Genomic DNA, 144,179 nt, shown 5'->3' with positions numbered 1-144,179 from the left:
ACAGCAGGTTTTGGGGCAGGTCCAAACACTCACCGCCCCTTCCAGCAGCTGGCACCTGTGTGTGACCCGTGCTCCAACTCCAGCTGACAGTGCTGAGACCTGCACCGGCACTGGCCACCCAGAAGTTGGTTTTCAGGGTACGGACAGTTCCTGCCCCAGTGGCTGGGGGTTGAAGACCCCCCTCGCTCCAGCTGCGGGCACTGGGACCCCCCTCACTCACTCTGGAGCCAAGGCCCCCGGCCAGAGGCAGCCACAGCCCCGCTCTGAGCCCAGCAGCCGCCCCACTCCTCGCACGCTGCTCCCCAGCAGCTGGCACCGAGTCCCTGCAGCCCTCCCCTGCCTGGCACGGGATCAGGTGGCTGAGGCGAGGAGGGTGAGAGCAGGCAGGGCACACCGTGGTGATCAGGGCAGGGCTCTCCCAGACCAGGCACTGAGCAGCCGCAGCCCGCAGGCAGCAGGCCCCTTCTGCACCCTTGTCTGCCCATCCCAGCTCTTTGCTCCTCCTGCTCCCTCTTCCCTGCACATCTCCTCTGTGGCTGGCATAGTCTCACTGACCCACTGCAGCATCCTGGAGCCTCAGCTTTATATCCTTATCCTTTGCAGATTTCCAGGTTTGCCTACAGATTCTTATAGCTCATTAGCTGGTGTCACTGACCAGGTTTGTTTCTAGTATTGTTTCAGCAAAGGTAATTGCCCAGATTTGAGTCTGATTGTTTCTCTTCCTTTATTTCTTGCCACAGCTGAGAAAATAAAGATTGTCACACTCTACATATCCATATAAAAACATTTAATTTATAAGCTTTTCTGTCTACCCCTGTATTCTGCCCTTTTCCCCTGCATGTCACTTATATCTCTGTACAACTCTATTGATACCCTGACTTTCCCCAACTGGTTGTCTAAGAACAGCTTGGGTTGGACAGGACTGTAAAGGTCACTCAGCTCTTAGCACTTTACTGTCACAAGGATAATTTCCATTACAGCAAGCTGCTCAAAGTTCCATCCAACCTGATCTTGGACAATTCCAGGAATGAGGCATTCTCTAGGCAAACTGTTTCAGTGCATTAACATCCTTACAGTGTTTTTCTGGTATAAAATTCTCTGCTCCATTCTTTCCTTACCAGTTAGTGCAACTGAGCAGTCTTCTTTTGGGCCATTGTCTTTATTCACAGCAGTTGATCAGGACTTCTGTCCCGTGAGACAACCATTTGCTCCTTCCTATCATCCCCGTTTTGCAAAGGCCCTTGTTGGAAAATCTTCAGGGAATAAAGATTCTCACACTTCAGTCTTGTGTAGCAGTTATCTTTAACAGACTTGTCAAACAAATGGAAAAATTCAGGAGTAAGTATTCCAGTTAGTCATCTGCTCTGCCAGGTCAGGCCATCAGGTAGATTGTTACTTAGTTTGCACAGCTCCCGGATTTCCTGTCTTCCCAACTATCTGACAACTATCTGGGCTTTTTTCCACAAATTAAATTATTAAACCAATCCAATCCCGCTGCAAATATTGCTTATATGTGTTTTCATTCCAGTTCAGGATAGAATAAATTGATATCTGAAAACTTGGAACTTCTTCCAGAGAATTGAAAAGTCCTTTTTCTAGCCTACTCTTGGTCTTGATCTCCTTTGCAGAAACTTAGTGAAGTGCTAACTGCAGAATACATAGTCACATACTGAGGAATTAATCACATTTTATTGTATGCATTTTTATCACAGACAAAATCTCTCAGCCATCAGAAATCTCTAGAGTTTTCTGTGTAATCTCACTGAAAATATGCAACTGAAAAATATTCAGGAAAATATCGGTCAAGGAGAGGAAACTATCTCAGTATTGTTAAAACTGGCATATTGATGGCTGAGGGAAGAATTAGGATTCTAGCTAAGCATCTTAATGAACTGAGCGGAATTAGATGAAAAATACTTAGTTGTTAGGCATCATGACATTTCTAACGCAGGGAAATATTAAGCACAGGAAAATAACTACCCATTCTGTATCCTTTAATACCTGTCAGGGTAATGATCAGAAATTCATTGTGAGTAGTGGGAATGGTCTTCTTAGCAGAAGAAATTGCCAGAGGCCTTCTAGTATGCATATTAATATATTTTTCTTCACAAAAACCTCTGTATGAATTCAGCATACGAATAATATTACCATAGTAGATCTGGGCCAAAGACCACTTCTTTTTTGTGGGTGCTCCATAACTTGCATAGAATTTGGTTAATTAATGGCAACTCAATGCATAATTTTCCTTTCTGCAGCCTCAGCATCCTTATTTTAACATGTAACTGCAATATTTATACTGTTTTTACTGGGGGACCTCCACTGGACACTGCAGTCAGTAACAGCATTTCTTGTGTGTGTACGGTTGATCATTTCCAAAGGAACTCTGATGAGCTCAAAGGGCACCACTTGCCTTGACTACCAGATTCTGTGAAACTAGACTGACAGGGATACCCAGGTGAAATTAAGATCTGAAGATTGCATCTGACTCCCTACAAATAATTTCTTTATAGTGTCTTGGGAAAATATGTAGAGGGCCTCACATTACCCCTCTGCCAATCCCATCTCTATATATAGGGATGCAAGTACAGGACCTGGCTTCTCCTTTGAGCAAAGGTGGAGATGTAGTTGTTCATTGAGCACAGTTTCCATGTGAACCCAGAGCATATACTGTGGACTCAAATGACAGGGCTTTGGTTTGGGAAATTGCAAGAGCTCTGTATACAAACACTTTGAATCAATGAAAACCTTAGGGCACAAGCAGCTTCTAGACATTCAGACAATTGCTTCTTTCTAACTCTTTAAAACTCAGTAAATATTTTGTAGAAAGTACAGATTTTTGAAATGAATGTCAGCAGAACCTTTTTTTCAATACAAGACATTGTATTTTGAAAGACACTTTTATTTTGTTTTGTCTTCTTTAGGGATAACTACAATGTCCAGTGTAATAAAATGTTGTCTCTTGATCTCTGCTTTCTCATTTGTGTCTCTCTGTTTAACCCACTGCAGACCTTCAGAGTGGATCTGGATATCTTTTTACCAATCAAATAATGGCTTATCTCTTTCAAAAAATTTTTTTTTAAATATTTATATTTGTCCTCTCAGCCCCTTCCTTCCTTCCTTCCTTCCTTCCTTCCTTCCTTCCTTCCTTCCTTCCTTCCTTCCTTCCTCCCTCCCTCCCTCCCTCCCTCCCACCCTTCTGCCACTTCCTTCCTTCCTTCTGCCAGTTCTTTCCACCACTTCCTTCCTTCCACCACTTCCATCCACCACTTTCTCTCTTCCTTTCTCTTCCTTTCTCTCTCTTTCTTTCTTTCTTTCTTTCTCTCTTTCTCTCACTCTTTCTTTCCCTTTCTCTTTTTTTTTTCCCTTTCTTTCTCTTTCTTTCCCTTTCTTTTTCTTTCTCCTCAAAGCAGTAGCAAGATGAAAGCTGTATGAAACAACAGCAAAATTCCTGAAAAATAAAAATGCACTGCTTTTCAAAGTTCCAGATCAAAATCTTATTCAAATATCTGAAGGGTTACACTGAAAAAAATTGCTTAAATTTTCCATTGGGCTTTCAGTCCAGGAGCACTGAAAGATAGATGGCAATCTTTGTATGGAACACCATGTACCTGATCTTCTGCATGTCTGACACACTTCGGGTGATCCCCATTCTTGTTCTTTCTCTGTCCCTCCCACTTACATGCAGCACTGTCACTATTTCTGTGGGATTTTTTGTCCAAACCAAGTTTTGGACATTCCAAATCCATCAGTTCTTTGCCTCCAGTCACTGACCTGCAGAGTGCTATCTCTGTGTAAGTATCCTGGGACATCATTATGATTTCCAGTAGTTTACAGGCACTAGACCAGTTCAGTCTGCTTTACAACTGATTTTATTAAAATGCATGGATACAGAGATGTGTATTTAGATTCCCCAGTCATGCCTACTTGAAGCCATGTGTGGTATCTCTCTGGTTCTGGTGTTTCCAGAACAGATTCTGTCAGTTTATCCAGAACATACTTTCATTATATATTTCTGCCTTTTTGATAACACTTAGATTTCTTTTTACAGCTAATCCATTTTCTAGGCATTGCAGTTGTTCTGTCTTACATTTTAATGGACTAATGAAAATAACAGGACCCAGTATCATTGTGCCCTCTACTTGTGAGCATTTCAAGTGTCCTTAGGGGTTTCCTTTATGCAAATGACAATCTTTTTTCATTTGGCTTTTGTTGTTCAATTTCTCCCTAATGAGATGAAAATTTTTTATACCACTTTGGGATACTTTTTACCATTTTTGTCTCAAAGGTTATGATTCAATTAAATGGAAGAAAAATCCAGAGAATCTAACAGAGCAAGTGTTTTATCTCCTAAATGGGAACACAGATCCTTGTAACTTCAGACTGTCTTGTACAGATTTCTGATGTTTCATAAGAGTTTGAATTATGTAAGCCTGTAAAGCATTATTTCTCCTATTAATTGAAGATAGGTAAAAAGCACCACATGTAGAAAAAGAAATCTCTTTTACTTGCACAAAAAACACAAACAGTATAAGATTTCTATTGACTGAAAACAACGCTTTGCTTAGCAAACATAACGGTGATCCTGCCCTTATACTGAGCCTTAGTGAGGCACATCTGGAGAGCTGTGACCAGTTCTGGGCTCCTCAGTACAAGAGAGACATGGAGCTCCTGGAATGAGTCCAGAAGAGGGCTATGAAGATGTTTGAGGGATAGGAGCATCTCTCTTACAAAGAAAGGCTGAGGGAGCTGGACCTGTTCAGCTGAAGAGACAACTTAGAGGTGATCTCATCAGTGTTTATCAGTATCTGAAGAGAGTGTGTCAGAGGAGGGAGCCAGAGGAGACTGCAAGGCTCCTCTCAGAGATGCTGAACAAGAGGCCATGGGCAGAAACTGATGCACTGGACGTTCCACTTGAACATGAGGAAAAGTTTTTTTACTATGCAGGTGACCATGCACTAGATCAGGTGGCCCAGAGAGGTTGTGGTTTCTCCCTCACTGGAGATATTAAAAAAAAATCTGGATGAAATCTTGTGCAATGTGCTGTAGGATGACCCTTCTTAAAACTTGAGCAGGAAGGTTGGATCAGATGGCCCACTGTGATCATGTCCAATCTTACCCATTCTGTGAGCCTGTGATACAAATTGGTTTTGACAAAAGTATTTGTTGAAATTACTTGCTTTTTGTCCTTTAAATCTAAACGCATTCTCTGTTCATTCCTTATGCTTTACCAAGTTCTAGTTACATTCTGTCCTCTATATACTGTGGCATCACTCTGCTGACAGATGCAAATCCCCAAAATATTCATTACTTATATGAAGGTGCATATCCAATGTCTACCCAATGCAGTATGCTTTCTCCCTCAGTTTTTCATATATTTGCAGTTGCCAGGAGTGAGAGAGCCATTCTTGGGCCATTGATGGAGAGTGCCAAGTGTTGCCCTTCCTACATGTAGTAAGGTAGTTCTCCAGCCAGATCTGGAGTTCTCTATAGAGGGTAGAAATATGATGGTCAAATGAAAATGGGTAATGCACAAGCCTCCCAAGGCCTGAGAGAAGGAGTAAAGCTGCTGGGGAGACTTCAGTCAGGGACCACTTCTCAAGGGAGAATACAAAACCCAGAACATGATGACAGCAACATGACACAGGATCTTCAGATCCATCTCTGAGATGTATTTGATTTACTCCAGACAAATAAGACAGGAATAACCTGAGGTCCCAAGCTGTTTGAAAGGTTTTCCCAAGCTGTTTTCTAATTATCTTCAGAAGAAGCAAATATTTTCTGAAGATTGTTCAGAGTTGTGAAAGATTATTAAGAAGGACATACTAGGATGAATCACCATTCCATGTCAGCTGGGAACAGAAATCAATTAAAAAAACTTGGGAATATTATTCCAATACACGTGTTTGAAATGGTGATTGTTGTGAATGAGACACTGAAGATCATTGACTGAAATAATTACCTCAGGTTGTGGACCTCACCCAGGTTCTGGGAGTTGAGAGGCATATCTATCTTTCATGTTGATGGGTATGAATGAGGCGTTTGTCACCCTTCTTGTGGTGGCATTACCCCCCTGTACAAAATTACCCCAAAGAAGTTGGAGCAGGAATCAACAGGCACAATTTGTTCAGTGCAGCACCATGGACCAGGTTAAGTTTCATACGAAGTACTCACGTCAGTACCATTTTTCTCCAAGGATGGGTGAAGGATAAACCTTCTTGGAGAAGAGGCGATATTATTGATGACAAGTACTGAAACTCTTTTGAAGTTCAGAGTAGGTAAAATTTGCAACTGAGCTATTTTTTCTTTTTGTGCAAGAAAACATTCTATTTTCATATCTTTATCCAAATCTGTATTTCTGTTTGAGCTGTATCTCTATGCAAGGTGCTACAATATCAATACCTATACGGTGACTCCATGCAGCATATGTCGCACAAGAACCAAACTAAGCCAAACATGCAAAGTGTTTACTGTAAGTCTTATGAAGGCTCAGCTAGAAATCATGGTAGCAAGAAATTATAATACACATGCATCTGAATTCCAGACATTCCTGGAGTTTTCACCAAGTCATCAAGACTCAAGTAGAATGTATAGTCACTAATAAATGGGACAAACTTTGTTTCAGACAAAGTTCCACAGAACTGAAGTATTCTGTGTTAAATGGAGAGAAGGATGTAAGGGATGTGAAAATTTACAGGCTTACTCTAATAACTTCTTGGTTACCAGCAATTCCTACACTTTTGAAAAACCAAACTAAGATTCAGCTGCTGGGAGTAATTTCTAATACTTGCTCACAGCATCAGAAAAGATTGGTTATATCTGGCAGTTCAGTGTGTCTGTAGCATTCACTGAAGCTGCATATATTCTTCATGATGTTGTTGACTAATTAGATTTCTGATAATAAAGGATAGTAAAAAACAGATGAACAAATACTGGACTCTATATAAAGCGCAGCTTGTCTTGGTACAAAAGTTCTCTTTTTTGCTCTTGCAAAGCCTTCAGAGTTGTTCAAAAGCCTCAGTGTTGGTGATGGAAATATAAGGTGTTTGGCTTTCATGACTGGTGATAGGCTGGGAAAAGAATTTATAAACAAGCAATAAAACAAACCCCCTCAAAACCCCAAACAAACAAAAACTTAACAGCCAAAAAACCAGAGACTTTCTGAGTATCCAGCTCTTCTTCCAGGAGAAACTTTCTCTGTGATCATGCTCAGCTCCAGGAAAATAAGAAAAAACCCAAAATTGTGATTTGTTATTAAAAGGAAAACAAATCCCATAAAGATTAATTGTCTAGCAAGAATAAAAGAAGGTAGTGTCCCGGACCAACAGGTTGAGTGGCTTTGAAGTGCCATTGAAATTCTTGCTTCTACAAAACCACAATCCTCTGTTGGAAGTGAAATGAAAGTGAAGCAGTGTAATTGTTTGCAAAAAAGAAGAAGTCATGAAAAGTACATGTGGAAGAAAGAAGGGCTAAGCTGCTTGAACTTATTTGAAGTGTACTTTTCTTAGGCAGACATAAAATGCATATTGCTGAGCATATGGCAAGGAAAGAGTAACATTTTGTAGACTTCTTTCTAGGACAAGACAAGACTTAGAAAAAGAGAGAGAGGGAGGGTGCAGAATGCAGAGGACTTCCAGGTTTCAGAAACATGATGTGTTTATTGAAGCTTGGTACTTCAAGTCATCCTTATGCCAGCTGCAAGACTAAAATGATCAATGATATTAAAAACATGTCCAAAGAGGTACAATTTAGGGAAGCAGAAATACTGCATTTTGCCAAGTCTTATACCTGTGGATTGCTGTATGACTTCAGCTAGAGGTCAAGTGAGGACTGCCTTGTCTTCTAATATCTCTTAAAGTCACATTTACAGACAAGAACTAATCCAGACATATTTCTCAAAATACAGTGGTCCATTCTGGACACAGTACTGCAGATGAAATCTTTTCCCCTCCCCTGGAGTGTGGATTCAATAGTTCTATTAACACATCCCAAAAGAGGTGCAGCAGAATCTTGAGAATCTTGTTGTTCTTTATGAGATAGTTTCATCCTCACATCCCTAACATTATACTAGACACCTGGTTGCCTTTCTCATATGTGACATTTGGTTTTTTCCCCTCAAAATATATCACTTGTCTCTGTGGCATTTCATCTTGTTGACCCGTCACCAGTCCAATTTGTAGAAGTCATTTTGAATGCTGTTCCAATTTTCCTGCATGCACTTTTCAGTTTGGGTCATCTGCAAATACTGTAAATGCACTTACTCTTCATCTTCCTAGTCATTAATGAAACAATTGAATAACACAAGGCTCACACAGACCCCGCCATGGGAACCAATCTGCATCTCTTCCCACAAATAACAGTGACTCTTCAATAATTATTCTGCATGTCTTCTAAGAAATATGTAGACCACCACCCAGCTGGGTCTCAGTTCCCTAGATAGCTCTCTAGAACCGTAGGTTCATTGTGTGCTAATAAGGAATTGATGTGCTGTTTTACTGAAACTGTTATGTATTACACCCACTGAGTGTGCCCTTACAAGTGAGGCCGGCTACTCCATCCTTGACAAATGCCTTCTTCCTGTCTGTGTCTTCTTTTCCTCTACAGTGAGCGCTATTTAGTCCCAAATTCTGTGGTTTCTGTGGCTCAAGTTAGAGTGATTACTCCAGAGCTCTCAGATTTTCCTGTTACAAAAGTGGGTGTATGTTTGTCCTGCACTTTCACAGGACTTCACATTCCCTCTACTACTTCGCAAAACTAGTAATCCTTATGATTACTTTGCCTGTTTCCTTCACATTTCTCCAAACTTGGCCAGGTTTCACGGTATTTTTATGCTGTTCTTTTCCTTACTCTAGCCAGTGGGTTTTTGTGCTATAATGTTGTCTGATGACAGTTTAGTGAAGATTAGTTAGAAAAAAAGAAGTGCAATATTTGTTCATATCACCCTTTGTTTGCTCTTTTTTCTCATGTAGCAACAGATATATCCTTTTTTTTTTTCAAATAGTTTGTTGTTCTAAAGAAGAGCTTTTCTTTGCTTTCTCACGTCTCATACATATTACTCCCTGTTTATATCATGGTACCGTAGCTCTTGAGCCTCTAGGGCAACATTTGCAGTAACAGCTGTGAAGAATTCCATCAGTGGAAAGGAAATTCTTCTGAAGATGAGATTACCAATAAAAATGCAGATGTGATGCTATAAAAATGCAAAATGTGATGATCTGATGGGGCAAACATTAAGTGTGGATGGTAAGGTCGTAACAGACTAGTAAGAGGTAAGACTCAGAGATAAGACAAGAATACAGCCTCACTATTTTGCATTCCCTTTGTGTTGCTTTATTACCTACTTTCCTCTTGTTGGGATGTGGGCTGATATGATCAAGAAATAGATGGGGAAATAAGAGAACCTAGACAACTGGACAGTACACTTATTTTTGCTCTTTCAGTATCATGTTTCTAGGCCACAGACTCAGCTCTAGTCAGTTAGATTATTAGGAATAATCACATGTAGTTGCTCTCTAAAGACAGCTGAATATCTTAAATGGCTTGTTGGAATAACCATTTTATATATATCTCTCTCAATGTGATGTTTCAGGCTAATGCATATTGCAGCCTGTGGAACTTCAAGTACAAATTGTTAATCAGAGTAACTGGAAGATTTTAGCACTATGACATTGATGGAGAAGTAATATTTGCAGTTTTTCAGACTAATGTAAGAAAATTAAAGACCAATCTTGTTGTTGGCCCAATCTTAAAAAGTAAACGCCCACAAAGTGACAGCACAGATGGCTTGCAAATCTTGTATGAGAGAATTGGCATTAATTGCAAGGCTGAGCTGGAGAACAGTTTCAGATTCCTACTGTTGATTAGGAGTTTCTTATTGCAAGACTAGTCATTACCTATCAAACTGGCTATGAAATGAATTTCCACTGGCTTGGTACCTAATGGGTGAAGGTATGAGTGACAGTATTTGACCATTACAGTGCTTGTTCCCTAGATGCCATCATGTCTGCAGACACTACAGATTGATGAAACACCCGAAAACTATTTTTTCTTAGTGGAGATGACTGTCACAGCTTCTTGTGCCATGTGCTTCCCTATTGAGGAATTCTGACCTAATTGCTCTGATCAGCACATACCACAGTGATGATCAGGAATGACTGCATGTAGAAGACTTCTTCTATCAGAAGGTCTTCTTCTATTAAAAGGTTAGCTTACCAGCTTTTTAGACAAGCAGATGTAACCCTGCTGAGTGTGACCACATTGTCTCTGTGTTCTTATTCACATGAGCAGAAGCTGACCTTTTAATTTCTTGGGAATAAATATGGGGATTCATCCAGATGGCCTCCTTCAGGATTTTTATTAAGATTTTGGTCATGTGTGACATGTGTGTCGGGTAGGCAATAGGCAGCAGATACTTGTATGTGCTTAAGCGACTGATATTGTGTGGCCTATTTGTTTAAACAAGTTTGGAGATATTGTGTGTTTTTACTTCAGAAGATACTTCTCTGTATAATTAATATTTTTTATAGACAAGACAAGAAACGAGCTATAACTGACACTCAAGAAATGTTTGCATGTAAGTGTAACAGTTCTAAATTATACAGAGACCATTTTCCTACAATATTTCTTCCAGTAAAGTAATATTATGCATAGGATGTCTTTTGCCACCATGGAAAATTGTTAATCATATACAGCATGCCTGCTTGGAAAAAATAGTCTGAAGTCTCAATTAGAAGAGCCCTGTCCCCATTTTCAAGTATTGCATTGAATATGAAGCCAATTGGTACTTGTATAATGGGATCTGGATAGTGCACACAGGAAGTTAGAGACAAGATGCAAAGTGTTTGATGCTGTCCCACACAACATCCTTATCTCCAAATAGAAGAGATATAGATTTGAAGGATGGCACACTTGGTGAATAAAGAACTGGCTGGACGGCTGCACACAAGGGGTTGTGGTCAACAGCTCATTTTCTGTGTGAATACCAGTGGTCATTGGCATTCCTCAGGGGTCACTACTGGGGCTGACACTGTTCAACATCTTGGCCAGTGCCGTGTACCTTGGGATCAAGGGTGCCCTCAGCAAGTTTGGCACAAACACCAAACTCTGCGGAACACTCAACACACTGGCAGGCAGCAATGCCATCCAGAGGGGCCTGGACAGGCTGGAAGGGTGGGGAATGTGCAAACCCCATGAAGGTCAAAAAGGCCAAGCGCAAGGTCCTGTACCTGGATCAGAGCAACCCCAGACAAGCTGCAGGAGGGAGGGGATTCTGTCCCTCAGCTTGGCTGTCATGAGACCCCACCCTAAACACTGTAATCAGCTCTGGTGCCCTCAGCATAAGGATATGGAACTGTTGGAGCAAGTCCAGATCAGGGCCGTGAATCTGCTAAGAGGATTGAAGCACCTTGCCTATAAAGACAGACTGAGAAAGTTGGATCTGTTCATCCTGGAGAAGAGAAAGTTGTGTGGAGACCTCCTAGCAACCTTGAAGTATTGGAAGGTCCTACAGGGATGCCAGAGCGGGACTCTGCATCAGGAACTGTAGTACAATGTCAAGGAGTAATGGAATGGGTACAAACTGCAAGAGGGGAAATTTAGGCTACATACTGGGAAGAAATTCTTTACTCTGAGGAGGGTGAGACACTGGCTGCCCAGGGAGGTTGTGGACGTCCCAAGCCCATCAGTGTTGAAGACCAGGTTAGACAGGGATTGGAGCAACCTGATAGAGTGGGAGAAGTCCCTGCGCAAGGCAGCAGAGGTTGGGACTGGATGATCTTTAAGGTCCCTTCCATCTCTTAATTAGTGAGTCTATGAATCTAACCTATTCAGCTTTGCCTCAGTTTTCTGCACAAAGCTACATATCCCTTCTACTAGAATTTCTCTCCGTTGGAATAGGCAGTCTTCTGTCCTGGAGCTTCTCTTTATTTCCTTCAGCACATCTCACCACTCATGGCTGTTGCTTCTGCTTTCACCAAGTTCCAGGTTATTTGCTTTTAGTCTGGAGAGTACAATGAAAAGTTACAACCTGTAAATTCTGGTTCTTCCTGCTCAACCAGTAGACACTTCTTTTCTTCTGTTCTGGCAGAAAAAGACCAAAAGACACCTAAGTCTCTGATCCTGACTTTGTCTTTAGGGAGTCTTAATTTTTCTGCAGTTTTGCAGGGCGAGACCAAGGAGAAGTGAGACAAAACTAAAGAAAACCATTTTTTCATGCTTGCTTCCTAAAGGACTATCCTCTTCCTCCAGTCTAGAGCCCTGAAAGCCTTGTGGTTTCCCAATTTCTTCTCCTTTCTTTTTATTCCAATTCTCCTAATTTTCTTCCATCGAGCCCTTGGTTATTACCAAGAATTTTTGTATTCAGTCCCATTTATCCCAAAGTAACTGGATGGGAATGTGTCAAGAAGGAAAAACAGTTCTTGATTACAATATCATAATAGAAGAAAAAGAGGTTATTCTGGAAATGTTCCCCTTTATCATATTTTTCATAACATCTGTGGAGACAAGCTTCATTCCAGGTTCCCTGAGGACAATTTACCAAATATGCTTCAACAGGAAGGGAGGAAATTGAGAAGTAAATTTTGGAGTTACAGAGACTCCTGCCTTGCAGATTGGATCCATGTGGGACTGTCAGACTATCTTTAGCATAAAACTGGATGTGAGGTGTTCTGTTTATTACTGACGAACAAAAAAGTCTTACTGTAAGAAAGGAATTTACAAAACAAACATTGTAAGAAAAGTGCACTTACCAAGGAATAAAAACCTCTTCATGCTTAATTGATAAATATCATTGTTTAGAAATGGAAAAAAGTCAAGAGAAAGGGTACATATGAGAATTGAAACATTATTTTTAAGCTATGAGGTTTCTTTGAAGTTTGGCTTTAATATCAAAAGATTGCACAATCAAAGATAGTATTAAAGTCATTTATTTGTTTGTCAGACTCAACACATCAAAAACCCAGACACCTTTGGTTATAAAAGGTAGAAGAATTAAGGGGGAGAAAAATAGTCCTGCAGTTCCACACTGCTTCTGCAACTGAACGTGGACCCAGTGTTCATGTATAAAGGGAGGTTTGCACTTCTCTGGCTGAGAGCATTATACCAACATATGCAGATGTCCAGCACTCCCTGTATGACCTTTCACAACAAACAGGTTTACACAGTTTGGGACAGAGTGCAGATGATACTGGGCTATTTATGATTAGCACTGGGAAGGCACATCAGAGCACCTGTGTTGAAGGCAGTGCTAACAATGCACAGTAACCAGAGAAGGCAATGCTGAAGTTTTCTAAGAAAGAAGGCACAGCAGAAGGACCCTAGGGACAACTTTGGACAGAGATGAAGGCATTCACAGGGATAAAGAGCTGAAGAGTATCTTGAAATACTAAGTTCTGAAGACGGTAGGGTAGTTGAATCAGTATTTGCTACAGAATGTGTTGACCTGGTCATGAAAACTTCATTAATTTTACAGCGGTTCATTTTTTAGCACCAATGGAATGCATTCATAAATATATAAAGTTAAACAAAAAGAAAGTTTTGGGATATCCTTAGGAAGATATGAACAAGAAGGTAATTAAACCATCTCTAACTCAATGCTGTACTTTCACTAACATGTAGAAAAATGTAGCATCACAGCTTTGCAATGGAATGAGATGAAGCAAAAATATTTTTGAGATAGAAGAATTTTAAAACTTCAAATGTTTCAGGAATTCAGTTTTGCATCAGAAGTGGTGATATTTCCAAGTGCAAATTGCTTCTGAATGAAAAACAGGTTTCTATTTATGGAAAATATTTTCTGTTAACAACTAGAAAAATTTGTATGCCTTTGCTAGGGGAAGAAACATGCAATCAAAAAATTCCTGACCAGGAGTAGCTAAAAAATAGTGAGATTGATTTCTTCTTCTATTCTATACTATTAAACAAAAATGCTATCCCATGTAACTGTGTCTTTTGAACACTGTGCTTCTGCTAACAGCATAAATCACCAGGATTTCAATGTATTTTGAAGATACAGCACAGTGAAAATGAGAGGTCAACCAGACATTGTGTTAAGTATAATCACATCAAGACATAGAAAATAAGACTGCTTTCCTGCCAAAAAGAATTGGTTCAAGACAGAACTGTTCACATGCCTTTTATCCAGGAACAATGCGCAGCACAACTTATATAAAGAGATTGGGATATATTGGCTGTGCAGTTTCTATCTGATTGTGATAAAGATTGCGAACAATTGTGCCAATTAGACAGCCATAAATCACCCATTTGAGACTAGATGTTGGTGGAAGCAGCAGGAAATAACTGATCATGTCTGTGAAAGAACTATTTTATTTCCTAGAAGTGGGTGAATGAAAATGAGGATGGAGCAGGCTAGTCAAGTGTGTCTGTCAGGTGTGCTGTGGAACACTGTACCAGATGCTGTATTGTGTACCGAAACAGATCTCTGGAAAACTACATTTTATTTTCCTTTATCTCATTTCTCTGTTTCTCTCAAAGGGGATAAGGCAAGTCCTGGCCTCTATACAATTAGCAGATGTTCTGAGAGTCATTTCTGTTTTGGTTTTGGTGTTTGCTCTTAGCTTCTTCCCCTGTTAATGGAACTGTCTTAATGGAAGAAAAAAGACTATTTTCTTCTCAACAGTAAAGAATTAAGTATTAGTTTGTTTAGGTTTTTTTGTATAATGTCTTGATAAAATTAGCATTTTCTTTCACTGTCAATTTCCAGAGGGGAATTTCATTTTGCTCCAATGTATGGGAAAAAGAAACTTTTGACTGGCAAGTTTCCTCACTAAAGAGGACACAGTAAACCCTCAAATTCCATGAAATATTTGCCAAAATAAAGCTGAAATATTTAGCTAAAGAACAAGAACACTTTTGATGCTGCTGCTGAAAATCTGCAACAAGCACATTCCCTTTTCATGTTCTTTCATCTTGTCTGAAAACTCAGAAGAGAATAAGAAGTATTGTGGAAGAATTGTCACTGCCTCTGATAAGATTCTTTCAATTCACTTCAAAATCCAGAAGGTTCTTTCATACTAAAGCGAATATTTTTAACAAGCTCAGACCATTCCAAAGACATTGATGTCTCTGGGATAAAGCTGCCAAATTGAGAGGACCTTCCCTGGGGTTTTCTTTATAGAGCTAATCAAACTACCTATGGTGCTAAACAGTCTTTCACCTGAATTTTTGGAAGAGTATATGCTCAGTTTATTTCAGCAGAATGAATTCTGCTGAAAATGCCACAGGAGAGTTCAGAAAATAATCTCTGGGCACTTGCAGCTCCTCTAGTTAGTTCTTTGACTCTCTCCAGCTTCACAGAAACCAGAACGTGTCTGAAAGGGGATCTGAAGGGGACCTGAAAAGTACTCACATCAGTATGCCTTTGCTATAAGGTAACTTTTCTTTTCCCCATGTTCAAGCTTCATTTAGGAGGGCATTCTACCATGCTTCATGTCTTGAGAGAAACCTCCATCTCCTTCTTTCTTGTGCTCAGAATTGGACACAGTACATGCCCTTTTACTGGAATCTGGGTGGTAGCCTATCCAGATGCCTTTGATGTTTCAGGTTTGTGAGGTCCAATGGTATCCTATGCCGGAATCAGTGGATAATTGCCCACTGCTTCTTCTTGCTTGCATGAAAATGAGGGCCTAAAGTAATATCACTCAACATGGGCTTACTAAGACCATCTTCTTCCACTATGGAACTGGAAAATGAAAACAGTCTACCCAGGAATTAAGGATTTCTTTTTTTCTCCAAACCACCTCTCCTTGCCCCCAGATCTGCTTTAAGCACAATCTACTGTTGGCAATAAGCATGAACTGAAGCAATGGGAGATGTATCATAAGCCTGAATTGGGGAGCAGATGTCCCACTTGGGCTGCAATGGCCCTGTTGAGCATAGCAGCACCCCTATGATAATTTATTATCCAGTACAACTGGGATTTACAAGGATAAATATCTGATAAAGTCTTTTAGTGTGAGCTAATGTGATTAATTCATTTGGTTCCCTATACAGCTTGGCGCTCTGAGACCAATATCTTTGAGAACTCCTTCCTGTGAAATTCTGTGATGGTAAGTCTTTAGGGAACCTAGCAGGAACAGGTGGCACCAGCAGATTCTTCAGCTATGCTCCCAAAATGTTTGTTTGTGTTTAATATTACTTTGATGTAGCAGGTTGGTTTTTTTTAATATATTAATTTTAAGAAATATATGGGTCCTGATGAGTACTCTGAAAAGTCTCCTACCTGAGTTGTTCCAGTTCAGGAGTTGAAACTGAAGAAAGTACTTGGATTTAAAGAACAAAAAACCCTTTATTTTATTATCAAAACCTTGGTAGCGACAGACTGACATGTACAAACCCTTAGAAACAACAGTATTGCAAACAGAAAAGGGTCAGATTTCCCCAACTGACATGAAAATTATTAAGGCCCTAAAGCCTCTAAAAGCTTAGTTTATTAGGGACTCCATTTAGTATTTGCTCAAGGAAGGGATCAGCCTTCTGCTGCAGCTGTGCTTCCCTGTACTGAAAGATCAGAGCAAACCACAATGATATTAATGTCAGCAAATGACCTCACTACTTATTATAGGCTTACACTTCACTGCCTCTCCATGTAATGTTGTAAGGTTCAAAGAATTAGCTGTGTTCTGTACAAGATGAACTAAGCAATCAATTTTCCAGGAGTGCTTTTTAAGTATCAATTTTTATAAAAGCAGGTATCATAAAATAATTTTTTGCAATTTTATCTTCTATGTAGTGATGAATCTGCCTGCTCTCTTCCACTATTAAAACCATGTACAAAACATTAACTCTTGCATAAGGTTTTGGTTATGATGATATTCATCCTTGTTAGTCAAAATGATACCAAATTAATGAATGGGAATAAAGAATGGCAACAGAAGGACCAGGAAGTAACTTTGTCTGCAAGAAGAAGCAGGCCTAGTTAGTAGTCTGTGCTAAACTAAGGCTAAGGACTTTTCCACTGCCTCCAGGTATGTGGGTCCATGCTCTGTAATCCAGTTCGCAGCATTATTCTCTGTGGCCTGAATACAAGACAATCCTTGGTTAGCAGCTCCACTATAAGAACACATACTTTGAAAATGTTGTCAGAAGGAACTGGGCAAAGCTCATACAAATCACAAGAAATACACTGATTTTCAGGACACATCACAAGAACCCTTCTCTTTCTCTAGATCTGCATCACATAACCACAAGTATTTTTATTTTACCATCCACATAGATAATATTATTCCTAGAGCGCTGGCCTAGGGCTGAGTGTGTGTGAGTTCTTTTTTTTCTCTAGTGTCTGGGGCTGCTATGAGAAGAAACCTAGGAAGAGAGTTTACCTTCAGCTGATGTGCAATACAGCCAGCTTTTGGTCACAACCTTCTTACAGCCTGCCTGTTTGTAGTTTTACTTCTTAAGATGCTGAGGGGTCAAAAACGTCTGTCTCTCCTAAGAAACTACCAATCTTTCAGGAATGCAAGCATCCACATTAGCAGGAAGAGAAGCAATTCACAGACAACATAGAAATGCACTCTGGTCATCATGATGGCTATCACAAAAGGAACTATTGAAAAGGACTCAAAAAGAGAAAGAATCAAGGAATTCTACAATTGAGGCTTTAATTCAGCAGAACTACAAAAGGCTCAAAGCTGATTTTTCTTCTCTTCTCCCTTGTCCTTTGAATACTTCCCATCTTCAATGAAAGCACATTCATTTTGATGGAAACATATTATTAATTTTTTTCATTTTACCTATAAAGGCCACAGACAAATGCAAATTATAAAGAAAGCACTAATGTGAAATGGCAACTTCATGTTACCATCTATAAAAAATACCAGTAAAAAAATGGCAGTAAAGCCCATTCTGAATAGCATTTCAAGGCTGTAATTTTCAAAGCTATCTAAGAAATTATGATTTTTTTTCTTGATTACCTTGTCTGAAAAATCTGTTAAGTTTTCATTTAAAATCTCAGTGCTACCACTCATAAAAAAAGTGTGAAACAAGACAGAAATTAAGTTAAACACTACTGTAAAATGGTGGATTTTCACTCTTTCTCCACATGTGTAAGCAAGAAGTAAGGTGTCAGTGAAAGTGTGAGAAAAAAAATACTAATTTCTTCTGGTTGAGGGAAGAAAGCAGAACAAGGAAATCCAAGGTAAAAAAATCTTTTTCTCAAAGGGATATCAAGACCAGTTTTTTTACATGAACACCATGGAAAACAAGTTAACAGAAAACCAGTATACACTGGTTTCCAATTTCCACAAGAAACGTGATTAATGACAGGGAACAGTTCTGCAGAGTTGTTGAACAATCCACGCAGTATTGGCTACTGAACTACTTAAAAAACCCATACATTATTATCTTTCACATTTTGGATGAAAGATCTAGAAAGCAAAGGATTACATACGTTTTTTAAAAAACGTTTTATCAGACAATGAAAATATCCTTTCCTTTGATGGTCTTAAGGCACTTTAAGTTACTTTTCAGCTTTAACTTTTGCCTTACTTTAGCTGAGTTGGGGGATTAACACAGTGCATATTTCTGAAAACTATATATATTCTCTTCTGGGAGAACACTGTCCCTGCTGTGCCTTCCATGGCCTGCTTTCTCCTGGCAGGCCCATTCAGAAGATTGATTGAAAATGAGTCATTCTAAAAATACATTGTTTTTTAAATCTTCTTGCAAATTCAACAAGATTTAATAGTGCAAATATATCACTGTGACAAATTTAATTAAGAAAGAAAAAAAAGGACAGATTAAACCAATGTCTTTCCTAAATGATATGAAGTAACTTTCATCCAATTAAATGATGTCAGCTTCTGCTAACCATTTTCTTGAGAAGTACAATTACAAAAAAAGGCTCCTCCAAAGATAGCTGAGAACCTGTAAGAAATGTTCTCATCTGTGCTGAAACACCTTTTAAACTCCAATTTAAACTGTTTTTCTTAGACTACCTGCATCTTTGCTGGACTGTCATTGCTGAAACCCATGATTCTAGAAAATAAATGCTTATCTGGAATTACTTTTCACATGCTAGGAGTGTAGTGATTCATTGTACCCTCAGAAAGCTGTCTCAGATTAGTGAGATTAGTTTGGGAATGATGCTAATCTGAATTTGACAGTAGGCCATCCTAGTTTGCTTTATAAGGACTTCTTCCTTCTGTTGTGGGATGAGAACTGAGCACGGGTCCTGTTTGAGACAGAAATGGCATTAGTCGCCACTACTCAGCCTAGCATGAACACAAACCAATGTTAAATCCCCTGCAAACCCAGGACTGGAGGAGGGAGAGAGGATAAAATTCTTAGTAAGGCATCAAGCTTTATCCATGAGGAAGAAGAACTGGAAAGGGATTCAGAAAGAGCACATAGCAGACCTGAAGACAGCAGCTGCTGAGGCAGGAGTTCAGACCTGTACAGACAAGGTAAGGGATGTAAGACAGTATCAATCCTCCACAAATTTTGTTCTGCAGAGAGGCAGCTCTGAAAAGCAATGAACAATTAATTGATTAGAAGATTAGAGCAATCACTTAGCAGCAATGGGGATTAAGAGTATTATTAAGCCCTGTACACTTGTTCACGTATTTAATTCAGTTAATGCCCAAAAACACGGAAAACTACTCTTCTACTAACCTCCTCCATGGAATCTGTCAGCATCATAAGCCACACTTAAAAAAGCTGTAGAACGAAATTTATCTAAGATTTACAAAATTTGGAGATCGTTTCAGCTTTATGTCATTTATTTTACTAAGATATGCATACATTTATAAATTATATCACCTCCCAAAAATAATATTTGAAACAAAAATTAAATACAAATTGATTAGTAAGAGGAAAATTTGAGTAAGTTAATGTCTCTCTACACCATGAGAAATGCAAGAGGTTTTCTATTTCCATTTTGTCACCCCATCTTCTTTAGCTCGTTAGCTAAAGATCCTCTCATTGCTCTGCTGCAGTTAAGCTGCGTGACTCTATTCTGGTCTTCTCATCCATTTAAAATAGCACTGTCATTTCTTAACCTGCAGCACACTGAAATGCACAGTAAGCATGTGGTTAAAATCCAGTATTGCCCAAGTTTTGTAAGAAAAAGTTTTTATTGTCTGTGGATCTCTCTTTTTCTAAAAAGTCTTGATGTTTATTGATTATAGATCTAAATTTTATGTTTATTCTTTTGTACAAGTCCCATCTTCCAGCATGTAACGTAAACATGAAAGAACATTTTTCTATATGTGGAAGCATCCCCTTGAGCATTTTGATAGCTTTAAAAATTTGATACCCTCATACATTTTGCATTTTTAATTCATGCAGATTTCAGTCTGAAACAGCCTCTTTCTGCAGAAGGAAATATCTTTGGAGTCTCAGAAAGGGTTGTTTTTTTTTTTTTTCCTTGCAAGAGAAATCTAATAATTAATCCATACCAGAGGATAAAAACACCCAGTTTCTATGGATTTCAATTTGTCTTACTTTGAAAGCAGGTTCAGCTCTGTCTTGGCAGTTTTCTTCTTCAATGTAAATAAATATCTATATAATTGTTTATATTCCAGGTGTGTCTCATAGTCCCAGACCTGAAGCCACACTGGCACACAGCACCTGAAAAAGACATCTATGCAAAATTTCTAGATTCAAGGTGAAAGTAAACAAAAAGAAAAGGCAGAGAAAAGCCACACAAGCCTGGTCTGATGACTTAGCTCCTAGTCCACCTTTTTTTTCTCCACACTAGTGACTTTTCCCACACTCCAGCATTCTTCCTCTGGGATGCAACTCACCATCACTGGAACAAGCCAGATTTTCCCCGGGGCATGAAGAAGAGAGGATTGTTCCTCTGTCACCCTGTACTCATTCAGTTTGGTTTTGTCTTAGCCACAGAGTATCCTAAGAGAAGGATGAGACACCAAATGCTGAATCTCCATCTTGTTTTAGTGATGCCTTTTGCTAGCTAGGTCTCAAAATCAAGAAAAATGTTCAAGGAAAAACAAGCACTCATGTCATGTTTGTCAGTGAGAAAGGAGAATTTTACTAGCAAGAGCTTAGTGCTTGTGACACACAACTTTAGCAGGTTTTCTAGTGAGCTGGGGTATTTTGTCTGGCACATGTGTGTATCTGAGTGTGTTTGACTGATTGCATGTTCTATAGCAGCCTTTTCTTCATGAACTTCACATGGCTTGTGGACTTTCTGGATAATTTGAATAGGTCAGACTCACTCATGGCCAGCTCTGATAAGTGCTTTCATCTGCAGCTTCCTATTAGCTCCACAGTGTTTATTCACTTCTTGTCCTTAGTATGGGAGGGAGGTTTTCAAGGCTGTGTTTATTGCTGTGGGATTAGTTCCTCCACTTCTCCCATCAGCTGTAATTGTTATTTTCAAACAATTCCTTGACAGTGACAAATTTACACTTGCCTACAGGTTTTCATCCTCAAAACTGTGACTGCAGTGAAATCCATACCTCATTTGTTGGTCTTTCCTGCCTTTTTCCTCCCCTTTGTCTTGAAGAGCTTAGCTTTTGTCTACCTGCAAAAGTAACTGGCGTTCTTTTAAAGCACTGGTAAGCTGTAAATGCTGAAATTCAAAGTAATGCCTAGCTTGAATGTTGTGGCACCACTGGATTCTTTTCTGTGGTGATTGCTACTAAAATACCAGTTCTTGGTAGTGACTACTGCATTTAGAAGTTATTTTCATGTAGAGTGGACATAGTTTGGTTATTGTGTTTTTCCCAACAATCTAACTGTGAACATGCACTCCTTTTATGGCATGTTTTGTATCTGGAAGAGGTCTAAGGCAGAGGGTAAAAAGAAAAATCTATTAATTTAATTTTACCATTTTACATGCAATGTTATAAGAAATCATCCTATGCTTTATATCCAGTCTTGAATTTAAGACAAAATTGGTCAGCAATTGCCAAGTAAATTAATAGATGTGGTTTTGTGGAAATGACAGGGGGAAACATTGATGACTGGGGTTTCAATTTGTCACTCTTAGTTTTGGAGCATGAGCTCAGAGAAGATGTGCAGGACTCCAAGGAAGGTGTAACCTTATTATTGTGAATTTCCTTGTCCTGCGCTCCATCCCATCTCATATTCTTTTGGAAGACATCTGCTACTTCACATAAGGACATTTGGTAGCTCTGTTTTCTCAATTTCTTCTTGAAAAAGAAGAGCCAAGCTGTATCTGGTGACTCACAGAGATATAATAGAGTATTATCTTCTTAAAAAGACATTTCCACAGCACACCTGACCAGAAGGGGAGATTAGAAGTAGGGAGTATGGAGGGAATCCCTACTCTCTGGAGTCAAGTTTTTGTGGTGTATCATAGCCATGCACCTTCTGCCTTAACTTTTCACAAGAGTTCATGACACAGTTGAATATGTTCACTAGCAACATGTCCCTGGAAAGCAATCTGTCTTTAGCAGTTAGACTGCAAAGGCTGGTAGTTTCCCAGTGCTGTCTGGTTCTCCCTTCCATTAATCTCAATGTTATTTGTACCACATTCTGCTCACAGTGCTGCCTTGCAGTAGTGGCCAAAACATTACAGCTTCTGTTTGGCACAAATAGGGTATGCTACAGTCACATGGCATCCATGGTCCAGCAGGAATGTGTTTCTCTATAAAGTCTCATCGCAGAGGGTGAGAGAGTGACATAGTCATGTTGAGATGGTGCCTGCTCATGTGACCTCAATGCCACTCAGAATTGCTTTGAGCCTAAAGACCTGGCTTTGGGTGCACCACATTTTTTGTTAAGACAATTCAAAGTTTTAGGTATTGGAAGATTTTGTCAGGTAAGTATCTCTGATCCCATTGGGAAATGGCAGGAATGTGCATTGTTTGATGAATCAATTAAAATTAATTTTCCCACAGCCAAGCCATCTTTGGGCTTATTAATATGGGTAAATTTCTTGTTAATCTGTCATTTCTCATCACATTAATACCATCCCAAGAGCATGGGAAGCTTAGTATAGTTAATCCTGTTGAATATGAGAGTTGTTGCTTTTTTTTCATTCCCTAGAACATGAAGGTCTTCCTTGGAGAAGCATAAATAGAGTTTCTTCACTGTCAGCTGACAAAGTCTATTGGCAATAGCAAGGCAGTCTGTGAAAGATGTAAGCTTAAGTCTCTACAAATTAATGAACCAGAGCACTGTTAAATGCCAGCAGAGACCTAGGGTGGACCAGAGCCAGACATTCTCTGCCAAACAGCAACACACTGGGGAAAAGTGGATGTGTATTACCTCCAAATATGAGTTTACAGATGTGGTTGTTCTTTTTCTTATTTAAATATTCTGGGGTTACTGCACTTAAAAATGTTGCAAAAACCTGGGTGAAGCTCTCATTCTTAGGAAAGAAATGGAGGAAGCCTGGCAGAGAAATATGTTTCTTAAACCTACTGCTCACAATAAACAAATCCTAGGCTCCTAGACAAAAGGAATGTGTTGGCATTTTTACCCCAAAAGCAAGGAAGCTTGGTGAGAACTCAGGTGTCCTATTTGATGGAAAGGATCTGTTTCAAATTTCCCTTTTTGGCCCACTAATGCCCAGAATTCTGAGAAGGCTCTAGGTTCTCCATAAACATATTGATAACCAAACAATCAGAATGCCATTAGGCAGAAGGAAAGAAGTATAGAAGCAGAAAGCAAAGTATGAAGATTATGTGTGTTGTCACTTACCTTTTGCATTCCAGTGACAGCTGCAGTTTCTGGGGTCTCCCAGGACAAATGTGGACATTAGTCTGCCAAGCTGCCTTAAAGGCCAGGCTGTGCAGCCTGCTCCACTGCCTGAAACTTATTTCTCACCAGCTTTTTTGCTGCCTGGGAAAAGCTTCTAGCATGCCTGACATGGCTGGCATTACTGACAAGGGAAGAAAGCTACTAATCTGTGGAAGTGAGGGCAAAGGTCCCAGCTCCATGTCAACAGACAGACACAGAAGGAATGAATCCTGCAAACGTGGCAATGGAGATATGAGTCATTTAATGCCAGGGTGGAGCTGGCCAAAAATGTTTTCACCTGGAAATGTCTCATCCTTTCTCTTTCCTGGTAAAAAAGAGAGAGGTTTGGAAAGACAATTATGTGATGTGTAGGTCTGGGATTTGGAGTAGGCTGTGGGCTTCTCTGTAATCCTGAGGCAGAGCAGGAAACAGCTTTCTTTGCTAGGCAAGGAAGGCAAATGTGTTTTCTGGCAGCGATTAGTTTGCATGAGAGATCAGCAGACAATGCATCAGCCCTATGAAGCTCTTCCAATATTTCCATAGCCAAACCCTGAGCTTATCAGGTTTATGAAACCTTTCCCCTAGCAACTGCAAGTCCTTCACTGTCAGCAAGCAGGAGTACTGCCAAGAGTAACTGTGCAGAGACTCACAAACTGCAGAAAGGAGAGGTATGTACCCTAGTCTTTTCTCTCCAGAACATTTCAAGGAGATGTGGAAATGTTCAACATTTCAGCCTTGCTCAGCAGCCTTTCCTTGTTCCATAACATGCCACATCACTATTAGTAAGTGTTTGTGCTTTCCTCACACCTTTTGGTTTTATTTAGTCACAAAATCTGTGCATCCTGGAAAGAAGCAAGCCAGGAATTTACAAGCTAGGGCAGTTGGGGCTTAAGAGTCGGGGCTTTCATGGTCATCAGTGGAGAAACATGATGTGTACTTAGCACAGTAAGCCACTGTGGAGAAACATGATGTGGAGATTTTTTGCTGCCTGGGAAAAGCTTCTAGCATGCCTGACATGGCTGGCATTAATGTGTACTTAGCACAGTAAGCCACTTTCCCAATGCAATGCTTTCTCTCTCACACACATTCTGCTCTCTTGACCAATCATGCTCTAGCTCAGGAGATCTGCTGGGCGGTGGGCTCCTGACAGGTCTGTGCCTCTATCCAAACTACAGCTGGTACCTGATATCTGACATCTTGGATGCAGCCCAGTTGGCTTCCATGGGGAACTGTTCTACCCTGGAGACCTCCTGTCACCAGTCTGACAGTGACCATGACCAGTCACGGGACTGTGGAACATCACTCACAATGAACTTGGCTTTTGTTCTGTACTAAGCATTGCTTTCCATGATGACTACAGCCTCTCTTGGACCCTCACTCAGAGCTACTAATGGGAAAGAGGCAGAAAGCGGTATTGCAAAAGTTTTGTTCTTTATTATCTCTTATATTATTTACTAATATGTAAAGCCTTTTGATTTTTTTTCTTTATCTGCTTTGACTAAAAAAAAGATTCTTAAAAAGTCAAGAATTTTTCCTCTTGCTCTTCCTGGAAGATCCTTGGCCCTGACTTGGAAGAACAACTCATGTAGAGGTACTTGACATTCTGCTTTTGCTGAGACTTACTTTAACAACCATTTAACAACAAACAGCATCTGCTGAATTCCTTGAGTGATGCAGGACTGTCTTCACTCAACACTCAAAGAGGAAATGAGGACTTAAAGAAATTTTTTGAGTGATAAACACTTGTAGTCCCTGAGAAATAAGAAACATCTATGTGAAAGATGGCAATTCTCTGGTCACCTTTAAAGAGGTTTAGATCAGCTCATGCAGAGGGGAAAAAAGTCACCAACAGGTAAGATTTACCATTAACGAACATTTAATTGTATTGAACTGACTATGTCTCCCCTGTTTGCTAAGCTTCCCTAAGGGAGTACTCCTTGTGTTCCGCTTCTTAAGTATGGAGTAGAGTTTAAAGCAGGTAAATAAATTTCCATCTAAAAATATATGTATTTAAATATCTGACTGTCAGCTAGGTTGCTCAAATTAATATTCTCAGTGTTATAACCTGCAGCAACATTTAGTAAGTGATATCTTTTTAATCTGTTTCATCTCTTTGTTCCCAGGAGTCTCTCTGACATAGATTCCTTCTATGTTGTTGACATCTGTTTCAAGAGTCCTCAGAGAAGGCTGCTCATGTAAAGGACATAAGCTTGGAACAGCTTGCTGGAACAGCTCAAAGTTGGCTCAGTATCATTACTCTCACTTCACCAGTGGGTGAAAATTATTAGCTCTGTTACTCTAGCTTCCCCTACTCAGGCAAGTGAACTGACAATGGTCAGTGTTCTCTCTTTTGCTTTGAAGAAGGGTGGATCTCCACAACCTGCTTTTGTGCATGACTTTAGTGTTCATGCTGAGCTGTCCTTCATAACCACAGTAAATAAGCAAACTTGTATAGTCTGCCTAGGAAATTTCCATTAAAATATTCTACTCTCATTTTTCTCCTTTTCTCCTCCAAATGTAGTGCAGAGCTCTGTTGAGTTAAACAAAACAAAACAAAACAAAACAAAACAAAACAAAACAAAACAAAACAAAAACCAAACACCCCCCCCAAAAAAAAAAAAACCAACAAAACCACCAACCCAAAATCATAAGCAATTACCATCTGCTTACCCATTATTCCCATTATTTTATATGTGTTGTGGGCATTTTTTTTCCCCTCTTGTTGTCATAGCCTATTAAGCTAGTCTGGCTCATGTCCACTCTAAAAAATGCTGCAATACAACAGGGAAAGAAATTATTTTATTTTTAAATAAAATAAAAGTAAAAGCATGAGGTCATTAGGAGTTTCCTAACACTATACTATAACAAAATGTGAAAAATTTCCAAATGCCTTGCATCTCATTTCCATTTAGCACTGTGAAAAAAAATTTTTTTTTAAATCATCTAAATAAGAAGGGCTTTCAATCTGTAACTTGATTGTCAGTTGGCAATATATGTGTTGGAATTTCTTCAAATATTACTTTGAAAGAGATAATAATGGGTTTTGTCCCCAAGTGTCCCAGATGAGTTTCAGTAGCAAGATATTTTTTCAGAGAATCAATCTCTATTAATCTCTTTATTTCTAGGTGCATTCACTTTAAAATGTTCAGCTTTAGTCTGAGATTCCCACAGCAGCCTCCTGGTTAAACAGTGTTTCCATGGTGCACGGTTTGCTTGGTAAAAAGCTGTCAGCATGGCCAGGCCCAGAGACTGGTGATGAATGGAGTTACATCCAGCTGCAGAACACTCCAAGTCAGGTTCCTCAGGGTTCAGTTTTGGGGCTGGTCCTCTTCATTGATACCTGGATGAGCATGTCCAGAGAAGGGCAATGGAGCTGGTGAAGGATCAGGAGCACTGATCCTTCAGTGAGGAGCCCTGTGAGGAGTGGCTGAGGGAGCTGGGGTTAAGCCTGGAGAAAAGGAGACTCAGGGGAGACCTTATGACCCTCTACAGCTGCCTGAAAGGAGGGTGTACCCAGGTAGGAGTGGGTCTCTTCCCCAAGTAGCAAGTGACAGTGGAAATAGTCTCTAGTTGCCCCAGGTAAGGTCTAGACTAGATATTAGGATGTTCTTTTTATTTTTATTTTTTCCCCCCGGGAAGAACATTGAAACAGACTGGAACGGGGAAGTAGTGGATAGAGTCACCATTCCTGGAAGCATTCAAAACACTTGAATATGACCCTTAAGGGCATGATTTAATGGTAAGCATAGTGGTGGAGCTACATCGATGCTGGGCCTGATAATCTTAAAGTCTTTTCCTTCCATGATTCTATGATTTGCCATGCTCAGTCTTCACAAAAAGTGGTTTCTTTGTGGCTGAGGGCTGAATGTCTAATGAGCGTCTGCTCAGGTCTTGATAAGATATGGAAACCTGAAAATGTGTCTCAATTTCAATAATTTAAAAGCAAGCTGCTAGATATTGGGTTTTTATATGCAGAAAATTCACAACTTATCCAGCTATGAAACTGATAGTCCCATATCAGCCATACACCGGCTTCAGGTTGATGACACACATAAACAAATTAGAAATTATCATACACATACTTTGGCTATTTTCAGCAAAAGTAAAGTGAAAATTGACACAGAATATGAAGTCTGAATACCTTAATTACATTTCAGTACACGTTCTCCCATTTTGTGCAGACTGGCCTTTCTTGGGTTTGACTTTTTTGACCAGCAGCTGACAAATTGGGAAGATACATTCTATTATCTGTAAATTTAAAGTTGTTTTTTTTTTATTAAAACATTTAATAGAAATGAACTATACTTTCAGTCAGACAGTTGTTTGTGATGGTCTAAACCTCTCATAGCCCAGCTGAAATGTTCACCACACAGGTTTTAAATAAGTCCTTTTCTAATTCAAAATATGCTCAGCTGCTGCAGCTCGAGGTTCCCAAATACAATGTTATATCTGACCCTCTCATACAAAAATAGATTTTCTGAGAAAAACAAATCTCAAATAAAAGAATTGTTTCCATCTCACAGCACTAGCAGAATTTAGCTTCACAACACCAAGGGCTCAGGAAAGCATGGGTGTTTGACATCACATGTTCCAGCCATTTGTCTTTTTCAGATATACTTTTACCATCTATCTCAAACTGTCTGTGAAATCACAGCAGACAGGCTGTAGCAGAGTTATCTTCCACAAGGGATACCCCAATGCAGTTACATTCTTGATGTGGGGTTTTTGGTGGGTTTTTTGGTGGTGGGGTTTTTTGGTTTTTTTTACTGAATGGGGAGAGTCACTTACAGAAGAAATAAAAATCTCAGCTGGGATTTTTTAACTGGGCATGTTTATGTTGCCACAAACTGCCTGGGATCCCAATATACAGAACAGCATTGTGCCAGGATTGTTCTGTATCTTTCATTTAAATCACATTTTCAGAGAGAGCTTTATGGACCCTAGATCATCTGTGGCACTTCAGAAAGAAAATGAAATTAACTCATTAAAATGGACTTAATCAGGACCATGATGAGCACCTTTCCACCCAGACTTTCATTTGGAAGTGCAATATTTGCCCCAAGTATGTAGTCCATGCCACCACTGCTGTCAGTGAAGAGAAGAATCTTGCAGTAGGGCTAATCATTTAATCTCAGGATCAGTGTCTGAGAAATAAATCACAAATGCATCTTCATAACTAGAGTAATTTTTAACTCCATAGGCCCTCATGATGTGCCTGCTGATTTCTTTTTTCTCTGGAGAGGATTTTACCTGACAAGATGTACTTTTAAAATGGGAAAATGTAGATTGCACCAGCCTAACCACTGGAATTTATCCTTTTTTTTTTTTTTTTTTTTTTTTTTTTAGTAAGAAAGCCGAAGCTATTTAAAAAGAATCATTTACCTCCATTGCAAAATGAAGCCTTTCAAAATCACCTGCTTTCATTCTTCAGTATCTGGATCTTGTCCCCAGCACTTGTCTGGTATGATAGTTCTGGTTCCCTTAAGCTGTCTGTTTCTTGGGGAAACCAGTGAACAATATTTTCTTGCCCTGTTATCTTCCTCAAACACAGACTTCGCCTGGAACCTGAAGTACATGGAGAGCCTGCCCTTGAACTCACAGACTACAGCAGCACTAGCATGTGTTAGTTTTAGCAGTGCTGGGCTCACATTCTGAGTAGGTGCTCTGGCACGTAAATAATATGGGTTGATTCTCTGTGACACTCCTGTGGCTGCTTCTGTTAGTAAAACATCCCAAAAAAACTGAATGATCAAACAATGGTCCTAAGGAAGGGTAGGTAAAAGGGTATTGGGTTTTCCTATGAGATGTATGGTAATATCTTTTTCTAATGTGATACAACACTCATGCTGAATACAACAGCTAATGATTTGTGCCTAAGCAAGTAAAATGAGGTTTAGCTGTGTGGAACTTGCCATTCAAAGAGTTTTGTACATATCATAAATTCTGGATCCTGAGATACATTTCATGTCATTGCAAACCAGTGTTTTACATTTTTTGTCTTAAGATCCAAATATTTTCTCACTACACCATAGCTAAATTACTGTGTTTCTTTCAAAGGAGTGTTGTTCTGCTCTTCTTAAGGAAAAGTAATTCCTAGTAGCAAACCTTATTTAAAATTTGATAATCACCTGTACACATCAAACATCATCAGTGTTTCTGACAAATGAAAAAATTACCATATTTATTCAAATAATGTCCATGTTGCTCCTCAATTCTGTTATCATTCTATTTGTATATGAGCAAAAAATCATGCTTTGATTTCCAAATGTATCCTGATAGGAATTTCAGAGGAAAGCATTGCAAACAATTTATGAAATCACTGGGGTTTTTTATTGGCTGTGATTCCATTTTAAAAGAACATCATACCATTTACCCACATCATGCAGGAAAAAATACCAGTAAAATAACAAATTAAAATCACATTCACAATGTCTCTACTTTAAATCATCTTCAAGTACTGCATGCACCCGAAAGAAAGCTGGGGAGCATTTCTACTAGAAAATGCATGACTAAGTTAAATTTTGCTCTGTGTGTATGAAAGAGAGAAACAAGCAATTTTTTTAATGACAGTACTGAAACATTTTACTAACTCAGTGCATGAAGAAACAGTTATCTTGATAACATATATTCAGAACAAATACAGACAACTTTCAGATACAGAAGACATTACATTTAGATCACAACAGCTAATTTCTAACAATGCTTGCTCTAGCACACAAAGCTTGGCAAAAAGATGTATTCACCAGCACTGGTATGGTTTTCTTGATGAAGGAGAGAGGCTGGGAGGGATCTAAGCCAATGTATGACACTAGAAACATAGACAGAGGAACTCCAAAGTGATTAAGCACATGATCGTATATTTTGTTTTACTCATTTTAAACACAAGAGTAGCACTGATAATTAATATTGCAGTCTGATTTCATATGGCTTTCTCTACATATAAATGTGAGTTCTCAAGGTCAATGGCAAATTAAATCATTTACCCTCCAAATGAGAAGGCCCTTTGACTATTTTTTTACTAACCTGTAAGGTCTTGGAGTTGTGAGGGAAAATGACTGCAGTGTCTAGCCAACAACCTTTCTGTGTAAATAAAAACTAGTTATAAAACTAAAATACCTCATTTACCTGAGATTGAACAGACCAGTGATGCAAATAAAACAATGTCATGAAAGACAAAAAGAGATTCAGAATCCAAACAATGAACCATGCTTCTCTTTGGTCTCTTGTTTAAGTGCTTCATCACCTGCTTAAGTGCCAAGGGGAAAAGTGTGTGAGACAATGCTTCTGACTTCCACACATGAGTCAAAGGTGTCTGTGTCCCTTGTTACCAGTTCTGAGTGGGAAGGGAAATAGATGGGCAGAAGAGAAGGGAGAGTGCCTTTCTCTCGAGTCTGTTCAGCATGGCTTAGGCACTTCAGGACCATGGAATGACTTGAGGAGAGGTCCACTCTCACGCAATGTGCCAAAGTTATGTGAGGCAAAACCAAGCAAAACCTATCCAGTACCTGTGGTAGATCTTCTGTCATGTTTCTTATGGCAAGAAAAGGAAAATGGGAACTAGCAGCTCACACCTGGATGAACTCTCTCCTGTCAGCGGAGGAAGGGCTGGTGCAGGTGTGGCTAGTTGAGATACAGAGGTGATGAAATGGTTGAGCTGGGAAGCCCCCACAATAAAAAAGACTCAGTAAACTATTTAATAAACCACCTTCCCTTTCCCTCCTTCTTTGCGAACGTGGAATGAGGTCTATATGACTCGGTATAGTCATTCTATGGCCCTCTTCAGGGGTTAAATCCAGGTGTTCATGTAGCTCAGGAGGTCAGCTCACAAGGGCAGTATTTTTAGTGTTCTGAGCCCAGGGATAGCACTACCTGCTTTAGAAATTTTACTACAGTCTACACAAGATCCTGACTTAGACCAGTCATTCAATGCCACAGCTGCTGAGGTACAATTATATAAAATGGTACCAAACAGGCTCCCTTTCTCTCTTCTCACCATCTTCTCCAATTTCCTCACCTTCCACAGATGTGTGCACAAACATACACACCAAGCTGCCAGAGAGACTATGAAAACAATCAGCACTAACATTCTGCAAGGAGAATGCTAGGCAGAAAGTTCTGATCTTACATCAAGAACAGTATTTGGTTGGATGAGAAAGGGAATCAGTAATGGGGGCTGGGGAAAGGACACAAGCAAATGGTAGAGAAAAGCTGAAGCAAAGTGGAATAAACTTATCTTCTCATTTGTTTGTTTGTTGGTAGAATTATCCAGCACAAGGCCAGGGGAATATATGAAAGGATGTGTTCATTTTAGCACAGGCACATTTCTGCTGGTTTTACTTAAGTATTAGAGGATGTGTGCCAAGGAGATTAATGAAGGCATTTCAAAAGTATTGACGTCTGTATGTCAGTGATCTAGGTTAGGTGATCTAGCAACCAGCGAGTGGCTGAAACCAAGAGCCAGGCTCTGCCTTTTGGCTTTAGGGGATGTTGGATACTCTGTAGCAGAGCATCAAAACGAGCTGTTGACCCTGTGACAGAGGGTTTCCAATTTTGTGAGACTTACTTAAAAAGCCTCAAATTACTAGTTGCAAAATTTGCATGGGGTGAGTAAGACACTCTTCCTAGAAAACAGTAAATTGTCCAACACTACCATGCTGTACCCAAGCACAGATTCATAGAGTGCTCTGGGTTTATTGAAAGTCTCAGGAGAGAAGCAGTCATCTTGCTTTAAACAAAAGTTAGGCGGACAGAAGTCCTACTGACATTATCCAAATAAGTAAAACCTGCCTTCTAGATAGCCCTTGGCACCGTGTACTTGAACAAACAAGTCTTTTTCATAGATACACAGCCTGAAACAAGTTGTATCTTTATCAACTTGTTCTGACTTGTATATCAGTCAAACCCCTTCAGCCTCTGTCTTGGATTCAATAGAAAGTTATGTTTGAAATTATTTGAGAAGAAGTGAGAACTATAACACCTGAATAAAAATTGTGTGAGGAGGGCACACTATATGTATTCTCTTTCAAAATACTCTTTTCCTATTGCAAGAGATGCTACTGGAAGGTACAGAGCTCTTATGCTCAATTCCTTAATCATGGTACAGATTTCTTCTGCTTACCTGGAAAGGTGATAAATGTCTTCTAAAGTCTCTTATTCAGGATAATATTGAGATGTTTGCCTCAACTTAGTTGCACTGAATGAGTGAAAAGAAAATCTATTGAAGTAAAATGCTTAATTTAGGTACATAATGAAGTGTCTGATATTATCCTCCTTTTTGTTGCCAGCAGAAAGAGTGTATTTGCTTTCATATCTCATCCATGTACTTAGGAATTTTTTGTTGTTCCCAGGACAGGGACAAGCAATGCTAGTTCTGCCAGCCAAACCATAATTCTCCTGACAAAATTGTGAGACTGAGATGGTATGTCTACAGCATCAACTACAGAGACCTAGCCAGATGCAAAATTTCAGGATTAGCTCTTCAGATGACAAGCCAGATACCTGATCCTGAGGACCTGTGTTCAAAACAGGTACAGTACTATGTACTGAATCTATGTAGGTATCACCAAGTCAACGTCTCCCAAAGAATTTGGGTTTTCTTATGCAATTATGTGATATCTACAGTGCTTCATTGAGGAGACCTCTGTACCTGTGTCTACAAAAGGCCACAAAGATAATGGTGAGAAAAAAAATCTTCTCCCACCCTGCTAGCATCAAGGGATATCACACGCTTCTGTAATACTAATTAGCTCCTGCACAGCATTAGGAAGCATACTCACTTTATGCTTTTACAGAAGGGAGAGACTGAAACCTATATTTTACAGGTGCAGAATCTCAGTGGGGCAGAAAGTAAGTGACCTCCCCAAGGCAATGTAGTAATTTAGCACAATAAACAAAATGGATAATTATGGATCATGACTAACATTCAGACCACCACAAACTCCCACACACTGCAGGAAAGGGTGGGCAGGACACAGCCATGACAATGTGCTGGAACCCAAATGTCCAACCTGCAAGCACTGCTGGAAATAGGATGGTTGACTATGGCAGAAAGAGAAAGATTGGTTAAACAGAGCAGCAAATACACTTGTCATTGGCTTCAGAGGGGTTGGGGAGGTCCTCTACCAGAGCACTGTGCCCTCTTCTATGGTTTCAGCTCTCTGTACAGCAAGCGCCTGACCAATTTGCTCATTCAAGGTAAATGTATGGCTAATTCCCAAAGTAACATGACTCTTGCTTAGATTCTGAGGCATTTAACTTCTACAGCATCTGAGGGCAGATGACTCACTTCTTCCACAATTCTGAGTGATGTCAGCTGTGTAAGTCATGCATGATTTACTTTCCAAATGATCTTTTATTTATGTCACAGATGGAATTAAAACAGAAAAGCTCTGCTTCCATGGGAGAACTGAGATATCCCTTCCGAGAGCAGATCTGCTCAACAAAAAATGGCTACTGTGACCCAATCAATAGGAACATTATAATAATAACTAATTATTATCAATAATAAAAATAATATAATTTAAAAAATTAAAGAGGCCACTGTTCATACTTAGTGAACACTCCTTCTTGCATTGGATGGAAATGAAATTGTTCCTTTTCTATGCTTGATGTGCAGTGCCGTATTTAACATACATAGTACTATGGCTTATAATAAAAGTTGTGTAGTCTGCAGCTTTTTAATCTTTACATCCATTCAGAGGCATCTACTGGATGTGACTATGTACAAAATTAAGGAATGGATGAGTCTTGGGCAGAGGAAAGGGAAAGAGGCAGTTGGAAGGGAATGGGAAGCGAAAGGACTCCTAGTGAGCAGTAGAGGGCAGAGGTGGGGAGGACTGCGGGATGAATGGCAAGATTGTAAATCCCCATTGGGCAAAAGAGAAATCCTTTGCAGTACTGTTTATGCCCATCTAACAGTCTGCAGCTATTACTTCTTGAACATGTCCTGCAGGGGCCCTGGTAAGTATTTGATGACTGTGTCTAGGATGCTCTCTTCTTCTTCCTCCTCCTCATCCCCACAGCCAGGAGGAATCGCCTTCTTTGGGCGTGTCAGACTCCCTTCAGCATTAGCTTCCAGTGCAGCCTGGGCCTCTGCTTCCTTTTCTTCCTTCTTCTTTATCCCATACTGCAGGGGAGAGATAACACATTGTCTGAATCAAAATATGAGAAACAACATATCTGCTGAACAGGATGGCGGATGAAGGCAGCCATTGCATGTGGTGCCTCATATTCTGCAGTAAGAACATCACATATTCTCATTTTGCTCTTTTACACAGATACTAAAAATATCCATACCAACACCCCTCCACTAAGGACAGCCCGGTGGACGGACAGCCTTCACAAGACAAGGTGCTGAGATCCCTCAGAAGCAAGCACAGGGGAGAAACTGGGACTGTGCAGCCATGGGTCGCTAGTAAAGAGATTATAAACTCTGAGTTAATGAAGTGTTAGGGTGGCATTCTACTGATGTTGTTCCTCCTCTTTTCTGTTAACAAGTCTGATGCTTAGGTCCATCATCCGCAATAATTTTGAGAGTCCGTCAGCAGCATTTTATAGTTTACAGATGTGGCAAAACTTCAGGGAAAAATTAGTTACTAACAAAAGAAAGCAAACAGGTCAGGACAGACAGGATGGCAGTGAAGACAACAATTTTACATATTCTCATGTGGGACATATCCTATAACATGAATTCATGTTCTCTTTGTATAAGTGGGACAGAAAGACCTCTGTAAAAATGAACCATCAAGAGAAAATCATCTGACTCATACTGTTTGAAGAGAAACACTCCGAACCCTGTGAGTAGAATGGGTACTTGAAATTTGCTACTTCCACTAAGAATTAGCAGCGTGCCACTAAGACATTACATGAGTATCCAGAATATTATTTTATGATATTACATTCAAGCGGCTAGATTTAATACAGGACTAAACATATGTATGTGTTGCTCTTTCCTTAAGTGTTTGCACTGCTTCAGAGATTAGGGTGATACATAAGGAAAAAAAAAATCAACACTCAAACTGACACATGCAAATCTAGAGCAAAAAAGTCTACCTGCAGGCCATCCTCTGTATTATCAAATCATGGAATGGGTTGGGATGAGAGGTGAATTTCAAGGCCATCCAGTCCAAGCAGTGAGTAGGAACATTTTCAACCAGGTCAGGTTGTTCAGAGATCTGCTCTGTTTATTCAGATCAATTCAAATTTCCCAGACCACTTCCACTTTTTCTGACGATAAATGGAGGTTAAACTTTCTTGGTTCTGTGATCGTGATGCAAACGCAGGAAGTGTCCCATTTCTTAGTGCCCAGCTGTGCTTCAAAGAGACCAGCTGTACATTTCAAGAATGCTTGCAGTCCCCAAGCTCACAGCTCTCTGTCTGGAAGCAGTATTCTTCTGCTTATCCTTTTTACCTTTTGAAAAGCTACCTTAATGGCTGCTCACTATCAGCTCCTCAGCCACCAGTTACCTCACACACACCTACTCAATTGTTACATGAATACGCTTGAAAACAACATTGAAAAGAAAATTATATATGATTGCAAAAACATCAAAGAATTAAGTTGGTACCATGCACTGCGTATTTTCAAGTACCAATAAAACCTTACTGCTGAATAGACACAAATTAGAGCTATTTTCATTATTTTTTCTTTTCATTTTTTCTACTTCTAAAATTAGTACAAATTGTTAACCAGTAAAACTGAAAGTGCACTGCTGCATTCATAACTTTCTGATTTCAGAGGGCTGTTGGGTGTGACTTTTCCTCCTAAATATTTCTGAGCAAAGGCATTAGTTTTTATTCCTTTCTCCATCGTCATTTATATTTAAGATGACGGCCTGCAAAGTTGAAAGCAGTGGCTACAAAACACTCTAGCTCTAAATCAATTCTCTCATGCCAAAATGTTCATTAAGGACATTTGTCTTACAATTTTTATACCTATTGGGTGCTGGTCACACCTGATTTCATGGGAAAGATATTAAAGACAAATGATATCTCCATTTATGTGTGAGACAAAGAAGGAATTTGACCAATTTGTAGTTACAGGGCTGTACTGCACAAAGGAGATTCAACACAGGATGCAGATAGAATGACATGCAGTGATGGATTGTAGTTAGTCTGCCCCATTCTCCCTCTCAGGCCACAGGCAGATGTTTCTAGGTGATTCCCAGTGTAATTTATACACAGATTGTGCCTTCCTTCACCTTCCTTCCCCCTTCCAGCTAGAGGGGAACAGTAGTGGAGACACCATAAATCATAGTAACACACAGGTACTCTGCATGCTTTCAAATCCTCCATCCTTCAGCTCAAGATGTGTTGATCATCTATCTCAGGAACTTGCTGAACAAATATTCAGCTCACAAGAAGGAGTGAGTGCAACAAAACCAACCAGTTATGAGAATCCAGTATTATCATTTAAAGTTGGTAGCATTTTGTAATGCTTTGCATTAACAAAAATGTAAGCTGTGAAAATTCATAGGTTAATAAAATGACATACTTTAGGTTAGAAATTGTTTCAGAGGAAATAAAATTATAGAAATGGAAGTTCTTATATATGAAAAATTTTACAGAAGTGTCTTCACATGAAATCATTTGTGTGAAGTCAACAAATTATTTTTAAAAATATGACTAAAAATATTCTTCCTGGTGCTCTGGTTTTCCTGAGGATAGGAAATATTTCATTACTTCCAAAAAATTTGAGGGATGAGAATAGTTTCATTTTTATTCAGGGTCTAACCCCACAAAATTTAATGTCAAAAGTTGTATCATTACCTGCTTGGCCTTCAGTCACCTATTCATATCTTCTACTATAAGCAGAATTATGGACCTAAGCCAAGAAGATACTGAAACATTTTTAGTAAGTGTGCCCTCCTGCCACTCCTAAAGTTATTATTCTGTGGCCTCATGGGGATTGTTGTCACAGGGTCATGTTAGAGAAATATTGTCAGCCTGGAGTCCGCAGTCATCAGCTGGGCAGAGTAGGGAAAAAATACCCAGGCCTTGGCTTAACCTACACTCACTGACTGCATGTCAGAAAAAGACCAGACGAACATAGTAACATACAACACCAACCTCCTCCCGTCCCTTTTCTTTCTTATTCCTCCAGTTTTTCACATGAACTGGAAACATTCTGGAAATTTGCTCTAATGACAGTAAGGTTGTCAGGGGGTAGAGAGCTGTTGAGCCAACGAGATCAGCAGCCCAAAATGTGAAGGTATCATAAATATAATTTCTTAAGAGAAGCCAATAGTTTCTACTAAAAATGAACATGTTTATCTAGCAAATATCTAGGCCATGGAATGAATAAACAGCAATATTCTAGTTAAGAGACTTGCATAAGTAATGGCGTGTCTTTGGGTCAGGAGTGGAACTGACTCTGCAGGAAGACAACAGCAACAAATGCACAAGGGAGTGGTTTTCCTTGGATGAGATTTGGAACTGCCTACTTAGAAACAGAAAGTTATCTGAAAAAGCTAAAGGATTAAAAGAGGAGGTTTATTGGGGATACAAACACTACTTGAAGACTACATGGTGGGACAAGAGAAGTCAGGAAACAGCTCTTCCCTCCAAGTGCTCTGAGAGGTTGAAACCGGACCTCAGTCCAACTATTACTGAATATGAAATAATACCATGTGAAATAATACTGTGTATCACATAACACTGAGCTTTGTCTTCTGGGAAAAGGTTGGCATGTGAATTGTAGTGGTTTCATCTCTCTTCTGGGAACTGAACTTCGTAGTGTTTCAGCAGTGTTCTACCTGCACAGCTGCAGGTAGAGCACTGCTGAAACTGTATCAACAGCTGTGGCAGATACAGCCATCTTTGGAATTACTCTTTTATTTACTAGATAAGGTTTGAAAAGCTACTGAGAGATTTAAATGCTTATTCCTTATCTTACTTCCGATAAATGTTATGGGATATAAAAGTTAGTCTATACTAACAGCTCTGTCTGTAAAGTTTCATTCATATTCTGAACCTTGATACAAAAAAGAAAAAAATAAATTAGCCAGACTTCAAAGCATAGGGTTAGAAAAAACACTGAAAGGGCAACATGCATACCATTTTATCTCAAGAATTAACTTGACCTGAATAAGTGTTTTTCTTAGACTCAAACTGCTGAAAACCTCTCACCTGTTCTGGAACTTAACTACCTTTGCAATTAAAATATTTCTCCTCATGTCTAATGTAAGTTTTCATAAATTGCCTTTAAAAGATCTGGAAAATATGCAGCTACTGCAAAAAGATTTATCTTTCACCTGTCCTTTTGGACATTATTTATCACTTGTGCAAAGTTCTTATTTTTCTCTGCCATTAGCGAAGAGAACATCAGCCCAATTTAGATCTTTCCATCATTAATGCATGGAATTTTCCACTAGGAATGTATGATATATGTAGGACTGAAACAAATCAAGAGCAATAGGTAGAGTTCAGCACTGACCTTTAGTTCCACAACTGTGAGAGTCTACGGTACAGAAAAATACTCCCCTTTTATTTGATTTGTACAAACTTGGAAGTCTTTCTACATGATTTCTTTGGTCTCTCTGTGAGTGAACAGGCTGTCAAATACAGGAGGTGAGGGTGCTGAAACCCAGAGCCCCAGGTATACTGTTCTCACCACTGTTTAAAGCACAGAGCCTACTTTGATGTAGATTTGCCCAAAAATATGCCCTGGCTTTTCTTTCACCTCAAATCTTCTGATTTCATTTTGTGCTAAATTTGGCTCTTTTTGCTTGTTTGTTTTTGTTGCTCTACTTGTCATTCTAATCAGTTCATTCATCCTGAACTTGATAGTGAGGATTAATCCCCAGAAAACTTGTGGGGGAGCCTTTTAACACATATGAAAGGAGGACACTCTCCTTGTCTCTCAAGTAACCCATTTAAGTGCAAGGTCTGCCATGCAGTGTTAGAATTACACAGACTGTTTGAGGCAACTCAGACATGCTGACCCTAGATAATCTCTTTGCTTTCTGAGGAGTAATGAACAAAGAATCACAACCTGCCATATGGGCAATCACGCCAATTTCAAGCTGTGGCAAGGAATGAAAGGTATGAGAGAGAATGCAGGGTGTCTCAGTCCATGACACACCAGCAGGGTGTGTGGGGGTGTGCATGGGGGCTCTGTGTGGAGTGAGTGTAGGTGTGGGTGTTTTCTTGTCTCTACATGCTGCTGCACAGCTCTGCTGACCCTGTCAATGTGTTAGAAGAAGACAGCTGATTAATAATGGAAAAGAACAAGGCAAAGTCTGGCAACCGCAGTCCTAAACTACATTGTTCAATTGTGTGTGAGCCAAACAGGAGCACAGCTCAGGAGAGAGGTGACAGAGAGAAAGAAAGGAGGACAATTAAACTTCAGGTAGGAGACACTTGAGATGCAAAGCCAGGGCCTCATCTCTCCTGGAAAAGATGTTCTGAAACCAACTCCTTGGGGGCTGTCAGAGTTTTCAGGCAGTTTTCCAGCAATGATTATTTGTAAACCTTACTCATGTCCTTTGAATCTTTTACCTCATCCAAGGTTCCACTTACCCATAAGTTCCCTGTGGCTACACATGCTCTGTGCTAGCTCAGGCTTTCAGCTCTGTCAAAATCACAGCAATACTTCTTGCATGACCTGTCTAGTTTCAGGTCTTCCAGCATGTTCTTCAGTCTTATCCCCCTGTTTCTCTCAGGGGGCTCTCACAGCAAACTCAGAGGCCTGCAGGTTTTCTCTCGCACCACAAACACAAATCAGATGCTGATGCAGATTTCAAAGGGCTCATCTGATCTTCATCAGCCTCCCATCAGCATCTTCTTCTGGTGACATTGGGTGAATCTATGTCTACCACCCATCCTCCTTCTCCCACATGGCAATACTGCTGCCTGAGAACCACATCCCTGGTTTCTGTTCCAATTAGCTGTGGAACTGCAGAACAATCCCATGGGAATACCCAGTGCCCCAAGCATCCAACAGCAGTGCTACCCTAAACAATAGATATGAAATTTGCTTTTCTGCTGCTCCACAACAGATGGAATGCAAGATAAAGCACTGCTCTCTGGAGGAGATCAGATCTGTACTCAAGAAGTACAGATCTTGTTTGTTTACTTTGATTGAAAACAACATCATATCTGTCCACTGTTCCTGTTTAAGTGAAAACCAGAACTACACAAGTTCCTTATTGCAGAAGCCATCACTGAATTTTCTGCAAACTCAGATCAAGGAGAATTGTTTCATTGGTTTCCATGCAAACCAGCCCAGACAAACCCAGTTAAAAGAAAGGGATCATGGGATTATAGAATGGCTTGGGCTGGAATGGACCTTACAAATATATCCAAATCATCCCAAACCCCCTACAGGCAGGGACACCTTCCACTAGACCACTTTGCTTAGAGTCCCATCCAGCCATGGGAGAGAGGAGAGGTGCTCCAGCCCTCTAATCACCTTTGTTACCCTCCTCTGGACTTGCTCCAACAGGTCCATGTCCTTATTATGCTAAGGATTCCAGAGCTGGACACAGAGCTCCAGATAGGTCTCATGAAAGCACAACAGAATGATAGAACCACTTCACTAGATCTGTTGGCCAAGCTGGTTTTAATGCAGCCCAGGATATGGTGATTTTCTTGACTGCAAGTGCACACTGCCAAACCATGTAAAAGTTCTCATCCACCCTCAAGTCCTTCTCCTAAGGGTTGCTCTAAATCCATCCGCTGCCCCGTCTCTGCTTGGGATTGCCCTGCTTCAGGTACAGGACCTTGCACTTGGCCTTTTTGACCTTCATGGGGTGTGCACATCCCCACCTGTCCAGCCTGTCCAGGCCCCTCTGGATGGCATCCCTTCTCTGCAGCATGTTGGCTGCCCCACACAGCATGGTCTCTGTGGCAAACTTGCTGAGGGTGCCCTTGATCCCACTGTCCTTGATCCCACTGTCCTTGTTAGTGACAAAGATGCTAAACAGTGCCAGTTCAACTCTGAACCCTGAGGACACCACTCATCTCTGGTGTCCACTAGGACATTAAACCATTAACCACATGTAGAATTCTAGAAGACACCTTCCTTCCTTCCATCTCTTACTTCCTCTCTAATTCATCTCTTTTCTTCTCTCTTTCTTTTCATCTCAACCCTTTACCCAAAATCCACTGTCATGCTTATATGATAGGTCAGGGACTAACTAATACCAATTTCCATGCCAAGTGTGAAATTTACTAATAAAATATCCTGAGTTTTTGTGGACTCTCTGACTTCTGTTATTACTTTTGACCACAAGGATTTTTGAATTTCACATGCTTCCTCTCCCGTAAGGCTGGGATGTTACACCACAGCTCTTCATGTCCATCCAACCAATTCCTTAACCACCAAGTGGTCCAGCCATCAAATCTGTGTCTCTCCAGCTTAGAGGATCTGCTCCACAATCTTGCTGGATATCTTTGTTGGGACTCATTGCTCCTGAGTTTGGAGGTGGAGATCCCTGTATACTGAACAGCTTTTTTAGACTCCATTTCACTTCAAACTTAATCCCATGATATTCTGCCAAGCAGATCTCTGATGGTCTGCTGTCCTGGTACCCAGTTACAGGAGCCATCCACCATACCCCTGGGGTGCCAATAAGACCCTGGCCTGCAGGCATACGTGCGTCTCTAACTCTTCTTGTTTTGCCCCCATGCTGGGTGTGTTTGCGTAGAGGCAGAAGGGAAACACATTTTGGCTTTATCTACTATGTGTGCTGACTCTGCCAAAGCACACTGGCCATTCTGCTCACTGCTCAAGTCGCAAAACTGTGCTAAGTTTTCCCAGTCAAATGCTTTTTTTTTCCCATTACTACACACTTGCAGTGTGAACTACAATTTGTGAACAAATTTGGTACCCTTTGGAAACCAGCAGTCTGAGAAACAACAGACATAGGTATCATATACAATGATTTTTTTTCTGAATACTCAGCAGAAAGCATGTTTTCATTTTCTCTATGTTTGCAAATATGTTTATTTTGTTCCTTTTGTGTGTGCAGCATCCATATTAAAACAATGCCTTTCAGCAATATGGTCTGCCTCAGTGAAGGGGAATGAGGTCTTGAAAGCTTCAGGAATGGAGATAATTAAATTACTGATGACTAGCAAAGTTCTTCCATTTTGTAATCAGAGAAGAAATCTCCAGAGTAAGCAAAGAATATCTGACTCATGAAGAAGAGCATAGGATCAGAGGCTCCAAAACACTGATTTTAGGTACCTGGAGGGTGGACTGAAATCAGTGCACTGACTCATGACCACAGGGCCCAAGATACAGTACATATTGAAATCCTAAACCTGTTGGGTCCAGTGGAAAAATTTCTCCCCCAGAATCCAACTTGCAGCTTCAGTTAAGAAAATCTGGGTCAATTTTATTCTTCAAAGCAGTTAAGCAGGAAAAGAAGAAAGAAAATTTACATATTCCACACTAACGACTGCAGTTTAATTGCTCACAGGTTACAGTAAAAGTTTAGATTTTCTCCATGATCACTAAGATGGCATCAAGCTGCAGAAGGCTCCCATGAGAACAGAGGCATTTTCCAGTGATGCAGAGCAGGTGTGCTCCTAGCCAAAGCAGGTTATAGTTTCTTGTGTTTCCAAAGTCTACATTTAGTTTTCCACAAGAAAATCATCCCAGAAGCCAATGGCAGCACCCTGGAAATGGATCAATGCAGTTTCTTTTATGAGTTTAGAAGAATTTATGTTATAGCTATGTATCTGATAGCATAAATAAATCCATAGGATATATCTTTCTTTATGTGTGTGCTATGTAAGATCAGAACATGGAGCATAAGCTGCTCATCCTTCTTCCTGCCTCCTGCATTTATTTCCTTTGCCAAATGAAAGTGTTTGTTTTAGTACAAGGCTGGTATAATTATTTCCCCAGGATACTGAAGCAATTTAGATTAGACACAACTATTCCTTTTCTATAGCCTGCGTTTACCACGTGTGACAGCTCTTTTTCGTTTTGTTTCTTGTTTGGTTTAGGTTTTCTGGGTTTGTTTTAAATTTTGCATTACTAAATCTTATTTTGAAAGCTCTAGTCCAGTCAGTATGTTCTTAAAAGAACCTGATACAAGTGCTCCAGAGGATAAGGAGTGGTTCACCACAGGATGAAAAGTATTATTTTTTCTTGGAGTGCAAAGCATGATGAAGATTCAGATAACTGCCAAAAGAAATATAGTTTGTATCTCCCAGGCAATAGGAAATTCATTGTTAGTTCATGAAGCTTAAAAATTAATTATTATCCTGTCTTGCTAGTTTGTGCTTGGTGGGGTTCAGCATTTCACTGCCTTATTGATCACAAACACTTTTGCAGATTGGAGATTGAAGCCAGCTGAAAATTCAGAGGCTGAGCCCTAAGTGGCTGATTCATTTTAAGTACAGCTTTCAGCAGGTAAACTGTGTGAGCCCTCTGTGTCTCATGTCTGCAAATCCTTGGGAAGCCATGAAAGAAAGATTCTTTAAAAAACAGTTTCTTGTTATCAGTTTTGTTTCTAGCATATTGCTAGAACATTTCTCTATGCACACATCAGCTGTAGATATTATGATATTTTAGGTAATGCTTGGTGTTTTGTAGTACACTAAAAAGAGCTCATGAACATGTAGAATGGTATTATCAGCAAAGTAATAAGGTTAACAGAGCTCACCACAGCAGAGCAAGAAGGAACTTAGAAAGGATTCTGGAAGTGGTACCCTCATACGTGACTGACAGTACGCTCCAGGTAAATTTGTCTTCACTAGTCTAGATTCACTATTTTTGTGTTCACTAGTGTAGTTCACATAGCACTACAGTGAGAGGTAATTGTATTTAATTGTAGTCTTCTATTAGACAGTAGTTCTGAGGGAAATTAAAAGGACAATTTTCTATTTAAAAATATTCAACATATCATAGATTGTTACACACAAAAAAAAATTAGAACAGAGCCATCTAACAGGCCCAGTTATAAAAGGAGCATTCATGTCACTACTGCTAAGTATTCTGGGAATTAACCTGGGAGGAAAAGAGGCCCTTAGACCAACATTTAGGTACACATCTGCAATTTTTCTCTGCTTTCCATGAGACCATATGGGAGACAATTAATTTATTCTTGGTGAACACAGAATTTAAGTAAGATTTAGCTGTCTAAAGGGGTTACACAGTCTGCTCTGAAACACAGTCATTGCTTACAGTGATGCCACACTGAAATATAAAAAGTTGTTTCTGTGCCATTTTCATATGTCCTACTGTTCTCAGTAACTTCCCTGGGTTGATAGGATGAATTTGACAGGACAATAAACTGCCTCAAAGTTTTCAGGAAGAAATTTTTTTTAAAGCAACCAACACCAAAGTTGTAAATGCCAACAAAGTCGGCATTTACAACTTTGGTTTTGGTTGCTTTAAAAGGTAACTCAATTCAGCAATAGTAAGAGATCAGGAAATATTACTTAGGTGATTATCTTTAGTCCTTGCTTTGAGACTATTTAATTGTTGTCATCAATTCCTTGGAGATTCTTCTGTGTGGAATAAATCCTGTCATTGAAGCTACGATCTAATTAGCACAGCCACCTTGCCAGTACCTTTGTGGAGACCAAGGCATTGTCACAAACTCTGAGCCAAGACTCAGTAAAATCAAAGGTAGTTAATCAATTAGTTTCAAACCTTTGACACACTCTTGCCTCTGAAGTACAAAGAGTATTTCTCAATCCCATTAACTGGCAACAGAAGTGAGAACTCTGACATCAAAATGCTTTAAAAATAGGAAGAAAAATTTTGACATCCAAAAGAGCAAGTAGGAAATTATGAGTGTTAATTCATATGCTGCAGCTTTTCAGAAAGACATGAAAAAATGAAGGGCAAGTCACTTCTTTTTCTCTAGCCCTTTTTGAACTGGCTCACCAGCCTCCTCCCATAATTCGAGGTAGTTTTCTTGCCTCCCAGGAGACTAGAGAAGATATGTTTGTATTGAAAGCTGGTAAGGGAAAATATCTGGTTCATCTTAACAATCCAACCAAACAGCAATAATGGTCTTGAAGTGGGAGACCCACTCAGTCTGTACAGTGTTGCTACAGTTGGGTTGCTATGACAAACCTGAAGAACTATTTTCAATTGTAAACAGCCATGGCATAAAAAAATCTCAGACCATTGCAACAGCAAGCAACTAGCTTGGGTTGATAACTCAAAACTCATTCTAGAGAAGCGGTGCATATTTCTTATTTCCCCTATGTGGAATCAGCTGTTGAGCTTTGCTCATCCTTTCTCTTGGCTAGCCATGGTCAGAGAACAAATGTTTTATATTGTCAGGGATTTGTGAGCAAGGCAGAGCCCACAGAGCTCACAGCCCACATCAAGCTAAGAGCTGTACAGCAGAAGGGCGAGACAAACCTTATGCAGAGGGGCTTGCTGTCTCTACTGTACATTTCTCCGAGTCATACCTTTGTCCTATGGCAACAAGACAAAAGCATTTAATGCCTACTGGCATCCATCTACTAAAGTACCAAAATGAGCCTTTTCAATGGCTCTTTGATAATTTAAATAAATTTCAAAATTTCTCGAGGTCTTGGTTGGGGTCTCCAGTTTTTTTTGCTCTCTCCATACAAGCAGGACCTCATAGCAATTAAGACAGAAGGGTATGGAACAGCTGAAGTGTTCACCTCTCAACACATGGAAGAATTCATCTTCCAGACAGTGAGTCAAGAAAGAGTAAGAAGGCCATTTTCTTTCTCCTTCTTGATCTAATTGGGTGGGGATTTTCTGCCACAGTAGTGGATGGAATGCACGTATCATGTTGGATTTCTGTTCTGACCGTGTCAAAAAGCAGCAGTTCAAGAACTTATAGGGTAACTGATACCCAACCATGCTTATCTTATCGTCCACAAGCTAAGCAAAGGGAAGCTGGCTGTCTATTTTATTTTCATATTGTCTGAGCAATTTGATGTCATTAATGAAACTTCCAGTAGCTAGCTGGGTGTGGAGGGTGGGAAGCAGAGCAAGAGGGCAGAGGAACCTTAAATCCCTTGGATGACCTCAAGGGACAAGGAGTGTTGGAAGGGAACACATCATAACTGAGCCTGAATATAAACTTGACCATGCACATCACCAACATGCTCAGCTGATTATGCTGCTCTGTATCCCAACCACTATTTATCACCTTCCCATCATAAAATATCTGTACATGCCTAGCAGTGTCATGAGCCACTAGAATCCTATTATTTAAGAAAATTATATTGCTTCAGGCCATTAATGAACAATTATATTTCAAATGCAAAAAAGAAGTCATTAAAAAGGTCAAGTAAGAATACACTTGACTAGCTTTTTTGGGATCACATGAGCTTTTTTGCATCAGCTGCTTGGTGTTTTTGGCCAAAGCCTCAGCCTTTTTGGTAATGGCTCTAGTTATCCAAATCGCTGGTAAAATCTGGAATCTTTTTTGATGTAACAGTTTTTGCCAAGAAACTGGAGAAAAGCCCTTTCAAATCTCAGTCTTTGCTGCCATAAGAGAAGTCCTGTGTTAGTGGAAGCATGCCTTTTACTAACAGTAGAGTTCTTTAAAAATTACTACCATGCAAGTACATGCAGAAGTTAGCACAAACTCAGTGACAAACCTAGGAACTCTGATGCTGAGAAGGAGCACTGTGGCCTTTGAGATGCACTTGAAAGAAAGGGCTCTATGTATGCAGAAGAGTGAAGCCATCAATAAGCTCAGCCCACACTAGAGCCTGGGCAGAACAAATAGAAAAAGTAGAAACACTTCCCTATGTCTGAGCTGTCTGGGCTGCAGGCATGAAAAGAGGTGTTGTTTCATGCCCACTGATGGACAGGTCCTGGCACCATGACAACAGGTCAAGCAAGTATATACCCTGCAATTACCTTTCAGATCTTGCTTAGCAGATGCTCATGTGTCTGAGTTCAGGTACTTATTGTTCTTGACCTTATGTGCTTCATGGGTGGAAACCTGCAGGATTTTTGTCAGAGAGATTTGTAGAGTGTGGGAGGGTAGGAAGTTTGCACACTGGCAAAAAAACTAATGTGCAGATTTTTAAGTTGGGCACAAGCTTCTAATTCTGGAGTACTTTCAAGAAGAGTGGGAAACATGGTGTGCATCCCTTTGCTGATAGAAAAACTCCCTTTTATTTATATATTCATGCATTCTCAGCATCCTTACTGGTAACAGCTTGCCTGTCACTTTCTCAATGTGGCAGGTTCCTCAGCTCCAGTTCCTGCTCTTGTTTGACTTCTTCTCACCACAGAAAGAAACTAGCCCCTCCCACTTATGTGTCAGGAGGCAAAAAGTGTAAGTCTTAGAGAGACACAGACTCTGATTGTCTGAAAACAAGCACAACTCAATGACATGCCATGATCATAGCTGGCTCTAAAATCACCTGCTTGCTCTCTAGATTACTCATCAATATTCCGTCTCTCACCTGCTTCCCAGTGCAGCTACTGCAAGCCTGAGGACTCTGTGTTATTATTCAGTAATGCTTTTTTTTTTTTTTTTTTTTTGCTATTCAGCCTTGTGTTTGGAAAATAACTTTTCTAACTTCACTAACTTCATCAGCTTTTATCAAAGCTAGTATGTGCTCTGATAAAGAAGATACAGGAGAAGATGGTGCCAACTCATGCTGGGAGACAGAGACACTGCAGACAATGGAGAATGTAGGAAGCAAAAAGATTATTTGCCTCAATGAATTTAATTAAGAGACATTAACAATATTTTTTCTACTTTGCCCTGTGTCTCTTCCTGCTTTGATATCATCTGAAAAGTATATTTAAAACAAAAAGCAAAAGTCCAGACACTAGAACAATTACCCTCTGAACCTTACCTTAGAAATGCAGGCCATTTCTACAGCAGAAGAGACAAAGTCTGGGAAGCTACACAGCACTGGGTTCACATGTCCAGGTGCTGACAGCAGGGGTCTTACAGGGACAAGAATTCAGGGGTTGTCCTTTGCCAGACACAGCCATCTCCAGCTCCAGAGGGAGGAAAACAGACTGCAAACTGGCTTAAGGCCATGACTAAAATTAACTAAATTTCCTATTTAGCATGGTGTTCTCCCATTTTGGGCACAAGGCTTTGCAATGAACCTAGCAGTAGAAGATGAGGAGTGAGCACTTGCTCAATAGTTTGACAGCTACAAGTTAAGCATCTGTTCAAAGCCCTTCCAGTCAGTGGGGAGAGGCATACACTGTGGGCAGCAGTACATTCCATTCCAAGGTGTGCGTCTGGGACATCATGCTCTGAGGTATGCACTTCTCCCTACTGGGTACCAAGGAAGAAATGACTACCAACTCAGGTGGAGACAATGAACAGTTTGATTGCTAAAGGTTGGTAAGGCAAATCATTGGTGAACCTGGTTATCCCTATAATGATCCCAAATATTCCCAAACCTTTCTTCTCATGTGAATTCATCTCTCACTCTGATCTCTGCAGTTGCCTATTGTGAAGTCCTTCAATTTTTTAAAAAACAGATACTTAATTACCCATTCTCATTCTGACTGATTCACTAAAACTAGAAAGAATTGAGATTCTTCTTCCATTTTCTCATTCCCTCTTTCTCTCTCTCTCCTCCACCCCGCCTCCTCTTAGGCGTAGCCCATTCCTTCGACAGAAATGGAAACAACCATAAATTTGGATTCAGCTAATGGTAATCGCAGTGAGATAGACTTCCTGCAATTCTCATTTCCGTACAAGACCTTTTTGTTGCATACCAGACACTTAGCTCTTTTTAAATGTGGTGCCTATCATTTTGAACAGACCAAAGATAAGTGTCACTATCTCTGATGACTATGAAAGACCTTCCACAGAGTTAATGGATTTCCAGTCAGGATGATAATATTCACTACCTGCTCACAATTATAATTTTAGCAGGGAATGTACAATAGGAATAGATGAGCTCTAGCAATGTCAAAGCTTGTTGCCCCACCCCACTAACCTCCTGTTTTCCCCTGTAATCTGTGGACTTTTTTCAGTGATGTGGCTAAACTGTATAATTCCTTCCAGGAAAAGGTCTAGGAATGAGCCTGGAATGTTTTTCTCTAAACATCCTGAGGCACAGTAAGAGCCATCTTCCAGCAGCTCTTCTCTTTGTCTTCTGGCCTGCCACCACTTTTCCCCAACAATCTGAGGCCCCTGCAGATTGCCTCCTTCAAAGGAGCTAGTGGGTCTTAATCTTTGCATGGCTGCAGGGTATTTAAATCTCATTGGCTAGTCAGACTTTTTAGAAAATTTTCTGTTTCTGGTGAGAATTAAGATATTGTTCCAAGAATGAGGTTTCATCAGATGTCCCTTTATGACAATCTGAAGAAATTATGCCAGTAGCTGTGTTGGGACAATCTGTAAAATTGCACACCATGTCTTTCTTGCAGCAGAGGGGGAATAAGACTGAAAGAGAAAGGAATCTTGGGCAGAGTATGGGAAGGTCCATAGCTGTCAGAGTCAAATGCAGAAAGATAGAGCATAATGCTGTATAAAAATATTATTCCCTTAGTATTTTTCTGGTATGTACTATCTAGAAGACTACATTGACTTTGTCTTCCAGCCATTACATTAAAATTTTATAGCCCTGTCTCAGCATCCCAAGTTGTTTCTAGTCCTTGCACTCCCCTAGCAACTGCTTCCTTCACTGCAGAAGATTAAAATCATAGCAAGGTCTTCTGCTGGGCTTCAGGCAGAGCAGTTGTGCTGTGGTTTGAGCAATGGACCCCATTCAGGTTCCTTCCTTTCTACCTTACAGTACTCAGATATGTTCCTTAGGTTTAGGATGAATAAGGAGGAAATTTGAAGTAGAAAACATGGATTTGTGATAGAGTGATTTCTGTGCCCACCAAAAGGGGAGGGGAGGGGAGATACAGTCACCAGTGTTAACAGCCCAGTGTTAACAAGAAAGTTAACAGTGTTAACTTTCTGGTTTCTTTATAGGCAGTAGGGAAAAAAAACTGTCTGGACTTAGAAGGAAAAGAGAGGAGAAAAAAACCCACCACATTTGAAAATGCGTAGCAGGAATACAGTGGCACAGGAAAATTGTAAATACCATGTAACAAAAGGAGCTGCTGCTCTGAGGGGGATTGCAAGAATTCAGGTGACATTAAAGGATTCTGCTCTGGCAGGAACTACTTTCAACCATCAGCAGTTTAGGGTCATCATGAAACCAAGCTTGTATTTGGGTTGTCATATTTATTTCTTCTCCATTAATGGATGTAAATTTTTTTAAAAAATCTTGTTATATTTCTCATTTTCAATTCTATTTAAAGACTTCAGAAATGATGCTTGAAAACAGATGCAACCTGCACACAGTACCACTGCAACACAGCTGAAACTGTGACAAGGATTTCATAAGATCTGCAAAGCCTTACATCCCTCCTCCTCTGATGAGCTGCTAGGGTGATTTGCCAAATCCCACTCTTACTGGGCATCTCTGAGAATTGGCTGAGATGGGTGCAATTGTCATACATTCCTCTGAGCTTTCATTTTGCAGCATCATCCCTCAGGTGCTCTTTGAACAACAGCTAGAGACTGAACCACTGCATTAAAATTAAATTTCAGAGAGCAGGAAAGGGAACAAGTGTTGTGGGTGGGTGTGAGCACTCTTTAATCTGAAGGAGTACTTGTTCACTAAAAAGGTTATTATTCAACCAAATGTAGCACAATTAGATAGTCTGCTAATAGTTCATTATATTTATTCAAAGATATATGCATAGGGCTAACTCTACAGCCACATGGAAATCTGAGTTCTAGCAAAGACTGAGTCCTGGAGAACATGTCTTCTAACTGGTTTCTCTTGCTCAAAGCTTTGGTGCACAGTTGGGACATATGCTATTCTGTGTATTCTAAAATATTTAGAATTTAAAATACTTTTTTAAAAAAACAAGTGAAACTTAAATATTTAGTGAAATCAGTTCTTTCCAATTCCTCATTTGTCTTCTCTGTCTCTTTTCTAGGCAAAACTGAACTAGTTTTGTGACAGTGTGTGCATGTCACAAATACTGGTAATTTACAATTGGTGAAAAAAAGCTCAGAAACATATCAGCTCTTTTCTATGTTTTGAAAGTGTATAATTAGAAAGAAAAAAAAACAACAAAAAAAACCAAACCTTTTGACATTTCATTAAATACATATCAAGTAATCATAAAATCTATTCTATAGACTTACCATGCTGTTATTTATAATTGTTATAGTAAGACTTTATTGAACTTAAAACTGGTCTGAAGACACAGACACAGGTCAAAAATTGCTTTCTAATTTTCCAGATGTACTGATTTCTAATTGCTATGCTTACTCTTTTCTGAGGTAACCCCATCCATATCCTTTACCAATTTACATTTTATAAATATTAAAGACACTGGGGCCATATTGTATTTATTACTTTGTGTCCTCTGATCTTCATACAAATTTTTATTACTTAATATATTTCTTAATATAAGACTGCATTTTCAACTGTGGTTTCAAGCTAACCTAATGTTCAAAAAATATCAATTAATTCCAATTAACATTAATTAAAGCTCTCAGTGATTTCTCCAAGCAGGGATCAGTCTTGGGACTCTCCTATTTCTTCTTCTCATCTCTGCTCAGTTGAATAATTTTCACGAATATTACCCTGCTAATTTCTTCAGAGCACTTGCACAAGGCATTCTGTTTAGCCTAGTCTGCCAAGATCTAATGTACACGAGTGCTTTGCCTTTCTCCACACCACATGAATGGTGTCTCAATCAGACTCCTTCTCTTCTTACAGTATTGGAAATCAGTGGGGTTACTGACTCATGCTGTAAAGCCATACAATTAAGCAGGCATAGGTGTTCAAGGAATATGGAGTTTTTCCAGCTTTGCCATTAAATTGCTGCGTTATCCTGATGATATCACTTAACTCATTTTGCCTCCATGTTTTTGTCTTTTCTCAGCTATCCTGAGTTCCTTATGACCAATATTTTTTACATTCACTAACACCACAGAAGTCAATGGTACTTTTGCTTTACCTTTGGCTTTAAAAAAATCCTCAAACTTTTTCAGTTTTGAAAAATAACTTTCCATGTTTGATTTTTTTCTTCCTCAGAGCTTGAATTGATCTGTTTTAATAAAATCAAGACATTCCACTTGCACTGATCTTTTTACTTGTTGTCAACAAGTTCTTTTTTGAAGAGCTACCTCAGTATTACATAAAACAAGTGTTTCCTGAGACAGGGATGCATCATCAGGCCACAAGCATTTGGTTCTTCTCCTGCTAGATCAAATCTCTTTCAAACTGATGTATTTTCTTCAAGGGTCTTCAACATCAGTGCTTTCAGCAACATTTTCTGCTCTGCAAAGGGGTTGATGGAACTTTCAGAGCTACCCACTGCATACATTCTTTTTACTGAACAGTGATTTTGCTTTAGGTCTCTAATGCTTCTTTGACCACAGCAGAGATGTGCTTTTGGCAGTCAGCTCAAATTTGTCTAAAATTCATCCTGCACCTCTCTGTTCCTCTGGGACAGGCAAAGAATTTGAGCCAATGAGCCTGCAGGTACTCCTACCAGGAAAGGGAAAAAGCAACCTGACATCCATTCATATTTCAGAAAGGTGAGTCAATTCTGGCTGAAATCATCAATGGTTACATGAAGCGAAGTCATCAGTAAGCAGAGCTGGTCTCCTATCCTAACATCATCCAAAACATAATTAAGCATTCTTTCCTTTATTTTTCTGAGAGAATGCAAAGCATTCCCAACTGTAGAAAACAGTTTTGTCATTCAATGCCTTTTCCCCCTTTTTCTTTCTTTTAAAAATAATACATAATTTTAATGAGATTCAATAATAGTTCTCAGTAAAGCTGCAACTTTTGAAATAATTGGATCTGCCTTTATTTCCACCACTGAACCACAGGCTTGATTGCTGAAATGAAATCTACAGCCATTGCTATGTCACATGATGATTCAGATGAATTTTTCATGGGACACAACAGCTCTTAATCTGTCCTGCACTTAATCTGTCCTGCAGAAGAGAAAACAGATTTTCTCTTCTTTCTATTCATAACTGTCCTTAATAAAAACATTCATTAGGTCTAGGGCCAAGGAGTAATCATCCATAAGACTTAAAAGCTACCTATTTGACAAGGATTCTGTTGGCAAAATCTTTATTTCTTTAGTAAGTATTTCAGGCTAACAATTTGGAAGAGATAATACACCAAGTCTAAGAATATCCTATTATAGTGTGAACCAAACTTCTAACCTCACACAAGAATCAATTCCTCCAACCTCATATCATCAAATGCAGTCTTAGTGGCTCTATGTATTTTTATTTCTGTTCCTGATGTATCCCCCCTGACAGCCTGATATCTAGTACCTACAGTCTTAGTCATCCAAGCTTCCTCTTTTCAGTGCTGTTAGCTTGCATCATCTTTGGCTGTGAATGACTTTTTAAAATTTTTGTCTCACACATCTTCTTTGTGTTTTCTGTACCTGGAAAAAAAAACTTCCAGTATTAAAAACAATTGTGAATACTTTATTTAATAGTCAATTAATATTATTGGAACTATTCTTTTTGAGGACTGGATTTTTTTTTAAATAAACATCTTATTGTCTTTAATTCTGCCTGTTCTAGAGTTCTGCTTTTGCTCTTATTCCTCCATTACAAATTCTGGTACATTTTAGTAATAATCTTGATGGTACTATTCTTTCACATTTTCTTCACTCCAGTGTATTTTCTATTTTTAATACTGATTTTTCCCCCTCCAATACTGCCAGGATTTTTTGTATAATGTGGGCATACACACGAAAACATTTCTTCAACAGTTTCAAATTATTAATTATGTTCTACTAGTTAAATATGATGTTCTAGCTCACTTAGCCCATTATTGTTTTGAACTTTCTAAAGCCACCCACCAGAATATTTAAACTTAGTCTTGCAAACATATTCAGGCCATAATCACTTGAATCTGAGACTAATCCACCCTCAATATTGAGATGGATTCCTACTTTCTGTCAAGATGAGGCCTTAAGATGGAATTGGCCTGGGACTGTTGAATTGGGTTCTGGAACAAGTGGCAGACATCTACCACCATTTCCACACATACTGAAGTTTCTTGCCTGAGTTATTGACACAAGTAAGGTAAAATTCATCAGGACTTAAAGAGTTCAAGGACAGAGAAAATATTGGCAACTCTTCTTAATACACAGAGAACATCTCCAATCATGTAAGAAGATATTACATATAATATCAGGTTATGACATTTTATTATCAGTTGAGATTTATAATATCAAAAAAGTGAAATCACCTACAGACTGTGTGAAAAACAATCATGGAGCAGAAAGTTAGGTACCTTGTGTCAGACAAACCATAAAAAGCCATCCCTTGAACACATACACCAACAAAATATGTTCAACTCTCCACACAGAAAGCATTGCAAATCTTCCTCCTTTGCAGAGCGTGCAATGTACATGGCAAAACAATCCTGCACTTTTTCCCAAAGAATATGCTGGTTCAGAACAAAGGATCAGAACACAGAATGTTCTTATTCAACAGACAGGAAAAAACAGCCTTCAAGTTGAAAAGACAAAAAATATCAGGATTAGCATAACAATTAAAAATTCATGTACTGATCTATAAATTTGCCTTTAAATAAATTAAATACTGTAGGACATTTCTCTGCAGTTTCTAAATAAAATTATAAATAAAATTGTCAGTTACTTTGAATTGTAGATAACATTTTGGGCTGGTTTTTCTAAGTGGAAAAATATCCATGCATTTATTATCCTGTTTAAGCTTATAATCAGCAACCTACTGTGACTCTGAATTAATTGGCATTCTTTATTTTTTTTCCTGCTCTGGGGGTGGTGTGGAATCCAAATGTGATAAGAGTCATAGACTCAAAAGAAGCTTGTACCTGTTCTTGCTATGCTCTGTGATGGTCTCCACAGTGGGATGTCTTCTTAAATGAATGGTATAGCACAAGGGATAGGCAGCATGACAGATTTAAGTTCTGCTGTCATTATTAGGATAACACTCTATAGTAGAATGATTAATAACACTTCTCTATCATGGTATTCTGATCTTAGCTGCGGTATCATCTTCCTAAAATGTTCTGCCTCCCAGCTGAAGGCAACCACCGAAATAAAGGGGCCAGAGAAGGGCCTGCAGCACCATAAATCAGTGGTTCAAGCAGGATGGAAGAAATCACTGATCTCTAGCAAAAGCCCTGACATGTAGCTAGACCACACCACACCACACCACATGCTGTCTCTGCATCTTCTTTTCCTGTCACTTTTCCCAGCTCTCTAGGAATGCCCACAAGACAGTGGAAACCTTGTGGGCATACACAAAGCATATGCTGCCCTTTCCCTGAAGGACTGGGAAGACCACATCAACCATCTTATATCCTCATCTCAGACAAGAGATGGAAACAGAAGCTAGTCTGACATGACAGAATCATGGAGTCATTAAGAAAAGACCTCCCAGATCAAAAGTCCAACCATTTACCCAGCACCACTGTGCTCACTTCTACACCACATCCCCAGCTGCCACATCCACACATTTGTTTAACACTTCCAGGGATCCTCTTCCCCAGCCTATGCAGGAGAAGAATGTGACATAAATGTTACTTCAACTTTCACCCTGCTGCAGTCACTGTAACTTCTATTTTGGAAAGCCTGAGGCTGCTTACTGGGGTAGAATTTACTGCAATTCCCAGTTTATAAAGCTGCTGCAATTCCTGAATTTTCACAAGCATTACCCATAATGCTAAATTACCCATAATTTGTAGTTACCAATGAGGTTCTTTCCTTTAAATTTTTATATTTGTAGACCAGAAACCATCAGAAGTTTTAGCCACTGTGACTAGGATCATATTGCATGCAAGACTGGAGGTTTTTAAAGGAGCTGAGCTGCGTTAAATAGCATAATTTCTAGAAAGTGCATAGATTACCCTTTTAATTAGACTTGTGATAACAGTTTTGTATTCTATTATCAAAGCCACGATAACACAGTCCAACACAGCCTTTTGTTAGTTCTGCACCAACTTATAAATTAGTCTGTTTCAAGGCATCATGTTGTGCAGTTTGATTTTTCATTCATATTGTGATGTTGTTCGCTGTGTCCTTGAGAACAGTAAAGCTAGGGAGACCTTGCATCTCCTAGTGAGACGCAGGTGCCTTAATAACTTTTATTCCACTTAGACAACACTTCAGAGCTTTCAGGTTTGATTTTAATTAGAGGAGCTGTGACATTTTTAGTATCTTTTAAGCAACTTCTTTACTCCACAATCATGATGCTCTGATTACAGAAGACTCGGCAAACAGGCACTGTGCAATGATTTTGTAAGATAACTGTACTAGAAAGAGCCATACTTCTGTCCTATGGGGCATTTACTAAACTCCTCCAAAGCTGTAGTTACCTAGAGTTAAGCTTTGAATTTATTATTATCTTGGATATTATTTTGGATTTCTTTGTTAGAACTATGTACTAAGTTATATGCACACATTGCTTCTGAGTCATCACTGAACAAATATCAAGATATTTTCCTAAAAACAGTAGAGTTACATTTGTTGCTAAAACTTGCAGGGTGTACGAATGGGGTAACAGAATGGATTTCCTGCTGTTTGGTGCTATCAGGACAGACAAAAACACCTGCAGTGGTTTTTCTGCATCTCAACTAACTCCATCCTCTGTAAGTCAATAGCTGATTCCTCAACTCCATATCACATCAGATTTGGGTGGAATTGAAGAATTTTTACATTTAGATTTTGAACCAAAAATTTAAATTTATTTCTGAACTACTTTCCATGACTAGAGGTAAACAGTCCATGTAAGACAAATAGATAACTTCACTGAACTCGAGGTATACTCTTTTCTTTTCTGGCATCCTCACTAAAAGCAGAAGACAAATCAAAGACAGTCTTTCATATAACTATTGTAGTTAGGCTAGTGCTCTTATTTACAGTAGTCTATGGTTAACACATTTGCCAAGATACACGTTGCAGAATTAGACAAGGCGGAGCTTCACACTATCTCGTCCTATCAGGACTTCAAGTATTGGTTTTGTCTGCCTCAATAATATAGGAAAAAACACAAGGGGTGCCCAAAGCACCAGGACTAGAAAACAAATTGTCTCAAAACTGCCCAAGAGATGAGACTCCTTAAAAACATAACGTCACTGAGCTTAAAACCTTTTATTGAAGAAGTTTTATCAAAGGTATGGTTTAATAATTGTCTTACACAGATTTAATTTATTTTAGTGAGTATTTTCCCTTGTTACCTGTTGTTATGTGGCACCCCTAACATACAGGCATTCATGTATGGATCATTAAACTGAACAAAAGAGACATAGAGTTTAGACAGGTCAGTTCCCAGTCACACAATGTGGGAGTGCAGAACCTGAGGCCTGCCTTCTGTCCCTGTTCTGGTGCCCCTGTAAGTGCTCTCAATATTCCAAAGTCCCCGGACTGCTCTTGAGAAGTAGCTGTATTTTGCAGAGAGAAGCTGCCTGTTGGAAACCCAGAACCAGCCAGGAGAAGGAAAGGAGCACATCTTGTTTGTTTTGAAATCTGATTTTGCATTAGTGAGCCAGGAAGAGATCAGAGGCAGAGCTGGAAACATGAACTGACCATTTTATTTGAACCACAGAAGTGAATGGCCAGAAGGCAAAAGAGAAAAATCAATACAAATGTTGGTCTCTTGAGTTCTCTCATAATCAGTTGATTTCTTTTGCCCTATCACTGTGATGGCTTCTGCCAACCAAATTTGCTCACAGATTCTTGTAAAAAATATTGCTGATCAGACCTGTGACTCCAGTTTCTGGAAGGGCCCAGAGGATACAAAATGCCTTTTACACAGGCTCCAGTAAGACATGGCAGAATGAGAGGCAGCTTACGAGGAGCGTGACAGGCCTTTCTCCTTGACACTCACTGAGCCTGTCAAACAAGGTCGAGTGCTACATCTCTGAGAAAATTGAAGCTGAAACAAGGGACTGCACGGACCCGTCATGGGAAAGAGCCTTCAGAGGAGTCCTGAACCAGTTAGATTCCTGTTCCTTCCCTCACAGTGTTAGATGCCTGCAGGAACAGGCACAGTTTGCCAGCTTTTTATTTGACATTCTCATACTAGCTTCAAAGGGAAGACCTGAAGCACCCTCTACCTCTCTCACCTCCAAATCTACACCTAAAGCATATGGCACCACAGAAGTGCCTTAAACCACTTGCCAGACACTCAGCCTGAATGACAAAAAGTGGACATTCATCCAAAGGTGGATCAGTGCTTTTCCGTTTGTTTCTGTTTGCAGATCACCCTTCCCTAGCAATTATCTTGGAAGTGGAAAGAATACTTTCACCATGCACTGAAATTTGGCAACAGCACATTGCTTTCCTTTGGTTTGACTTTAATTAGAGAAGCTTGTAAAAACATTTAAAAACATAACATATATTCTTACACTAACCCTGTATTTGAAACCATTGTTTTGGGATGGTATTATCTCTTTTCAAACATCTGTATAGAGATGTACAGCATTCCTACTGTCCAAATCACACTCTCTAGCAAGAGCTTAACATAATGCCCCTTTGCAGCTCTCAGCTCAATCTGTGGTCCTCAATTCCTTGTTTGGAATGCATCTTCTTTCTTAAGGCAAGGGAGAAAGACAAATGAAGAGCAAAAGCACACATCAAGACTGAGAGACTCTCTCAGAACCACATACAGCTTATTGCCTTTTTTTGGAAAGTTTGGATGAAAACCAACTCTCTGTAAGAGGAAGGACATATTTGAAAAGACTGGAAGAGAGATGGCACATGGATAGGAGGAAGTGGTGATGTGCCTCCTAATTTACAAAGCACCATCAAACTTTCAGGAGTTAACTAAAATGCTTTTGTTAAACAGCATCAGACTGACAGGGCCCTGTGAGAATTCAGGGAACTAACTGTTCATTCATATTTCCAGAAGGCTCTGTGTCATGTCCAAGGCTTTGTTGAGATGCAAACATGCCTCAAAAATATCTTTCTCTGTTTTCTCTTTATAACTTTCCATTCATCTCATATCAAAGCTGATCAGAAGAATAAGCGCTGCAGAGAAGAGTTGCAGTATTAGCAATGAGATATGGATAGAGACTGTCTCAGAAGCTCTGGCTTCTAAAACTTGCAGTCTTGCTTCTGGATTAAAAATCAGCTAAAATTGAGCCACAAATTTGAATTCCCAACTTGAGCTAAACCAACTCAAAATGGACAGGGACAGAAATGTCTTCCTTGTCATTCAAACACAGATTGTCTGCAGAAATTGGTGGTGCTGCCCTTACTTCATTGAAGGCAGCTTACTAGATCCTTTCCTTCTAAAGAAACCTAATCATCCCTGCAAACTGCAGTGTATGGAAAAGTGATTACAACACCACAAGGCAGGAAGTGAGAATTTTCTAGCCAGGTATGCAGCTGTATCAAGCACACAGACATGTAGCTGATTCTCTGCTTCATTGCAACACTGTTTTTCCACTTCCACCTTTGCAGATCAGGTTTATAGTTTAAATTGGTAGGTTCTGCCTAAAACATCTTAGTCACTCATTAAATAGCAGAAAGAAATGCTTTCAGCACCATCCACTAGTCAACATCCAGGGATTCATCAGAAACCTCCAAATATGAGAGAACAGTTGAGGGATTTTCAAGAAAGGTACACTGGGATGCCTCTATCCCCAAAACAACTTGGCAGCAGCTGGAATAAACTTTCAATCAGGCATGCAAGTCCTGATTAAAAAGCACCTAGAAACCCCACTGTGCTTTCTGCATTATTCAAGGGGCAATTTATCAGCTGCTTTTCTTACATCAGGCCTTGAACTATTTCTATCTCTGGTTGAAGAATCCTTCTTCTAAATTACAGTCAGCCTGTTAAACAAGAGAGAATTTACATCCCTATAACTGAGCATGACAGAAATAATCCAGCAGCTGTAAAATTAATAGTGAAATCCTACAAAATTATATGGTGTCAGTTTCAAAAGTAAGCTCAGCCCAATGACCCTAAATTCTTAAGGAGATGCTGGGAGGTCTGGTTTGGGACCCACAGCAGAAAAGCAGTGTACAGACTCCACAGTACTTGGTTTAGGCTGGTACTCTTGTGAAGACCATGTCAAATGTTTCAGGAAATGATGGGAAAATTGAACGTGTGGCCTGGAGTTGAAAGGCTGCATTCTTCCTCCCTCCATCCTAACCAAGGAAAAGAAATTCCTCCATGAAGCCTTCAAATGAATAACCTGAGTCTGTGCTTCCCAATAGGAGCAAACATAGTGGGAAGATTCAAGACTGTACTGAAAAGGAAAGGAGAGAACCCTAGAAAACCATAGACAACAGAAATTATGAAAAAGCAAATATTTCCCAAAAAATTCCCTGCTTCCCTCCTGGCAGCAGCCAGTCTGTCTTCTCCAAACAGTCAGAGAAAGGTGACAGCCTTCCTTCTGTATCAGCAAGAGGATTATTCTCTCCTGGGGCCCCAGAGAGGGCACTTTGCACGGGAGTCTGGTAAGGTTAAATGGGCCCTATTCATTACTGCCTCAAAACTGGACAGTGAGGAAGAGAACTCTTGAGACCCTCAGGAAGTCCATATGAATTTCCAATTACTATGAACAGGGTACGCCAACTGTCCTTTTTATTCCCAGCTTAACCACAAGCAATAAGAGTCTACAGGGCATGAAGATACGGAGCAGGCAAGGCTACACAACTATGACAAGGAAAGCATGGTTAAAACTTTATCACCCTGTCCCATGCATGAACTCAGACCTTGCCTTGGATTAGCCTTCCTTCTTTCAGGCATGGGCTGACTAATCCCCTCTGACAGTCTTAAATCCCAAACTGATGTAACTGAGAGCACTGCCAGAACAGATGCAGAACTTCATGCTGATGCCAGGACAAAGTCACATCTTGCTCTAAGGAAGCACCAGCATTTCAAAAGCTCAGCCTGGCTCTGATGACTTTCATCAGAAAAGAATGATGCATCCATTTGTTGAGCCATGAAGGTGCCAGGCTGCATTCTCAAGCAGGCATAACTCCACTGGTCTCATAAATTCCTGGTGAGTTATCTGATCATTCAGGACTCAGATAACAAACTGCCAAAAGAAGAGACATAATGTGGCTATTGCCTGATTTGAAGCACTAATGGGAGCTCTTTGGCTGCAGCAAAAATGGAACAGACCTTTTAATCTTGTTTGGTGACCTTCACAGTCCTTGAATTAGTTTGTCATAAAAGAGAATCAAAAATGCACAAGCCCCTCCCCTTGCATCTGTAAGCTAAGAAAAGAAAGGTTACATGACATGAAAAAAAATGGTGCAGCTGTTCTTAATAGAGTCAATGGTATGATCAAATTACTCTCTTGTAAATGTCTGTATTTTGAGGCTGACACAGGTAGTATGATCCAGAAGGGTCCAAAGGACAGAGCTGTCTACTTTTGAAGTTAAGATGAATGAAAGATTTAAAGTGGCTGTGTTTGAAAAAACTCAGAGCTCCTCCAGCCACTTAGTCAAATTTTATACCGTCCTGACTGAGGTTTTTTTCCATCAAGGAAACAGTATTTTATTCCCCAAAGCAGCAGAGCAGCAAATAATCTCCTCTGTTTTTTGATGGTTTCCCTTGTTGGGTTTTAACTAAGAACAGATTCCATGTAGTGTTAGCTCTACTGGCTAAAGGAATTCCAAGTGGACAGGAGTGGGCATGGCAAACAATTCTAGAGACCAGTGGCAATGGGAACATATGTCACACAGACTCTGGGATGGCCTTAATTTTTAAGATCTTCTGCTCCCTGTGGAGGTGTTCATGTTTTCAGGAGGAGAAGAAACCCTACTTACACATGGGTTAGACTATATCCCTAGTCCTCCAATACAGAAATGTGATTTCCCACTCAACCACTGCATGATTTTGGGCAGACTGCCCAATTTCTCCATCTGTAAATCACACACCAAATTTAATATTAATCACATTACTAATTAAATTAATAAATAGTATTTAATATAGTCTGTGTTATATTATACATTATTTGATATATTATATATATTTTATATATATATATAAAATAGAAATAATTAAACTAACTAATAATCACTTAAAAATTAGATTTTGGAGATCTCTTGGGAAAAACCCCTTCCTCCACGCCACTGGGTCTTACTGGCTGATGTGAGTAAGATTCAGCCACATTTACTATCACAAAGATGCATCAAAAAGCCAGAAACTGAGCTAAATGATATTTAGGTGAGTGTAGAGTTCTGCTGGAACTGGAAAAGAACTTGCAAGTGACCATTTGTTGAGGCATATATTTTATGTCTTTCCAAGTACATGAGCCAAATGCTTGGAGTTTCAACGAGTCACACCTAGCAAGGTTTGAGACACCATTCAGATACTCTTCCTAGTTGAATCACAGCACTTCTAACTGTATGTCATATGCTTGGGGTTATTTTGCACCCTGTCCTGAGTGACCGAACTTCTCAGTGCTATGTCAGCAATGTGCACAGCTTCTGTCAGCCAACAAGACAAAAGTTGTTTAAGTGAGGATTTCAGCTGAATCACTATAAAGGACACCCTAGTCAGTGAGTAACAGTAAAATAGGCTGCATTTCAAGAGACATTTCAGTAAGTTCAGAAGCATCACCCAGTGGGATTTTGTTAGCAAGTATCCAAAGTGACATCTACTGGTGCAGATTCGGACTAGCGCAAAACACAGAAATCAAGTTAGAGCAAGGCAGAGCTGCACAAAGAAGCAGACTAATGAGCCCCAAATGTACTAGTGGTGTAGTCAGCACCTGGTTGTGCTGGATAATTGAACCTCTAACTATTATGGAAGCAGATGAAAATGATGCCAATTTTCTTCCAAGCTCCAATGGCTTGCTAAAGATGCCTTCCCACTACGAATTTTAAAAATTAAAATGGCCCAACAGCTACAGCACAGGAAGTAATGTTTGCAGGTTTTCCCATAAGGGAAGTTCTGTTAGTTTAATGCCAAGAGATAAGGCCTGGAACACACATTTTTATTCAGACCACCTATGGAATTCTATAGATCTACCTGGTTGAATTCACCAAAACTGAGACATGATGCATATCCTGAGATTCTAAGGAAATATGAAGATGAAACTTCTCAATTCAGGTAAAAACAGATTCTCTTAAATGCCCCTGAAGATAGCTTTGTCTAATAATGGACTTGGAGGTCCTTGGCAGGAACCTAAATTCCTGTTCTGTGTTGAAAAGCGTATCTGGGAAGGCACCACTTCCCTCTCAATTTGCAAGAGAGACTGCTAAACTTGGGAATACCCAGATAACTTCATCAATGTTTTTTTCAATTTGTGATTGTATTTCCTCTTACTGGAGTAGGCCAGTTGGTTCACCCTTTCACAAAAAACAGTGACTGCCTTTTAGACAAGGGGATGTTTTTGGAGATAGAAACCAGAAAATTATATTTTGTCTGGTATTTCCAAGGGTAGAAAGTTCCAAAGAAGTGGGAGATTTAGTAAAATTGCAAAGGGCTGCAATTTGGAAACAAGTTTGATGGTAAAAATCTCTATTCAAGTCTATGTAAAAAACTGGTAACAGAAACTCCAGAATCTGACTCAGAGGCAACATAGGCCAGTCAGGACATCCTTGCGTACAAGTGGTTGGGGGTAGAAGTTCTGGCAGAAGGTCAGAAGTCTCGTCCAGCATAAATCACTGTATCTCCTTGGAAGCCTCTGAACACCAATATGAAAATGATCTGCAGGGTTCTAATGCTCTTGAATCACAACACAAATGTGTTTCTTTCTTCCAAATCTGCCTGGACTTCCTACAGCCTGTCCTCAATAACCAGCATATCAAATGCAGACAGAACACCAAAGGACATTGTCCTTTGCAATGTTCTTCTTCCAGAACAGCCTGTGAGTTAAGGCTGCAAAGAGTGCAATTGTTATCAGTTTTCACCGTTAGGGCTGTTATGACTGTTCCCAATCATCCCACTCAACCATTTCACTTCATGGAAGGCACAGTATAATCCCCACCTTGCAAAGTATCACACTGGGAGTCTCACAGCCAAGTCGTTTTCTTTCTCATAGCCAGAGGACCTGTGACCCAGTTGTAAACACTTCTGTCTATACCACAAAGAGAATCTGCACTGACCTAAACTAAGCAGGATAATTTTTACTTTGTTTTTGTCCTGAATTATAAAAATCCACTGTAGTACAGAAGAATCTGGTTAATGATACCTCTCCACCTGCACAATACATATAGATCTCTGAAAATCTATTTTATGTCCCCAATACTGAACAGTAGACTCATCTTCATTAGATCACAAGGGCTGGATAAAAATTTACATCATTGGTTTAATATCAATGATTTAAAAGGGAAGAGATCAGACAGAATCTTCATGTTCATAGTAAGATTTTTATCTTTGGAATTATAGAACATGATTCATTGCTGAAGAAAATATTTTCTTTGAGACCTTTAATTTTTTGGCATGCAAATCACACAACTTCTACAATTTTTCAGTTGCCAATAGTCTCCAATGACAGATATACTATTATATTTCTTGCTCACAAGCAAAACTGCACTATCAAAATTACATTTTCTGGCAGTGAAATTTCAATCCTTTGTGCAGGGATTTTTAAAGCCCTTGGCAATATCTGCATCTGAAATTACACAAGAATGAAACACCAAATATTGTCTAAGAGTTTAGCTAACACTGTGAAGCTATTTTATACCAACAACATTTTATCAAATTTAAGTTTGTACTCCTGAGCTGGGAGTTTAATTTCAAAGCTTTTATATTGCTGAAGAAGAGACCCAATTCACATTCTGCTATTTTTCTTACCCTGAAACAGGATTTTAGGAGCTATGCACCAGTTACATAAGGAAATATGCTAATGAGATATTAAAATTAAATAATTATATGATGTTATATCTTGATTATCTGACACAAAAATCTAGGACTGCAGCTCCACACCCTGATTGCCTTTTTGTCTGGGTGATTTAGTGCTAAAAGTTTAGCAGATTTAAAAACAAAAATCAAAAGAGAAAAATATTCCTAAAAAAAACAAGGTAAATTCTAATATTATCTACCTTGAGCCATGGAAGACCAGGAAATTACATGAGTTAAATATCCACAAGAAATTGAATATTTTTCATAGTTTTCCTGGGACACAGAGTGCTGTGTCCAGCTCTGGGACCTCCAGCATGAGAAGGACGTGGACCTGCTGAAGAGAATCCATAGGAGAGTCAAAAAGAGGAGAAACAAGGCCTAAAGAACCTCTCCTGTGAACACAGGGGTGGCTGGGGTTTCTTCAGCCTGAAAAAAGGAAAGCTTCAGGAACACTTAGAGCATCCTTCCAGGGCAGGAAGGGGCCTACAAAAAGGCAGGAAAGGGACATATACAAGGCCTTGGAATGATAGGACAAGGGGGGGTGGCTTTGAATGGAAAGAGGGCAGGTTTATATTACAGAACAGAAATTCTGTACTGTGAGGGTGGTGAGGTACTGACGCAGGTTGTCCAGAGAAGTTGTGGATGCCTCATCCCTGGCAGTGCTCAGTGTCGGGTTAGACGGGGCTTTGAGCAACCTGGTCTAGTGGTAGGTGCCCCTGACCACAACAGGGAGGAGCTGGAATTTGATGATCTTAAATGGGTCTTCTAACTCGAACCCTTCAATGATCCTTTGGGCAATTCCAATTATTGCAGAGAATCTTACTGCCTAACCACTGAAAGCATTAAATGGCCCAATAAGAAATATGGGAAGAATTAGTGGTACACACCCAGACACAAAAGGAACTCAAACAGAGCAAGGACTGCACATTCTCCTGCTGTGTGATATGCTGCCTGTAGGAACACACCTCAAACTCAGATTTTTCCACTCCTCTATTTCCTGCAAAGGCACAAGCAATTCTGAGCATTTCTTGCTGTGCCACGAAGGCTCACTGATGGAACAAGTTATTAATATTCTTCTGCCACCAAAGCTTAGATCACATAACAATCCCTCTGCATTCATACCTCACAAACAGAAAAATCTAAAAAAACTCTGTCCCTCACCCTGATAAATATCAGAAGAAATCCTGCTTAAGATGAATGGAGCTATGTTAGTGAAAGCATAGTAATAATAGCAATAGAGAATTAAACACTCAGATGAGGAAATTCATTATATTGCCATCAGAATTTTGATATTGTGTAGTAAAGGAGATTGAAAACACATGTTGTAAGACACTACAGAGATGAAATACTGAACATCTGTTTATAAAGAAAACAATTAGCTTTGTCTTATGCAGTGAGAGAGTTGAGATTCCTACAAGTATAAACAAACAATCATGCACTGTCACACCTTTACACAGCATCCAACAAGGGCATTTACAATTGTAGAGACAATTTTAATTCTTCCACATTGGAATTTTCCATATAATGCTTTTCCATATTTTTATGCAGATTTCTTGCTCCGTTGGAAGGGCAGAAATCTTTATTAATATAATTAAACTTCTGCTTTATTGGACATAAATCATATGCTCTGTAGGACATGAGTCCTTAATAATGTAAGCATTAATATAATTAAACTTCTGCTTTATTGGACATAAATCATATGCTCTGTAGGATAAGAGCAGGAATCCTTATTAATGTAACTGATTTTCTGCTTTATAGCACATAATTCATGTAAGCACAGGAATCCTTATTAATGTAACTGATTTTCTGCTTTATAGCACATATAGGTTTATATGCTATAAACCATGTGCTATATAGCATATGACCAGTATGTAAGGCTGGTTCAAGACAAGCTGGGCCAGAGACACTCCCCCCTTTCCCTCAGAGAACTGAGTATATAAAAAAACTACTGAAGCAGCTCATGCTCCAACTCAAGTATGGACCTAAACCTAAATTCTGTCTTGCAGTCAAGCCATTTGGACCATGCTTCCATCCCTTTTGGTTTAAAACCACTATTGTAAGGACATCTCTGAGCTTCTGCTACCTCTCAACAGGAATTCAGCAATGCTGACTGCTTAAAACATGTGTGAGATTTTCAGGAAGCCAAACTGTGGACATTGTTTCACTAAGACAGAGTGTTAACTACCAAGCATGGACTAGGGGGTCGTCAGGACTGTGTTCTACCACAGTGGCAGAAATAATTAATTATGTAAATAACTAATTATTACACAAAGAAATTAATTCACTTTCACTGCTGAGGTGTGCACATACACAAATAATTTGTTTATAGAAGGCAGTATTCCACCCAAGAGCACTGGAAACAAGAAAGCTGCTGCAGTATGGCAAGCAATACTTGCTATTAGCAAGGTAACAGGGATATTAGCTATCCATAGCCTCACCTGCCAGACAAAGGGGCACTGGAGGCCTCTCAGTAGTCATGCCTGTGTTGCTCAGGTATGCTAATTCTCCCCAGGGTCAGCTGGGATAGGTCCCAGAAGATCTCTGAGGCTTTAGATATAAGACCAAAACCAGATCAGATCAGATCAGAATGATAGCTGCATGCACACCTCCTGAGGAAGGAGGAAGCTGGAGTGTACCCCAGCTATGGTCTTTATATTCTTTCAATCCATTTTCACTACCAGATGCTGGACTTTGAAATTGGGTAGTAGCTCAATTTCAGTAGACAACTGGTGGTCCCGTTATTTCATAGTGTCATGTTCAAATGTTATTCCTAAAAATTCATTTCCAAATGAAAATGCAGCATATTTTTAAGGGGGGCGGGGGTGGGTGGGGAACCCAAGCAACTAATTTCTGTGTAATTCATACTACCTTCTCCCTAAGTAATTTCTATACTCAGCTGCCATGCCGGATTGAGAACATACATGTCTTAATTTAACAGACTGGATTTAAAAGTTAACACAGGCTGGAAAGTATCTGTGATACCTGTCATTCTTCCTTTTAAGTCTACCATAGCCCCCACATTTCCTGAAGCCCTAAACAAGGGAGTGCTTTCAAAACACCTCTTGGAAAACCAATGCAAAAAGTGAAAAACAACAAACATGATGAGTCCATCCTTTCTGCCAGCCTCACCTAGAGCCATTATGAACTCACTGGTGAAGATATGATTCCCTGGATTGCTTCCCTAACATCCTGCAGCTGCACTAAGGAACAATTGTGATGGTGGGTTCATAACCTATGACACACACTTTCAAACTTTTATTCTGCATAAATAATCTATTCCTATTCAGTCGCTCAAACTAATTGCTCATTTTTCACTCTCTCACACAAGAAATGAGCAAATATCACAACAGAGCTTTCTAACTTAAAATGTCTTTGATTTTATTCATACCTGCTAACAATAACTTGTACTTACATACATAGCAGACAGAACATGTGTTTCAGTTTTCTTCTTTTCTGCACTTTTGCTTTTACTGGAGTTAGAGAAGAAATGAAAGCAACTCCTAAATAATCAAGTAATGAAGGAAATAATCTTTTCGAATTCTTTCAACATTTGTTTCATATTTCCAACAACCAATCATCACACTAGAAGACAGTCTTGCATATCATCAAAGATATCCCTTTGTCAGAGAAGAGAAGAGAAGAGGAAGAGAAAGAGGAAGAGATATAGCTCCTTTCTACAGCTTTATCTATTTTTTCTGATTCTGCAGAAAACACCTTCATCTTTCAAATGCATGCTACTTGGGATTATTCCCAAGAAAAAGAAAACCACAGGAAAATGAGTTCACAATCCAGATGCCCTGCCCAAAGCAGGACTTCCTGATGCTAATCTCAAAGGTACTCCACCATACCAGTCCAGAGCCTTCACTGAGGTCAAATAATGTTCCTCCAAGTATTCCTTTTCTTCAGACCCAACTCCTTGACAAATTTTCAAGGATTCAGTGCATTTCTAAGAGATGTTGCCACTCAGTGCTCCGCCAGCTCAGCAAAGTCCAGACAGTTGCCAGATCATAGGGAAGTCCCCTCTGGCTGTAGCTCAGGCTGTATGCATCCTACTCATGAATGAGATCACCTTGAAATTATAACACAGAACATCTCAGACTTTTTTAATGCTTTTACAGCAGTTTTCCCAACAGCAAGAAAAGGCAACCCTTATCTACATCTGGGAACAATTCAGTGGTCCAGAAGAGACAGTCACTAGTGAAAACTGGGTATTAGCTCATTTGTCTGCAACTAAGAAATTTACTACTCGCTTTCCTTTCCCTCATGACTTTTGTCATTGCTTAGAAACAGTTCTATTGTACATTTAACGTATTATGCACACATTGATATTCTCTAGATATATATTCATTAAATAAATTATTGGTGAGGTTGTTCAGCCTGGAGAAGAGAAGGCTCCAGGGAGACTTCATTGCAAACTACCACACCTTGAGGGGGCTTATAAAAAGGAGGGAGAAGAACACAGTGACAGGATGAGGGAAATGTTTTTCAACTAGAAGAGGATGGGTTTAGATTAGATATCAGGAAGAAACTCTTTCCTCAGATGTGGAAGCTCTGGAATAGGTTGCCAAGAGAAGCTGTGCCTGCCCCGTCCCTGGAAGTCTTAAAGGCCAAGTGGGATGGGGCTCTGAGCAGCCTGATCTAGTGAAAAATGTCCTTACCCATGGTAGAGGGGTTGGAACTAGATGATCTTTAAGGTTCTTCCAACCCAAACCATTTGACAATTCTATGATTCCATGATTATAAAACAATTTTGACCAGGTAGAGGTTCTCCATTTCTGTCAACCTGTTTTAAATGGTCATATGGTTACCTTTCTCTGGCAGTGTCAAAGGAAGACAATTCCCTTCAAGTTCTTTCTTTTCTTAGAAGCGTAATTCCAAATTTCTTTATTTGCAGAACCATTTGCAGTAACTCTTTGCAAGCTGCACTGTGCCTCCAGAGAAATTTATCCTCATTCATGCTTCCATCATGAATCATAAGAACTGGGTCAGAAGTTTGGCCGTATGCTTATGTCTGTTCCAAGACATGTTCCTAGAACACAGAGGTAGGAACCATGCAGGGGAACACCTCTTATACTAAGCAACACTTTCTTGTTTAATCTACAGGTATTTTCTTTGGCACATGATGTAAGTCACCTGACAGGCCTTCATCATTAGAAACCCCTTGTCCAACCATTACCCACATTTCTTTCCAAGACATCTGAACACCAGGAGATCCTCTTACAAACCTATTATTCTAAAGAAACAGCTTTGACCTGGCCCTGAGGGTGAGGCATCAAAACTGTCTTCTCCCTCCACACATCAATCCCTAATAGTTAATGTATAAAAACTTCCTTTCAGATGAATCCCATGTGAGTGACAGAAGCCTGAATATTAACAGTAGAGTAGATTTGTCCCATATCACTGGTCAACACAATAAAGCTTTGGAATCAATACAGAAGATACCTGCGACAGAAACGCACTCTCAGAAACTCACTGAATTATGACTCTTCTCACAAACCACAAATGCAAGCTTGGAAAGCATCCTCAAATGGTCAAGGAAGCCACCAATACTTAATATTATGTGAGTGTGTAATAGATGATGAGAAAAATAGGTGGGTTTCTCCCCTCACCTCCACTCTCTATCTCAGCTTTGCAGGGCTTCGCTCTGAGGGAGGTGTGTTTAAACAGAAACAGGGCTTGAGGAAGAGTGCACAAAATTAGAAAGTTCTGCGTGGCAGGGTAGTTACCTGGTTCTATCCAGATGCCTAGGGAAGGGAACTAGTCACAAATCAGCTGAAAACAGGTGTTTTTCACTGGGAATTACAAGTTGACCAGCATGTGTTGAAAGACAGTTACCTACCTTGTCTCGAATCCCTTGTCTCATAACTTCTCTTTCAGCCTCCATCTTGGCATATTTGGCTTTCCTCTCTTCCTCTTGCTGCCGAAGGGCTTCCTGTCGTTCCTCTTCTTTCTTAGCGGCATCTGGGTCTTTCTCCTCATCCCCACCCAGCATCTTTCCCATGTCTTTGGTAGCCCCTAGAGAAAGCACAAGAGAAAATCAGCCCTGTAAGAATGTGGTGAGACCCCCACCAGATGACAAGTCTCTCCTTCCCTACACTCAGAGCCATCTGTCATTCCCTCTGCATCTGGAAAGGTTTCTCCTTTCACTGGGGAGGCAGCACACTGTCCCCCCAGGCAGGAGGTGGGCAAAGCACTTAACCTGATCAGGTAAGTTACCTGGCACTGGCAGGAAAAGCACAACAGCAAAAGGAAGAGACCAAATTTGTAGATTTGCATGATGTTCTGCAGACAGTTTGTCTGCAGTCCTGAAAAGGACAAGCTGCCATCCACACCATATTTTCACTTTATCAGCTCAGCCAAGTGACTGAAGATTGCTTTTGAAGGGTCTTTAATGTAATAGTCAGGTAATACATCCAGAACAAAATGACACCAGGGCTGGGAAAGGAATTTGAAATCTTGATTGCAGGTATGAGTAATCACACTCTTAATTGTTGTCAGAAATTACACATCCTATGACAGGTAGGACCACATGGCATTACCAAACAGTTGGAGTTGATGAATTCTAGGCTCCTACTGTACATCAGATCTGCATGTCTCTTATCAGTTCTGGGACACCACCACCTCTAATGCTTAGTACATAGGTGAGATCATGGCTTTGTCTTGTTCCACTGTTGAATACACATTGTTCTGAAATTTTCATTCCCTGTGTGTTCCTGAGGCAGTTTGTTGTTGTTGTGCAAAGCTCTTGCACAACCATGCAAATGAGGAGAAGGTTTCCATGCCCTTTTATCCCCAAAGTGCTGCATAAATCCATTTATCCTGTATTTCAGAGACATTTTATTAGCAAATGACTGTCAATCATCCAGCCAGGAATAAAAATACTGACTGAGGAAAGGGGAAGAGCATGAAAAGTGATGCAACATCATCAGGGCACTGGAGGGCAGCAGCAGGACCAAGCCTGGTTACATGGATGAAGAGAAGACACATACCCTTTGGAAGCAGTGTTGGACCTTGCCTGCAGCAGGCAAACACTGCAACTTTTACTAAAAGAGGTTTCTTCATACTGGAAAAACACTGTAGGTCCTTAGATGCTGAGTCAGGACACCTCCATATCAGCTTGTCACTGGCTGAGATTTAACTGATTCAATCTGAGACAGCCTTGTTCTTACATATAGTCACATATTCAACATCTCTTGTTTTCCATAAAAAAAGGATTTCTGGCCTTTACAAAAGCTTGGGCTGGAAGGAGACAGTATCAAAGACCTGCCAAGTAATTGTTGGTTTCATCAAAGCCTAAGTGAAGGGAAGAGGTTTTCACAACCCTTTATAAATTACTCTTTGTGTGTCAACACTGCTGGAGGACTGCGATTGCTCTTGCTTTCCACATCAGTTCTTGGGATAGTGATTGTGAAACCTTGATCCTTAAGGGAAGAAACACCCGCAACCTGTCACAATGATTCCTCCTGAATTGCCATAGTGATGGCACCTATCAGATCAACTATTGCTTCTAATATCCACCAAGGAATTTGTAAAGAGGTAAGCAGATCCCTTTTTTCTCCACATTTCTTTTCCAGGTCAAATGTTTTCCCATAACCCTAAGCTGAAAGCAACCCTGAATTAAAAACACTTGTTTTTAATTCAGGGTTGCTGATTGGTTGCTGCAATCCCCCAAAATGTGACAGAGAAATGTCCCCTTTACATCTCCCAGAGAAGCATGGGGAAACAGGTAATTTTAAGCCTTACAAGATCTGATTGTAATACACAGGGCTGGGGTTTTTTTGCCAGGTGGGAAATAACAACAGTAAACATGAATGTCTGTATTCAGCTGCCTAACCACAAACTTCTTGACTCTTCCATTGCTAGGAAATCTGTGGCTTAAAAAAAAAAAAAAAAAAAGACTCCTAGGGACCCCCGACAAACCCTACCTGGAATACTCATGGTCCCTGTCTACTGTCAGCCTTCCTCTACCACCATTTTGCATCCTTCATTGCAGGATCAGAGTAACACAGAAACTCCTGCATATTGATGGAAAATTTACCCAGACCATCTGGCAATTTCTCTCCTGCAGTGCAAGGAAGGCTAACTGAAATTGCAAGTAAGCTAAAACTTCACAGCAAGCAAAAAGGAAATACAGTGTTGTGTCACATATAGCTACTGCAGGAATCTCTCAAGCAGCCTTTTTGTGCAAACACCAGTGATCACAAATTTCACTATCACCTTTAACTTCTGAGTCCCCTTCAAAAGATTTCTCCACTGATGATCAAACTGCTTTGGGTGCAATAATGTATCAAGTTTATCCCTTTTTAGCTTCTCTCCAGTTAGAGCTAACCAGACAGCACAATACTCTAGTTACTTAGGAAACAGAATTCAGCAACAGAGGTATTTTTTCCATTCTAAGCACTACTTCCAGGCTGTCATTAAGCTATAATGTCAGCTCAGCTCATCACATAAGAAGTGAAATTGCATAATTTTATTTTATTTTTTAGGCAAGACTAAGCTTTTAAATACATAAGGCATTTTGTTCTGCAGCCATTCAGCACACAGGACACTTAGAAGAACAAGAATGGATCAGGATCCTCATAGATTCTCTGACCTCATCTCTGATTTCAAAGTCACCTTCTAAGTGTTCAAAATGCTGCACTGTGGTATCACTGTTAACTAATTGGAAGGAAATGTGTTATGAGAACCAAAATTTTAACAAAGAACTGTTGTGTTACTTTTAGAAAATTTTTTTGTCATCTCCTTTGTTCTTCTTCCTAAGAAGAAGAAATGTTGTTGTTAACATTCCCTGAATAACAGCTTATGGTTTTAGAAGTTCAGCAGGAAAGATTTCAGAGAATTCATCTACGTGCAACTGAGGTGCATCAGTTATGGCCACAAGCAAAAGGAAGGAGTAGTTGTTCTGTCCTTAAGTCACTTTTGAAGCTTCCAAGGAAACAGAGGCTGGACACACTGAATCTGTGATAAACCTGGGGGTTTTGTCTTTATTTTGTCTTTTTGTCTTTCACACTCATTAAATAATCATGACATATAGCTTGACACAAAGAGAAGTCAGAGACTGACACACTATTTATTAATCAGTATGGAGTTTCAATCAACATTATTTCTAAGATCTTTAGACAAGGCTACAGAAAGGAAACAGAAACATCTAAAGCTCCAAGACAACATTTGCCAACTGTCACCTTTCTGGTTACAAGCAGGGCCCTGCCCTCAAAAAACAAAAAAAACTTCTATATGAAAAAAAAATCCCAGAAGTGGTGTGAAAACAAGTGGCATGGCAGTTATTTCAAAGTAATAGCAATTCCCTTAGTCCGTACAGGCTGAATAGCTAAACAATCAGGTGTTAAGCCAAATACTATGGGTGCACTCAGATATGATGTGCTGGTTTTGGCCAAGGTAGTTGATTTTCTTCACAGATACCAACTTATGGATTGCACTTTGGATTTGTGCTCAATACAGTTATGATAGATACATTTTTGTTACTGCTGAGCAGGGCTTACACAGACACAAAGCCTTTTCGGCTTTTCGTACTGCCACACTGGTGAGGAAATTGGGGGGTGAATGAAAAAGTGGGAGAGGACATGGCCAGGACAGGTCACTAAAACTGACCAAAGGGATGTTGCAGAACAGTATTTAAAGTTGGGTGCAAGAAGGAGGGAGGAGGGAACATTTGAGTGGTGTAGTTTGTCTTCCCAAGTCGCTGTGAGGCATGAAAGTGCCCTGCTGTCCTGGAAATGCAAAACACCTGCCTGCTTATGGGAACCAGTGAATTAATTCCTTGTTTTGCATTACTTGTATGCATGGCTTTTGCTTTCCCTGCTGCCTTTATCTCAAACCCACAAGTTTTCTAGCTGGTGGAGGGGGTGAGTGAGCAGTTGCATAGTGCTTGGTGCTGGTTTGGGTTAAAGCATGACATACACATTCTTGTGAGTTTTGCTGGGTTAAATCATCCTTATGCACCTGAAAAAGAGTAATATGGTTGTTCAGGTAACTGTAGGAGACATTCCCCAGCAAAACAGCAAATCATCTGCCTGGAAAGCAGTTTTACAGTGAAGGTTTTGGGGTTATGGTGGACAACAAGCTGACCACAACCTCACAATGTGTCCTTGAAGCAGAGAAGGTTGTCTTCTGGGCTGCATTAGGAGCAGTGTTGACAAAAGTTTGAAAGATCATTCCCATCTACTCAACCCTGTTGTGACTCAGCTTGAGTGATGCACCCAGTTCTGGGCTTCAAGACAAAAAAGAGAGATGGAGCTGCTGGAATGAGACAGCAAAGAAGTGAGACAGCCATGAAGACATTTAGGATGCTCAAGGATCTTTGATATAAGAAGAGCCCAAGAGAACAGGGACTGCTTAGCCTGGAGAAGAGAAGGTTCAAGGGGTTCCAGTAGTACGTGCAAACACCCAATGAAACAGAATGAATAAGAGGGAGACAGACAGGTACCCAGTGAGAGGAGAAGAGATAATGTGTACAAACTTAAGTACAGGGAACACAATTTAAATATTAGAAAAAAATAAATTTAGTTGCAGAAAGTCACTGTGGAGTCTCCATCTGTGGAGCTACTTAAAATTTCATGAGCCATAGCCTTGAACAACCTTCTGTAGGTAACCCAGTCTAAGAGTGAGATTGGACTAGACAACCTTTGTAGAGGAGCAATCCAGCATTCATGAAGAAAAAGTAAACTTGCAAAATCAACTTGCAAGAGTGCTGTTGAATTTGCTACTTGGTCAAAAAAAAATAAATGTCCTAAATATGGCAGGCAAAGTTGTGTGCTGGGAAAGCTACAGGATTAGGATTACTAAGGATGACTTCCAGAGAAATAGGAACATCTTAGGCCTCCTTAATTAATTAAAGAATGATGGAAATTTGCACACAGCATTGTTTCAGGTAAGATAATTATATGAAATCAAAAGCTTTTCCTTTGCAAAAATCTAATTTCATGTTGTAGACAAGTAGTACCCAAACTTGTCTCTCAAATGTGCACATGTGTGTATGCTTAGATCAGAGAATGGTGCAAAATTCTCCCTCTCAAACACGGGTTTCACAGGAAACAGCAAGGGATTTACCTGAAACAGGCATGCGCTGAGGGAATTTTACAAGATTTTTTTTTAAGTACTTTTTGTGGCTGAGCCATATTTAGGTTGAACAGACAGGACAACAGATTCCTCAGAGTCTCTAAATCACAGCATGTCTCTTTATCACTTCATCCAAACATAAGGAACTAATCACAGAGTACTGTTCTGGAGCAGGAATGGGTCACTCATTTTTGCAGAATCACTTCAGAATCAGAACTAAGTACGTTTTACTGATATCAGTGAAGACCATCAAGGCTATGATATAAAGCTTATGTCTGGAAAAAACAACCAAAACATCTGAATTCCTTCTGCTACAGCTTCAATAAAAGTAAAACAGCTCTTCAGGAAGGTATTGTGTAACATCCAAAAGTGGTACTTCCATGAACAAAAAAACATGTTTAAATATTAATACTGAATAGCTCTAAAGAAACCATCACAATTTATTAATTAACTAAAATTAATACACCTAACTAAATGGATTTGTGATTCCTTTCGTAAACAAAGAACTGATGCCAAGTTCAGTTGAGGAGCTCATTTGAGAAATCATAGTATCTTGGAGCATGTTGTTTTCTGGTCTTTTTGGTAATGTGGGGATCTCTGAGAAGGACCATTAACATTTTATTAAATTAAGAAATTCCCAATGACATTCAAAGCTCAGAATAGACAGAGATATCTCTCTCTGCTTACTTTTCCCGATCGACTCATCACAAATCTTAACACAACTCAGATAGGATGCATTTATATGCATTTGTGGTTCCTGGGATAATTTATGAGTTGATGCTTATTTCTAGGTCAGTGAGAAGCCTATTTTCTTCAGCATTACCTTTTCTGTGATATCATGGGAAAAACACTAGGAGGATTACAAAAGGTACATTTAGACATGTCAAGTGATGAGCCATGGATCATGTGTCCTGTGCAAATTATGTAGTGGCAGAACACAAGTGGGTAAGAGGAAGGAGTAAAAAAGGAGCACTCAAGGCTTCAGTTCACTTTGTTTATAAATTAACACTGCTGAAAAAAGGACAGCTCCTGGGACCTTTACTTCAGCCATTCCCCTCCCCCAGATTCAATTTTCTCTGTCTCTGATATTTCACTTCATCTTTCTCTCTCCCTCTGTATCCAACCCAGACAAAATGTATTGCCAAACAAAACTGTTTTTCTTGCAGGGAAACAAACTGGTAAACTGAGCAAATTCTCTCTAAAGGTACATGAGATATTTAAGTGTATTTGGAGGTATTTAGAACACCAACTATTTTGAAACACCACCACTATGGTAATGTATCATTTTCCTTGCAGACACCAAGGTAGACTTTAAAGGCTGACATTGAAGGGACCTTTGGCAGCTTGCTACAAAGCCAAATGGAGGAACTTTGAATTTTCTAGAATTTTTTCCACATTATTTGAGTCCTATACTATTATATCTAGGTTATATCATGTGCAAGAACTATATTTCACTCTGTAGATGGATATTGAAGACAAAAATTAATGAGGTACACAGCCGCTTTAACAGAAAAAGGTTTTTCTTACCTTATAAGCTGCTGAATAGTCTTCTTTGGTGGATAATGGAAAGTGTATTTTTTATAGCAAGACCCTGTCAGCCTCATTAAAATAATTTTTTAGCTAAAATCTTAGTCACCACATTTTTATCTTTGCAATCTTCATCTGTGCACAGTGACAGCTACTCTCTAGCTACATAGGACAGTATAGTACTTGCACATTTACCAACATCAATCTCCAATACCTGCAAATTTATGTAAGAAATAAATAAATCCCTTTCCTATTGTCTCCTTCTTGCATACAATTAGCAATTCATATTTGTAAGTGAATTCTTCACTTAGTATATTATTTATTTCTTTGCACTGGTGTCATGTTCTTTTAATACAACTTCAACTAAAACAATAAAGTTCTCCATTAAATTTATGTGGAGACATCATTTTCAGGTTACATTCATTTCACGTGATATTAGACCTGTAGTCCAATATCCTGGACCTTTGGAGCTCTCTTATTTTTCGTGGAATCATAGAACCATGTATGTTGGAAAAGACCTTTAGGATCATCAACTCCACCTACTAACCTAACACTGTGAAGTCCACCACCAATCATGTCCCTAAGTGCCATGTCTACATATATTTTAAGTGCCTCCAGAGATGCTGACTCTACCATTGTTACAGTCTGTTCCAATGTTTGAAAACCCTTCTGCTGGTAAAATTTTTCCACATATCCAAGCCAAACCTCCACTGGAACAACTTGAGGCCATTTCCTCTTGTCTTGTCCCTTGCAACCTGGGAGAGGAGACCAACACCCAAGTGTCTAAAACCTCCTTTCAGTCAGTTGTAGACAGTTATAAGGTCATCCCTAGGTCTCTGTTTCTCCAGCCTAAACACTCCCAGCCTCCTCAGCTGCTTCTCATAGCACTTGTGCTCCACACCCTTCACCACCTCCCTTGCCATTCTCTGGACATGCACCAGCCCCTCAATGTCCTTCCTGTAGTGAGTGGCCCAGAACTGGACACAGGACCCAAGATGTGCCCTCACCAGTGCCAAGTACAGGGGTGCCATCCATCCCTGGTTCTGCTGGGCACACTATTCATGCTACAGGCCAGGTGCCACTGCTCTTCTTGGCCATCTGGGCACACTCCTGGCTCATGTTCAGCTGCTATCAATCAGCAGCCCCAGGTCCTTCTCTGCTGGGCAGCTTTCCAGACACTGCCCCAACCTGTAGCACTGCATGGGGTTGTTGTGACTGAACAGCAGGACCTAGCACTTTGTTTGTCATTTGTTATTGAGGTTTTTAACTGACAACCACAATTTCCATTTCATGACACAGAAACCACCACTGGGCTAATACATATCTGTTTTTGAATATGATCATATAGGTGTGTTTTTCCAGGCTGAAACAGGTACTGCATTTTATAATCAGCTTCTGAAAGATGTCAAACACTCTTGATGTCCTGTCAGTTGTATCTGATTTGTATGCATCAGAGTTAGCATTCTTCTTACCTCATACTGTGCCATGCACTTTTGATTCAGTATAGCTAATATCTCTGAGGAGTAAGATATTCACTTCAGTTCATTCATTATCTTGTGAAACTCTTCTGCTGAAAAAAACACCCAAAAAAACCCAAAAAAAGCACACCCCACCCCCCAAAAAAAACCACTACCAAAACCAAAAAATCGCACACTCCCTAGATGAAATATATCCTTATAATATTCTCTGATGGACTCTTTCATTCTCGTTCTGCTCTGTGACCTTTCATGAAGCCTACCAGGCAGCATGAACAATTATTTTCTGATACATGAGTGTACGGCAAACAACCATAAATATCAGAAGATGACACCATTTCGTGCTGAGAACTACAAGATGGTGGTACATTATGAGATGATTGACACAAACATACAACACAAATGTGCAAAGACAGAAGATGCAAGAAGGTCATCAGCTATGTCTGACTTGGGTAGAGTAAGGCTTTGCAGAAGAAAGAAACTTAGTTTCAGTTCCATTCGTAAACCCATTTGACGTTCTGCATGGGTTTCATTTTCATCTGACTGCATCATTCTGCAACTGAAACCATGGTGAAGAACTTATACCACTGCCTTTGAAGACACACAGGCCATCAGGACAAGCTATTGCTTCAGTCACTCATAAAAGTAATAATTGCATTGATTGGAAACAGATTATCTGTAAATGTCATGAGTTCACATAAGCAAGTCCTGTTGAAGATGAAAACAGACAACTGGATCAAAGAATAGAATTTTAAAACATAATTTGTATTCCAGCTTTGTTATACAAGGTTTTACTTCGGTGTGGATGGTGTTTAAGTAGCACACCCAAAACTACAAACTTGCCATACAAGGAAACACTTGATGATGTACATGCAAAGGTCAGTGTTAGCAGTGTCAATGTGTCTGGGTCAGCCTGACCCAAAAAAATGCCTTGGGCTGGGGGCACACCATCAAACAAATGCAGCTCATCACACTGCGCTCTCAGATACCTCCACATATGGAACTTAGGCTTTCTCTCACACATACTTCACACAGATATTTCAATAAACAGGCACTGTGATGGAGCACTCTCCCTTCCTCATTCCACACTGTTGCCTGTGCCCACTGCAGAAGAGCACTAGACTGTGAGTCTTCAAGATCCTACAGCTGTGCAAAGAGGGTCCTGGAGGAGGTATCTCTGTTCCTGAGACCAACGCTCACAGCAGGCAGGTTCCTGAGACTCCTTTTACCCACCTCCTGCCAGTTAAATCCTGCTACAAGGCAGCAAGAGGAAAATGTAAAAAGCTGGAAAGAAAAGCTATCATCAGTCTTCAGTACCAAGCACTAAGAGAATATTCAACCACTGTGCCCCCACTGGCTACAGGCAGCTTGCACAGGGAGACAAATGAAATTGATGCAGACATAATGGGGAGTGATTCTGGGGTACCAGACTGAGCTGACAGCTGAAGAGTACAAATCTGACTCTGCTTTTGGAGCGATCATTACTATTCTAAGATACCTGGAGTGCCACAGCCTACTTATGCTGCAAAGTGTGTGCAACCTTAGCTAAAACACACTCTGCCTTGTTTTCAGGCACATTGTATAAATACATTTCCAGATGCACTACACAAAAATAGCAATCCCCACACTGTTCTTTTGAACTAATCTTTTCACTAAAACACAAGGTGATGCCTTTTATTACTTGTTAAGGGATTAAGAGACATTTTAAGATTAAGATTTACAGCAATTAAACTAATATAAGTTTCTGTTACTGACTCTGCTCCAGAGCTGCTGCATGCACCTTTGGGAGATTCTCCCATTTCTCCTTCTCAGGAATTTTGTTCATCTTCATTGTCCACACTGTAAAGCCGCTGGATGCAGGCAATTTTGAGTCAGATCTACACCTGGAAGGGTGCAGTCCCTTTTTCAGGGGAACACTCCATGAACCCCACAACCATAAAGCAGGAAATGCGTCCTGTGTAACATAAATGCAGTGCCTCCTGCTCCAGTTTTGATCAATAATCTCTGGAAAATGCTTGTCTCGTCCTCCTTATCACTATGACCCAGCTAGGATGTAGCTGTAAATGATCTCTGAACAGGAGGTCTACTCCAGCTAGTCACAGATCTTGGAATGAGATTCTTCAGGCCAAGGAAAGCACCTACCTCAGTAGGAGAATTCTCCTCTGGACTTGCTCGCCTGATATCTACTGATGGAGAAATGAATGTGGGCATCTTGTTCACAGGAGCCCACCTGCACTGCAGCATTCTGGCATTAGTCACATGCAGCCTGTGGTTCCAGCACAAAAAAAAAAAGAACTTGAAAGCAGATCTGTTTGCCACAATATGTATTCGCCTGTGATTTATGATTGTTTCAGTCCTGCTTTTCTGCTTCAGAGAAATTATTCACTTCAGCACAGAAAGAACAGCTGAATGAAAAAAAACTTGCTAACTGTGTAAATCTCTGCTGCTCTAACAGATTTCCTAAATTCATCCTGGTGACAGATTCCAGACCTTCTCTGTTGCCTTGGAAAATGATGGTCTTCTCCATGGTTTCTGACTGACAAGGATGATAAGCCTGTTCAGAAAGCCCAGAAACATCAGTCTGTAAGATAGTCCTGCTGACTGGAATCGTCCTGTTGCTTTAAAGAAAGGCTAACAGAGATTGAACCAACACCATAACAGTACATTTGGTGACACGTTTAGTACATATACATAGAATTTTTCTCAATTGGCAGCCAGCACAAACCTATCTGAAGACAGCTGTGAGACGGAGGAAGTCGCAAGAACATGACACCTCTCTCTGGTGGGAAGCAAGACACCTATCCCTCTTGCCATGGAGGGGCAAATGCTGCTCCTATATGGACTTCCAAGGTCCAGATTAGCTATGTTATACCTGGGGCAGGGGTGGAGGAAGATGTGGACTAGATGACCTTTTAAAGGTTCCTTCCAACAAACTGTTCTGTGATTTCTTACCAGATGCCTTGAAATAACATATTAGTACCAAAGCCAGATGAATGTTTTAAGTAGCACTAAGAGAAAGCACGCATTTTTTTTAAATTAAAAAAAAAACAAACAAAAAACAAAAAAACAACCAACAACAAAAAAACACAAAATCAAACAAACTAACTAAACAATACAAAATAAACCAGAAGACAAGACATGTTAACAAGATATTATGGCTGCCTCAGTTGCTTCCTCAGGGACTTGGATGGGAGATTGCAGACTATTCCCCTGGCCCCCTGAAGATTTTCTAAGAAGGCTTGTCTCCTTGAAATAGACCACTGTATTGGCAGGAAGAAATGACACTGTATAAGGGCACTGAAATGAGCCATAAGCTAAACCATCACTGAAACACAACATCTTCACACAGAAAAGTTCTAAAGAGGTTCAGTCAAATCTTCAAGAATCTTCATGAGCTTTCCCCATGCAGTTGAGTTCTTATGATGAAATGTCATTGAGAATTTCTGCACAACAGCAAGAGAAGTTTAAATAGCTCTAATCAGCTTAGCTGGTAAAAATACTTACATAACAGGAAAGATAGGAACTCCTTAGAAATAATTACTTAACCTTCACTTATTTTCTTAATATACTTCAAGTGGATGCTTGGTAACAGCAGTGTAGCAATACACTGGTGCTGTGGTGGTTCTCGGTAGCTACAGTGAATTCAGTGGGATGATACTATACCAGAGAAAAACACTATTTGGAATGCCCCTTTACTCAAGTCAGGAGCTTGTAAGTCCCATCTTACTGAATACAATCAAGTTTTCTTTGAAAAAAATGTTAACATAATTTCTGCCAGTGATCTGTTATGTTTTTTCAAGCCTGAGGGCCAGTAGGCAGGCTGTGAGTGGAGGAGATAGGGTTTTCATAAGAAGCTGTGGAACTTCCATAGTGAAGCAACACCAGTGACTGCAGACACATTGTGACCAGGAGGAACTCTTTAAATTTGGGTTGCTCTCAGTGGTTTCTTCATACACCCACAGACAGAAACATAACATACACACTCACACACACACAAGCATTGTATCTGTTAGCCAGAGTAGCTCTCTCTCCTCTCTCTGCAGCTTGGGTTATTTTCTTGGTTAGTTCTATGTGGGAGTTATTTCTTAGTTAGTTCTATGTGGGAGTTCCATCTAGGATGAGGACTGATGGAACAGACCAATCTATCCAGAAGAAATAATTAGAGACTACATGTCTAAGTGTGCCTCCAGGACTTTAAGAACAAAAGCTATCCACAAAGTCATTACCTTCCCTTAATTAAAAAAACCAAAATCACTTCAGAGATGTGACTTCCCAAATCATTTGCGTTGTAACCACCCAGGCTTATTAACAGATTTGACATCACGAGACATCATTGAGGATACTTTTTTAATACCATTTAGTGGATTATTTTTAGAAATTCACAAAAGTGAGTAGAAATACCCAAAAATACGAGAAGAAGCACTGCTAGAGTACTTGGTTCCTTGTAAGTTCAAAGTTTTCAAGAGATCTGGCATGCCAAAACTGACATGAGAAGAAAATAACGGAAGTCCCTTTCAGCCTATGATTTAGGGGTTTATTTGAAACAAAATATAAGAAAAATCAGTGGCATGCAGTCATTAATGTATTACATTATTTTATATCCTAACAGACTATAGATGCAAATGCAAAGTTGAAAACACATTTTTTAAAAATAGAGGATAAAAATAAAACAAGAGAAATAACTTACAGGGAAGATCTGCTGAAATGTTGCTCATGCTTCAAGTATGCTAATTAGGTAAGATGTGTCAGGTTCTTTTCAAAGCTGTCATTGTTTAGTTATTATGTGGTGGTTGTTTCTCACCTACAAACCTGAAAATGTTTGTCCTGGCAAGATACAGATTCAGTATGAAACCTTTGCTCTGCATAAACTTCCACAAATAAGTTGCCTTCACAAGCACGTAGCTAACTAATGTCAGAACATAAATCCGTATGTTTCTGGACTCAGGAAACACAGCTGCCATATTTGACCTGTGGCTATTGTCTCTTTTCATGCACACCACACTCTGGTTTAGCCTTTAGTGTTGATTAACACAGCTCTGAACTCCACATCATTATCTTCCCCTCTATGAAGGTGACTTCATACTTTTTTCACTGCCTGCAAATGTTTTTCAAGGAACTCATTACACAGTTTGCAACTCAGGCCTTTGAACACCTCAACAGAAAAATGGCCTTATAGACTGTGAGCAGTAAATCTAATCTGACACCCAGAAAAACCATCTCTCAGACTAAGAAAGTCCATTTCCTTAAAATATCTGGAAAGAGAAACATCTATTCCCAAACTGAGGCATGTATCTTTCTGTTGCACATGTTCCTACCTTGTAGGTAAGCCTTCTCTCCCACTCCATTTGTGCTTCTGGGTCCTGAATACCCCTATGGGTCCCACCTCAAAACAAAGGCTGCTCTTTTTCTTTACATGGGCAGAAACAGATTTGTGTGAGAGTTCCCCAGGTAGGTTTTATCATTTGTTGACGAGTCTAAGGCCACTCCAGCTATCTAACGTTACTGAAGCCTGCACTTCAGCTTTGCTCTTGGTGCCTCTTTCATATCCTGGTGTTCTGCTCAGTCTTCATCACAGTGGGAACTGCACAACCCACTTTGAATATGCAGATCTCAATACAAATGTTCCTAAAGGAAGTTAGGTAAATTTTCTTGCGGAATTTTATAGTAATTTGCTTCAGGAGACAAAAGCCCTACAGGGCTGGTGAACACTCAGGGAGCAGACCTCCTGTAAGTCACCTTGTAGCCTTGACTGAAGAAGATGTGCTTGTTCTATTTTCAGTCTTCCATCAGTAGCTCCCTCTTTCACCCTTTTTAATATATAGGACATGCCTGCTATTGATCCACACATTTTTCAGCATAGTATGGAGTTACCTCAGTCTATAGAATTACTCAGAAAAGCTCAAGGGATCAGGAGATAATTGAGCAACAAAAATAATTGATGTAATTTCTGTACTTTTTACTTTTTACTTCAGGAGAGTCAAAAGAAAATTGAAGGGCATGAAACACTTTTGAACCACAAGAAAATGGTTTTTGAAAACTTTTCTCTGAAAGACTTTAAACTGTTGCCTAATTTGAGATTTCGCATCCTCATTTAAGGAAAAAAGATGACAAAAACAAGATTTCAAGAGTCCGCAATTCTATATTAACCTCAACTCAGAGAAATATTACATAAATGAAAAGGTAACAGTACAGTACTAAAGCAAAACATATTTTTTATGTATGCCTATCTAGTGAAAAGGGCAAGGGAAGAGTTGCTCTGACTGTTGTTCTGACTCCTTCAATTCACCTGGATTTACATGGAGAATGCTTACTATGTAAGCAACACAGCTGCATTCACCCTGCATTCATTACTTGTATGAATATCACTTCTCCTTTGCTCCAAAGGAGATATTCCAGATAATGGTCATTGCTGCTCGGACAGCTATAGCTCAAGCAAGCACTTATTTCTCCTTTGAGAAATGTTGTCTATTGTTTTAAGTGTACTAAGCCTGTTCTCCAGACACACTCTCTCCCTCTTCTTTCCTGAATGGAATGTACAGTAGGAGTGCAAAAAACAGTCCTCCACAAGACTCTTTACAAGCCACAGCCACACCTGCTGCCTTATCTGAGCAACAGAAAAGTCAGAGTTTGAAAGAACCTCTGAGGGAGAAGCTCAAAAACTTGATACTACACCATGGTATAGGTAAGGCAGGAAGTATCATAAATAGTTCTAAATACTCAACATCAAATCCAACGCAATCAAGAGGGACTATATCCTGCTCTCTCTAAGCATTTTAAGGTAGGGGCAGCAGAATCCCTCAGAGCCATGAAGAAAGGACAACCATATTCATTTGGTGTATAAAATGACTGTGTCCCATACCATGCTAAAAAGCAGTTTTTGTCTTGTGGCAAATAGATATTCTATTCAGACACATTGGTCCTTTGGATTCACAGATTCACATCTGAATTACTACCAAACCAATTGTTTTGCAAATGTGTAGTATTTAGTGGTTTGTCAATTGTGTTATGGAGGCATCACAGTAGGGTCTCTAATTTACAGGAAAGACAACTATCAAATTATCCTTTTGCATTTTTTCACAGTATATCCTCTGTGGACTATATTGAATGTAAATATGACTTAATATGTCATTACTGTCAAAATGGAACCAGAAATAGTCTTATTCAGATTTAAGAATGGACTGCCTGGAAGATAACATGAGACTTTGGCAATAGCTTACCTTGAATAGAACATTCTGCAGTTCCAAATTTGGTCCTGCTTGATGTTTCTCTCACCTGTCCTCTAGACTCAGGAATAATCCACATACATATGCATTGATTACACTGACCTCTCCTTGCTGTGATTCTGAGCACTGCAGCATTAGCAGTTGGTAAGAGGAGAGAAAACTGTCATCAAATGTCAGAACAGTATTTCTGGTGGGTGCAGAACTTCTCCTGTATCTGCTCTAGATGTATGCTCACAGTAGTAGCTGATGTAGTTAAATTAACCCAGATGAGACATATTCAAGGCAGGTCCTCTAACAGGCTCCTTTCCAAGCTCTTGATAGCAGTGCTGCTCAACCCAGGCATTCCCACCCAAGACTTTCATAAGACAGCAGGGAAATACAAGAGCATTTCAACACATCTGTGACTGTCTACAGACTCATCAGATCTAGAACCAGAGTGTTCACTGTACAATACTAGTGATGTCCTTCCCTACCCCAGGCCAAGAAAAAAAAAAGCCCCGGATTTTTAATTCCTACTTACTATGGCAGGATGTGGAAATACCATCTTATAAAACCCCCTCATCCTTGTAGGATGTCCATCCACGTCCACTAACCTTGAGATCCAAGGGATCACAAGGACCAAATATAAAGCTTTCTTGCCAAACTGAGACCCCAGGCCCTCACGCTTCAGCTGGAAGAGACTGGTATGAACTCCACTGTCAGCAATGCAGTAAACCCATGCTTCCACAGTGATGACAGACAGAATGCATCATTTGCTACAAAGAGACTTGTTCAGGTTTAATTTTTTTTGTTCCCTTATTACTTGCTCTGGAATCAAAGGTCATGGGAGCAAGGCTGACATGACAGCACAATCAAAACCCTTTCATGGCTATAGCTTGTTTGCTGTTTGAAACATAATCCAACATGTAGCCTGCTGTACTAGCTGACGTGTAATGCTGTAGTCATACACACAGACATATGCAGAGGAAAGGAGGGAAAAGCTCAGTTACAAGCTTTGCATAGAGAAACAAGTACTGGTCACTCCAATAGCCAAAAATATATATTTAGGATCCTCACTTACAACCAAGAACTGCAGGCATAAGGAGGGATATCAAAAGGACAGTTTCAGCATTGACATATTCTAATAAATGCTCTCCAGAAGGATGAGGAAGAAGGGCTGTTATTTTCAATCCGTCTGTGATTACAACTGCAATTGGATTCAACCTCATTTTTGCAGACAGATGGGCTGCAATACTGAAAAGCCATCCATTTTTCCCATGAAAAGTGAAGAGCTCGCCATTCACTCTATGCTTGGGGGAAAAAATGAATAAAAAAAATTAAAGCTAATATATCCTCAGCTATAGGAAGTGAAGATATTTTAAATAGAATGAAAAAATGCATCCTAATCAAAGATCTTTGGAAAGATCTTCTGGCAGTGGAATAAAGTTTATGAATTCACTTACAGCAATAATCTGAAGGAGTAACCTAAGGGAAGAACAGTGGATTTTGTGGGGTGTGTAAGCAGATAGTACCTGTCATGAATAGGTGCACATTCACGTAAATATGTAACTTTGACTCCTTTTACTCCTTATGAAAGGTCTGTGCAGCTTGTCAAGGTGAGATGCCATTAAAGTAGGTCATCAAGAATGATAGGAATGTGGCAGCTTGGCTACAAGAAACTATTAACAGATGGAACTTTCCAGTCAGGGAAACAGACACCTTGGTGGAGCTCCTCAGAATTGGGAATGACTGGGAGTAGGAATGACTTCTCACTGTCTCTTTAAGCAGAAGACCTACACAGGACCTAAGGAGAAAGCAAGTTTCAAAGAGTTTCAAACAGTCTGAGGAAAACTCCGAAGAAACAGAAGAATGTGGTTGTTCTTCAAGCAAGTAACTGCCCTGTGAAGCTCCTTGCCACTCCAGTAAGCTATCATGGCATGGAGAGTAGAACAGAAAAGCTCTGGAAGAAAAAAAGAAGGCTGCTAAACCAAAAAAAAAAAAAAACCAAAAAAACCAAAAAAACAACCTGCTTTCTATCTAAGTTCCTGAACCAGTATGGTTGGAAACTGGGAAAGTATTTTGGGAAGCAGCATTCTAAGCTTCCTCTATTCTTACAGCCACAAGCAGCAATAACATGTGGAGTTCAAATGACCTGTGTTTTGATCCTCCTGGACTGATGTTCCATGCATGATGTCGAGCCTACAGGAAGGAAGGAAGGAAGGAAGGAAGTTACAAATTCTATTACTATTTACAGAAGCTGAGGCACATCATATTTCCCAATGTTCTAGCAATACATTATTTTTTTTGTTGCCATTTATTTCCCAAAGTGAAAACAGTCTGTGGGTATTTGTGTGAGTATTTTACAATGTTGCTACTTGACGTGGATATTTTTTTTGGTGTTTGGAAGTTTCAGAAGGGCTGTCACCATCAGAACACTTTGACATACCATGTCTGTTCTACCAGAAAGATCCTTCAGTAAGTAAAATGCTTGCTTACATTTCTTCCCCAGATGGGGAAACATTCCTCCAGGCCATAGGAACGGACTCTTGTCAAGGGAAAGATAATGCTGACATCACTTTTACAGATGAACTGAGTGCTGCTACAAAGTCTCTTGCTAAAAATTGAACTAGTGCTTTCTGTCCCTCAAACACACTCACTTCTAATGGGATTATTTTGTCCTTCTTGTTCAGGAAGAAACTGTATCCAACACTAAGGATGCAAAATGCAAGGAAGACATCATGACAGCCTGACGTTACATAGCTAAAATGGACCTCATCTCTTCAGGGCAATTAGGAATAACCTTCTAGCGTTCTTTTTTCTACCTCACATATATGAACTGCATTTGTGGATGACTAAGTAGATAAATGAGGTCTAAACCATGTAATAGTCAAGTAATTATTAGTGAAGGTGAAAAATAGATCTAGACTGAAGAGAATATTATCCTTTAGCATGTGGAGCATGTTACATATTGGCTTATGAGTCTAAGAAGATAAGCATACTGTTCAAGGCAATCAGCTCTTTGGTTACAGAATTCAAATCAAGCATTCGTATATTTATTTCTGCTAGTAATTGAAGTGCACAAGCAACCTAGTCACTCAGGAAAAGTGTCTGGAAGATAGCACCCCCAAAACCAAATAGAGCCATTTCTGTAATGATTTTGATTTGCCTTGAATGTTAACGCTTTCTCTGTTACATGTGGAACATCCTTCTATCAAACAAGGAGTTTTGAAATAACTAGATCAACAAGATACCCAAGAATACTTTGGAATTTTGAAGTACAGTGTTAAGTCTACATATTGAAATCCAAGGGTTTTGGAATTCCATATGTAGACTAACACTGTACTTCAATGTAAAAGGTCACAACAGAAATTAAAATGAAGTTTAAAACACCATCAGAATTTGTAGCAGGACAAGGAGATCATTCCAAGCCCATCATCAAACATTTTATTTATCCATAAAAAGACTTTATAATTGAAAAGAAAAAAGATAAGTTGCTTATTTTTCATACTACTTCATTCTTTTGCAAGAACATGGATACATGTTCTTTAATCCTGCAAAGTCCAGAAGTTTGAAAGAAGTACAATTTAAAAAAAATCCATTCTATAAGCCTACTATTTTAATAGGCTGCATTTCTGCATTTTACCTCATCAGTATTTTTCCATCAGCAGTTGTCAAACTTCAGCTGGGAGGGTTCATCTGTGATGTACAGTGTGTTTCTGTATGGAATACAACACACAAGTATCCTTCATCTCCCCATCTGCTCAGTGACAGAATTACAGGGCACCCCACTGGTCATGCTTTGTCAAACACTGACACAAATACTTCTTAATTGAATTGCAAATTTTGTGGAGCTATTTATCTAATACAAACTCTCCTCAAAGAGGCATTTACAGTTAGTGGGCTGTTCCCTGAAGAAGGAAGAAGGAAAATATATCTCTCTAGCATTTTTCTATTCTGTACTTTATTTTGGCATTTCTTTACATTCCAGGTGCTAACTTTGTGCATGTGTTTGAAGTTTGCCTGTGATCATACTGTTGTGCTAAATGCTGGTCCACAGTGTAGCTGAGATATATGGATGCAGAAAAACTTGCCATGAAAGAGTCTGGTGCCCAAAATCTTCTTTGCTTTTTTCTAGAAGAAGGTAAAGAGTCTCCTCCCAGGCTAGTAATTTCTGATATTATTCATCAAATTATACACACTGGTTGATATTTTTCCTTCAGTACAAAAATAGATGAATTCCCAATTCATTCCTCTTACTCCATCCTTGCAATGTAATCCCAAATGTCCCTGTGCAAATCTTTCCAGGGCTCTTCTGAAGACTGGGATCCACTATAGGCCACCTGATCAGGGGGAGCCACCAACAATGCCTTCTTGCTTCAGATACAGGAAGCATCATGCTTGCAAGCTCTCATCCTAATGGGAAATTTCAACCACCTGGACATCTGCTGGGAAAGCAGCTCAGCTGGCTGCAAGAAATGCAGGAGACTCATGGAGTATGTAGAGAACAAGTTCCTGGTGCAGGTATGAGGCAAGCCAGCCAGGGGTGTGGCATTCCTGGGCCTGGCACTCACGGTGCAGAGGGGCTCACTGAAGGGGTTGTAGCTGGAAGTAGTGGGCACAGCCTGGTCGAGTTCAGGATCTCAAGGAATATGAGGCAGCAAAGAGAAACTCCAGACCCTAAAATTTGGAAGAGTGAATTTCCAGACGTTTAAAGGGTTAGTGGATGAGATTGCCTCAAAAGGTCCTTAAGGACAGAGGGGCTGATTAGAGCTGGCAATTCTTTAAACACACTTTTCTTAGAGCACAAGAGCTCTTTATTCCTGTGTGTAGGAAATTGAGCATGGCAGGATGGCAACTGGCATGCCTGAGCAAGGATTTTCTCTTCAAACTGAGGAGTAAGATGGTGGAACCAGATACATATGACATAAAGAGAGTAAATGGATACTGTTTGAATGTGTAGAAATAGGCTCAGGAAAGCCAAGGCAATACTGGAACAGGACTTGGTAAGGGATTAAGTATACAGGCCATAAAAAAAAGGCCAAGGAGAGTGTACTGCCACTGATATACAAGAAGGTTGAACTGGTAACAACTGATATGGAGAAGGCTGAGGTAATCAATGAGTTTTCCCTCAGTTTTCACAGGTAGTCAGGCTTCCCACTTCTCTCAAATCCCTGATCCTCTGAGTGAGGGGGGAAGGGAAGTCCCTCCCGCTATAAGCAAAGAGCAGGTTCAGGATCACTTCATGAAGCTACATAGCCACAAGTCTATAGAACTTGATGGCATACATGAAGAAACTGGCTGATGTTGTTGCCAAGCCATTATACCTCAAATCTGAAAAGTCATTTTGGTTAGGCTAAGTTCCCAGTTACCGGAAAAAGTAAAAGGGGAGACAGGAAAATTCAGGGAACTACAGATGGCAAGCATCACCTTCGTGCCAGGGAAGATCATAGAGCAGATCCATTTTGCACATATACCAAGACATACAAAAGACATAAAAGTGACCTGAGACAGCTGACTTACGTTTACTGTAGGCAAATTGTGCCTGACCAATGTGGTGGCCTTCTATGATGGAGTGATGGCAATGGTCTACAAGACAAGACCAATGAGTGTCACCTACCTAGACTTTTGTAAGAACATTGGTACTGTCCCATATCACATCCTTATCTCCAGATAAGGGAGAGACATGGATTTAACAGGTGGACTATTCAGTGGATAAGGAATTGGCAGGATGGATGCCACCAGAGGGTTGTGCTCTGTGTCCAGGTGGGAGCTGGTGACAAGCGATGTCTGTCAGAGCTCTCTGCTGGTACCGCTGCTCCTCAGTGTCCTCATCAATGGCACAGACAGTGGGATTGATGCATCCCCAGCAGGTTTGGAGATGACACAAACCTGAGCAGTGCAGCTGACACAACACAAGGATGGGATGCCATCCAAACAGATCCAGTCAAACTTGAAAACTGAGCCTATGAACTTCATGAAATTCAACAAGTCCAAGTGGCAGGTGCAGCACCTGGATCGGCAATCCCAGACATAAATATAGACTGGGAGAACTCACTGAGCACAGCCTTGCAGAGAAAGACTTGGGGGTTCTCATGCATGAGAAGCTGGACATAACACATCAGTGTAGCTCAAAAGGCCAACTGCATCCTGGGATGCATCAAAAATAATGTGGCCAGCTGGTGAAGGGAGGTGATTTTCCCCCTCTACTTTGCCTAAGAAGACCCACCTGGAGTACTGTCTGAGTTCTTCAACACAAGACATGGACCTGTTGGAGTGGGTCCAGAGAAAGGTCACAAAGATGATCAGAGAGATGGAGCACATCTCCTATGAAGACAGACCAAGAGAGCTGAGGTTGTTCAGCCTGGAGAAGAGGCTGAGGTGAAAGAGACCACATTACAGCCTTTCAGTACCTTTAGGGGGCTTATAAAAAAGTAGGGGAGGGGCAATTTATATGGGCAGACAAGGGGGAATAAACTGAAAATTTTAAACTGACATAGGACAGCTTTAGATTAGGTGTTAGGAGGAAATTCTTTACTGTGAGGGTAATGAGGCAGTGGCACAGGTTACCAGTGAGAAGACGTGGATGCCCCACTTCTGGCCATATCCCAGTTCAGGCTGAATGGGGTCCTAAACAACCTGACTTAGTGAATGGTGTCCCTGCACAAGGCAGGGTCTTGGAACTACATGATATTTAGGCTTCCTTCCAAACCCAAATATTATATGATTCTACGGATGGGAACCCATGACAGAAGAAATTGCTGTACTGAGGACATCAACATCCTTGGAAGCACATCTTGCACTATTTGCTTCACAGCATGTGAGGCTGAACATAAAACCAGACCATTTTTCAAAAGCCTCAAGAATCCCATAGCAATTTAGCTCCTTTCAAAAAGCAATCCTCTTTGCTCTGTACAGACCACATACATACTACTAGGATTCATTATGTTCAAGCATTAATTCCTGTCCCTTCTTTTTCCTACCAGAAATTATCTTCCTAAAGTTTTCAATTCCAACCATGTGGCTGTGATCCAGGATGACTATGAAATTGAACTGGCCAATTTGATTGGTCTGTGAGGCCTCCAGTGTAAATGAAGTGGATGAATGACACTTTTCTGACCCTTCAATATATTCAGTTGCACAAGGAATTTTGCTATGAATAATACACACTAATATAAAGGTGCTTCCAATCCACTGTTAATTGATTTCAGGCCAGGAAAAGACCAGGTTAAAAGAGTATAAGGCACTTTGATACAAAGCATGACCGTGTCTTTGAATGCAGTCATATTATCAGCATAATTATGTAAATATATATACTGGTATATTTTCATATTCGTCTAGTAATTTTTCTTTGAGACCACCCTGCCTAGTACAAAAGTACTAGGACTATAAAAAATACAGTTGCCTAATAATAGACTCTGAATTACCCAATGTATAGTTCAGGCTACAATAATAAGAGACTCCAGCTTAGTATTGAGTACTCTCAAAAGCAGTTACTGTTGCTAGTTAAAATGACTTCCTGCTGGCCCAGGCAACACAAACATCCCTAACAGCCACAAAAGGATGTCAAATTATTCCATAAGACTGCTCCATAATAGAACATCCAGTCTCAGTGTCAGTAGCACCACAGACCATTCCTGGCAGTAAGTATATCTTTTCCAGCTCCACCTAGATTGTTAAGGACTATCAAGCCAAGATTTTTCACAACTAGCTTCGTTCTTATCCCTGCCAGGCTAACCAAGGAGAAAACATGTAGTATGTTCCAAAATGGAAATATCACAAACAAAACATTTAAATCTCTCCATAATTGTATGGAGAGATAGGGTTTGTAGAGACCATCTCTCACAGAGGGCCTTTGTTTAAGGAAACTGGGGAAACATCAGAAGTACCAAGATTCTTGTGATGTACTGGGACAATCTTTAGAAGAAGCAGTGAACTTGCTAACCTATTCAGGCCAAACTGAGTATTCCAGCTACAGAAAATCTGACTCATGCTGAAGCAAAAGTTGCAACAAAAACAGTGAAGAGACACTTTCTGACTTCAGTACACAGTGGAAAAGATTACATCTGTGAGCACTAATAAAACTACAGATTTTCTAATAACAGGAAGCTTAGTGCTTACAATGTCTTGTCAGCCGAAGAGGATTCTGAGAGGAAACAAAAATTCTAACTTCTGACACAATTTTTGGGTTAGACTAAAGCTGCCAGTATTGAACTTTTCCTCTAATCCTTTGGAGACCTTAGTGCTTCCTGCCTTGGGAGCAATTATCCCTTCACAGGTTCCCCTGACCACAAATTACTTACCAGAGGACAAGACACCCTTCAAACTAGCACATAACATAGAACTTAGATAAAGAGTTTCTTTTAATTAGTTTCTAGGTTACCATGGCATATGTGCCCTGTACTCTTCTGCCTTTTGCTTTTCAGAGAACATAGAACACCAGGTTGAAAGTAACCTCAAATATTATTTGGTCCAAAACTTTCTTGACGAAAGCACAGGACAGACAAGATGGACCAGAAGCCCATCCAGATGACTATTAAAAGTCTCTAATGCTGGAGTATTCACCACTGTCCTGGGGAAATTACTGCAATTGCTGATTTTTTCCCATTGTGAAAAATGTTCCTCCCATGGCCAATTCACCAGGTTCTCACCAGGAGTACCTTGTACCCTTTTTCATCTTTTCCATGTGACTCACAGTAGAAAGACAGTCTTCATCTTCTTTGTAGTCCCACTGTAAATATTGGAACATGGTGTTAAGGTCTTCACTAAACCTCCTTTCCTCAAGGATGAACAAACATGGCCCTCTCAGCTGCTCCTAATTGCAGCTGCTCCCCTGCCCTTTGATCCTCTTTGTTATCCTTCTCTGGACCCTCTCCAGTCCATTCATAATTTTTTTCTTAGAATCACAGAATCATTTAATGGAAAAGAACTTTAAGATCATCAACTCCAACTACTAACCTAATACTGTGAAGTCCACCACCAACCATGTCCCTAAATGTCACATCCACATATCTTTCAAAGACCTCCAGGGTGCTGACTTGGACATTTCACTGGTCTGATTTTTCCACATATCAAAGTTAAACCTCAACCTGAGGCCATTTCCTCTCATCCTGTCCCTTGTTACCTGGGAGAAGAGACCAACACGCACCTGGCCAAAACCTCCTTTCAGGTAGTTGTAGAGAGACAAGGTCACCTCTGAGGCTTCTTTTCTCCAGGCTAAACAATCCCAGTTCCTTCAGCCACTCTTGATCAGGCTTGTGCTCCAGACACTTCACCAGCTCCACTACGCTTCTCTAGACATGCTCCAGCACCTCAGTGTCATTCCTGTAGTGATGGGCTCAGAACTGGACACAACACTCAGGATGTGCCCTCACCAGTGCCAAGTACAGGAGGTAATCCCTGCCCTGGTTCTGCTGGCCACACTATTGCTGATACAGGCCAGGTGCCACTGCCCTTCTTGGCCACCTGGGCATTTGATGGTTCATGTTTAGCCAGCTGTCAATCAACAGTCCCAAGTCCTTCTCAGCTGGATCACTTTTCAGCCCCCAACCTGTGTCACTACCTGGGGTTGTTGTGACCCAAGAGCAGGATCCTCAAACAAATGGCCTCAGTACTGCCCAGAACTCTGCAGAGTCTTCTTCCTCTCAAGCAGATCAGCATTATTCTTATGTTCCATCACATCTGCTGCTGGAAAAATGTTCAAAGCCTTGAACATCTTCTGGGATTGACATACTGACTCTATTTGTCATTTAGTGACACATCTCAAAATGTAGCTGTTGTTAACAAATTCAGGAAAAATCACAACCCTCCTTCTCACCCAAACTGAAATGAAGGAATTTTTCCTGATTTGCCCAAGTTGGTTGTCTGTGATCTAACTAATTATCAGTTCTGAAATGTTACATTTAGCTGGCAAGTTCCACCAGGCTTTCTGCTGATCTCCCTGCAATGTCAGCTTGCTTTTTCTCCCTCTGTCATTTTTCTTATCTGTAATACAAAACGTGAATAAGGTCTAAGAGAGAATTGGCAACAGCCGTATTTACAGTGTAGGTAATGTTAAATTTGTATGCAGTCATCAGAGAAATCTACTCTGAATGTTAATCTGATATTGCTAAAAATTAATTGCTAAAAAAAAATATATTGGTACAGTAGCTTACATATTAAGACCAAAAATCCATGCAATGAACTAGTCAACATTTATATATAATATATAAATTAACTATCATAATAACTCTAAATACAATCTTGAGTTTCAGGCTGCATTCAAGTCATCAGTCAACAAACTGCAGTGGTGCAGCCTGATCCACACTAGCTGGGCTGCAGCTCACAATATGTAAAGCACAGCTTTTTTGACAGGGCCCCTTGCTTCCATCAATATTTCTAGCCTTTCTTGAATACTTCTTCAGGTACCTTGAAAAATGTCTGGTCTGAGTCTATTGTGGATTTGTCATACAGGATAAAGGATAAGCAAGGAAAGAAGACCTCTTCTTACCAATTTGCATGGACTTTCCCACATTACTGCTAGCCCAAGGCATAGAAAGCTGCTAATATTTACTGTCATACTGGTCAAGAACACATTTTCATTCTAATGTTGCACAGAGGTGAATAAGAACATAAAGAGAGGACAGGGATTGCTTATCTGCTGTCCTATTCTGACCATGCTGGAAGTACAGTTTCATTTTAAATGAGGCTTGTGTTTTCACAGCTTAAATTTGATACAGAATTCAGTTGTTTCCACCAGAAAGCCCAGGCAGGCCCTCGAATACAGGAGTGCCACCTTGGGAAGAATGCCAGGCCTGATTAAGTTGTCATTATAGCGTACGTAGTTAATCATACCCCATCACTAGAAAGTGACCATTTTTATGCTTCCTCCAAATCTCCAAGGAGCCATTGGAAAGTACAGTCCAGGTTCTCTTCAGGGAACAGGATGGGCAATCAGTTCGACAGCAAAATGAACATATCAATACGGAACATGGAATCTAAAACTTCTATTACAGACTTTGCTATGCACCTCTCCCAAATCATGTGTCTTTGCACTTGCAGCATCGTAGAAAAGCTGCAAAACCTTTCCTGACTAATTCACTTATTGAAAACACTAGCTACAAAGCAATTGGGCATCATACACCTGGAAAGAATATTGCAGATAATATGGGCAGTTTTGGCAAACCTGGGTAAAAGCAGCCTTAATTCCCTGAAAATCATTAAGCCATTACTTACTTAGCACCTGGCATCAGTGTGCCATCTAAACAATGCAGATTTTTTGTGGCACCTCGCAGGGTCATGAGATCAGCTGAACAAACAGCAGCATGGTGACTTACATCTACTTCGGTCTACTCAGCATAGGCTCCCCAGCCCTTGCCTTGCCAGTTACCTAAGAGCACACAAAACTCATGCCTTCTGTTTAGAATTACATTATGAGACAGACCAAGGATTTAGTTTTAGTCTTTCAGAATATGTCCTAATGTATTCAATAATATTTTATATCCTTATATATTCAATTATACCATGCAGTGCCTCCCTTCCTGTGTCCCAGAACCTAAGGCAATTGGGTTGCAACAACACTGCAACTCTGTCTTGCATGTCATCCCTTTTCCAAATGGATTTGGTTTAGCAGGACGTGATGCAATTTTAAGAAAACATATGTTGACTGGCATTGATTAAATCACACATGTTGTAGTAGCACTTACCTTCCTTGTGTGATTTTCTCAATCTTTCCAACATACAGAGGAAGTTGGGTCATCCTCTTTCTCTTTCAACATTTAACTACGGAAGTAAGTACCAGTTTTCTTCTGGACTTCCCTCAGTATTCACATAATGTACTATGAAAACACAATCTTACATTTTCAGATTTTCCTGGGCAGGAATTTTGAGATCTTGTAAAAGCTCTCCTTATCTCAGCATGGAAATATTTGTACTATTTGTTCTAATAGAAATACCTACTGAATGTATTCCTTCTTGTGCAGAACATTCCAAGATCAGATGTCATTGAAGAAACTAGGTGTAACTTGGTAATTTTTCATGCCTCTCTTTGTGTCTGATTGAGTTTTCTTTTCTATGCTAGCTTGCGCCATTTTGCTCATATATCCACATAATTCAAGCTAATTTATTGCTTCATTGCAAGTTTTTGCTCAATACCAAAAGCACACACATACAATTTTAAAAAATATGGGTGAATGGTGATCAGGCAAGAAACATGAATCTGACACTAAGAGAAGTATCTTTGCTTTTCCAAGAAAAACTGCTTTGAATTACTGTTTTTACAGCTCTACCAGTATGTAGATAGTTGTTTGCCTAGGCATCACTCTAAAATACACACATATTATCTCATTTCCATTGCTAAGAATAAATGCTTTTATTAAAAGAAAACAACACACACACACAAAAAAGCCCCACACTGGCTATTACCATCATGTTTTCAGCAGCTAATTCTCATAACAGCCACAAACTTCCTTTAATCACTGGTAAGAATTGTGTGCTAGTATGGTCAACAGTCCTACATAATGCAACTTGGCATATGGCATATTTCACCCAAACCATCCTTCACATAAAATGAAACAGAAAATGTCAAGTTCAAAATCTTTGAAAGGGAATTAAGGTATACTGAACTCCAACTGATTTTGGAACAGGCATGTCTAGATACACAAGTATTCCCAGATGAATTGTTCTTGAAAATAGAATGTTCAACTATAGCTTAAGAGAAGATTGGTTTGATTGCACTTCTGTTTAATAATTTGCAGAGTTTGCTTACAGAGAGTCACCCGAATGCTAAGAAGTACTGAAAATATCAGTGGAGCTGCCAAACCCAGGTCTAAATGTACAGAAGAGAAAGTGCAACAATTCTAAACTACAGTAGCCGCTGGAAGAAAAAGAACTTGTAGGTCTCCAGTCTTATGAATGTAAGCCTATGATCACCTGGAAACACGAGGCTCTATCAGATCTGTTCTACAGAAAAGCTCCATGACAAATTCGTCTGATTTAAATCAAAAATTAAAAGCTTGCCCACAAGAAAGGAAAGGCAAGGACCTTTCCAGTCCCTGGATCTATTATGAGATCCTTGACAATAAATCAACAGAAAGTTTTATGGGTGATCTTAGAGCAGTTGATAAGGGCTATTGCATTGCAGTGACCAATAGAAGAACAAGATTTAACAGTGGATGAAGAAGAATAACAGGGACAGGTCAAAATAAAGCCCGCAGAACTGATGTAAAATGTTGTCCTGGTTTCAGCCAAACACAGGGTTAATTTTTCACAATACCTGTGAGGGGGTGGAATGTGGAGCTGTGTAGGCATGACCAAGACACAAATGCTATTTGGTCTTTCATCATTGGCAAGTGCAGGGGAAAGGGATTCTCTCTCTTCCAAGAAGGATGTCTCTTTCTGGTCAGGAAATCAAGCGTGGTAGGTATAGGGTCTTCCACCATTGTTTCATTGTCATGGCTTTGTTGAGCATTTTGCACATAAATCACCCTCTCTTTGTACGCTTTTATTATTAGTATTGTTGCTGATGTTTCTGTTCAATTTCTTATCTCATTGCTTTTCCCAGTAAACTGTCCTTATCTCAGCCCATGATCTTTGCCTTTTGTGCCTCCAAATCCTCTTGCCAGACACCCATGGGCAGAAGAGAAGGGGAGAGGAAGTGAGTGAGCAGCATGTGGTTTTGGAGTGTCAGGGAGGGGGGCACTAAATTTGGGGATACCATTCCTAAACTGCTACAAATGTCAATTGAGGCAGTGCTAGACCTTGCCTTTTGAATATGGCTTGGTCTATCAACCTTTATCTTCCTTCTCTTCCTCTCCTCCTTTTTCTTCCAGTGACAGACAAGAAAATATAGGGAAGCTGGCTACTGAAACACATGTGGCACTGAAGCAGGATTTTGGTGACAAGGGATTAGAAGGAATTCTAGGACCAGCTCTCCCATGCACACCATCTGCTCATTTCCGATCTGTGCTTCAATTCTTATCCCCATAGTGCACACAATGGGCTAGTAAACACAGGTCTGGATCACTAGCTGAAAGAATAATCTCTGAAGCACTTCAGGCATCAGTGTAGCATCTTTTGGCAGTGGGTACAGACCATCATGCTGATTATGCTGCATGCACAGTCAGAGTCACACAGGCAGCAAAGAGATCTTGATGAGCACCCAAAATTGCAATTAAATTGATTTTAATTGCACTATTTCTTGTCTATGTCCCAGATCATTTGTTTTATTGCATACATGTCAAGGACAGAGTCTGAGATTTCACACTCAGTACAGAAGACATCAGCAGAAAATCTCATCATGTCCAGAAATTTTTAATGATATTGGGGCTTTTGAAAAGCTCAGATAATGATTGATACCTCCAGTTTCTAAGTTCAAGCATCGAGCTCTGATAGATCAGACCACCAAGATTTTTCATTTTGGTACTGATAAACCTCTGCAGTCCCTTGCTTTCTGCTGTCTTTTGAGAAATGGATGTTTCTGAAAACATAAATCCAAATCTATATTCTTTTTCTTTGCCAGCCTTACTTGCAAAGATCAGCTTTCCACCAAGGACAAAGGTACAATTTGTACCTTTGTGAACTGTACCTTTGTGAACTGCCCTGCACCCTGTCTCTTTTATCTGTGTTATATATTTCTGTTCAGTGGTGATGTGAGACAAGAAGTCTTCAGGTGTTCCCCTACTGTACTTTGGCAATTTCACAATCTCTCCAGTACCAGTGATTCTTGTTTTTCTTTTTTTTTTTAATTGAGTTAGATATTTTTCAGGAAAGCCAAGGCCCTCCAAGTATGGCATCTAGAGCAAAACACACACACAGTAAAAAGTCCGGAATATCCTCCCATGACTCTAACAGTGGCTAAACCACAGAATATTTCAAGCTGGAAAGGATCTCAGGGGACCTTTAATAAAAGCCTTCCCTAGGCAAGGCTAGCTGCAAAGTTAAATCAGGCTATCTAGAGCCTTGCCCACTCATGATCTGGAATTCTCCAAGCATAGGAATACCACAACATCTCCCTTTAAAATTATTTTCTAAGTGAAAGTGCAAGAATCATAAAAGCTTACAGAGGGTGTTTGCTCACCCAAAATAACTGGAAGGCAAAGCCTCTTCCTCATCCAGATGTCTGGTATTCTTCAACATCCACACCCCTAATATCCCTGACCAAAATATAGAATCATAGTAAGATCTTCAAAAATGCCCTGAGATGTTTCTATCTGCCCACTTTCTATCATGCTCATTGGCACTTGCATGTCTTTGACTCCCTTTGGAAAAGCACTGTGAAGCTCTCTTTCAAAATTACAACAGACTGGGTGACTCTTTACCTTGGTTTATTTCCAAAGGTCTTCACCCTTCTGTTGCAGGATAGTGTTGCTACTGTTGTGTCCCACCCTTGTTTCCCCCCACTATAATTTAGTGACATTACTTGTTTTTATCCTAGACACCTGTCTGTCATCCTCAAGAAACTGCTATCATCCAATGCACTCCCCAGCTCTGCCTCTGTCCTTTTTTCTTTGTTTTATGCTTTGTAGATAAATTAAGGATTTCAAAGAGAAGATCTAGGAAAGAGTCTTTCTTTTCAGCTTTGCCGCCTATTTCTGGCAGATGTGGTTTGATGGTGACATAGACATTCCGCCATCCCTGAAATATAGTAAATAGCAGCACACAATGTACTGCATCACATGGCTCATAGATTCAGTTAACTACTTAAATACTCGATGGCCCAGAGGTAACACTTCTTTGGGAACTGACAAAATGGCTCAGAAGAGAACATCCCACATGTTCTCTAGGATCCTGGCTTCTTTGCAGCCTTTTTCTTTCATCTTTGCATTAAGGACTTCTAGTCCAATAACATGAAGTCTACCTGACTTCAATTTTATGTTTAAATATTAGCAGAATGGTCAGATTTTCTTCCCATTTTAAGATTCACTGTACCCTGGAAGGATAAAGAAAATTTATTTATTTGACTTCATTCTCTTTAAATTTAAAAAAAAAAGAAATCCTTAGTAAATAGCAGCATGGGTTGGCATTGTTTTCTGGAGTTTTTTTCTGTTATAGCATATACCTATTAGGCATGAGCTGAAAAACCAAATATCATACCAGCCACTGAAGAGCTAACCCTTAAAATACCTATTAGGCATGAGCTGAAAAACCAAATATCATACCAGCCACTGAAGAGCTAAAAACCCTTAAAAACCCTTAAACACCCACAGAACTATTACATGTGTTTCTATCTGAAATTTGCTGAAGGTATACTTCATGAAAATATGTTCTGTGTCTCTGTGGCTTTCCAAAAGCTCTCATCATTTCATGGTCCACAAAAGAGTGATTCTGAACATTACCAAAGTCTCATTCCCTGGAACTTTACTAAGTAGATACATTACATTTTCTTCTGTGGTTTCCAAGGAAGAATGGCTGAACAAGAAATTGAGCCCACATTGCTCCATAGCAATCATGAAAAGGAAACTCTTACAACTAACTTCAGGCCTTCCATCATATTAATGCAATTTCTTCCACTGTTTAGGTGCGAGTCTAAGAAAGAACTAAGCTTTAAAAGTTCTAGGGAGGCAGTAGCAGGCAGATTTCCTGCCTTCCATCCCTCACGTGTGTCTTCTTTGTGCAGCAAAGCAGGCCCAGCTACTGTAGAGGTAAGCAAACCATTTCCAACACAGATACAGTGAAACTTAGTATAAGGATTTGGGCTCTGTATGAGGAGCCATCCAGAAACCTGACAATGGATGTGGGAAGAGCTGATCAGACTCCAACCACACATCTCATCCTCATGGCATTCAGTCTTCTTCAAAGACTGCTTTGCAACCAGGTGTAACGCTTGCAAAGGCTCATCTCAGATCTCACAGTACAGAAGGTCTGCTGACAAGGGATGTGGCCAAAAAAACACTGGCTTCTTGAATTTGGTCACAAGCAATCAGGGTTCACAGAGTAGAGAGTCCTGCCTAAGCAGAAGAACTTTTTATCTCAAGTCATTCATGTCCACATATTTTCGTTCTGCTAGTCTCATTTCTCCTTTATTTTGCACCTTCCAAGGGCATGACAGAAGGCTGTGCAGACTTTGCTACATAAATAACTACAGAACAGCCTTCAGCACAGGCCAGTGGAGAAGGGGGTGTCATTTTGCTTTTGGTGAGGAATAATGCTGAAGCCAGTGATTGACTCATCAATAAGAAAGTTAAACACACTGAGAGTGAGGTGAATATGTGGCAGAGAGGGCAAAGGACCTGAAAAGGAACAAACAAGTGATACTACTAATGACTTACCTAAAGATGCTGAGGTGATGCAGCTGGCCTGGAGACATCTGACTGACAGTCAGTTTTCTCAGTCCCACTTTCTAAGAGCAGAGTTTTTTAAACATACCCCTTCTAGGAGTGTGTACGGAAAATTTTGCTAACTTTAATACATGTGCTTCAATATAACTGTTTTAATATAATTGTATCAATATCATTTCAAAAATAATGCACTATACTATACTAGTAGCTTTAGCTACCTATGCTGTGTAGTAAGATCTCATAATCATAATAACCAGTATCATAATAAATCACTTCTATTTATATAAATATATCTGGTTTGCCAGCCTTAAACACACAAGAAAAAGTTGTTTGAGGATTCATTTACACCTATAGAATACTTTAGTCATAAACCTTTGACAAAGTCTGGGGCTAAGAGTGGATCCAGCCACACACACACACTCCTCCCTGAGAAGGAATTTATACAGCAAGGCAGTCCTTTCTGCACCTTGTGACTCAGTGGGAGGACTTCTCTAACCAACTTTGTCTGAAACTCCCATTCTGCCCACAACAAGCAGGGAGAAAACCTTTGTTTTAACAAAGGTTAAAACAAAAGTGAGAATGTCTGAGGTCCAAGTTTCAGCACCCAGTCTTCCAGCTGGGCTGTGTCAATGTCTCTTACACTTTTACACCAAGTAAGCTGAGTGGATCACTCAAGCCTGTACAAGGCTTAAGGTGTCAGTCAGCACAATGGCCTTGCCCATTCTTGAACCACTTTGTCTTCTAAACACTTGGGATTTACATCCTGGCTTTGAAATCCTAGATAGATACAGGACCAGAATGGAAAAAAAAAATCTGTTTTTTTATCAATAGTAGGTATGATCCAGGCAAAAAAAAAGCTTTTCAGAATATGCCTGCCTTTGGAATGTGCTGATTGAAAAGATGGTAAGAGCTGAGCATTGCACTAGAGTTTTGACAAAGATCATAGATGCTCCTTCAGCTGCCAAACAAACGGATCCATATTGGCTCTGTCCTCACTCAGCACTCCTCCTTTCAAAATCAGAAAGAAGATTCCCTGTATTTTTCAAAAGGTTAGAAAATGGTGGGAAGGTATTACTTATTTCAGCCCTCAGCATTGGCAGAGGTCATCTGGACTCTAGACTGCAGCTAGACTGGGCAAGGGGTTGAGCAGAGCAATTGTGAGCATACTGTGAGCATAAAGGAATGCAGGTACACTCTAACCCCCTAAAAACTGTTCAAAACAGGATAAAGTGACCCAGGTATGACACGTACTATTTGACTTTATGCTCTTATGGCTCATTGCAGAAACCAAGAGCTGAGCCAGTGCTGTCACTGGAGGTTGCTACCATCACTTTCTGCAAGCTTTCCCAGCAGAGGAGACTGATAGGGGATTGTGAAGTAAATTGCTGCTCTGTATATATAAAGAAAAACACACACGAGTGGAAGACAGGCTAATAGTTTTGTAGAAACTCATTTGTTCATTAGTGCAGACAAGAAGAGACTTCAACCCTGTTTTAATGTGCAAGTGGCTGCCAGTCCTCTCTCTAGCTTATTATCTGGGAAACATCTGTGACACCTTTATCTGCCTCCACGTAACAGAGGTCACACAACCCTCTCCAGTGAGGCATTTCTCTTCCCCAGCACCTCCTACACTCGAGCACAACAGTATGCTCAAGTGGCCATCTTTCTAATGGCTTGTGTTGATCTTCACGACCAAACAAGGATGTATTAGTCAGATCTTCCCTTTTCCACCAACAGACAGGTTCAGCCCAGGTCTTCAGAGGATTTGGGAGTAAAACCTATTTTGTAGCAGTGGAAAAAATTATCCTCCAGAGCTGTATTCCGTGCCTCTGAAAGAGACCAGGAAGAGAGCACAGCATTAGGCACAATGACAAATCCAGTTCTGTCTTGGGAGCTTATTTTGACAGTCAGTTTTCTCTTAGGTTTTGTGACAAAAGAAACCAACCACAGAGAAGATTAACTCTGCAAGTTTTATGACTGGTAAAATTATTCTTTACTTCTTTGATCATGCAGGCTGGGAACCTGAGTTTTGGATGAAACTTAGTTTCTCTTTCAAGTTTGGAAAAAGAAATTATAGTCTGGCATACTCCTTACATTTCTCTGTGGCATGAAGGTTGTGATTCAGTAAACCTAATGACCAAGCTTGAAGATTTGAGCAAGATCAGTTAATTCCCTGGTTAGGCTGTGAGCCCTTGAAGTGCTTTTCTCATTATCTTCCTACTTTGATTTCAGTCTCTCCCACTACGGAAAAACCTGGCTTAATTCAAAGTAGCAGATTTTCCCTTTTTCCACTTTAAATGAGAAAGAGAGCAGTAAAACTAGTAAGGAAAACTCCACAATCTAATAATAAGACTTCTGTATATCCAGATGTTCAAAGAACACCCCTGCAGCAAGGGTCCTAGTAACCAAAATACAGCAAATCTCTGCAAAAATAATAATATTTCAATCAATTTCTTAGCACGATATTTATAAAACAGATGGTTTATTCATCTGCAGGCTTTTTTCTACATCTTTAAGTGATTACTTACTACAAAAGCATTACTTTCCAGGGGAATCCTGAGAAGCTATCAAAACCCAGTTTATATTCAGTAAAAATAAACTGGAATACTTGGATCTTTCTTGTCTTTCTCTGAAAGACCCCTCTTGGCAGGGCTGGATAGGACATTTTTATTTCCTCAGAAAAAAATATTAACTATATTACCATCTGCATCTTTTGGTTTGGTGTTTTGATCTGTTTGGTTAGGTTTGAATCTTCCCTGACTTTTAGCTTGCTTCCTTGGAAGCTTATTAATATGACACCACCCTGTGGTATAAACTACGCCACACCATTCTTCTTTCTTCTCTCCCATTGACAGAGGGACACAAACAATCTCAGCCCTGCTTTCCAGTTGTGCACAGATAACAGGGAGCAGGCCATGAGAAGTAGTTTTCTAACAGTATCCCAGCTACTTTTCATATCCTCTTTGTTACCACTCCTCATTTCCATTGTTCTTTCCTATACTGCCCATCTGTATGGTCAGCATGGTGGTTGAAGAAATGCAGACTGGTTTTCTGATCAATGCCTCTTGGGATAGTAAAGATCACCATCTCTGTCCTTGTGGGTGCTCATTTCAGTTTATCAATCATTCTTTATCTTCTACTTTTTACAAAACAAGTATCTTCTAGACTTACCATGACACCACTGAGCAGTATTGCTATGATACACAGAGGCCTTGTTTTGAACAGTTTTACTTCCACCAGAAAGTACTTCCTAAGAACATCAAGGAATTAGGCTAGATATTACCTTCCTGTCTAGGAGTAAGACAAAGTGAAATCTACCCAGCAGTGGAGGCTACCCATCATCAGCTAGCCATGCGCATGGTGTTGGCTTCACTCGCTGCCACAGAAACAACTGTGGTAGGAGCCAAGCTGGATCCTTGATTTCACATCACAATGACTTACCAGACTTCCCTGATTAACCCTGGAAATGGACCCATATACTGGACACTCAAAAGTCTTGGGCATAACATGCCAAATCAAACCACAGTACACTGCAACCATTCCAGAAGAATAGCTGTCTATCAGAGGAAAAAACACAACACCACCTCCATCCATCCTCCAAAGCCCTAAAACACTTCTTAAACATGTTTGAGGATAGCACAAACATGCAATACCAGATGCATTGTATGGCAGAACTCAGGCTAGCTCTACAATCAGAGTGAGAGAACTCCCACTCATAGGGCTCTTAATGAGATATTTAGAAGTCATTCCTCATTTTAACAGTGATCTCATCATAGATTCATGCTCCTTTTTGCACCATAACTCGTCTTCTCAGAAACAAAGGGGCTAGGGCAAGGAAATTTAGTGCAACTTGAACAGACCGGTGAAAATACATCATCCAAACTGCACAGTGGGAAAAATAAATGTATCTGAAGGGAAAAAAATCAATGACAAACAAATAACTAGAAAGAAAAGAAATCTGGCAGTTCCCAAAGAACAAGTTAATTATTACTAATGAAGTAATTAACATTTTTTAAAACCTCTGAAAAAAATTAAATTGGCTATGCAAGTTCTAATTAATACTGTAATAATTTATCACAATGTAAAATGAGGAATCTTTGCTCCTCATTAAAGCAATAACTCAGAAGAATTTTATCAGGAAAAAACAACCATGGGAAATAGGGCTGGAAAAATCCCAAAGAAAACGAGCACTCCATTCTCCTACCCTGACTAGAAAGCTGTTTCTTCATCATTTTATCGGATGGATTTTACAAAAACTGTTATTTCTTCAGAGAAAGAAATTCTACCCCAGCCCATCACCAAGAAGGAATACAAATTTTTCTCTACAAGGTATCTCAATTCTGTCCACTTTTCCCCTCCCCCTCCCTACACCAGTATAAATTTTGCCATCACATACATGGAGAATAGTCATTTCTTCCTTCAGTAGCAAATATGGAGATGTTTCAAGCCTGTCTGTGTACAGTCATGAGTAGTTTAATTTGACCCTGTTTAAGCAGGGAAGTTGAAGATCTCAAGAGGTATCTTTCAGTTCCTGATATTCTCTGCTTCTCTGATAAAATGGGAAATATCCAAACCAGCAGGCACTATCTGTCATGTAAGGGTTTGGTCCAAGACAGACCAGCCTGTTTTTTTTTCTGAGATGGAAAGAAGCTACTTGAAGACTTCATTAGTTCACTTTCTCTGGCAGTCATGACAAATTTTGTCAGACAGATCTGTCCTTATGTATTATAGACAGCTCATTCAGGAATCTGCCTCAATACAAGATATTGTGATGGTACAGAGAAAAAACTGAGTTCTAAAATGCAACCATCATCTCTATGTCCACTTAGTGCAGCAAGAGACTCTGCTGTCACTGCTGTGACACCTCACCTCACAAAACAAACACAGCACATGGTCCAGATGACAGCTGTGCTCACAGCTGAAAAGGCAAGAGCAACTGAAGGACAAACAAAGACTCATAAAGCTTTTTGCTGAGTCCTAGGGAAATTCTGGGCTGTTGGTTGAATCACAAATAATAGTTTTCTGTTTGCTGTGTGCCTGCAACAACAGCAAAAGCTCCCAAGGCCTCCATTCTTTTACTTGTTTTCCCAGTTTCAGGTGCATTTTAAGACTTAGATCAGTTACCGTGAAAACATAAATAGCACAACAACAGCAATATTTCCTATAGTATATTTTTCTCTCACCACAGTGAATTATGAGCAGGCTGAGTGTCTAAATATCAAAAAGGGATTTTAATTTTCTGCATGTGCAAAATTTTATTTGGGATGACACATGAAAAGCTGTAGATGAGAATAACTGGTATACAAGGAAGCCATTAAAAGCTGAATACTTACGTTTCCTCAAATGTCTTATCCTCTTCATGATCCCACTTTCTCCTGCTATCATCAAATCTAAATGGTGTTTTCTTTCCCTTGCACTCTGGTGATTGAACCCTAAACTGACTTTTTTTCTCCAATCAAGGCATCCTATGAAATGTGGTTAGTATCATGTGAAGAAAAAGAAACTCACCGTTCTCCTCCGAAACTACTCAGACAAGGGCAATAGGTAAAAGAATGCTACTAGTAATTTCATCTGCTAGAACTCATATCCACAGGCAAAATATTAAGGAACTTCTTTGCTTCAAGAGAATCAGCAGCCACATGTGTATTTTTTCCCACAGAAATTAATTTTTCACTGGATATTGTGGCCTGAAGAACAATGTGTCACTAATGGGATTTTCTTTGGAGGAGAATACCAAATGCAAAGGTACAGCCAACACAGTTTACCTGAGACCCTCCAACAGATTGACAAAGACAGTTGTGGACTACAGACTATGGCTGTTTTATAGACAAGCTCCATCAATGTTTACACCACAGAAGCATGTTAATATGTTGAACTAAGTTTTGCTGTACAACTTCTTCATGTCAGACAATGAAATATTTGTGTTTTCACTAGCAGGATGATACCATCCTGGTAAACCCTTTCTAATACACCTTGGCTACAGGTATAGGCAAAACTGTTGTAAGGCAAAATTATTTTTGCTAGAGGAAGGCAAGAGAAGCAAGCCAGTTCTGTAACCTGCACAAAATACAAGGCTCCTGGGAAAAGAAAAAAATAAAACAAAACAAAGAAACAAACAATGCCCTGCCCAAAAAAAACCAACAACAAAACAAAAATGAAAGTTGAAACACAGCAAGAAAAACACTTGTGCATTACACTTGTACACAGAATTTTCAATTTAATGTCAGAAGAATTTTTACTGCCATCTCAGGCAAAAAAAGAAGCAAGAGTTGACATATTCCAAGGCTGATCTTTATTCTGACAATTTTACAGATATCTTGTGCTAAAATTGTTATACTGAGTTCAATAATAGTGGAAGTCTGAATTCCCAGCCCATGAAAGTGTTTAATGGCTTAAGTCATGATTTAATGAACTAGAAAGTCTCTTGGAAGTTCTCATGGCCACCAACATGATATTTGTACATAGTCACGTGTCTGGTTTTACCAAATGACAGAGGGAGTTATGGAAAAAATTATGCTGGAAAAGGTGGGCAGTTTTTTACACTCCATTTTTGCTAAGAGCTGAGATTCAGATATTTCTAAGCATCTACCTTTAGAATTGTTAATTTAAATTTGTTTCAATTCAAAACTCTCACAAAACCAGTAAAGAGAAAGGGTGCAACTGCCCAACTTCTGCTCTTCTATAAAAATTTTCCCATTTCTGCCTCAACCTTTGATTTACCAATCTGTTTTCAGCATTAGAGCATTTTTCTCCGTTTTTAAAATTAATGATATTTTTTTCTAGTTTAAAAACTAAGTAAACACAACAACAATAATAACAATAGCAATAATACTTAGAAATTACCAGAGGGAGCTGACTTTTTCATCTGAAAGCAAAAAATATAGAGAAAGCTAATATTTTTTTGTTGTTGCTTTTCTTTAAGAATCTTGTTTCTAATCAAATATGTGGGGCAGTGACCTGCATTCCTATCTAAAGCCACACTCATCAACTTGTACAAAATCAAGTCATCATACCCGAGTAAATTTGGGAAACAACAAATAAGTGAGCCATAATATAATTATTACAAATTGTTATGTTGTTGCAAATTTAGCAGTATCATTTCATGTTCTTTAATATCTGGGTTGCTGTTGTTCATTCTTCACATTGCCAGCAGATCAGAGGCAGATGACTGGCAAGTGATGGAGCTTTCAGAACTCATCCTGCTTCTTCTTTCTAACATCAAAAAAATAACTATTTATTCAAGTGAGAGAGCATTTTCTATCTCTCCTTAACTGATCAAGAGAATATTTAAAGACAGCTTTACAGAACTAGAAAGGTTTATGGTAAGTAAACAAATAAAGTCCATTAATTTATGAAGGCTAAGCAACTGTTGTAGAGCAAGAAAACTGTACAGAGGCTGTGCTCTTGATTGATCAGATTCAATTACTGCTCAGGATCAGAGCTAGTGCTTTTAAGAGTCCCATTTCCTACAAGTGCTTTTCAAGAGGCTTTGTGAGTCTGCTTCAACAGCACAGCAGTGTACCCTATGTCTTTCACAAGTCCTCTTAGAGTACCAGGAGACAATGTGGATTGTGCCACTGAGAATGAGATTTCCCATTTTGATTATGCAACTGTCTTCAATAACACCTTCTTGAACATTTGAAATGTGCCCTGGGAATCATGCACCTCAGAAGAATTCCTTTAGGTGTGGGGTCATAACAGATCTCGCTGCGTTTCTCCATTCCAATTGAAATTCCAGCAAATCAGCTGAAAGATCAAGTTGAAGGAATGTGGAGCAAAACAGAAAGCCCTCATGCACTAATGGATCTTCAGGCAACTTACAGCAGGCTGGTGGAACAACTGCATGTAGTGCTGCAGACACTGGAAAGTTCCAAAGGTTCAAGGATAGGCTGAGCAAGCTCACTGCTGATAATTCCAGTGAGGATCATTAAATACAGAAAACCTGCCTATATTCAGAAAGCTGCTGGACTAAAAGTAGAGAATGAGAGGGACGGGAAAATATTAGGGGAAGTTATTATTTTGCCTTGTACTTCTATTTTCAAAAAAAGCATTCCTCTGGATAGTACTAGAGACAGGATGCTGAAATACAAAAGACCATTGGTTTGATACAGTGTAGACCTGCCCTCCTACACACCTTTCTGGAGTATTGGATCCCAGAACAGTAAAAAGGCCCTACAGCGAGCAGATGATGTGAGACTCTGGTGAAACAAACAGTGTCAGCTGCCCACACCACACATAGGATCATAAAGGTCTGTGTTTCTCTGCTCAGCCTTTTCAGAACTTTAAAAAACCTACACATTAACCTCAGTGGTACAGGACGTAGGCAGAAATCTGCCTACCTCTTTGCAGAAAAGGACAGCCAAAGCTAGCATCTAAATGACAGTAGGCAACAGCTTTTTGGTAAGATTTTCTAAATATTATGTATCCTAATTACACAAATGGACAGCCAATGAGTTGCAAATTCCCCCGTAAAGCCTGCCTAGCACAAGATCTTTTAATTCTACCTTTGAAGTGAGTGATTTACAGGAAATGAGCTAGAGATTTCAGTGCTGACTGCAATCAAGACCCTTATCTTTACAATGAGCGTGATTTATCGCAATTTTATGCTAATAGCTCTCACCCGTCATTATCACAAGAGAGAATATATGTCAAAATTCTTTATTCACCCTAAATCACACATCAGCCAGGCTTCCCATTCAAAGTATCTGATTGGGCCTGAGAGAAGTGGAAGGCACAGCGTGCTGCACACAATGACTTTCACAGCTTTTTAAACTCTCTTCTTACTTTGGACAGCTTATAAAATGGCAGAACATTGTTTTGAAAGGCAAATATACAGTTCAATACAAACTGCAGGTTTGGGGATGGACATCCAGTTTTAGAAAATTGATGAATATCAAATTTTTGTCCTTCTTCAAACATGATCTTTAATTAATTTTTTACATAAACACTTGCACTCAAATAAAGAACCCTTGTGACTACCAGGTACACAGATAACATGCAAGGACTTGAAAGCCACAGCTACTGCAGGCTGGACAGCATTCTGGGGTAGAGCACCACTGGACTCACACAGTTGCTGCCTTCCCAACACATCCACTGTTGGAGGCAACACTGGGCTAGCAGTCCTTACTTTTGATCTGACAAAGTCCTGCCTTCTAAGATGCCTTTGAACTGACTATAGTGAAACACACTGCACATAGTTCTGGTGTGCTCACTGTTCAAAAGGAAAGATTAAACTTACAGCATGAGCGTGTACAATAGGAATTTAATTTTGAGGGAATTTCAGGGATCATAGGTGCAAAGTAGCTCCTAGGAATTAACAGGAGCTAGGGCACAGAAACAGAATTTTCTGTATTAAGATTTGTCTGCCCAGTGCTTATTCTAACTGGATTTGAAGTGAAGAATTTCAGCCTATATGATTGGAACTGTGTTGTTTTCAATGAGCCAGCCCAATCCCACTGCTTACTGAGCAGCACTGAGTGCCACAAGGTGGTATCTTTCTTGCTCAGCACTTTTTCACTTCCTATCAGGATCCCCTCTGTGTTCATCTTGCATCTATTTATAACAAATGCTTTCCTATAGGCCTGCTATGCCAAATACCAAAAATTGCTCCCACTCACTGCAAAGCAGAAATTCTATTCCTGTGTAATTTATTCTGTCTTTACATTTCTAACCTAGAGTACTGTGCAGATTTGCACCATTCGCAATCTTTCATTATTTTCAGATATGCGTATACTGCAGCACTCTTTTCCCACATAGATTAGTTAGATGGCATCACCAATAAGTAAGAGCACGTAAGGGGGACATAGAAGCTGCTGCTTTTTAGAAGTACCTTTAAAAGATGAGTTCTTACATTTTGTGAACTGGCCTGCATCTCTGCGAAGTCATATCAATAGAGAATATGCCCTGGTGATTAGAAACCTGCAATCTATTTTGGTGTATGTCAGAAGAAGTGCAGGACAGGTAACCTACATGCACAGTGAAAGTCAAAATTGTAGCTCATCCTCAGAAAATAAACCTGTTTTCAGGCATGTGTCCTTGTTGCATAAAACTTGGGACTGGTTCACTGTAATAATCAGGGTTTCACCAAGTATATATCTTTCCCAGGATAGCCTTCCTGATCATTTGTTATCAGTAAAAGTATTGGTATTTTTTTTTAATACCTGCCACTTTATTATTTTTAATCCTTTCCAACTAGATTGTGGACACTGCCTGCTGACATGTATTTTCTTCTTCAGTACTCTAAGTTTCCACATGACAGTTGGGCCTTCTCTCAAATTCATAGCTAGGAGCTATGCCCTGTGCTCACCTGTGTGTATGAACGGCTGCCCAAGACAAGTTTCTCTGTGGGAGCTTCTCTATAAGACATCTCCCTCACTGAGGATGCCTGGTTGACCCCAAACACCAAAAAAAAAAAACCTACAAAAAAGCCTTAAACAAAACAAAACCAAATCATAACTATTAAGATCTTAACACCAAATCCCCTCCCCCCAATACAACCACCACACAAAATCATACAACTAAAACAAAAAACAACCTAAAACCTATACAAAATAACCCCTAACCCTACCACAAAAAAAAACCCAAAACCAACCATACATCCAATCCTAACACAACCCCAACCACAATTTCCAATACAAACATTGAATAACCATCTACAAACCCCAAACAAAATACTAACTCTTTCAATACTTCAATCTTCCCTCAAATAAAATTTAAAAAATACAATTATGTGGATCACCTGTGCAGAGACCTTTTTCCGTGACTGCTTAGCCTCACTCCTGGGATTGGATTGGTCAGCGCTGTACAGGTAAGACCTCTCACACAGTATAAACATGATGAGTATAAAAGTAAAAGTGATCATATGCATGTACTTCCTTTGGGTAATCTTGTAATAACAGCAGGTTACCAAGAGAAGTTGTGGGTGTTCCACCATGAGAAGTATTCAAAGTCAGGTTGGAAGGGTCTTGAAACAACCTGATCTAGTAGAGGGCAGAGACATTGCAAATAGATAATCTTTGAGGCTCCCTTCAAATCCAAAACATTCTATGATTCTAAGAACTTGACAAAGGATTTCCAACACTGATGATTCAAGCTCCCCCCCGACCCCAATCAGATCAAAGTTATCTTCCTCAGGACATCAAGACACAGTGAAAGAGCAAGCATCACAAAACAGGGTAGGAAAATAGATACCAGAATCAGTGTCCCTGTCCCAAGGTTATCTCAGGTACCCACCCTCAAGGTACAACCCCTGCTCACTGACTATGATGTATGACTAAAGTCACTCAAGCTCCACCTAAACATAAAGTAGCAGTAAAAAAATTAGTTAAAAATAGAGAAATTGTTGGAACCATGAGAAATGTTGAGGGGAAGACTCCATCATAACTTCTGGAATCTGTCAATATGCTGGATCCCACAGGACCACCTATTGGGTAAGGAAAATATTATACTCCTGCAGAATTATTATCTCAAGGGGGGGATTAGAGCTTGTTAGTGTATTGCTTTGAATCAATATTACTTTGAATATACTCTCACAGTCATATATCACCTGTTACAATTCTATTAATAAAGAGAATTACTCTAGTCAGGATGCAAATTCACCCACTTCACATCTCAGGGATTGGTATTTACCTTTGAGTTTTAATTCACTCTTCTGTGAAAAAACAGTAAATATCCTTCCACCCTCTGGAAAATACCTTTACTGCCTGGCTGTTCTAAAGAAGCAGGATCCATTGCTAATACCAAAAAGGTGTTCCAGTGCATGCAGGAGGGATTAGGAGGGTACCACCTCTGTGGCAGACAACAGTGTAAGAAATCTATCTGCTTTCTAAACATTTTGCTGCCACTTATCAAATTAGCAGGAAAGCAGTGGCTACTCAGCTCCAGGAGGATGGACAGCCTTCAGACACTGTAATTACAGAGTATCATAAGCTCCCTCAAAATGCAAATGAAAATATAAGTGTCTCTGTGAGCTAATGAGCCCCTAAGCCTCAATTCCAACTAGCAGCTCCTTATCACAAATTTAAAATCTGCTATGCAAAAGAATCCAGAATCACAGCTGCATCTGAAGCAATACTGGAGACGGAGAACTGATACAAAGAAAGATGGGACATGACCTAGAAGCATGGCTGGAAAAATATGTGTCTTCACACTCTTCAAATGGGCCAAACACCAAATGTTTAAAATGAGGGGTGAACAAAGTTTTCTGCTACCAAGAATAAATGCCAGTGGCTGCATAAAACAAGGCCTAAGGACTGTCTTATAAATAGAGTTATCAACTGATGACTGTAGGATGGATCTCCTTAGAAGCCTCAAAATGTCATAGCTCTCACCGATGCTCTGGCCAGCTGTCGATAGCTCTGTACACATTTTCAGTTTTCTGTCATGCAGAGATTGCAGTCTAGGCCAAGACAACAAAGAAGGGGCAAGTATAAAGGCTCGACAAGTTTCCTCACAATGTACAGAAAACAACAGAGCCCCAACCTAGTAAAGGAGTAACACATATGCTTAACTTCAGCTCATGCTTTTTACTTTGCTGACCATTATTTATAGCTTTTCAAGATTAAAGACACAAATAATTAGCTGGGATCAGAGCAATTCCATTGATCTACATCTTCTTATGCTAAACATCCAAATTTTTCAGCTGTAGGAAAAGTCATGTTTTAACACTGGATGAAGCCTTATACTATTAAGGCAAGAATCAGTGCAACTGTTTAAAAGCTTATGATTTTTTTCACCCCTTTTAAGTTTGTGGCAAGGTGAACAGATAGTGACTTAGAGATTGAGAGATGGGGGGAGATGGAGAATATGTTTATAAGCACTATTTTTATGCACTTTTTTTAAACATGGTTTTTGCTTAGATACTAAAACAAAGTCCCAGTTTCAAAGATAATGAAAAAGAGAGAAAAACAGAATAAAGAAACACCTGAATGCTCTTGAGGAAAACTTTTCTGTTGAGTGTCATGCTTCAATTGCAAATGGGACAATCTGATTAATTCTAGAGTCACTTCCACTGTGTTTCTTCCTTTTGCAAACACCACCAAGGAATTTCCAGTTACAAAATTTAAAAAGAACAGACCAGGTTATCTCGTTTTGAGAACTCAGTACACTGCTTTCCAGTGCAAATAGAACTCTTCCCACCACCATGCAGGCAACCTACCCACAAGGGGCCACTACATTGGCCACAATCACTGGGAAATCAGACCTCCTCCTAATAGCTGGCATGAAACAATGATTAAACGTCAGTGTTGCTAGAAGAAATCTCAAATATGGTCCTAAATTGGCACACCTGAAGACCACCATGCATTTGGATTTTTCTCCTTACAGAATGAAGACAGAATTAAGAAGAATTGTCTGCCTTTCAGGCAAACTTGAAGTGTTTTTTGACTGGTAGGTATCTCCAAAATTCATGTGTCAGTTGTAAGTTTGTGCCAGTTACTCCTGTTCAAGAAAAGTGCAACTGTCATGGATAGTCAGAAAGAAGGACAGTAGATTTTATTCACAGCAGCTTCAGGCAATTACTCAAGGGACCTACTCCCAGCACATGCCACTGTACTGTTTTTTTCAGCTGCTGCAAATCCTACTTCTCTTCCTGTGAACATGGCAATCTCAGCTACTTTCCCCCATATCCTCACCTCTCATCTTCACTATATTAGCTCTTTTTTAAAGACCAGCCTCATGTTGATTCTGACAAGGAAGCCACAGCACATAAAAATGGCTCATGCTAGTTGTGTCTTCCTTTCAATCAGAATACAAAGCAACATCCCTGAAATATATATCACCACGCAAACTGCCTCTTGCATAGTGAATTAAGGGTCACATGCTTCCTGCTCTGATAGGAACAAAGTACTCCTTTGAGAGGACCCCCATACTCATAGAAGGCTTTAGTTTTTTCCAAAAAAGACCAACAGCCATCAAACCACAAAGCAGATTGGAGTACATGGAAAGGTAATAGCACACTGCTAAAAAGCAATAACTTGTTCTTTGCACTTATAAAGAATCCAATACTTTAGAAGACATAACACCAATAACAACTTGGTAATTGGTGTTATGTCTTTCCATCACAAATCTCATAGATCCTTTGCTAGCATTCCTATCTAAAATCTAGAAGATTAGGAGCTTGTCTCAGTTCAAGAATACCACCAGCTCTGAGGCAGATAATGAGATCTGTCAGACACCATATTCTGTTTCCAGGATACATCCTCACACCACTCTAAAACTTCCTTAGCTCCATAGTACCTTTCCTAATTCCACTGCCCTACTAAACTTTCACAGGAGCAAGCAAAGAAACAAAAAGAGTAAACCATTGCAATGAACCAATAAAGTTGACTGCTTTTTAGGAGATTTGAAAGCAGCTACAGACTTTCTTCTTCTTTTTGCAAACATTCCACGCCAAGGTTAATTGGGTCTGTAGTTGTGACCTGTCTACCTTCTGCCAGGAAGACAATCCTGATAAGAGCAATCTCAGCTAACATGGATATCCAGCAGGTATGGTAAAGAAACACTGCTGACGGTCTCTCCTATCACCTTAAGGAAAGCCATTGCCTCTCACAAGTTCCGTAAAAGGTCAGTAAATATTATTTCTTTGAGGGAACCTCAAAATTTCCCAGTTAACAGTAATAGCTGTAGCCATCAGTATGTTTGTAGAAGCTACCACAAAAAGGCTTCTGGAAAACACTTATATTTGTCACGTATGGAAGCTGATGCACAATTGATTTGCTGTCAGGTTGGAAGAATGTGCTGCTGGTAGAATATTCTGCAAGATTTATCCTTCATTTTAATTAATGGTTTGAATGACAATGTGGACACTTATCCCATTGTGAAGTGCAAACAAGGTGATGTAACAAAGCAACAGATGCAAAGTTTGTTAGGAGACAGAATACTTTGCATTACCAGGGAAAAAAACAGAGCAGCTTTCAAGCACAATGGCCTTTCCACAGTTCTGTATCTGGATGAAGGCAAGCAAAAAAGGGCTGCCACACAGAGCAAAATTAGTATTATAAGTCTTCTCAAATAATGGAATGAAACAAAGTGCAAAACCAGCAGTAGCTACTAAAAGAGTGCACAAGTACATGAACACTTCCTGCAAGGAACTCACTGGCAGTTTTGCTGAAAAGATGAGGACAGATATCTAAATTACTGTCACAACTAAGGCATGGAATACATGAGATTACATTTTGCCCTGCCCCTACAATTACTACAAGATCATGATGAGAGGAAGATCAATGCAGTGCGCCAGGAAATAGCTATACTGGAGTTTAAAGAAAAGAGCTACTAAATACAGCTCTTCCTCATCCTGACATAGTGTGAGTATATCAGGCAGAAAATCCTCCCACTCTTCTGAACCATTGTGTTCTGCTGGAAATGCTTTAATGACCTTATAACCTTTACCTTGCTCTTTTTATTAGTGGCCAGAATATATGCCAATGCTGTATTTCGTCCTTCTCTAGCAAAGAACTACCACCTTTTAATCACTACATTATCACCTATTGGGTCAGAGAAGGAACACATGCTTATTTATAGGAAGAATCTGTAAATGTTCCCCAGAGATGTGCTTGGGGAAGACACACTTTTTAGATGTTAAATAATAAAATAGTAGTCTCTAGTTAAAATGATACATGTTACTTTCTGATATCAAACTCATCTATCCATTTGAGTTCTGTAATGAGCTTGGTCAAGACCTTCAGCTGGAATATTACACAGACAAGTTAATCTAACTGAAGTTGAGATAACAAATAGCTTTTCATGACGAATACATCCTTTCACCAAAATGAGTCCAAGTCTCTGCATCCTTTGATATTGTGTGGCTTAACTGGTATGTAGTACAGCCATGTATCTGTCTTTATGCTCACCAGCATAGGTCACACAGCAGGGGAACAATTTTTTCAGATAGCCCATGACAGCTAAGTCCAGCCTACGTGTGCTGTGATACTGAACTGGAATACTGAAGACTCTGACCCACTGCCAGTCCAGCTGGTTTCCTCTCACACATTTGTTGCTATAGGCACAATCTCAGAAGAAACTAACGCTGGGTTCACACAAACACATTCTGCCCTCTGCTATAAAGAACACTGAGCTTCTCATAACCTAGAGGCCTGTTGACAATACAATGGCAGCCTTGAAAAAATGTCTAACAATTGACTACCATCCAAGACCAGAGGTCAACACATGTCAGGAACGAGAGCTAAAGAAGTAGCTCTGCTTCTGATAGTGGGCTGAGGTGATAGTGGGCAGAGAGAAGAAAGCTGTTGGCTCACACCTTCTGTTCCTCAATATCCTCCAGAAGCCCAGAATATTCTGGAAAACAGACAGGATTTCCCATATCACCTGTGAAAAATTATCCTATGGGCCAGAAAATAATCTGTAGATAGACAATCTGTCTCATTTATCATACTGGCACGTGCTTGTGACCAGAGTCAGCTAAAGTCAGCCAGACTTCTGAGTAGCTGGTTACAAGCATTTTGCTCTCTATCCTTAAGCAACAAGGCAGCAAGGTCAGGCCAGCTTCTCCAAGGAGCTGACAAACTGTGACACTACTCTTCTCTCATCTCACTATCCCAGGTGCATTGCTTGTTCTGTTTTTGAGGGCATGGAACCAGATTTAAATGAGAAGAAAAAATTCCCAGCAAATAATGTTCTACCCAACACAACTAGTTTGTTATTTTTTAGAGGGCAATTACTGCCAGTTTTAATACACGTCTTAATGAAGACTGATTCATGAGCTGACTCCTTTATAAGGGCTTTGTAGTTAAAGAGACTGGGAATAGGAACCTTGTTAAAATAAAGCTCTGCTGAGCATTTTGCATTTCAAGACAGTTACCTCTTATGACTTCCTCTATTTCGTTCTCTAATTAAAAGGTTAGCAAACATGAACAGGGAGCATTTTACAGAACATGGGGAACCTCAGGTCTCTGTGCTTGAGCCCTGAACTGAATTTAACTACTCAGAGACTGTCAGTGATATAACCATGGCACATTAACCCCTACACAAATGCTCCACTGGCAGTTACAAAAGTTCTCTCAGCGGCACCATGTGAATATTAGCCCTGTAATCTGTGAGCTATGCAAATTCGTGGCTATCATTTCTCCATCTTTGTCCTCACTGCTGGGCTCAGCAAACACCTGGCTCTAAATAGTGGCAAGCATCAGAAGCTAGACACATGATTGCAGGAAAAATGTTGTAGCAGTCCAAAAAAGGATAATGGGTTTATTGGTGGGTAAGTAGAGATCCGAGCCCTCAAACCAGAATTATTGTTTCACTCCCCTCCTTCCATCATTGTGATGGTCCTGACAGAAGACTGGTAAGAATAATCCCCAGAATTTCTATGAAGCACAGACAGAAGCTCTAGCTGTAACAAACAGCTTCAGCAAAATGTCAGTAGATTCATGCTGTTACCTCCCACCAGCTGCACCATTAAAGGGTGTCTGCTCATAAGGAGAACATGAGAAAGGGATGCCCAACAGTGCCATGGAGGTAGACAAGGGGTGATTACGGCTCTGTGCAGGGTGATAGCATGGACATGAACCACCCGACCACCCGGTGCCTTTAGAGAGAAGCTAGATTGGAGTTTGTGTGGTGAGGAAAACAAGAAAGAAAGCATTATGAGGTCTAAGGCCTGCTCATCTTATATGGAATATGTAAAGCATTCTTGATCCTGGGCATGACTAAACACACAAAATCCCCTTTGTCCATTTGTCCCTTCAAGACACTGCAGCAGTCCTGAAGCTGAGACAAGTGATGCCAATCAGATCCTCCTGTTAGGCACCACATTTTAGATGAGGATAGTCTGATCCTGGTGGTTACATCTCAAGAGACAGTTCCTAAGCTCTCCCGTTAAGTGGTTGTAGTGCTATCTTAGCAGAAAAGTAAATCAAAGAGATAACATTCTGACATGAGGGTTCTTGGCATGAGGAAAAAAAAGGAGACTGAAAGAGAAGCCAGAGTCTGCGCCTGCAAGCTATTGAGATGAAAGAAAATTAACCATTAAAGTCATTATAAAAACACGGTTAAGAAGAGGCAAAGAAAAGAATATGAAATCATGTGTGTGTCTCAGATACTTTCACATTTCAACTGGCACTCACACCATATGAAATTAAGTATGGCCTTCCCCATAATGTCAGCCATCTTTAAGTCAAGGCCTACTAGAACCTTCAAGGTCTTCAAATTATATATATATTCTATGGTATCTCTGATTAGTCCTTCTCAACAGACAAAAAAATCCCTACAAAGACGAATAGGACTTTATTAGTATAAAATATTTGAAGATGGAGCAGTGTGATCTTTCCCTTTTGCTCCAAGTGAACTGTACTTGGAACAGATCTGGCCTTTGTGATAACCAATGAACTGAGTCATCAGCCTTGTACACTGTCTCCCAGAACATCTGCATACTGCTTCCTTACCAGCCCATTCCTTCCTGATAGGAACAAGGAATTTTGTTCAGTACAAATGCAAGAAGGAGGATTTACGAAGGCTCTTGTCCATCAGCTCTTCTTTCCCTGAGAAAGTTCTTATAGTCCAAGATATGAAAGGAAGATTTTGCCATAGATGGGCACTGCTTTCCTGTTTTGCTGAAGCCAAATGGGAATCCAGGCAGATAAGGACAGCAGCTAACTCACACTGCAGAGACCAAACTCTCCAGTTCTGAGATGGCTTTCAAAAACTGAAGTGGTAAGTGAGCAGCAAGACACTGCAGCTTAAATTGGGTAATGGGATTTTCAGAAGAGGAATGGGTTGGCTTCCCCTGCCCTGCCATCAAGAAACGTATGTACAGAATCAGTTTTCCCCACTGTCAGAGACAGAAGTAACAGGAGAATTCCCATTGCTTTTTTTCCACCTGGTTAAGTCACATGCTTGAATGTGCAGGTGGCAACAGTGATGCCGTAACACAGCAACAAGCCATGCTCAGCATCCAGACCAAAGAGACAGAAAGTACTCTCCTCCTGGCACTTGGAGTCCCTGCATAAATCTGATGCTGGGTTCCAATCACAATTTCATCCCTGCTGCAGATATCTCCCCAGAGATATTTGCCTAAAAATGTAATAGATTCTATATGTTTTCAGGGTGTGTGGGTTCTTACTGGATCCTTTCACTTTTTAAACTTCATGGGTAGAGGAATTTTGCTTTCCAGGCTGTCCTGTACTGAACAGATTTGCTTTTGGTTTGTTCCCTGTGCCTTAAAGGAGAGGAGAGAAGAGATGAAGTAATTTACACAACACTAAGCCATTGTCAGTTTTCATTAACTGTAGTGTTTTTAGCATGGACCACATGCAACCTGGCTGTCATTAACTTAAAGGGTAATTTTACTACCAAAGATTGCAGGATGGGTGCTCCTCCTACCTGGATGACTTATTTACCCTCCTAATGCCTCTAATGATTTGAGAATTTGCACTGCATGAAAGTTATAAATAATGCAAAACAGTCAATGTGTTTCATTAATTCACTTCAAACAAAATATCAACTATGTGACCTTGCATTTGCTGACTTTGGACTTCTTTTGGATTTAAAGCTTATTTCAAATCTTTCATAAACTAGACTATAAACTTTTTTTTATCTTGCAATTAAATGCACACCTTTTCATTGAATCACTTTTGCATTCCATTCTGCCAGCCAAGGCTACTATGAAATATCTGTCACCCAAAAGCTACTAAACCAAATGTTTGTCACTTAATCCTAATCACAATTTACAGCTAACCAGTAAGGCAAAAAATAAATTACTTTATCAGCTCCACTCTCTTTACATCTGCTTTATTCCCAACTGTAACATAACCAGTTATAATTGAGTTGCAGTTTAATCAACTAAGTGGGCCACCCTGTGAGGAAAAACCGAGGGAAAAAAAAAAAAAAAGAGGGGAAAAAAAAAGAAGAGAGAATCTAGGTCACTCTGTTCTGAAGACAGCAAAATAGATAATTGCTTCACTCCACAGCATCCATGCTGCACTTGAGGTATGTTTGAGATCTTATGTAACTAATACCATCCCTAGGTTAGCCAGACCATCCCTAATAATATGCCATAAATATCTCTTCCATGCACATGAAGGTGATGGATCTGACTTATCCTTTTCAGACTGTGTGAAGATCCCTTCAATTATTTCATTTGCATCTGCAAGAAATTAATAAAAATGCTAGTCTTCAGCTGCTGTAGATTGACAGATCTCTGTCAAGAAAAATAGCTGAAATTTCTAAATTACATTTTGTTGTATTAAAGAAGTGCCTGTGAGTGCCCAGGACATTGTTGTGCAGAATTGAGTGCTGAGTTTCCCTGGTCACCCAGAGATCATCCCTGTTGGGCTAGTTTAGTTCTGCTGTCTTTTAGTTAGAACTGATTTTTTGAGCACATAAAAATTACCCAGTATAGAAGGATCTTGCACAGTACAAAGGAAAATATACACTAAAGTGATCCCTAAATAAAAAATAGACAAATAACTACATAAGAACTAATAATAAGACAGGATGCCCATAACAGAGAGAAAAAATTAACGGGTGTTGTTAACTCAGGGCAGCCAACTGGAGTAAAAACAGGATTGAAACTGACATACTCTACATTTAAACCAGCAAGTGGATTCACTATGTGAAGCAAAGTCAAAACTTTGCACTTTGACTTCACTTTCCTGTGTGGAAACAGAACATTCTTGTTTGTGGTAGCAGTGGAGAGGATGCATTTTACCCACCTATTCTAAGCTGCTGTTATTGCATCTGCCAGTATAGCAGGAGCACATGCAACTGTTTTGCAGGAGAGGCGCTGAGTACCAGGCAGAAGGAGTACCACCTGAAAAGTTCTACCAGATGACATTCAAAACACAAAACCAGAAGTCCCAATCAAGTACCTCAGCCATGAGGCAAGTCATTGTGTCTTCAGCAGTGACAAGCCACATGACCAAAAAACGTTTTAAACACCTGGACATGGTGCTCAGAGAGATCTCTGCTTCCCACAACATTCATTGGCAATATAATAAGATGCATAATCAGAAGAATGGGATGGCACATTCATTCTCTTCCAGAAGCCAGCATCTTGCAATGGCAGTGACCTGTTTTCTACCACTCACCTGCGTGCCCTTGCTGAAGGTTTTGGTTGGGGAGGCACTCCTGAAACAGTCAGGCAGTTTGAAGGACACTTGGTTGAAAAATTATCAGCCATGGGGAAGGAGCCTCACAAGAGACATCTGAGCCCAAGAGATTCAGTCCTGTATATGAAACATGAATCTTTCTCCTAGTGCTGGGCCAGCACAAGGCACCCTCTGAAATCGTTGCCTAGATAAGAGTGACTTATGACCTAAGTCATACTGTAATGTGAGCCTGAATCTTGCATACTGAGATAGCAGAGAGCAGGTGAGAAACTATGGAGCATATCTGAGTCTAACAATCAGGAAAATAGTAAATATTGGTACTGAGGAAGATGGAACACCTTATTTTCAGACAACTGTTCAAAACCAGGGAGAGGTCCCAAAGAAACACCTAGTTCTTAAATTACTTTGGTCTCAACTGAATTATAAAACCAAAAAATTACCAAATGCATTGCAGACAGCTGTTTCCATGTAAATTGCAGGTAGAAGTCACCATGGAGGGAATTTCAAGCCATGCTTGTAATATGAAACTCAAAATTCTTACCTGGGCTGAAACACCACAGCTGGAAAGATATCCAGTATAGCCATCTGTTCTAGAAATCAATTTGTAAATCCACCAAGTCCTTTGAAATAAAAGTACTTTCAATCTGAATCCAAAAGCTGATTTCAAATCATCCATGAGCATGGACATAATATAGCTGGCTAACCTCTTCTGTTATAAAAACACAAAGGGTCTAAAATGTTTTCAGAAAAGGGAAAATTTACCACAGCTCTATAACTAATTCACCTAGAGGAACACAATGCTGGTTCCTACTAAGCTAGGTTTGCATTCTAACACCATTAGATGTTATCACAAATTGGAAAAAAATCAAAATTTAGAGTAAAAACTAAACCACATTTTAGATAAATTCTGTTACTATGAACAATCTTACAAGTGAAGACTCAAAGACATGAACTCTCTATTGAGATACTCAGGACCAATAATTATTTTCTGCTTCATTGGGCCCTACCTCTCTGAGCATGTACAATTATTTCAAATGCACCCAAGACTCAGTTTCCATTTCTTCCTTCTTGCTGCAGCAGCAGGATTCCCCAGAGAGAGCACCTCTCTTCCCTCCTACAAGTCAAGCGACAATAATTACTGACTCAGGGATGCTCATGGCCAATTTATTCACATTATCCTTTTACCAATATTGTCCCTCATGTTAAGTAGTTCTTCCTTCACTGCAGTGTTACCTCTCTCACGTATTTAGAGAGAGTAGTGGTGTCCCTGCTTAACCTTTTTCCTCAGCACTTTAATCTATCTCCATGTAATTATAAATTTTCTTTCATGCACCTTTTAATCTTGTCCTTTTGCAGCCTGGGTGACATGGAACACAATCATCTGATATTTAAAGGAAAATACAGAGGAGAAAGTTGCAATTGTCAAGAAAAGGGGTTTTTTTAAGTATACAGAATTCAAACAAACAAACAAAAACACAAATCAAAAATTCAATATACTCATCTGTTTCTACTGAAATGAAGATTTTTTTTCTAAATATCCTTCCAATCACTTTTATTCCCAGCTACAACTGTGGAGAGGAGGAACTATATACCTACATCTGCAAAATCTCTGAGTACTTTCTCCTTCTTTTCAATTTTTTTATTTACTTGTATTCTGTTTGGGATTTTTTTTAATTTAGATTTTTTTTAAATCTGAAGGAAATTACAAAGAGAACTCTAATTCACAAAGAGCAAAACACTTCACTCAGACTCAAAGAAGAGTAGCATGCATAAACTTAACTTCAACATAAAGTAAATAACTGCCAGAGATTAGAAAATACATTGCTTTGGACATGAGGTCTTAGTTTCATGTAGTCTTTCATGTTTGCAAGATGTCTTGTTTTCTTGATTGCTGAGAAAAAAACCCACAAACTTAGGTGTTTGAAAGCTTTTTATTAGGAAAAAAACCAACACAGCCTTAGTAAAACCTTTCCAAAGTTGTCTTGCAAATTAAGATTTTGATTAACATACGCTTTTTCAAAGAATTCAAGAAACAGGCACACCTAGGACCAGCACTGGTACAGAGGCCAGGCAGTCCCACACAGCTCCTGCCCCTTCAGGCAGTGTGCAGAAAGTCTCACACTGTACGCAGTAACAGCACAGCAGTGAAGTAGAAACAGCAAGTTCCATCATCAATATCAAGTCAAGGACAAATTTTCAAGTCCATTAAGTTCAGGTCTGTCTAGCACTTAGAAGCAAAAGGAGTGATAGAAGAACAGAAGAACAGTGTTCACTTCCCATGAAGGAAAGGTCAGCGTTCAGAGCTGACCATGTGTCCAGTTGAGTCTGTTGTTTTCTTGGGATAATGGTGTCCTGTAATGCTTTCTATGCAAGGAGACTGGGAAAGACACCATTTAACACAGAGATCAAGTGATCTTCCCAAGCATACCCAGGGTTCTCCCTCAGACAAGGGCAGCAACTGAGACAACCATCTCACACTCAGTTACCTTCAACAGAAGGTTCAAATGTCTTTTCTGCTGGTTCAAATTTGCCTGAGCTCACCAGCAAAAACAAAAAAAATTAGAGATCCAGGGACACAGAGACGTGGCACAACTATTTGTCAGCATAGGCATTGACACACATTTCTTTCCCATCCTTTTTCCTTTAATTGTTGTCTGCCTCCCCTTCATTGTTCTAATTCTCTTGGGAGACTGAAGTTATCAAAACAGCTCCATCATTCCCTACTTGGATTTGTTTGTTTGTTTCTTCCCCTATTTTCCACAGAAGGTAATTCACAGCCATTTAAATCCCAAATGCATGTTGATGTTGTTCTATGTTTGACATTCCTTGAAGGTCACTATCACTGCAAATAACCACGAGACTCAAATCACAATGCAAAAATGTAAGTAGCCACCAAGTAAATTCATTCTTGTAGGTAATGACAAATTCAAATTGCAAAACGCTGCACAAAGTCAGCAGATTAAATTTATTCTTTGTATTAATGCACTTCTGCAGTGACAGCATCCACCCAACTCAAAAACAGCTCACTTAAAAATACAGGAGAGGGGGGAACAAAAAAAATAGTCCTCAAATTGCATAGGGTCGTTGTCAATTTGTCTGCAGCAGAGAGACACAATTTGTTTGAAGTATTTTGTTTCTAATATGCACTGTGATTTGTACCAGTGATAGATCACTAGTAGCCTTTGCCATGTCTGTAATTGCAGCTGTTAGCTTTTAACAAACCACATGAGCATCTGTTCAGTGATCAGTTGAAATTTTCAGCCTTCTCAGCAATGTTCTACATCCTGAGACATGTACTCCAGACCCAAAAACTAACCTGAGAGAAACATAACTGACTATTCCAAGCTCTCACAATCAGACTGTACGTGAGAAAGTATGATGGCAACCAGCAAAGTGCTCAAAGCAGTAAGTTAGCAAATGTTTAAGCTGCTGTGTTGCCTTGATCAAGCACTTTATTTCAGCACATGGAATTAATATACAAAGGCAGTGCAGAGGTGCAGCCTCACCTCAAATAAAAGCATCCAGAGCTAAGGCAGAGTACTTTCTGCCCCACCACTGAAAGAGGAGCAGAGACAATTTGAAAGAGCCTTCAGCGTGCTGCTGAGGGTCTTTACAGTTGTTGGAAGTAGGCATAGAAACTCTGCAGCTTTGAGGGGCTAACATACCAGTCACCACTTCATGAACCATATCCTCTCTCCAATGGCCTGAAAAACTATGAATTCTCACCCTCGGTAACACAAGAGCATGTACTTGTGTCTGAGTCTCAGCATCAGTGTCTATTCCCTCTCTTGTCTGAACACTATCACATAAAGTTCAGAGAGGGGACTTTGGCCATGAAACAGAAGAACATGCCTTTTGCATGTAGCCCTCTGATATGAGACAAGCCAATGGTAAAACACTGGAGATCTGTCCCTTTCTTTCTGCCAGCCTTCCCTGCTCATTGCCACTCCTCTTCCAGGCTTTCTCAACAATTTGGCAGATTTTAAACTCTGTTGGAGGACTTCTCATCTCCATTCAACTGCCACATGAAATTTCCTGTGATACCATCTTGTTGCCAGCGTGGATTTTTGTGCTGTTGCCTTTGGGGGTTGCCCCAGGATGAAAGAGACATTCCCATTTCTGTAAGGGCAGGATGCCTGTCTTCCCTTAGTGGAAAGTGTTTGCAGAGGTTACTCAGAGCTTTTGGAGCCCTGTACTTACTGCATTTCTGACAACTACAGACCATACAGTCTTGACTTCATCCAGCAAGATTACTAAACCCAGGTAGCCTTCATAGATTTGATTTCACAGCTTTACAAATTCAAACCTTACCCTTCTAGTGAGAGGAGAAAGCCCTCCCATGTACATCAGCCTTCATATACATCAGTCTTCTCTAATGTCTGTGCTTTTGCATGAGCAAGTGAGTATGTCTCCACGGCTAACAGTTGAACTACATCCTGAACTTCCCTCTCCTTAAGAACCAACACAAAGGCAAGCCAGTAGCTTATATTTAGAGCATCCCATTTCACCAGGAAGATCTCAATAACTGTAATACATCATCCATTAGGCTCCTGCCCAGCTCCAAATCCACTGCTGCAGATAGCATTTCCTATGCAATGCAGGCTAAAATTTCAGCACTGACAAATCCTATTTGCGCCAAAACCATGCAGCTGGCAAGAAACCACCACTTTGCTTCTATTATGAAAAGTAAAAAAAAAAGAAAAGTCAAAAAGATGCACATATATAGCAACGGATTTTAAAATCAAAGGCATGCAGGACTTCCTTCAAAGTGGACAGAAAAGCCAAGGAGAATCTTTTTTTTCTGCCATGAATCAATCCTAGACCAACTACTTAAATATGTGAAATTTTGTTATTTCTCCCTCTCTGGGAGAGAAAACTTCCTGGTTAACCATGTCAACTGGTTAACTCCACTCCAAGCAGGCTTTTGAGAAGCAGATGGCCTGCAGCACAAATCTTAGTTAAGCTCTTTGTGGCCTACCTCTACAATCAGCTGAAGGTTGCACATTTCCTCCAAGGACACTTCAGTAAGCACACTGCTCGCAGTGCCTGCTTACAAGTAAGACAAACATAAGATCCCAGCATACACAAGGGAAAGCTTTGTGAGATTCTAACAGCAACAGGCCAAACAGAGGCAAGCAAATATGAAAGGATGCTTTCTCCAGAAAGGAACAGGAAAAATGAACCTGGTCAGTTTTTCATCTCCTGGTTTGGAGCATGGATGCAATAAATCAGCTGACCATCACTGTAGCTGTTTCTCTGGTACCATCTCAACAGCAACCATTTGCTTCTTTGGAAGACATCTTGCAACTTAATCAAATTTCTCAAAGAAAATCTCTTTGCCACCAGTTTACATTAGGGAAAAAAACACTTGAAATACCATTCCTTGTGAAAAATGTATGCAACAGACATGCCACCTACCCCAGGTTCCTGCCTCCTGTCACTGGATCCCAGAAAGAAGGGATCAGCACCTCTCTCTCCACTTCCTCTCTTCAAAAAGCTGTAGAGAGCAATGAGGTGACCCCTCTGCCTCCTTTTCTCCAAAACAGAAAAACCAGGTCCTTAGCCAATCCTCAGAAGACATTAATTCCAGCCCTTTCACCAGCTTTTTTGCCCTCCTCTGGATGTATTTGATGCCCTTTAAAATATTTTTAATTTGTGGGGCCCAGAATTACACACAACACAGGTGGAAGTTATCTGAGAATGAAAGTGGCCTCCCAACACCTATCACATGCTACAGTGGTCTTGAGATCTCATGTCTCTGGCCAGATTCTCTAGTCTTTGTGATTTGGATGCACCTGTCTGCAAAATGAAAGACCTCATGCATTAAATGTTTCAAGGACTATAGACAAAAGAGACCCCAGAAGTCAATACCAGCACTATTTGTTAGCATTAGGACTTGCAGTTTTGCATTACAGTTTCTGTCCTACTCCAGAACTTCACGCATTAACATAAGCAGTGGAGCACGGTCTAGTTGATGCATGAGGTCCCAGTGCAGCACAGAGGCTCAGCAGAGAACTGGAAATGTGAGAAACAAGAGAGTGAGCTGAAGAAGGAGAGCACAGAAACCCCTGTGTTTATTTCACAATGTGTTCCACCCTGAACAGGCCTGTATTGCCTTTGGCTGCACTCCATCTTGCTGACTTCTGCAGGAAAAATTAAGGGCTTAATCCTCACTTCACAAGCTACTAAAGTCAGGCAAATGCAGCAGTAGTATATACAGAAGGTCACTGCTAAAATGTTAAACACTAGTGTGGTTTTCATTCAGGCTTATCTGGCATTCACACACCCTCACATCTTCCCTAATGTAAGCTTACCACAGGAGCTGCTCTTTCAGAGCTTAAGTCACACAGCAACTTAAATCCCATTATCTTCATGAGGGCTTGGATCTCTATCTGTCTTCAAGAACAAGGGGACTCCCTCTGGACTGTTTCATGATATACTCACCTGAAACAAAGTTCTGGTAAGGGACATGAAGTAGGCAGTGCCCCCCTGCTGGCATGTTACAGACAGCAATCTGGTTGCATTTGTCTTGTGCCTATAGTATTTTAAGAATCCTTCTGAACCAAAACAAGTGTCCACTGATTCTTGACAGAAGAAGCAGATGTGAAGCAGAAATCCTTGCTCTGAACTGCTGCCAATGGATCAGCACACCTACCATTCTAACATCTGCATCTTTAAACCATGCCTGTATTATCTATCATCGTGAATATCTATCCAGAAACACAGATGTACCCTTCCTCCTAGTGCAGTTGCACTGCACTACAATTTCAAGGGGTGCTGGAAGCACGAAGAAGAAATTTAGACAGTACTATTCATATGTGCAGTTACATGTGAAAGGATTTGCATGATTTATCCACAAGCTGACATTAGAAGAATTCAATATTTAAGGCAGACATTCCAACCTTTTACCATACATATCTTGCAATTTCTCTCATTCATGGCAATAAAAGTAGCACATTAAAAGGGCTCTGTGCAGCATCATATTTAGAGCTACTTTGTGTTCTGTATAACACAATTTCACAATATTCTAGTCTGCAGAATGTCACTTTCTGCAGTAGGAAATCTCTCTCTTCGAACACATCACAAGCCAACATTCCAGTAAATTCTCCTCACTTTCCATAGGTTTTCTCTTTTCCTTTCCATCAGAAAATATATCAGACCATGGCCCTCAAATCATCCAGTAACAGAATGACACCCAGAAGATCTTAATGAAGTTCATTGTCATCTATTTCCAACCAGTTTCCCTACTTGTCCAGGCCAGCAGTGACAGAGGAAGTGATACAGTGCAGTACAACGCAGGAGTCAGGTGTTCGTGCACAATTTGCTTTCACACAAACTTAGCAAAAAATAAGCAATGCACAGTGAAAAGTATTACAGCTAAACTCCTTCAGGACCCATTCCAGATCCTCCAGTTCCTGCTCTCTCCTGGGAAATCATATACATTGGTTTTGATAACATTAGCCCAGCTCTTACCTGGCTTGGCAAAGACCACTTCTAATGTAAAATATAGTCATTAAATGATTCTGATTGTCTTCATTTAAAGAACCGTCACAGGAACAGCAAAGTGACAAATCACCCTGGCTACACACCTCTGTCAATGTCTGTGATGTAGTAGGGTCAGAGGTACAAAATATCCCCTTGCTGTTACTTCTGTGGGAGAAGAAGCAGCAATTTTAAGCCTTTAACCTCTTGCTACTTTCCTCTTGTTTCACACAGCTAATAAGCATCATTACTTCTACACGGCTTCTGTCACTGTCAGACAATAAATAGTGTGACTTCCATATAGGGTGTTGAAAGGTCTGAGAAGCACAAAAAACAAAAACAAAAAACAAAAACAAAAAACAAAAACAAAAACAAAAACAAAAACAAAAACAAAAACAAAAACAAAAACAAAAACAAAAACAAAAACAAAAACAAACAAAAAAAGCTACAGAAAGAAATCAACCAAATAATCTACTATTTTGTACTGTTTTTCCTGGACCACAGTCCCCACTGCTAATGAAAGAGTCAAGGATTTTGCCATGAAGAGGCCACGGAGTTAAAAAACACTTTTCAAGCTGGTCAACCTTCAGGCAGAAACTCTGCTGCCAACACAGCAGCAAAATCCCAGTGCTGGCACAGTAGAGGATGACCTTCCACTGCACAGGAACAGCAGACTTCTGCTGTTTAACCTCTTTAACAACAAGCCAGGGAAAGGATACATTCTACCTCAGCAATGCAATAACCTGTCAAACGGATTTCACAAAACCTAAATAGCCTCATCAAACTTTCAAACAAAGCAACTTGTCACCACATAACTGCCTTTCCTTGGCTGCTAGCTTGCCAGCTTAGCTCACCTATCTTTCAAAATTACTTGTGTCCTTCTTCCCCTATGGACAAAACTCCAAGGAAAAGCAAATCTAATCATTCTGTGCCATTAGAGACAAGGCTAATATCCTCAAAGTTTGCTTCAAAGGCAATGGCAAAACTCCCACAGAAGCATTCTGCTAAGGTTAGTGCTACTGCTAGAGAATAGCAGGGAGTGAGCATCTTTCTCAATAAGGTGAGTGAGGAGGCAGGAGAATGATGTTTTTCTATCAGTACCATATTTGACCACTCCCTACGACAAAACCTGGTTCCAAACTCCTGCAATGGTTCAGAGACCTGCATAGACCTGTACAGTAGGGAAAGGTTTTCAAATCAAGGGTCTTACCTATCATAAGCTCTGGCCTAAGCTTCATTTTAGGGCTATACGCTGGGAAGAAAAAATGACTTATGAAAATGACATACCCATTATGCTCTGCCAAGGACATCCAACTGGCCCTCAGCCTTTGTGAATTTTCACCATCTGAGATAGTTGAAGGGTTAAGCTACCTTAGCTGTAGGTGTTCGGTAAGCAGAATCTATAGGAGGTCAGAATCAGACCTCCTATAGATTCTGCTTACCGAAAATTAGAGGGGACCTTAATGAAAAAATTGCAGTATTTTTTTCTTTCTTCTAAGAATACCATAAGAGATTATAAGAATGGTATAAGAACTTTTGCACCATTCAGAAAATCCTATCAAACAGAAGACTGAATTCAGAGGTGCTCTGGCAAAAGCCATATTAAACTAAAATCAAAGAGCCATGAAATCCACCCAAAGACCTCCCAGAAAGTGAGGATAATAAAGATGGTCACTAGCACATCAGACCATGTACCCTACCTAAAGCAAGCCTGTCAGCTAGAGGATTGGTGCTCTGCTCAGTTTGACCATCCTTGTGGACACAATTCACAGATTATTCCGAGTTGGAAGGGATCCAGAAGGATCATTGAGTCCAACTCTTAAGTAAATCTCCCTTTGGATATCAGAACTGGCAGACAGAAAGGGTTCTGGCCCCAAAACTAAGGAAGCAAACTATAACCTTTAGTCCTTGGTTTGCTGTGCCAGTCTGTCCAGCTTGGATGATTTGCATCAGCTTGGGTTTTAACTCCAGGGAGAAACCAGCGTCCAAAACCAGCTTTATTTTCTGTATTATATTTGCACTGGGAGATCTTGTTTTATCTTGTTGAAACTATTTGTAATTTAAAAATAGGACTCTGCTTAATGAATTAGCATTTCCTGGATTTTACCACTCTGCAGAGACTTCTCCTTTATTGAGTGAGTGGGTAAGTTCCAGACACATTAAGTCATCTGGCAGAAGAGCTGGTGCCCTGGACAGCATCTTGACAGACATCAGGAGCTCAGACTTCACGAAAAGATGCTTTTTGAATTTACCTTCCCAGAAAGTCCTATTATCATACAAATCCTGACCTTGGCATACAACATCATGTTAGAATGAAGATCTGCCCAGGGTGAATGCTGTTAAGCACAGGCAGACGCTGCTTCCAACTCAAGTTAAGTCACCAAGGTGCAGAAAAAAGCAGCCATCGTAGATGTTATTGCTTTGCTGCAGCCCTCCTCCCCCCACCTTTAACTGCAGTCTGTAAGCAGTTATTTCCCTTTACTGGATTCACGGATCTCCAGCTGTAGTGGCTGTATCTCCAGTTTGCAGGTATATTAGTTCAATTCTGTGCAAGCAACCTTGCACTACAGCAAACAGTGCAAAGCGTGCACATCTCAACACTAATTCTCCTTCAAAACAGGCACTGAAGAGTGAAATGAAACATAGCACTGCTACCACACAAACCGCTACCTTCTCACGTAGATGTCTTCTTACCTTGCTACCTTGTGCAAACAAATCAGTCCCTTTCTTCTCTAGTTTGATCTCCCTATTCAAAATACCCCAACTAAAACTTTGGTTGCTTCCTCTGTTCTTAACTGTGAAAATTTCACTCCTCTGGTGAAAAACACCCACCACTTTCAGAAATGAAAACATTATTTCATGCCATGGGATAGAGTCCTGCAGTAAATGTTGAAGTTGTATATGACATCAATATCACTACACATTAAACATTTACACAGCCCCATGATTCTACAGTTTCTTCAAACAAAAAATAATGAAAAATGCACAAATGAGATAGAATACAAGAGAGAATGACCACCTTTCTCTGAGGCTGATATTTGAGTTCCCAACAGTATCCTGCATCACCTCAGTGATGTTTAGACCATTGCTTAGACCTAATGTTCAGGTCAAGCAGCCTAGAAAGTAACTGTGGCAGAATAAAGGAACCTCATTCCCAAATACTTGTTCAGTGTTTTCAATTTCTCCTACACACATCCCTACTTTTTCTGTTTTACACCATTGGGTTAAAACAATTCCTCACACACATAAGCTAATATACAGAAACCCATAGAAGACTGGCCTTAAATCCAAGTAAAGTGTGTAGGAATACTTTATTATCATTTCCATCCTCATTGTGGCAGTGTTCTTACTAAAAATAACTCTCAAAATATCAGAGACAGAAACTTCTGCACTGGGCATTTTTTATTCAGGATTTAACCAGTATTTGGGGCAAAGAAGAAAGAAGGCTTACACACATAGACAAAGTGTCACTCTTTGGGCTTAGTCTGCCTGAACTAGTCTTTGTCCTTTATAATACCTGCCTCAGTGGCATGGCATGAAGCAAATCAAGACTGGCACACTTCACAGCAGGATATGCACGCAGGTGGTAGGGTGCCAATTAGGCATGACCCAGGGCCAGCACACCCTGTATGGGAGGTCTCTTCTCTGACATTGGGCTTTGGTCTTTGCTTGTTGCTGCCCTCTCCTGCTCAGACTCTCCAAACACTCCATTCCGGGATCATGAAACAGTGACAGGCATACTCTTCCAAGTCCTCAATAAGCTATTCCAGGTGCAGACCCTACCATAGCAGACCATCCCCTCTCTTTCTGGGTGCAAAGGGGAGGGATAGGAGAGATTCAAGGCCCCTTCTTTGCCAATCACACTTACCTCCTAGAGCTTGTTTCATAACAAAATCCATGATTTGCTGCTTGGGGTCCTGCCCACCTTCACACCTCACATGCACAGAGACTGGAAATCCTTGGAAGGCAGCCTGCAAAGAGGCACAATCAAAACAGGAATAGTGTCTCTAGGAGAAAAAAAGGCTAATGCCTGATTTTCCTCAGCTCTCTCCCCACAGTTTTCCTCCCTTTGTCTGAGTGCAGACAAGTTTCCAGCCCTCTATCCTTTCAGACCCTGCTTTGCACGACAGGGTACCCGAGGAGCAGGGCTGCATGTTGGCGAGCGGTCAGCGGGTGGGTGGCCAGGGGTGCACGGCGGCTCCCCCAGACTGGGCAAGTGCCCGGAAGCAAGTGCGGAGGAGCAATGCGGTCCCCTTTCATGGCTTGTTTCCTGCAGACGGGCAGGAAGGAGTTAAACCTTTGAACTTTCTCGTTTCCCCGCCTGCTTCTCGCCCTCTCGGTTTTCAGAGGGTTTGCTCCGAGGTGGCAAGTCCGCCCGGGACCGCCGAGGGGGCATTTGAAGGTGAAGCGCTCTGCAAGTGCCCGGGAGAACAAGCGGGGGATGCTGGGCGATGAGGATGCGGATGCAGTCCGGGTGGCGGGATGGAAAGTCCCCACCGGAGCCCCTCGGAAAGCTCCCAGCGCAATGCCAGCGAGGGCTGCACCTCCTCAGGGTGAGCCGGGACGGCTCAAGGTTGAAACCGGCCGGCCTCAGGTGCAGCACAGCTCCGGCTGCAGCATCCCACCCCCCGCCCGACTTGGGCACCGGGTCACAGCCGTGCCAGCCCTTGGAGGGACAAGAGCTGTCCCCGTCTCTGTGTGCCCGCACCCCGCCTCTCCTGTCTGCCCTTCCCGGCTCGGCACGGCCCGCCCGCCCCGGCGCCGATACCTCGCTCGGCGACAGGCGCTGTGCCGGGGCAAGTGGCTGCGGCAGGTGCCGGCTGCTGCGGCTCCTCTCGTCTCGCACGGGCTCCGGCCGGCGCCCGTGTGCCCGAGCCTTGCCGGGGAAGTTGCGGGCGCGGAGTCGGGGAGAAGGAATGAGTCCACAGCTTCTCCCTACTTTTCCCCCGCGCCCCTCTTTTTATCACAGCATTTCCGGACCATCCCACCGACACGGTCCCTCCTTCCTCCTCCCCTCGTTGCGGGAGCTGGACTCTCTCCCTCCCCCTGCCTCCGGCTCCCCCGCCCCTTCCCTGCGCCGCCCTCGCCCCTCGGTGCTCGCCGCCGAGCAGGCCGGCCGTGTCCCCAAACCCCGCGGAGGGGTGCGGGTGACTGCATGCGTGTCCCCCACCCCATCCCCGGCTGTCTCCAGCAACCAGGTGTCCTTGGGCTTCGCCGTGGGGGGAAGGAGGGGTGGCTGTCAGCCCGCTGTTGCATTTTGCAATTGGTTCCTTGCCTCTCCTCGGGAGTCAGTGTGTGTGCCAGGGGAAATCTCTGCAACCACGGCTTCCTGCAAAAGGGGGAGGGTGTGGGAGAGCGTTCTGCATCCTCTGTTCTGAGTCCTTCCCGGAGATCCCCTCTCATTCCCTAGGTCCTGGAACGAGTTGGAGAGGCAAGGAAGACAATGAGGGAGCAGACTTTCTCCTCCCTCTTGCTTCGGCTCGGATTAACTGTGGCCGGAGGAGAATCGCCGGCTGCTTGTCTCTGTGCTGTCGCTATCCAGGCTGGGGGGGCGAGGCCGGGGAGGAGGGATGGAGTGGGGGAGCAGTTTGGGGGGAAAGAGGAAGGTCGTCTCCCTGCGATTGCCGCTGAAGGACGCGAGTGCAGCGGTCCGTTGTCCAGCCCGGATTCGGGACGGCATCTGAAGGTGAGAAGGAAGGAGCTGTGTACGGTGCGAGCGCTACGTGGGAAAGCAGAGCAATATCCACTCCAGAGCACCGGCGCCCACCTTTAGGGATGCCGACAGCCGGCTTGGGGCTGGATGGGGAGGAGACGAGTTCTGCTGCTGATCCGCCCTTTTGTCGCTAGCAGGAGAGGTGGGACAGCAACCCCCAAAGTAACCTATATGGGTCTAAAAGGAGGGAGGGGGCTAGAGCGGAATGCTGCCGGGGTTGGGGAGCAGCGGGGAGGCGCTGGCACGGCCCGCGGGCGACGTCGTCTGAAGGTCACGAAGGACGCCGGGGCCGCACCTGGCACCGTGCGGAAAGGCACGCAGATCCAGCAGGCACGGCAGGCCAGTCAGTGCCTCCCGGGGCAGCGAGCCGACCATCGGGGCTCCGCAGTCTGCAGCGCTTTCAGATGCCAGCTGCAGATGCGGGAGTGCATGTTTCTGCACTCAGGGCAGTGTCTGCCACCTGGGTCTGCCTCAGTGCCCCAAGCCTGTCAGTGTTTCAAAGGCATTTGGATAATGCCTTTTATAACATGTTTTAATTTTCTATAATCCTGAAGTGATCAGACAATTGGACTAGATTGCCTTTTTAGGTCCCTTCCCCTGAACTGTTTGGTTCTATTCTATAGCCTCCCAGAAAACCACTTTTGCAACTGACACTAATGTTAGTCTAAGAAACTCACCTGGGTAAGCATGTGCTGCACTTTTTCTAACAAGTTTCAGAGAGGAAAAAATAATACCAAGACAGGGTGGAAAACCCTCTTGTAACTCACCCCAGAAATTACCATTCAAAATGCATAATGCAGTATTTTTGATGCTTTTTCATACATAATATGACACACATAACATGTGTGTCAGCACAGATTACTGTGCCCAAGAAATGAACCTGGGAGCCTGCTAGAGCTGTGTACCTGGGTTTCTGTGCTATTATCACAGTGTTTCCAGATCTATGGTGTCTCCCGAAGTTTCTACATGACTTTGAGCAGGGTTTATAGTTTGGGTCAATCATATCACACCTCACATTCCATTCTCTTAGAGAGAAGGACAGTGTCCCCACCCCGGACTACCAAACTTCCATACACACACCTTGCTCATCTCCTGGGGTCTGTGAAGGGACAATTCAAATACCCTCAAACAGAAGGATCAGAAAAGTGTGAGCTAAGAGTTAGAACACCCAATTGCCTAAAATCAGCTTTCTTCTTCCTATTTTGGGAATCCTGGACCATGCTGCAGCAAGGAGCCCCTGCAGCAGCTGAGGGTCAGCATTGCCAAGTGGGATTGCTGAGACATGTCATTGTTCCTGTTTATAGACTCCTTACAAGCTTTGAAATAGCGAATGTCCTCCCTTCTGTGCAGAGAAGAGTGATGTCATCCACAGGGATTTCAGAAGCCAGACAAAACAATAGGGACATCCAGAAGTCCCTGAGAGATCCTTGAGCTTCTTGTTGACCTGTTTAGAACTGCTGTTCTGTTTCCAGAGCCAGCTGAAAGTCCAAGGGTCATGTACCTTGGTTCTGTTTCCAGACTGCACCCACCTTTTCCAGATTACACAGCTGAGACAGAAAATCATGATACATGAGACAGCGAAACATAGCTCTTAACGCTGACTACCTCACAGTTCCCTCCTCTTCAGGAGACCAAGGCACATCATCATGAAATCACAAACTCCACTGAGGTACTCTGAGTTCTAACTTCAGCATCTTTACCCTGCCTGAAGCACTAGATTCCATGTAACTCCCACAGGATGTACCTTCCAGATGAAAATCCAATCACTTGTGAGCCTGGTTTGGGTACCTCCTGACCAGGTGATACCCTAACTATTCAGTCAGGAAAGCTCCCACCAGTACACTCCTCACCACATGAGGATCAGGCACAGAGGCAGGAAAGGACGCAGTCAAAAGAGATGATGTAGTCTATAGATCTGTGTCTATTCATAGTCTCAGAAAGGCTTCTTGAGAAGGCTTTTACCTCGGAGGCAGAGCCTTTACTCAATTTTCCAAGAAACCCAGCTGGAAAGATAGACTCATGGGGATCTGCTAGGTGATTTACCTGCTATACATGATGTCAGCTACAAGAGAAATAACAGCTCCTGCAGCCATGGTAATGATATGAGCAATGCCACATGCATCTTCTTTCTCATGGCATATAACAATATCCTAGGTTCATAATAATTTATGAGTATGAATCTAGCAGTAATGCAATTTTATAACATTTACTGGACAGTAACAAATCTCAGAAACAGCAGTGTTTTCTCACTAGACTGAGGGACAGAGGCTGGTGTCTGTGAATGGGCTCTATCCCAGCACCATGGACAGAGGAGAACAGCTGAACATGCCCTGACACCTCCAAAATTTCCCCAAATACCAAAGCCAGTTCACAGTCTGGTTTGCACTGTGTAGCTGACATATGCCTGCTCCTCACTGTGGGAATAGGCTTGTTCTTCCTTGCAGAACCAGAACAGTAGGAATCCACATTGTGACATTGCATGGTGCAGATGAAGAGTACAGAAAACTGAGCAAAAATCTCCTCCACTGAGTTTTGTGCATGGAACTCAGATTCCTTCCTTGGCCGCCAGTGGGGAATCTGTGTAAGAAGCAGAATAAGTCAATAATTTGGTTTGGTGACATTTTCCATAGAAAAATGCAAATTTGGATCTTCAAAAAGAAGGAAAGGTCTGTTTTCAGAAGAAAAAAAAAATAAATTAGTCAGGATGTTTCATTTCAACATCTTAAAACACAGTGTTTGATTATTCCTTTCCATATGGTGTTTGACTACTAAACTGAAACCAATGCCATGTGAAAATTATACTAATAAGAAAGCTCACAAACAAAGTGTAAATGTTAAGGAAAATACTTAAGCAGCTGCCCAAAATGAACATACTTTGTTTCTTTTTTCCTTTTACCCCCCCTTTCTTTTATGAGCTCTCAGTATTGGAACTGCTGCACTGTTTAGTAGACTGCCAGTAAGACCTGTACAGGAGCTAGATCATTAGCTTTTTACCAACACAACTACTGAGACAGAGGAGTCAGATACTTTCTAATGGTAGTTTGTATACATCAGTTGCAAATCCTTCACTGGTTTAGTTCACTGAACACAAATCTACTCTATGTTTCATTTTCTCTTCAACTGTCAATTCTGTTTGTCAAAACATTTCAGAATTCAAGCAATTTTTGCCTCTTCAAAAGTATTGCTTTGTTTCTTGTTGTTCCATTCAACTTACAGCAGGCTTTAAGTAAGGTCTTTAGTTTCCAACCAAATTAAAAAAAAAAAAACAACAACATAATATCCTTTTTAAGTAGTGTGTGTTTCCCTTAAACCAAAACTATAAAAGGCTTTTTCAGCCATTTCTGATAGCTCTGAAGCTCTGGTCCCTTGAGATTTCTTGAAGATGAACTTTCTAGTTGAGCATTTGCTTCAGCTATCACAAGACCAACTTTTAACTGCCCACCCTCAGAAAAACTGGAACAAACATGTATTGATTGTTCTGTCTTAATGACATGTGAACACAAGAATGCAAACTATATATTTTTTAATTTTTTTCCTCTTATATTTTAATGAACAGAGATGCCCCGGCCTATTTTATTAATAAGCCCCTTGGTGGGCTGCCATTTACAGCCTCTAGCTCCTAAGCTGTCAACTTCTTGTTTGTTTTCTACCTTTTCTACTCTCCTAGTCCCTGCATCTCAATTCCTTTCTTTGTTTCCTGTTCTCTGGACAAGTTCTTGCCTTACCAGACTGATTGAGAGTCCCTTCTCACCAGGACTCTGATTCCTGTGGATAGGCATGATCAGATAAATATCCTGCAGCTCTTATCTCCAGGATTTACAGTTCTACATTACAAGGCTTCCTTGGCAGACTGAAGTTGTCCATAAAGCCAAGAATCCGTCTTTACCACTGCAGTGATTAAATAAAGATGCTTCTATCCAAAGCATATCAAGTTTTTGTCATGAGATTATTATTTCAAGTACTTTTGGCAGGAATTTTTCCACCAGTGAACAAGTCATCCAAACCAGAGCATTCTGTGATATGTCAGCTTATACAGGAGTTTAGAAGCAAAGAGGTAAAAAAAATTTACTGTTCTATATTTGATGCTGTTGAAACATTCTGCTTTGAGGTATCAAAAGTGCTGCACGTTTTCCATGACCAAATCACTTTGTCTTGACTCTTTGCTTCAAGCAATACATATCTGTCTGAAAAATAAACAAAATCATAGCAGAGTAAATTGGTTTTTTTCAGAATTCTTTTGTCACGGAGAGGGAAAAAGAGGTCACACTTTTCCTCTTTGTTGCAAATTAAAGTGCAAGCAAGATTCGAAATGTCAAACACACTTTACAACAGAATTTCTATTTTCCCAGGTAATTCTGTGTCTTGTGTTCTTTTATTACTCTGTATTGGAAAAGAAAATGATCAGAGGGAAGCAGCGTACTTGGCTGGAATGATAGCTTGGTGTCAGATGCTGTGGCCTGTAGTTCTTTTCCTGTGTTTAAAGAGTAGTCTCAAGTTCTGATCTCATCTTGGAAGAGAGGCCCTCACCTCAAAATATCAATCTCTGAGGCATAGCAACAAATTTAATTGTTTAACATTTTAAACTTTTCATTAAGCATAAATGAATGTGTGCTTATGTTAGTTTAACACAGCCTGCTATTCAGTGGGAGGTGGGAGAAGCCACATCTTTTGGGGAAAAAAACCAAAACAACAAACAACTTTTATCTAGCAGAGCCAGTCCCTGAAGGCTCTGAAAATGGACATGTTACTAGCTGTTCCTTACAATTAAAGAAGTTGGTAATGCTTCTGTGATGACATATTTAAGTAGGAAAAACACCACATGCACACTCCTCCTTCTTCTGCGGGTGGGGAGGTGGCTGATGGAGGCCATGCCAGCACAGGCAGGGCCATGCCACCGGCGCCATCCTGGCGCCACGAGCAGCCATGCAGCTGGGCCATGCAGCCATCTCGGCATGACACGCAGTGAACTTTGCCTGCTTAGCTGCTTTCAGCCAGCCGTGCTGCAAACAGAAGGGCAGAGGTGGTGGCAGCAGCTTCTCCTTTGGGCGCCCCACATACAGAGAGGTGCTGAACGCGCCGATGTCGCGGTGGCTGGCACCAGCACACGGCTGCTGGGGGGACCATGTGGCCGACAGTGAGGGGCATGACAAGCAATTCCCCACTGTGGAGCTCGCATGAGATCAAATTTTCAGTGCTGTGAAACCCTGTAAGAAATTCTCAATTGATACAACTTGAGAAGAAACAAACCTACGAACACCTATTCTCTCTCAAATAAGAGAAAAGGGAAAGATGAAAGCATGTGAGGACAACAACACAGTGACATTAAGGTCGGTGAAAAGGAGGGAGGGGGAGAAGGAGGTGCTCCAAACCGCAGAGCTGAGATTGTTTTACACGCCATGGAGAGGGCTATAATACAGCAAACTGTTCTCCTGTAATTCATGAAGTGCACAGAGGGTTGCAGAGATCTATTAGGCAATTGAACAACTTGCCTGGGCTGTCCAAGAATCCTTCTACAGCAGGACTTTTGAAGGTGGAAGAGTAACAAGTACCAATTGCCACCTCAACAGTGCACTCAATGGAGATGCCATGATCCCCATCCACAGTATGATCCATGAGCTGGAGAGCCAAGGGGTGGTCAGCAAAACCCACTCACCCTCCAAAATTCCCACCTGGCCTGTGTGCAAGTCTGACAGAGAATGGAGATTGACGGTGGACTACCGCGCATTGAATTAAGTGGCTCCACCACTGAGTGCTGCTGTGCCAGATATGCTGGAACTCCAGAACGAGCTGGAGTCCAAGGCAGCAAAGTGGTATGCCACTATTGACATTGCCAATGCATTTTTCTCCATTCCTCTGGCAACAGAATGCAGTTTGCTTTCACCTGAAGGGGTGTGCAGTACACCTGGAACCGAATGCCTGCATTCTCCACCAAAATTGTCATGTTTTAACATTGGCCAAAGCCAGGCA

At 40.4% G+C, this 144,179-nt stretch overlaps 1 protein-coding gene across 1 annotated transcript; it reads right to left on the bottom strand.

The window, feature by feature from the left end:
* Nucleotides 1-29,992: 29,992 nt before the first annotated feature.
* Nucleotides 29,993-137,501, bottom strand: CPLX1 (complexin 1). Its single transcript, XM_039724167.1, has 4 exons — nt 137,268-137,501; nt 136,368-136,470; nt 71,266-71,441; nt 29,993-34,810 (listed from the first exon to the last, which is right to left on the bottom strand). Exons 2-4 carry the CDS (start codon nt 136,396-136,398, stop codon nt 34,613-34,615), a joined length of 405 nt encoding a protein of 134 aa, XP_039580101.1. The 5' UTR covers nt 136,399-136,470; nt 137,268-137,501; the 3' UTR covers nt 29,993-34,612.
* Between the last annotated feature and the right edge of the window lie 6,678 nt (nt 137,502-144,179).

This window comes from Passer montanus, unplaced genomic scaffold (assembly GCF_014805655.1).
Source record: "Passer montanus isolate IOZ18808 unplaced genomic scaffold, ASM1480565v1 scaffold52, whole genome shotgun sequence".
In the NCBI taxonomy this organism is placed as follows: domain Eukaryota; kingdom Metazoa; phylum Chordata; class Aves; order Passeriformes; family Passeridae; genus Passer; species Passer montanus.
Note: the sequence above shows the minus strand (reverse complement) of the source record. Positions and strands in the feature narration are given on the sequence as shown.

Coding starts and splice junctions, on each gene's coding strand:
- CPLX1 (XM_039724167.1), bottom strand. CDS start 136,398: ATGGATTTTGTTATGAAACAAGCTCTAGGAG. Junction 71,442..136,367: donor TATGAAACAAGCTCTAGGAG/GTAAGTGTGATT, acceptor TGCTTTCTCTAG/GGGCTACCAAAGACATGGGA. Junction 34,811..71,265: donor GACAAGGGATTCGAGACAAG/GTAGGTAACTGT, acceptor TCTCCCCTGCAG/TATGGGATAAAGAAGAAGGA.